This window comes from Ochlerotatus camptorhynchus, unplaced genomic scaffold (assembly GCF_037179485.1).
Source record: "Ochlerotatus camptorhynchus isolate MF236.1 unplaced genomic scaffold, CSIRO-AGI_Acam_v1.1 ptg000132l, whole genome shotgun sequence".
Taxonomy (NCBI): domain Eukaryota; kingdom Metazoa; phylum Arthropoda; class Insecta; order Diptera; family Culicidae; genus Ochlerotatus; species Ochlerotatus camptorhynchus.
This window is the reverse complement of record NW_027040622.1, coordinates 1,473,795-1,578,709: the sequence shown is the minus strand read 5'-3', so window position 1 is coordinate 1,578,709 and position 104,915 is coordinate 1,473,795. Positions and strand designations below refer to the sequence as shown.

Here is a 104,915-nt window from a genome sequence, read left to right as displayed (position 1 = left end):
ATGATGAATGAGTGCTGGAAAAGGAAATCCTTGTCACTTTACCTAGACAATTAAACATATGACGTTCTTACCTTTGTTTTAGATATTGAACGGCAATTATGCCTTAAATGGCAAAATATACCGCAGATAAAGAAGATAAATGGAAAATTAACTACCGGTTGGATTTAAAGATAATTAAAGAAAAACATCACGTTTCATTCATGATACTGAGCGACGAGCTAAAACACATGAGTCAAAGGAAACAGATTTTATAATAACCTATTGAAAGTACGCGTCCAATAATTAACTGTAGATATTACGCTAAATAAGTCTTGATATGTTTATATGCGTAAAACACGTGAAATTTGCAAACGTCTAACTGACGGGAAATGAAATGACACGTTATCTTTCAGAAAAGGATCATTCTATTCATAACTTGGATTATGTGATGAAGTTGATCACAGGAAGTAATTATAATTAACAATAATAGAATACGATTAATTTTCACGTTTCTTGTTTGGATCACAATGCAATTAACATCGCAGTTACGTGTAACGTTAGGGCACGTGTCTTTGATGTCATCATTAACATTCCAGAAAGCAAGTGATCGTCTTAAATTTTATAAATAGATTATGATTAAATTTACCTAGTTGAAGATGCTAACTTCAAATAACAGACTAAAGTGGTAATTTTTATACGATAGATGAGGAGATTAAAGTATAGAATTAATAGTTCCGTTAGAGTACGGCAGTGTGAAAATTGCATATAGAGAGAAGAAAGCGAGCATCTCTCTTTACCAAACTCCCCCGTTGGAGAGGGATGGTGATGCCACCACTGGCAAAAGAGATGATCACCGACACGCTCAAGTACCGCCGATGTGTTTAAAACAGTTCTACCGATTTTTACCGCAGTCAAGCTCTGAAGGAGTAATATGAAAGGCTCTGTAGCTAGTGGCAACCGATGATGGGTTCAATCCCAGGTTCCTTTACATCAAATAGGTGATTCCTCTTCTGTTGTGAAACCCGAGCACATGATTGAGCAAATCGAACAATCGTCGTTCGGAATGGGTTTTTTTTTACGTGAGGTGCTCAGTGGCCTAGTAACAACCGTGTTTACTTATCTGCAAATTGTATCGCACACTTATTTAATGCGTAATTAAGCATAGATTTACCCGATATTTTACGTAAATTTGAACGAATATCGCAAAAAATAAGCCGTTTTGTATGAACACAGAAAAAAATCTAAATTTTAATGGTGATGTAAACATCCATACATGTAAAAGTTCAAGCATGTAAACTTCCTTTTCACGTAAACTAACAACTTGCAAGACCAGTTGCTTACAAAGTTGAGTGGTTGAATACAATATTTGATATATTTCATAAAATGTCTCATAAATTTACACGATCTATAATGTATCCTTGTATGATATGTGACGCTCCATTTACGTGCATCATAGTGACAGAGAAATACACTACTTTTTCGAACTGTGCATGCTTGTAAACAAATTGGCATCTCTCTTGTAAACAAAAGGGTTCTTTAATTTAAAAAAAAATAATACATCACTTACTATAGGGGAAATGGATGTAATGTCGGCCTAAATGCCCCTAATTCGGGCCCATACATAAATTCAGCAATCGACTAAATTTTCAATAGCGACCACAAAATATCCATTAGTACCGTCTAAATGACACGTTCATCTAGTGATTTCTATATGGGGGTACATTTTGTGAAAACCAAAAATGGAACATGTAACGAAATTATGAAAGATTTTGAACGTTAATAACTCAGCTGCCCCTGGACCAATTTTACCACCAATCGATCAGAAATATTTCTACGCATCATAGCAATGCTTTTGATAGTTGATTTTCAACAAGGAACTATTGAAAAAATGGTAAATGTCAAACATTGTCCAAAAGCGTCGAAATAAATAACAAATCCACCAATTATGTACATGCATATCTGCTTCCCTAAAAGAGTCATCAGATAATCGTTTCTAGTCGAAACATGTCGATGTAGCATTGCTCCTTCCCCAACACTTTCATCAGAGAGTCGTTAGTAGACGAAACAAGTCGAAGTGGCATTCACCTCCGATCTTCGAGAACCACACGCCCCCAACGACCACACAAAAAGCTCTCCAGAGTTGTACTATTGTAACCAAACTTGGAAGCAGGGGTGCGAGTGATTTTGATCGATTCTCTTCATCGACTTTCTGTTTCGTTAATAACTCGACGGAAAACACATGCATTGATACGTTTGTTGTTCTGGATGATAGAAGAGCATAGCAGAAATAGGTTCGTGAAGCCATGGTCATCAAAAGAGGAAATCGATGAAGAGAATTGATTTTCACTTCCATCTCGATTTTAAAATCAAGATTTGAAGAAAAATAACCACTGCACTGTTTGGCATAAAACTAACAAATTGAATACTCACTCCCATACAAAGAACTACCGAGGGGCGCTATAGTATGGTGATTTAAGCTAATGTAATGACACTTCTTTAAAATAGTTCCAGTGCTCCAATTGAGATTTGCCCATAAAGAACCCAATTAGCGCAATTTAAAAGAGAGGAAATTCTACGCGATAAAACGTGTTCGTTTGAGATTTGAGTGGAAAAAAATTATTTTAATTGCATGTAATTTTCTTGAAATTAAGAGATTTCTCTTTGGATGCTATTGTTTTAATAATCATCCTAGAAGTGAGATCAAAAACCTTTGTCAATACAACTTCAGCAAAGTTAAACAACAAGAAAGTTTGCTCAAGGCTCTAACTTTTTTTTTTCATATATGACCTGTCAAAATCAGTTTTTTTTTACTATAACTTTTGTTGTGCTTGAAATACACATCTTTGTCGAAATTAGAATGTCGCTATCATTGCTTATTTCAAAATGATATAGCTTTATAACAAAAAATAATCAATTTATTAGCACTGCAGGCGCCAGACAGCGACAGATTGAACCACGTGGATCTGAAACTAGATGCTATAGGGGAATTTACGTATTCTCGTCAATCTAAGCAGCGTCCGAACTTCTATTAGCGATTTCTCAGCGTCACACACATACATGACAGGTTTGTTTGTTGACATTTATCTGCTGCTGCTTGATCAAAACGGGTTGAACATGTTTTTACAACGCTCCAAACTTCTCAGGTGAGTGTGACTATTGTCGGCAGTCTCTTTTTCTTCGGCACCCTTTCCATTTGAACTGCGTGTTAACCAGCTGTTCTATTATCGGCAACTCGAAATCAGCCGTATTTTGTAGTGTGTATATTTAATTTAAAGAAAAATATGGCATAACATGATTGCACAGTCGTAAAAATGTAATCAGATTGAAGCTGAAAAGGTAAGGAATCGGCTTAATACATTCAGCGAAGAGTTTTGATGGGAAAATACGGTGAAATTAACGTTTCAATTTCGGTTGCCGAAAACAGTCAATGGGTGCCGAAGCCATAATTTACCCTATACTAAAAAATCCAGAAAGATTCATTTGTATCTAGTTGTATCCGGATAGTTAACTCTCCATACCTCGATGTCCACTAGCTCGATATCGAGTTACGGAAGCACAATACAAATTAATTTCATGTTGCAAATTATGAATTGGGTTGTAAGTGGACATCGAGTTATGGAGAGTTGACTGTATCCAGCAAGACCCTTAAAATTGAAAAAACTTTGATGATGTATATCTTTTTATTTTGTAATTCTAGAGCTATTTTTCTTGTTAGGGTGCCTCCATTCTCAAATTTTTGTTTTTCATTTCAGCAAAAAGTAGTACAAATACGACTTTTAGAACTAGTAACAACCTACATTTTTGAAGAAAACAGCAAGATGCTACGTTTCATAGTTACACTTGATTTGTATGGCCATTCAGAAGCCGTATCAAAAATGCAATTATCGATCCAACTACATGATATATTGATATTTTAAGACTGCATGCTTTTTGGGCTAAAATAACCCATGGCTTTTGATTTTTAAATTATATCTAATACCATGTTTGATTGATTGATTGATTTATCTTTATTTAGGAGGCTTTCAGCCTGAGGCTGGTTCGCCTCCACCCATGTTTGAAACAAAAAAAAAAGTAAGAATAAAAAACTGATGTTTTAGGGACACCCCAACTCAAGCAGGAAAATAGCTCTGGTATGATCAGATAAAGAGTTAGAAAAATTGTTTTTTTTTTTTTAACAAAGTTGCTTGAAATATTTTTTCTACAACTTTGCTCAAGAATGTAACCACCTATAACTTCAAACAAAAAAGTTATATTTCTGATATTTGTTGAAATGAGGACCACCCTAATAATCCTTTTTTTGCAAAAAGGTGACTCATTTTAATATGAACAACTTATCCTAGGAAACTAACTGCCTCAAATGAATAGCAACAAATTAAATATTGTTTTCCTGCAGTGCACCCAATTGGATTCTTTAATTATGTCACATATATCATCTGATCACAACCAAATATTTTTTCGATCCCATAGACTTTCATCTCGATTTTTCAATTAAGATTTAAAGCAAAATAATAGCTTCGCTTTTTGACATTAAACTAACAAATTGTCAGCTCGCTCTCATACAAAGTTCTACCGAGAGGTGCCAAGATAATTATTTTTGTCAATTACTTATTTCAAATAGTCCTAATTCACCAAAATAGAACGCTATGCAGCTTTTTATGCTCGCCATAATATTAGTTTTTTTTTCCTCTGTTTGGGACATAACACCACTGCGACCAGTAATTTGATCTATTGTAGTATATTCTGTGTCCTTAGTTTAGTGCATGTCGTTTTACTCCATCACTATTGAGAAATGATGAAGTATTCGGTTTTTATACAGTTGTCATTCTTGCCTTCATCGCACGAAATCGATTTTAACTGAAAGGTTCCGCTATTTATACCCTTCGGAGTATTGAAACACACTCCAAAGCCGCGCCCCTTTGTCAGTCAAAATTGGATTCCTTAACAACAAAAACAAGCTATGAAACCGATAATGACCATGCATCAGAACCCTAGTCTTAACCACTTCAAACTAGGGAACAACGAATAGAAGATTAGGAATCACATGCATAGGTGAATACTAACTAACTTATTTTTTCCTTGTTTCAAGATCATCCTCGGTCCAGGCAACCCGAGGACTTATCACTATCAAAAAGGAATAAAAAGTAACAAGGACTAAGATGTGTTCCTTTGATTACTGAAAAAAACCTGTTCCCCTAGTTTGAAGAAGTCAGGACTAGGAATCGGTGGTAGATCTTACATCCCGTAACGTACCACGAAAAGGGGATCTACCCACGTTACGGGGCATAATATTAGTTAATCACCCCTCGGTTTGACATTAGACGCTTTCAGATTGTTATTCTTCGATGCAATCGGTGTAAATATTTACATTGTTTGACAAATCTCAGGTAATCATGACAGCAGTAGGTCTCTTTTCTTCATTCAAATTTTTTTCAATAATCCAACGTCATGATTACCTGGGTTTTGTCAAATAAGGTTAATATTTACATTGCTTGCACCAAAAAATTCTTCAATACACGACGTGTAAATATTTACATGATTGACAAATATCAGGTCATCATGACATTTTGATCTTTGAAAACAACGCGCATAGTCCTCTCCAGGCGGGTAAATGGATGAGTAAATTATTTTAACAATAATGAGTTTCTGCTAACAGTAGCTAACAGTTATTACTTAATTGGTATAATAAATTACTCATTAATTAGCTAGCAGTGTCACTTTTATTGACAATGGGTTCACATTTACTCATAAATGGATGTTTGATTCTCACCGTGCACATGACAGTATACGCTAGTGTGTGTAAAATTATATTATTAATGTAGTGTTCGCGAAATCCTGCTTGGAGAACTCAATGAGAAAAAGAGACCTACTGCGTCAGGATCTGTCATGATTACCTGAGTTTTGTCAAAAAATCGTAAATATGTACGTTGTGTGTAGCGAGGGGGACGACTCTATCTTCGATGCAGAAAAGATTGTGTTTTGCTGTGGCTAGCTGCACGCACGTTGAGTAGATAGAAGGAAGATTTATGTCGATTTTGAAGATTTCCTGCAAAAAGATGCAGCTTGATGCAAGTATATGCGAGAAATAAAAGATGATTTTTCGAAGATTGATTCGCTAGTGTGAGTTTTTTTCAGCATCTAGAATTGAGATTAAGATGTGTCGCATCCCTCGGTGTGCAGTGAAGAATAGCAGTGTTGTAGGAGGCTCTGTTTTGAAATGAAATCATTTTAGATGACGAATAATTTTCATCGAATGAACAATGTTCAGAAAATAAAATTTTGAAAATGATAAATTCAATTCAAGTTATAAAAGTTAAAATTCATTTTCATTGAAGATACGTATTCGTCCCTGATGAATGGAAATACAGGGAAGTGAACTGCTGACTTGACAGAGCATGATGGATCATCAGCGAGATGATCAGTTGAGTGTACTGAGATTCGTGATTTAGGTTTCAGTCGTGGGGTTTAGGCTGGCATGTATTTAATGATTTTATTAAATATTCTCAGTGTCACGCCTTCTAAAAAAAACTATTAACCGCACCGTGTTGTTTTACTCCTGGGGTTCAATATGGACTCAGGCTGCTTTCACCTATGTATTAAACAATAAAAAAAATATAATACATATCATCCTTTGCCTCATCTCTCAATGATGAAAAGAGTATCACTACATATTTCAGAAAAAATGACAATGGATGAATGTCTATTTTTTTGTGAAATCAATGTTTACTATAAGACGGTGCCATTATGTGCTTTAACGGTAATTGTCTAAAGTCAACAGTGGTGATTCAGTTGTTATAGTAGACTAGCGTAAAAAGATGGATATAATATTTTTGGGATCGCTTAACTGGTTCCAGAGATGTTGCCAGAACATGTTCCGGTGAGTATCGTCATGAGACTAGAACCGACCTGAAATGTGGCAGACACGTCATACGACACCTCAAATCATATGATAATTTAAAAATAAGATTATTTGTAAAAATATTAAGGACCCATCACCACATTGACAACACCCAGGCATGTTCCGGGATCCCTCGAAGGAGTAGCAAGAATCCGACTTGAACCACAATAATCACACTCGGACATCTTCCGGGTGCTTCTGGGTATGTGGCCAGAATATAACAACAAAACCCATCATGTGAAACATTAAATCATATGAGAATTCAAAAATAAGTGCATTGGTTGTTATATTGCACGCAACGAAAATTAATCAATTTGTTCATGTTTTTCGTTTATGAGTTTTTGTCAAAACAACAGCTTCATACTTTCCATTTGGAATATCACATACATCCTATGTTAACACTCAAGTTATATTAACTATTGACTATTAATACAGTTTATTTGACATAAGATCTTCATTAACTGTACTGTATGGCTTCCGCTTATTAGTTGCCTTATGAAAAATTATGAATAATCACTAATAGAAATTTACCAAAAAGCATAACGCGATTTATGTCCATGTAAGAGTATAGGTGCTGGCTACACCCGGGAAGTTGACCCAGGAAGTTTCCATAATCTGACTCAAACTAAAACACATAGTATGGCACAACACATCACATGAGATTTCAAAAATAATATCGATTGAGTTTCCAGGACCACATTGGCAACACCCAGACATATTTCGGGTTCCCCCGGGGAAGTTTCCATTATCTGACTATATCTAAAACACATCATGCGGCACAAAAAATCACATGAGATATCTAAAATAAGATCATTTAAGTCTTACTCAGATTCCAGGACCACTATGACCACACCAGGACATGTTCCAGGTTTCTATGGGGAAGTGGCGAGAATCTGACTTGATCTATTTAAGACCTATCATGTTACATATGAAAATTCAAAAATATGAACATTGGTGTCTTATTGAGTTCCAAAGCCACAGTGGCCACACCTGCAAATGTTTAGATTTCCCCCGGGAAGTGGCCATAATTTCTCTTGAACTAAAAGCCATCATGTGAAATGATCCGGTTTCACCTGGCAAGTGGCCATAATCCGACTAAAACACATCTTAAGGCACAAAAGTTCATGACAATTTAAAAATGAAATCACTTGCTATAAAAAAATGATTTTCTGAATTTTGAAATCATTAGATGTTATAATGATATTTTGTGTATGTTAGATGCAAGAAGAGAATGAAAGGCAAGTGTTTGACTCATAAAACCTGTCAATTTTGCTACCAGAGTGTTACAATAAGCGATTTTATGAATCGTGAGCGTTCACTCAGAGTGAGCGCTCGCGAGTCGTAAAATCGCTAATTGTGACTATCTGAGAGCGAATTTAATAGGTTTCATGTGACAAATACTTGCATTTCAACATCTTCTTGTATCTAACGAGTACAACATATGATTTTAACATATAATGATTTCAAAATTTAGAAAATCATGTTTTTATAGCAAGTGAGTGGAAGCAAGCCTGATTGGTAGGCTTATTGCATTTTCAGAACCACAATGCTCACACCCGGATATGGTCTGGGTTTCCCCGAGTATGTGGCCAGAATGTAACTTCAACTAAATCCCATCATGTGAAACATTATATCATTGTAGATTATAGATTATAGATCATTGATAGTCTTACTGAATGTTCTCTGGTCTATATTGGCCACACCTGGCCCAGACTGAAACTAAATTAAAACAAATCACTTGAGAATTTTAGGTTTTTTGCAAAATTATTTGCGGTTTTCACTTAATTAGTTTATGCGACGAAACATAAGTCAGTCATCATTACCAAACCGTTTAAATACAAAATTAAATCATTACTTTACTAACATCACTTTCCTTTTAAATATCGTAAATCTAAATCTTTGCTAAAGGTACTTTTTCGTTCTTACAGTAACATTCACCAACAAACACTCTTTCTAGACTAATGAAATTCGTGACTCGGCTGGTCACTACAGTACTCGGTTATCATATCCGAAATGCAATCGAACACATCAAATGCCACATTGCACTGCTCGAAGTTATCTAAAATTAAAATATTAAAATTAATTAAATTTATATCAACATTGACTTACACGTCTAATACACTCACCCGCAACATCATTTCTCTTAACCTTATATTTCATGGAGGTCCCTTTCAGGCACCTATCCACTCCCCTAAGGGTAGCCATGAAGTAGCCTTGCTCGCTGACACCGTCCGTGTACAAGTTGACCAAACCATCCAACGTAGGCCAACCGTTCTTGTCAACAGCATTGTTTTTGCGGTACACGCATTGCATCAGACACTACATGGAACATAGAAAAAAAAACATAGTCTTAATTATGCCATTACACCCAGCGACAATGTTCAGCATAAACATTCGTTCAGTTTACCCCGGCTATCCATTTGTCCTCATGCGAAACCACCGTTGGATGTTGGAAATCTTCCTCATCGGAGGCTCGCTTCTTGCGGTCATGCCAGTCCTCTTTGAACACCCGTATAGCGTCTGAAATGGATTAAACTGCAAACAATTAGCAACCCTCCCAGCCACTAACATCGTAGAACGGACTTTTACCTTCTATTAGACTCATCTTAATCTCATCCTGGCATTCGTGGATCACCTTGTCTACTTTTTTGGAAACGTTCGGTTGGCTCATGCAGCGCTTCTGGAGAGAGGTGCCCGCACGCACGGTGACGCGACCATGTACCGGAAAAAGGAAAAGAGAAAAACAAACGACCACTGGATTAAGGCAAGACGTTAGTTAGCTAACCAAATGGACGAGCTAGGCTATATATGAATGTGGATATTATGCAATGATGCAACTCGCACCCGGATGACGATGCAGTTTTAACAATGTCATATGAATGATCATTAGCGAAATGATCTTTTCTAGCCGGGGTGGCTTCATGCTGCGAATCAACTTTCCCAGTTTTATTGGCTATGTACTCAGCTGTTTTTTTAACGCTTAAAACCGGGATTGAGTACTTTCACGCGTTGAAATATTTTTAAATGTTAACCTAAAGAACGTGTACCCAATGTTTGTACGAAAACCAACCCTTTTCTAGAAAAAAAAAAAAGTACTCGTATCCACTGAATAGGGTACCATGTTTAAACCCACAAATGGGTAACTTTTTTATTGAATATGTGCATTTTTCCAGAAATGCTTTGGCTTTCATCGCTTTCATACAACCAGAGGGTAGATCGATTTTTGCGTGTATGGATAAAGAAATACCTCAACACAAACTTCGCATATCAGGGTGAAAATACTAAGTTTGGTTCTTTAGGGGTATTACATTAGCAAAAACCACCATCTTAGCGCCCTTCGGTGGTACTTTGTATGGGAGCGAGCTGTCAATTTGATAGTTTTGTGTCAAACAGTGAAGTGCATTTTACTTTAAATCTTGATTTTAAAATCGAGATGGAAGTAAATGGGATCGAAAAAAAAATATCGTTGTGCTCAGAAAACGAAGCTCTTTCAGATGATATTTTTTTAAAATTAAAGAACCCAATTGTGTTAATTTCTGAATTTATATTTAAAACTGTGACAATTCTAGCGAATCCAAACACATAAAGCAAAGAGAGCTACATGGTTGAGGGCATAGCTTGATTGGAATCGAGGAAAGATATCTTCGGATTTACTTCGTGAAACAGCTTACCAACAATTTAGTCGTTTCCTTCTACCTGCCCGAGTAAGCTATATTTCAAAAGAAGTTTGTCATGAAAAAATTGAAGAAGATTATAATCTAGATATATCATTATAGTTTTCCATTTCTGACAAAGCGTTATCGTTGATGGCTTGTCATTTTGTCATATTTATGATTCCTTGGATAATGAAATAGAAAAATGATCTCTATCATCGACTGATGTTAGTGTCACGCTGAAAGGTACACATAGTAGTCGATGTCCTACATATCATAAGCAAATACTTTATATACCTGTATATAATTGGTAATGGAAATCCTACCGGTTGCCAGATTTTATTTTTTCAAACTTTTTTCATGCACTCTATTTATATCAAGTCAAGTGAGTGTATGCTTCTCAGTCCCTTATAAAAAAAAAATTTAATATGGAAGAAATGTAGTATTTTTACTATCAACCCTTCAAATAAATGTTTCATTGTATTAAAATAATAACTACGAAAACCTCAATCAATATCACGATGGGTCAGTTTACCCCAACGTTTACGTATGGGAATGTCTTCCCCTGCTATTAAAAACCAATAAACTGCTCAATATAGAAAACTAGTTTACGCACTACTTTTCACTTTGCAGTTACAAACCCAATCCAATCTGGTTCAACGCAGCTAGCAAAAACAAAAACAAAACACGTTAATACAAACGCAGCCAAAGGTCTCTCTCCTTATTGGCGGTCATGATCAAGTATTTTTACCGGTACCCGATGAGTGCGGTGACTTGTGGAAGCACCACCAAACATGCAACGTCCATCACGGAATCTGAAGAGAAAATTGCCCGTTTTCCGAAAATATCAGAGCAGGAAGGAAGTTGAGGAAGCGTTGTGGTGTTAAATGGCTGACAAATGTTAGAAAACCTGTGAAGCGTAACCTGTGTTCAAAAATAGCATATGTTTGCACTTCCAATTTGGACTTCAAAGTAAATCCACTTCCATTTTTAAAGGCTTGCTCAAATTAATTTTCCACACTCTACAGAATTAGATTGTTTTTAATGAATTTCGGTACTCCCTGGCGGGTCTATTCAATAAACTTTCGCATGACATTGTGCAGCTAAACTCAAGGTCCTTTATCTGACTCTCTCCTGACCGTCACGCATTTGTCACGCTCATGTCCAAAAAGATTTGAAGCACATTGGCTTATCGAAGCATGAAAATCTACATCTAAACTGATTCGCTATTTCTAGGCTTTGACGAATGGTCGTAAAATCGCACACTGCTGGAGTCTACCTTATGGGTTTTGGATGCGACACGATTCCGTTAAATGGTGGACTCCGTAAACACTATTCCGACGGGGTGGCTAGAGGGTATACTTTAAAGGTATCCCTCGTATGGGTGAATTCGCAAAAAAAAATCTCACTTTTGGTTTCTATAGGTAATCAAGGTGATGTTTTCGGTTTCTGCTCGCGCCGATTCTCTTTTGTCTGTGGTACTGCCCTCATCTTTTTTCTGCATTCTACATCCCAACTGGAGGTTTATGCCTGCTCCAAACTGTGTGTTCTTTAGAACTTCTACAGTTGGTTATTATTTAAAAGTTATCAATCCCTATACCTAGATGTGTGTATAAGATATAAAATATGTGACAATCCATTTCGAAAATTCACCGGACCCGCTACATACAGCATGGTTTTGCTGGCACTTCTAAAAGTGACCCAACACAACTACTTAACAACAACGATTCATGTAATGCCTCTGGTTTTGGCACCTGTATTTATTATTTATCCAACTCCACGGTGTAGCATCTTCATGGTAAAAAGTGAAGCAATTGTAATTTGGGAAACTAGCACATGCGATGCGAAATCACAGAACACAGAAAAAAATCTGAATTTTACTGGATGCATGTAAACTTCCTTTTCACGTAATCTAGCTGCTTGCAAGAAATGTTGCTAACAAAGATCGAAAGTTGCATATACACACTTAGAAAAATTGGTGTAAATTTAGTTGCTCTGAGACTGACATATACGAGCGTCAGTTTTGACATAAAATTGAGTCATAATAGACGCGAAATTCAGCTCAATCAAACGTACTTTCGAGCTTTTCAGTATCGGAGCACTTAATTTTACATGACATGTTTGTTTACGTCTAATCCTTTATGTCAAAGATGGATTTCGTCACGTGTAAGATTAGGCATTTCTATGTGTTTAGTATATGGAATATGTCATGACATGTATCATACACTTTCAAGCGATCTATAATGTAAACTTCACAGCTAAAAAAAGTAGTGTAAATTTCCGTTACTATGATGCACATAAATGGAGCGTCATAAATCATACAAATTTACATTATAAATCGTGTAAATTTATGAGACATGTCATGCAATATTTCATCTATTGTATGCAACTTTCCACTTTTGTTTGCAACATTTCTTGCAAGCTGCTAGTTTACGTGAAAAGGAAGTTTACATGCATGAATGTTTGCAGGCATGGATGTTTACATCACCAGTAAAATTTAGATTTTTTCAGTGTGTTGTATGATATATGACGCTCCATTTACGTGCATCATAGTAACGGAAATTTACACTACTTTTTTTACTGTGTACAAACGTTGTTCTGATGGAACGAACATAAATCGAAACTTAATAAAAATTTATGCAAACGAGAGGTTCGTGACTAAATTACCGCTGAAGTCGTCTTCGAGTGACAAAAATACATCTTGGGGGCCATCTATAAGCACGTCAAATTGAGGAATTTGAGAGTGCTAAAGTATTTGTTCTACGAACTTTCTACCCTTATGAAATAAAAATGTGTAGTCTACGGCATAATGTTGTTTATACTGTTCTAGAAATTTCGTTCAAACATAGTTTTCGTGTAGATTCCATAGATTGAGAGATAAAATTCAGAAAAGAGGCCGTTATAGCTAAATTTCACAAGACAACAGAGGCAATAAAAGTTTCAATTAGATTGACAGAACATAGTTCCGGAGTGATTTAAGATTTGGGTGTAATTGCTTTTGTAAACAAACACGTCAATCGACGATTTCTCGTGAATAAAAGCTCAATCTCGTAAAAAAAACTATACCAAATGATAGAGGAATGATTCCACTACCATATAGTGTAATTAGTTTTCGAGATTGAGCTTTTATTCGCAAGAAATCGACGATTGACGTGTTTGTTTGCAAATGCAATTTCGCCAAAATCTCAAATCACTCCGGAGTTGAATTGCTTTTCAATGACGACCGATGACTGTTTCATTGATAGATGATTTTTTTTTTAGATATATGAATCCTCAGTAGACGTGTTTTTTATCAATGGCAAGTGTCACTCAAGCCATCCAAAATGAAAGATGTGGAAATGACTACAAACGGCGCCGGTGCCGTAGTGGTAAGCGTGATTACCTCTCACCCCAGCAGGCCTGGGTTCAATCCCAGTCGGCGCCGCCGGGATTGTTCTGAGGCATAACATCTCTGATCACGCCTTCCTTCGGATGGGAAGTAAAGCCGTTGGTCCCCGGTTCATGAGTTGATGGGTCGATAGGTAGGGTCCAGGTGTGGGAGCTGCCTTCCTGGCACGTCGGTAGCATTGGTGCTCAGCACGGAAAACAAGATCGACGGAAAAAACAAACGAAAGTAAAAAAAAAAAAAAAAAAGAAATGACTACAATCGAGTTTGTGTAGTAAGAAATTGTCTACAGACAAAGTTGTTCTGCATAAAAATTGAGTCATTTAACACTCCGAATACGATGCCTCCGAAAAACGTGTAACGGCAAGTTTGCAATGGTATTACTTAGCCATTTCTTAATGAATTTCAAAAATTGTGGTGGTTGCTTCAAAGCATCAGATAAGCGCAAAGAGTGTTCATGGATCCACTCAAAATTGTGGGTGCAGGCGTTTTCATGAGGCAACCATTAGAGGAGCGTCTCATATTTTACGTGGTATCGGTGAGTGCAATTATGGGCGTTATAAATGTTGAGTAAATCATATTTACCAGTTATTCTCTCAAACACCAGGTTGCGCAGTATTATTTCAAAGTCAAGTGATCATACATCTCCAAAAGCTTCTCAGGATATTTGTTCAAGACTTCAGCTAGGCCAGGAACCGTTCTGAAGATCTTCAACTGCACAACAATTCAAATCATGTCTCCCACATATACTCTCAAGATGCCAAGTTGCTCAGAAATTATTTCAAAGACCTCCAAGTGATCATACATCTCCAAAAACTCCTCAGGGTATTTTCCAAGACTTCAGCTTGATTATGTATAATTTTAGAGATCTTCATCTCCCAACAATTTAAATTACATATCTCAGATTGTCTCTCAAATAGCAGGTTAAACAGAAATTATTTCAAAGACCTTCAAGTGATCATATATCTCAATAAAGTCCTCGAAATGTTTGTTAACTGTATTATTTTGAAGATATTAAATAGCATATCAAACCTCTTAAGATACCTGGTTGCTTAGAAATTATTTAAAATACCTCCAGGTCTGCAAAAACTCTTATCGTATATCTGCAAAAAATCTTCAAGATATCTGTCAAACACTTCAGCGTGATCAGGTATCATTCTGAAAATCTTCAATTGTCCAACAATTTAAAGCACATTTCCCAGACATTCATTCATCATACAAGGCTACTCAGAAATGATTGCAAGAACCTCTAGGCAATCAAAGATCTTCAAAATGCCATTGTCCAACAATTCAACTCATATCTCCCATGCATTTTTCAAGATACCAGGGTGCACAGAAATTATTCCAAAGACCTCCAAGTGATCATAGTTCTCCAAAACATCCTCAAGATATTTGTTTTAGACTTGATCAGGTATCATTCTGAAGATTTTGAACTGCCCAACAATTCAAATCATCTTTCCAAGATATTCTCAGAGATTCCAGGTTGCTCAGAAATTAATTAAAATAATATGAAATCAGCTTAGAAATGATTCCAAAGTCCTTCATACACACTTAGAAATAACTGATTTTACACGTGACGGAATCCTTCTTTGACATAAAATATTAGACGTAGAACAAACATGATATGTTATATTAAATGCTTCAAGACTGAAAAGTTCGTCGTTCAACGAAAAGTATGTTTGATTGAGCTATGGGGTAGAGAGCTACTTCGGCCTAAGCGCCCATTTTGGGCCTATCAAGCAGAAATAATCAAATAGATCCATGATTTCGGCGTTAACAGGTAAATTATGCGTTTGGTACGATACTTTAGTTCAAATGCTACCAAACGAAGTCAATAAGAACGTGTGATATAAATGTTTGCACCCAATATTCTGAAGCGTTTTTTGTTTTCATTCGATAGGCCGAAGTGAATTCATTGGCGTTTCAACGGCGTTTCAATGCGTTAGGCCAAGTTAAGAATCCGTAGGCCGAGTTCGGCGTCAAAAAGCAGTGTTAGACTTTTAACAATATCTCAACAATTTGTTTCTGATGAGTGTGGGCGTCTTAGTGGAATACCTGTATAAAGAGGAGAAAGATTAGTAATTTCCATTCAATTCTACTATCTTATTTGCTTATCCTTGACAGATACGCGTATTTCGACTAAAATGTGTAGACTTATTCAGTGTCTTGTACTAATATTCTGAATTAAATGGAAATTACTAACCTTTCTCTCTCTCTCTCTCTTTATAAATTTGTTTCTCTTTATCAAATCTTACGGTACACAGATAAAAATTCTGAATTTTAATTGAGATGTAAACGTTCATTCACGTAAACTTAAATTTAATTTCACACAACCGAGCAACTTGTAAACAATGTTGTTTACAAAGATGGGCTTTTGTATACAATATTTGCTACATTGCATGAATTGTGCTAGAACATTACATGATATATAATGTAAACTTATATGATATATGATGCTCCATTTGTGTGCATTATATTGAACAGAAATTTACACTACTTTTCGAACTGTGTACGTACGGAAAGGTAAATAAATTTGGAAGCCACCAATAATAATAACATTCCGTTTGGTGCTTAACTACACTAGATTAACAAAGGCTAAGTGCGGGTTGTGCCTAATAGGCCGGAAATGGGGTAGTTAACCCTATTTCGCTTATGTTATGACTCAACTTTATGTCAAAATTGACGCTCGTATATGTCACTCTCAGAGCACCTAAATTTACATGAATTTTTTAAGTGTATATGTTTTAAGATCTCCATAAAGCCATGTATGATTATTTTTTTTTCATGACAGGTTGATCAGATACTATTGAACTGAAGATCTCGACTTACACTGTGCATCAATCCAAATCACAGCTCTCGGATTCCCAACGCTTCCAAAACTCAACTTATAATATTTCCACATAAGCCTATACACAGTTCGAAAAGTAATGTAAATTTCTGTTCAATATGATGCATATAAATGGAGCGTCATATATCATATAAGTTTACATTATATATCATGTAAAGTTCTGGCACATTCCATGCAATGTAGCAAATATTGTATACAAAAGCCCATCTTTGTAAACAACATTGTTTACAAGTTGCTCGGTTGCGTGAAATTAAATTTAAGTTTACGTGAATGAATGTTTACATCACAATTAAAATTCAGAATTTTTATCTGTGAGAGTTGCCTTTTTGGAACCTAGTAGTAGTCACATAGTCACTATGGCCAAACTAAGTGAAATATCTTGGACTAATACTTGACCAAAGATCACATTGAGGGCATTCAAGCCAAATGTAATCCAAACAAATATATAAAATGATTGTATTCTCTTATAAACAGGAAATCCAAACTTTGCCTGACGAATAAACTTCTAATATTTAAACAAGTTTTTAGACCGGCCATGCTTTACGCTGTGCCAATATGGTCTAGTTGTTGCACTACCAGGAAAAAGGCACTTCAAAGGATTCAGAACAATGTTCTGAAGATGATTTTGAAGTTGCCTCGAATGTTGAGACTTTAGAACAAATTTCCAACAAAATAATTAATAATTTCAGGCAAAAATCGTTGAAACCTCAATTGCAACGATTCATTCCCTTTATACTTAGATAACCTTTGGTTTTTTGTTTTTTCCGTCGATCTTGTTTTCCGTGCTGAGCACCAATGCTACCGACGTGCCAGGAAGGCAGCTCCCACACCTGGACCCTACCTATCGACCCATCAACTCATGAACCGGGGACCAACGGTTTTACTTCCCTTCCGAAGGAAGACGTGATCAGAGATGTTATGCCTCAGAACATCCCGGTGGCGTCGACTGGGATTGAACCCAGGCCTGCTGGGGTGAGAGGTAATCACGCTTACCACTACACCACCGGCGCCGTTAGGTATACTTAGATAAGATTTAGTTTTAGTTTTTAGTTTCAGATTTCAATTGTTATACTGACATGCAGGATTAAAAAACCTGTTTAAAATACTGAATTGCCAAGGTAGGAACAATGTAAAAACACTTAGATATAGGGGAAATGTCTCTAATGTTGGCCTATGGATCTAAGATTGGGCCCATCGCTAAAAATCTGCTATTTATTAATTTTATCTAGATAAATGCGTTATTGGGACGTTACTGAATTTGGAACAAATAAAGAGTTAAAACAAACACATATCTCGGATGATGTCTCATGATGCCAGCCACCTCTGAAAATATTCCAAAAGACCATCAGATCAGAGATCTTTGTTTTCTAGGCCTCTGAAGTTGGCTGAAAATTGTCAACTATGCATTTCAAATAAAATGTTCAACTATGCAATGAGTCACCTGGTATGGTCCCTCGCAGCTTAGGATGGTATGTTCTGGTCACCTCAGAACGCCTTCGTAATCTTACCTTTCTATATCACTTTGTTTATCTCCACCAAACATAAATTGGCTCAAAATGTTTAAAATGCATCAATGGTTGTTTCATTTACCCTATGCTTCTTGTTTTTAGTTACTCAAATCCAATGCCACAGAAAAAAAAATGGCTCCGCATAATCGAGCCCGGAAAATTGATCCCTCGGATAATCAAGTCCGACCTGTATCATGAAAATGGACTGAAATAAACCGATAATAAATGAAATAGGAATGCTTATTTATTTGTTCATGTTTTTTTTCTATCAAAGAACAGCTCAGGGAGAAGTAATCTCCAAGAAAAAGAAAAGAGTATTTGGGTTGGAATGTTTCATAGCTTTCATCATCCAAATAACAACCCAGGTTTTAAAGAAAGAGTTAACTCCAATAGTCAGAAATTAGTTTTGAGTATTTTAGTTGAATTATTCAAAAGTTTTTTGTCTGTCAAAGAACTGCTCATATCAAAGAGTGACAAATGAGTTTTAAGCATATTCAGTTGGATTATTCAAAAGATTTAGTATGTCATGTACTAAAGAAAGAATCCTCATGGACTAATTTAGTCATGTACTAAAGAAGGAGTCCTCTCCAAGCGTGGGAAAAGACTTTTGAGTATTTTGGGTTGAATTGATCGTTAGCTTTTACCTTCAAAAGAAATGCACATGTTAAATAGAAAGAGTCAACTTTTATGACAAGATTGATAGAATCCACAAATTGCTGATATGATCAACCAACCTTGTCCTTAAGAATGATAAATGACTTTGGAAAATGTCAACTAAATTGCCAAGCTATGTCTTAGTTAGGTTTGCCTACTTGTTTTATTCAGCATATAGTGTTTTAAACTGTTTGTCTCTTCGATCTTTTGTCCTACAACGCTTGTAATAATTAAACCTTAAAAACCTATTCATGGTATGGTGGCTTCAAAGTTCTTAATTCTATTCATTTAGATGTATCACATCAATCACAGAAGCAGGGAATCAAAAATAGGTAGGGTCCAGATGTGGGTGCTGCCTCTATGCCGTCGGTAGCATTGATACTCATGCAGAAAAAAAAGACCGACGGAAAAAAAAATCAAGATAAAAAAACGACCTGATGTCTTGAAAGTTACAGTCTTAATAGTTCTAAATTCATTCTTCATCTTCTTCGTATTTTAAGCTTATTGCTTATCGCATTTTGTGTGCTCTCAAATTAGTGTTTTAGATGCACTTCCACAGCTATAAATTGAGAGCTTTCGATGCCTGTACCATTTTTGCATTAGTATAATTGTGTGGCAAGTACAATCATACTCTATGCTCAGGGAAGTTGAGATATTTTCCAAACTGAAACCGGACCGGAGCAAGAATTGAACTCAGCCATCTTCAGTATGGTCTTGCTTCGTAGATGCACCTTCACCGACTGAGCTAAATGACTGAATTCATGCCGGTAGAAAACTCTGGACTGATGTTTATGATTTCTTGGGAGTATCAAATGGAGCCATTAGTCATTCTTTTGCCAATGATTCTACACCTAAACCCTTGAAAACTTTAAATTAGTAGGGCCAGTGTTTTTTATAGCGAATTCGTTTATTATTCAGTTCCAACCTGGATCGGGTATCAAGATTGGGTCTGCTTGTTTTCTGACAAACGTCAGTTTGATCCGAGGGGGACGACTCTATCTACGATGCAGGAAATATTGTGTTTTGCTGTGGCTAGCTGCGCGTACGCTGAGTAGATAGAAAGAAGATTTATCACGATTTTGAAGATTTCCTGCAAAAAGATGATGCGCGATGCAAGTAGATGCGACAAATGAAAGAAGATTTTTCGAAGATTTATTGGCTAGTGTGAGATTTTTTGAGCATCTATAATTGAAATTTAGATGTGTCGCCCCCCTCGGTTTGATCGTTTGTTTTTAAAACCCAGCTCAGGTTGAGGTTCGCACTGACAAAAAGTTCGGTTTCGCACTGAGTTGGAACTGGTTCCAACCCCGATAATAAACGAATTCGATATTAGATAGCGATACGACGAATGCTGAAAAAATGGAGTTTTGCAACAAGTTGCATACAATTTTTTTTTGCTATTTTGAAAAATATCTTTTGTTTTTTAATTATTTCTATCTGTATAGAACGCAGTTTCAAGATAAATGCCCCATATAGACTTGAATGACAAACTGTGAGCATAAGCATTATTTGTATAATAATTATGAGCACTATGCAAAAACTATACAAGTGTGACCATGGATGAGCATGAGATTTATTATACAAATAATGCGCATGTTCATAGTTTGTCATACAAGTTTATCCACGGCATAACTACATATGAATGTCCATGCTTATGATTAAAACTTTCTGATCAAGTAGTAAAAAAAATGAAATAGTACTGTCTCAGTTTTTCAATCTCTCGGTCGACAAGGCTATACTTAGCAACAAGCGAAAAAGTATTTTGCGCACGCCTTTGAGTGCGAAAAACTAACTTTAGTTTAGTTAGGAAAAGATGATCGTTATGCTAGTCCAGATAATAAAAAAACAGGAATTATGATGTAAAACAAATTACAAAACAATTTTTATAAAATTCCCAGTAGTGGGCATCGCTAAGCCAAAATTTAGCGGCGCTAAACGATAATACGCGAAAAGTGTAAGTTTACTTGTTAAAAGGCTAAGCAAGGTTATACAATCTTTTGTTTTTAAGTGTGTAGACAATTTAAGCAAAATATGCTTCAAGCCTGAGTTTATAACGGTAAGCCCAAGATATAAGCAAAAACTGAAGTTAGATCCACTAACCATAGCTACATAAATCCCTCAGTCAATAACTGTGACAGTTATCCGAAAAACACCAAGCTGGCATTAGACAAAATTGATTATCATATGAATATCAAATAATGAAATCATCAACAACAATTTAAAGCGATGATTCTTAAACACAGATTAATCGGATTACTCAATATGGTTTGAAACGTGAGTCTACCACTGTCGCACCTCAAACTTATAGCGAATTTGTTTTTTACCCTTGCGAGACCGAACTTTTTGTCAGTGCGAACCTCGACCAGAGGTAGTTTTTAAAAACAAACGAACAAACTGACGTTTGTCAGAAAACAGGCAGACCCAATCTTGATACTTAAATAAAAAACAAATGCGATATTAGCTTCAATGAACGGCAATGGGGACATTCAAATCCTATCAGCACAGCACGTATGGTGAAACAACGCTACCAATTAGGCTTCCGATTCCGATTATATTAGTCATCCTAGTAGTCAACAGAAGGTTTGTTGACAATTAAAATGCTCAAGGTGTTGTGTTTATATTTCAACGATTCCAATGCAAGGAGGATCTACATAGAAACAAAAATCAAAATTGCTAACTTTTGCGATTTTGCGCTTACATTTTCATGAAATTTCGTGTAAAGTTACGCCAAATCTAGCGAACGTGTGCGATATATATATCGCAGAATTTTACATGATTGTTTCAAACGGTATAGATGTATTGAATTTGTAAGTTTCTTTTAATTAAAATTAGAAATAGCTTCACGTGCTGCAACTGATCTTGATGGTTCCATCGTTTTAACACAACCGAATACATAGTAGGAACGTAACTGTTTTTATTTTTATTTTCCTCAATTTACCAATCACCCAGTCAACCTATTTGCGACACATTTTTCGTGAACCATATCGGTAAACACTTCCAAATAACTAACGTATCGAACATTCCAACTCACTTTGGTCATCTGCGCCTGCACTAGCGATTCCGACGATAGCACGAGTGAAACGCAGAAACTCATAAAAATTTGAACTGACGACACCATCTTTAGCTGCAACGTTCAGACTTTATGCCTCAACTGATATCGGCTATCGAAATTTTCACCACACCCTTACGGTCGCTGTTAAGAGATTTTCGAGCTGAACTTGAACTTCTCATTCACTACACGGCGCAGCAGCGGCACCAGCAGCGTGATTTGCTTATATTTGTTTTTTGAATGATCAATACAACACGCGTGCACTCTGATCTTAGCGGACACCCAGCTCGCAACACAACGCGATCGGTTATGAGCGGGTCGAGCGCGATGCAGTCGTTTCACGCACTGTTTTTCCTTCATTGCTATAATACCTATCTACCACTTTTTTTTCGGTTCGGTTCGATGGAGAGGTGGCGAATGCAATGCACTTTAAGTGAGACGACGAGTTTCAGTTCGGCATAAGTAAATACGCAGCTACGCGACTCGACTATACGTAAAAACTGACCACGTCGTAGGACTCAACTTGAAAGCGTTTCGGAAAGGTTTGGAAATGATGATATCTGTTGTATCGGTATTATCGTCATTCTGGATTGTAAAGGGGCGTAGGTATATCTGGAAGTGTAGAACGTTTATTATAGTCTGACATTAACCAGCTTTCTAGACGTTAATTTTGCAGTTGAAGTGAGTTGATCGCAGCATTTAATAACCTAAGCCCGGCTTAACCAAATAATCTAAGCTCATCGGCGGTCATTGGACTTCGATAGAAGATACCAGAAAACAAATATCATCTCTACTCTACACACAAGTCACGGATCCTGTTCATTCATAAATCTTTACCACTTATCTTACTGTAACTTTGAATGACGATGACAGTTAGTAGGTACCTGCATACCCTCTGAAGCACATTGCATTGAACACGAATGCATGATTTGCAAAAGCAAAACAGAACTGACCCGCTCATCGTAGTATCGTTACTATATTATGCATGGATGCTATCAGCAAACGATTGTAAGATGCAGACTGTATAAAACATGAAAGCGAAGCACGAAAAAAGTAGAGGCCACGCCGAATGAAAAAGTTCAATTGGTTTGGACCATCAGCAATTATAAAGAGACATCTTATGTCTTGTTCAGACTACAGCGTTATAACACAAACGAACGGTTATAACATGTTACATGGGTGTTATAATAATTATCGACAAAAAAACGTCATCTATCCCTGTCATATGTTATAACTCCGTAGCCTGAACATACACGCAAATCAAATTTTTCTTACATCCAATGCAAGGTTGGATTTATTACATCCTCTGCAAATGTTTCATACAGCAAATGTAATGGCAGTTCTTGCAATGGACTGCAGCGTACAAGCAAGTTTTTCTAGAATGTAGATTTTTGTATAAAACCATCACGAGATGAATTTTTAGACGCAATGCATTTGTGGAAACAAACTTTGTTCGAAAATTAAGCTAACACAAAAACTACAAAATTATTAAAAATACCTTCCATTGACCACATTACAGAATCTGTTCATGTCGGGAGACATTGCAAATTCTGCATACTTTTTAGACAAATCTGTAATAGAATCATTCATTTCCCGGTTGGGTGTAGCATTATACATTATGCTGTGTTAACACTACGGAGTTATAATATGTTACAAGGCGATCTCGATGACGCTTTTCTTGTCGAAAATTATAAAAACACACTTGTAACATTTTATAACACTGTATTGCAAACATAGCATTATACCACGTTCAGACTACAGAGTTATAATATGTTATAATAATTATCGACAATTAAAAATGTCATCAATATAGGCTTAGCTGAAACACGGCAAAATAACGACAAAATAAAAAATAACCGACACAGATGATGTATGTATTTTTTAATCCTCCTTCTCCAATTTGCATGAAACTTTGCGCAATTGTATGTTATAGACAATAATTCACATTTTTGCAAAATTTGACCATTTTGGATCTTGTATTATTTTTTTCAAAATGTCGCCCTTACAATTTTTCAAAAAGTTGTAGCACGGAAACGGCATTTCTAATCGAATTGACGTCAGAGACAAAGTTGTAGAGAAAATAATGTATTTCTGGGAAAATTCTATATTATATGTTATATGAAATGAGTACACGCAAACCAAAAATTTATTACAATGAATGTAAATTCCATTTCCTATCATCCTCTGTTTATGAACATCGCAGCGAATGTTAGAAGTTGACCCTGCAGACGATGTAATGATTTTTATTTTTTTTTTTATTCCGTGTTCTGTATATGCTTTCACCTACACAAGCAAGCATTTGCCTTGATTTTTATGTATAACATGTTAGAAGGACGCACACACTTGCCTCGATTCTCTCCAGCAGAAAAACAAACGGAGTCGAGCATGCGATGAAATGAGGCTTCTAGTTTACTTTTAGCCAATCCCGAAGCTTGGAGAGAGCAGTGGATAAAGCACAGGTCTGAAAACCGCAACGTTCGTGGTTCGAGTCCTCCAGTCCGCATTTTTTATTGACACGATTAATTTCACTCACTAACACTATCCACATTTTTCTTTCTCCATTTTCTTGCATTGGACTGCAGCTCGGTATATCGCATCCTCTGTTCATGCGGTCTCCACTAACATCCTCTGATGATGAATCCCACATAATTGTAAGCAAATCTTACATCCCCCGGTTGGGTGTAGCCCTTAAGTTTTCTATTAACGTAGCAATAACATGATTTTATTAAAATAATTCGTTTACAAAACACATGCATTTTAAAATTATACTAGGACCTCACCGGACAAAATTTTTAAACCATCATCACTTTCACAGATCTTATATTTTCACCGGGGCCAACTTTTAATTACCAATTGTCAATAGTCTCTGGCGGTGGGTTGGAGAACCCTCAAACGATTATCCCCCCCCCTTTATCTGTATAATTGGGTTTTTTAGGAGTATTGAGAAAAATAAATATTCGTAATCTGCATGAACAATGGAACCGAAATGCAAAATTTCATCAATTTTGGTGCACTAGAACTATTTTAAATAAGTACGTTTACATTAGAAATCTTAGCGCACCTCGATGGTACTTTGTATGGGAGCGATCTGTCAACCAATAGATTTAGCACAGGCAAACAGACATAACACTCGCAAGTTGTTCATCGAACAAGCATTTAACGGACAATTTAAAAGTATCGTAGTTGGTAGTACCGCCACCTGTGGCGCACATAGTCAATTCCCTTGCGTTTGACGTTTACACACTACCGCCATCTGTTCAGCGTACTACCCACCACAGTGTACTCAACAGATGGCGGTAATGCTTTATTGACGATGTTTTACAGTGAGAAATATTCAATGTGTTATGTCTGTGTGTCTGTGGATTTAGTGCCATAAATTTAAAAATTATTTTTTTTTTATGTGTTGAATTTCTATGGGATTGATTACGTGTCGTTGTGCTCAGAAAACAAAGCTCGTTCAGAAGATATGATTTTCGAAATTAAACAACCTAATTGGGTTCTCTAATTTTGAAAAATGTATTGGTTTTTATATATCATCTGAAAGAGCTTCGTTTTCTGAGCACAGCGATAATTTTTTCGAACCCACTCACTTTCATCTCGATTTTAAAATCGAGATTTAAAGCAAAATAATCGCTTCACTGTTTGATACTAAACTAACAAACTGACAGCTCGCTCCCATATGCAAAGTGACACCGAGGGGTGCTAATAAGGTGATTTTTGCAAATATAATCGTACTTATTTAAAAAAGTTCCAGTGTTTTTGGGTTTAGGATCCATTTTTAATGCAGATTACGAATATGCATTTACCTCAATACCTTTAAAGAACCCAATTACTAATTTCGATCCCATACCATCTAGGATGTGCTGATTTCGTTGTTGGTAGCTAATCCTTGGGTCCACGGCTGCTGTTGATGACCTTCTTATCGGCTGGCAATCACAGTCTAGTATATGGTGTATTGAAATTTGTGTACATCTGTTCGCACACTAAGATTTTTCACCAAATATCTTTGAAAAATCACATGAAATCTGTGAAAAATCACCGAACTGTTTACCGAACGTTCAGCTGTTGAGATTTCGGTAAAATTTCACAGATTTCGGTAAAATAATCTTAGTGTGCATGCATCAATTAAAAATTTAATTGTTTAACTATAACAACAGTATCATGTTCCCTCATTCCGTTCAAAATGTCGGGAATCCTATCACGCTTGCTATTGTTAAATCCAAGTTTGAATCGGCCACTGAGGCGCTGCAATCGCAGCGGTGATAACTCCGAAATAATGTGTCAAAAGGAATACATTTTTGAAATTGCGACCGAAAACTATTATTTTTTATTTATTCTAGCGAGTTTCTGTGGAAGTCAAAACATGATCCGAGCAAAAAGTAGTGCTCTTAATAATGGTATGAAATGCTGAATTTTAAAGTGCTTTGTTTCGAAAATATCTTCCAAATAAACAAACATCAACCAAATCACCCGATTCATCATCCGACTAAATCTATTGCCACTTGTAATTAATTTCAGTTGGTGTATTAATCAGCAGATTAAATCATTTTTCGTCTGGTGATACACCGAGCAATCGGCCTATTTAATAGTTTTTCGTCGATGGATTTACTCGGCTGACTTCGTCTTCTGTTTAATCGGCAGATGATTTCAAACCTTAACATATTTTCTGAAATTTATAAGTCTTGAAGTAGCTCAATTGAGGTTTGTGTTGCATGTCTCTTTGATCGGCCAGATCGATATGCTTCTTTTCCACTACCGGTAGTTCAAGGCTCTGGCCCTGCTCGTGACGGCTGATGTTATGGAGCCGTTTTTTGCGGTTGGCTCCTCTGTCCTAGGGGACAGTGTTCTGCTAGAAAAAAGTAGTCAAAGCGGATCATGTGCAATTCGTATGGAATTTTCCACTCACTTTCTACGCAAAGCTAATTTAGTTGTACCCAAAAGTAGGTGAATATGATTATACTCAACGTTGGGTTCCGACACTTCGCTGTTGGGTGGTTTTGCTCCTTCGTTTTTCACAACATTAGAAGTGTTGTGATCACTACTAGAAGGAATAGGATACTTGTTGTTCTTTAGTTACTCACTGATTATAAATAGAAATCAAATCAAATGTAATAGCAACAATCAATACGAAACTTACGATTTTAAATTGGCTCACCACTTTAGTAGCCTATTGGTCCCAAGCAAACGATTAACGTACCCTATTCTAGTTGAAATTCTATTACTACACTATGTTTGTTTTGATTCGCTATGAAAGTTTGACAGATAACATCAGGGGTGTGTGGATTCATGCAGAACATGCAGGGGTGAGTGAAATAGCTTGGGACTGCTTGGGACCGTTGTTCTGGTACTGAGTGAGCCAAAAATAATAATGATTTTCTTCGGGACCCAGTGGTCTTAGAGTTACCTCTATGGTAATAGTAAGGAGAAAAAGAGATAAACTAGTCCAAAGAAGGTAAAAGTCAACTGGCCTCTGGACAGGCTTGCTTGCACTCACTTCGCTATAAAGCATGGTTTTTGAAATTATGGAATCATTGAACGCTATAAATATATTTTGTACTTGTAAACTAAAAGATGAGGTTTAAAAGTATATATTTAACACATAAAACCTGTCAATTTTGCATTCAGAGAATCACAATAAGCGATTTTATGACTCGTGAGCGTACAAAATACAATTCGGCGGCAGGGGTTTGTACCTAAATTATCTTGCAACACTTGCTAGAAGCTAGCATTTCACATGACTTTTATTTTTGATTTGATTTACTACACGAAACGAAAATCAATTATTTTATTCATGTTTTTCACTTATAGATTTTTGCCAAAACATCAGCCTTATACATTCCATAAGACAAACCACATAGCTCCGATAAGAATGCATAAAAGGTATGTGTTACCGCTTATACATTTCATTTGACACATGATCTTCATTAAATTTTAGCAAGGCGTCTGTTTATTAGTTGACTTATACATTTTATGAATAATTAGCAATAGAAATTCGCCAAAAGGTATAAGGATATTTCTATCCGTGTACAGCTACAACTTTACACGACGTTGCTTCTGCTAGTGTGCGTGCTTTAAACGTCACTCATCTCTATGGGAGCAAGCTGTCAACAAATATATTTAGTGTCAACGATCAAAAATTTATATCTTGATTTAACAATCGAGATGAATGTCTACGGGACCGATAAAAATATCGTTGTTCTCAGAAAACGAAGCTCTATCAGATGATGTATAAAAATTCGTATATTTTTCGAAGTTAAACAACCCAATTTGAGAAGCACACGAAACATAAAGGTGATTGAATTTCTGTTCGATTGCAATACTCTCAAACTTAATCTAGTAAGAATAAGAAATACTCGGAAAAATTCTTATGAGGATGTTCGATTGGCTCAGATTTTGACAGTTCATTTGGCTCAAAACATTCTCTCCGCCCATCTCTCCCTCTGAGTATTTCTACACGGTAAGAAAAAAGCCCCCAACGGCCAGTTCACTTTTACCTACTTTTGACTAGTTTGTCTCATTTTCTCCGTCTAATGTTGTCAAAAAAGAAAGAGCAAAACCACCCAACAGGGGTAGTAAAGCGTGAGAAACCAACGTTGGGTATAATAATATTTACCTACTGTCGGGTACAACTAACTTACTTTTGGTTAAAAAGCTAGTGGAAAATTCCATACGAACTGCACACAAGTAAATGAAAATAACTTTGACCCGCTTTACCTACTTTTGGGTTCCTGCACTATAGTGCCGAGATGAGTGAAAAGAACTTAATTTTTGTTGCTTTTTTTTCTAACCGTGTAGTTTTGCTTACATATCGCCCAATGCTGTGGAGCCCGTGCGTGGCAATGAGTACAGAGAGAGGTGAAGCAGATCGTGAAATATTGTTAGCAATATTTCACGATCTGCTTCATCTCTCTCTGTACTGATTCGTAATCCAAAATATCAACGTAAACACAATAATTGTCACTAATTATTAGTGACGATACTGATTGCTTGTATAGTGTACAGGGGTTTCACTCACACAACTTAGCAGATTGCCAACCTCAGTAATCAATTCATTGCATGCGGGGCCCCTCGGTGCGCAGACGGTCGATATTTTTGACATTCTGTTTGCTAGCCTCCTTCGCTGTCCGTCGAGTTTTGCGTTTTTTTTTAGTCCTGTCAGTCTACGCGCTTGCACAAGCTTCTTCTCCTATCCATTCCATTCATTAGTCAGTCGTCATTGAAGTGCGAGGTGCTTGTGTTGATCTCGAGGTAAAAATAGGTTTTTTTTCACTCTTGAACCAATCTGGTGGTGCAACCGTGTGCAGCAGCTACTTGTGCAACATAGACCCAATTTCGCTGCCCTTTCCGGACGGTCAATTTTCAAAGTGCGATTTCTACTGAGTGAGTGAGCGGTTGCAAATTAAAAACAGTGAAATTTGTTCGGTTCATTGTCGCCTGAATATGATGTAGATTTGGCTGTGGTTCCACTGCTGCAGTAGACGCAAAAAACCCTGACCTTGGAAGCGCCTGGGAGAGGCTGCTCCCGTTTTTCCACTGATAGGAATTATGTAACGGTTAGTGGGTAAAGTGCGGGTTGCGGTAAAGCAGCTGGGCTGTTGCAGATACGCGGCGAAGGTGGCGGATGGCTACCTCAATGTGCAGTATTGATTTTCACGTGTAGGGAAAAAAAAAGTTTCTAGCAGGAGTGGATTTCTCTAGAACAGTTTGCTTACCTCATCTGATGGCTTGAAAGTTGCCGTTACGTTATGTTTTGAGAAGGCTTGACGGAAATCGTAAGTTTTGTAAGAGTTTGGAAAAATCTAAACGAGCTTACCTTTTGCAGCGGAAAAGTGAAAGGAAAAGGTATTTTGTACATGTGTCAGTAACCTAGTTGCAGAATTGTGACGTTGATGTTTTTGCTGCTCTTGCATTTGGTTTACCTACCGATTGATTTTTTTGTTTTTATTAAATTGTATTTTTCTCATTAGCAATTAACAATGAGTCACGAAAGTTCAAGATATACAGGAGGGATTGCTGCAAAAAAGTGAGGTTAGGTTGATATTTTGCATATCGATAGGATAGGATAGTGGAAGACAGATACAAAAAACTGGTCATTATTTCTAATGATCTATGATGTTATGCATTAAACAGTTTTATTTATTCTTAACTTTACACTAGTAACCACGCGCGCACGGTGACTCATCGTTAATGCATACAATGTGTGATATTATTATCAATGATGTGAATGTTTACCTCATGCCAAATTGAGTACGGTAGTAGAGAGGAACCAAGAGGAACCAGGCAATTTGAATTTGATGTTAGTTAATAGTTTTGAATCTAACAACATCAACATCAGGTGAAGTCTGTATGCAAGTAAACATGTTCAGAGAGAAAGAGAGAGCTAGTTTCATTATGATCAATCACACGTGGCTGCTAGTGGATTGCTCTTGGAAGCTCTGTACATGTGTATTCATGGAAGTGTAATCGCGCTAGAGTCGTGCCCCCTTTCTCGCGCGCGGCCGATTTTTCATTGACCCTAACAATTGTGATAACGTCTAGACATAAGCTGAGAGACTATGTATTCTCATTGCTGTCAATCACTGGCTTAATCGATTATAGTAGGAAGTATATTTATATTTTCAGTATGTACCTTGTTGAACGTTTGTGCCGGTATTTACTGCTGCCGTGTGACAGCAATGAGACATAAGCGCCAAAATCAAAATTGTTCAGGATATGCTTGTTTCTGTCCAGCCATTATACGTAGGTAAATTTGCACCGCAATTTAATTTCAATCGATAACTATAACCCTAATTGCCATCCTCATTGTTCGCATCAATAGGGGTGTGATGCACTGATACTGAACGTTTACGTCACTTTACATTTACACGGCAGGCTACTGTGGAAATATGTGGAATGGATCAAGGGATTTGACACATCGTTTCTCCCGCAAATCCAGATCGTAACCAAATTCGTTAAAAATTGGCACAGTTGTTGGAGACCTCAATACAGATCGAAAGAGCAGAGGGTTGTGATCCGCCATACAAACTTTACCCCCCGTATATGCTTAAATGCCAGGTAATTTCGGCCACTAGGGGTAAGAGGGGCATAGTGAGCATCCCGTGCACCAGCTTGTACTTCCGGCCGTTCGGAACAAATTGGTTGGTGCAGCTAGAGATCCAGGGCCAAACTACGGGATGCTCACTATGCCCCTCCTCCCCCTAAATAAAAATATGAAAATGTATTTTGATGCTGTTCAAATGGAAGATTTGTGGGTTCCATTGAGCTTCTATAACGTGATTTATGTGAGTATCGTATAAGCGAATTGAGGTTGTCGCAGCGGTTCTCAAGCTTCCGTTGATTTCGACCCGCCTTGAAAAATTCCATAAATGATGTTTTAAGCCTAAAATTTCGAAATAGGTTATAATCGTCAAAACAACCACAAAACCAAGATGCTTTTCAGAACACTAATCAAACACAAAAAAGGTGTGAAAAAACCAAAACAATCTATCAAATCGTCTGAATTGCCAAAACATTATATTAGGCTGAGGCAAATACTATTTTCATTTTACGTCCGACATCACTCAAATAGGTCGAGCAAAAAATAAATAACAAGTATCGACCAAAATGTAAAGGATGAACAATTTATTTAATGATAACCTACTAAATCAATTTTAAAAATAGGGTAGTGTTATGATCCCAAACGTTCTATAAATAACAAAATGACAAAGAATGGCAAAAAATGGCTCTAAAACGCCTAAAATTTAACTAAGAAACATCAAAATTGCTATAAACTAAACGCCCTATGAATGCCGCAACAGACAAAACTACTATTGAAATTGCTAAATGAGTTTGAAACACTAAAAATAATAATGAATATTTCATGGAATCAAAACGTAACACTTAACCATCTCCAAAAGCACTTCATGATCATGATCACATATGATCTATTATAACAAAATTCGATCAATTTGAAAATTTGTTTCAATTTTCAACAACTTTTTAATTTGAAATTCAAGATTCTTATTTAGGCTCAATTTTGGTTATACGAACACAATTTTGAATACATAAAAAACGTCCTTAAAATTTTGAAATTTACTGTGGCTTACTTACGGACAGTTCGTGACCCACTGGTGAGTGGCGACCCATGGATTGAGAAATGCTAAGTGAATTATTGAAATTTGTTCTAAATCTTTCTTAGATGAATGATGTTATACACTGAGGGAAAGGCACCTAAGTATGTCATACGAACCAGTTATTAATTTTCCGACAAATGGATGCATTAAGTTTGACTTATGAATACAGAATTCATAAGTTAGCTTACACAGCAAAACATGTTTTAGAACGCCTCCAACGTTCATCAAATGAGCAACCGTTAAGAGATAACATTTTGTATATATGCATTATGTTCCAATCTTTATACTCATTATTATAATAAATAAATAAAGGAACACATAAGCATGCATGTGCACAACTTTAGGATAACGCGGTATTAGGTAGAAAGCTTCTTAAAGGGCTACTTTTAAAAAATTTTGCTGAATATTTTAAGGTCTAAACTAATACTGTATAATTACAACATTGTTTGTTTGTTTGTAGTTTGTGAAAGCTTAGGGAACAATGTGTAAGCGGAGAAATCAATCAGTTTTATCCAGCTAAAACGGCTTGGCTACCGACTCGACAAAATTTGAACTATCAGTCGTTACCAACATGTGACAGCACAAATGTCGAACAGTTTAAAAATGACGTTTCCTCCCGAGCAAAGCTGGAGATCAAATTGAAATCAAAATTTGCTGTTATGATGAAACTTATTTTGAATACTCCAGTTGATCTTATTTTGATTTACTTAGGGGCTGTTCATAAACTACGTAGACCGTTTAGGGGGGGTTGACAATTATCAACGGCCCATACAAATTTAAAAACATTTGTATGGACAATTGTCTACGCAGGGGGAGGGGGGGGGGGTCAATAATCCCAAAAAAAAATGTCTACGTAGTTTATGAACAGGCCCTTAACGGTTAACACAGCCAAATGAGAGCAAAATTTTACACTGTTGAATCAAACGAAAAACTAATCTTGCTTTCAATGAAATCAATTTGATTACTGATTGTGCATTCATAATGTTTAACCGAATACGAGCGTGGCGTAAATGGTTAGTATCCATGCTTCTCACGCTGAAAGAGTTGAGCTCAAATCTCACCCCGGGCAAGTCATGAATGACCTAAAATGTGTTAAACAAAACAAATAAACAATAATCATTAGTTCAACGACAGATGAATTTAATTTAAATTTTAAACAAGACGTTAACAGCAAAACTTCAAGTTAAGTTGCTTTCATTTAAAAAGTTTTGACTGCATAATGACAGCACAATATGATATCAGACTTATGTCGCGACAATTGAAATCAAAATGAGTTTTCATTAGGATAGGAACTGCAAACTTTAATATGAATTTGCTTTCATTTTGTTAACCGACTTTGCTCGGGACCAGTCGAACTTTATCATGGAGCAATATTATGAGATTTTTTCTTCTAGATCTTCAAGAAATGATGGTTTAGTTTATGAAAGGCCCAAAAAGCACAGCCCAATTTTCTTTAAAACCACTGGTAAAAAGATTTCAAAACTGCTCGAACATGTTTCTAGACTAACATTTGAAAGGGGCGGAAGAGCTAAAATGTAAACAAACCATATTTTGCCAAATATAGAGAGCTCACAAACTACTAAACTAATCTAATCTAATCTAGTACGTACGAGAAAGAATCATGGAAAATGATTAGGTTAGATGAGGTCTAATCATTTTTTCTTGTCTAATTGATGTTTACAGCATATCTGAGATATGATATAAACATCAATACGGCCAGGCCTACTGCGTTGTATTTGCCGCAAAGATGATTCTTGGAAATGAATTAGAACATTTCTTGAATCTACAGGGGTGGAAGGATGCGTGGACATACCGTATCAAACGCTCCGAGTTACTATGTGTAGTTGTGTGTAATGTGTAAATATCTGTACAATATTGAAGAATCATAAAACAATGTAATGGAAGGATCTTACCAAATTTTTCCTATGTTAGTAATGAATCTTTTGGGTTAAAAGTTTTGTTGGATGTATCCGTTCCTTGTTTATCATGGGGTTTGGGATGCAGTTCCTCGTCATTGCTCATGGTTATGTTTAGTGAAGTGATGGAGATCATTTCTTTCACTAAAAACTACTACTCCTGGCTGATCCACTTGATCGAGCTGGAACCGTTGCTTTTTCTCAACGTTTGACGGCGGCGGCGAAGGAAGAAAAAACAATCTATAGCGAGCTCACAAACTACTCGATAAAAACGAAAAAGTAGAAGAAAATATCATTTTTACATATCGTAGGGAAGTGAACTACTTCGGCCCAATCGCCCATTTTGGGCCTATCGAGCAGAAAACTTCAAATAAATCCATGATTTCAGAGTTAACAAGTCAATTATGCGTTTGGTACGATACTTTAGTTAATAAGCTACGAAACGAAGTCAATGAGAACGCGTGATATAAACGTTTGCACCCATTAGTGTTTTTGATCTAATTTCCGTCCTACTAAGCACAACCCGCGCTTTACCTCTCTTTTATGAACGAGTTTAAACAAAAAAATAGAAAATTTCTGTCAAAGATGACTTTATTCGTCTTTCCATATGTACCGTTGGATTTGATAAAGAGTCACAAATTGTTGAGATATTGCTTAAAACCTAACACTGCTTCTTGATTCTAAATTCGTCCTACGAGTTTCAATTCCGTCCAAACGCATTGAAACGCCATTAGATTTTCTACGTAGAAAAAGGGGATTCGCTAGGAGCGCTTCTTTTGTTTTGAGAACAATGAGCGTAAATTATCATGCAATGCGCTCTAACAGGATTTATGTTGTAGCTAATGAACTAACGCATAGAAAGAAACCTATTATTGATTTTTGCATGGTGAAATCCAGTGGCGTCGCCCTAACCTCAATCTACCTGTTCAGCAACTCTGAAAACGTAAACAAACAAAACAATATTGGTTCCAGGGGATACAAATCAATCAAACTAGAAGACCCTATGCCTTTAGAAACTGAATTCAATGTAAACATGACCCTTAACAACGTTTTCAAAGTTGTTGAACAGGTAAAAAGTGAGGTTACGCGACGCCACTGGTGAAATCATTGATATTATTGATGTTTCTTGCTCGATAGAACGGAAATGGGCGATTACGACGAAGTAGCGCTCTACCCTACTCCAAAAAAAAAAAAACAAAAGAAGCGCTCCGACCGATTCCATTTTTATCTTCATCTTTCATTGGCGTTTCAATGCGTTAGGCCGAGTTTAGAATCCGTAGGCCGAGTTTGGCGTCAAGAAGCAGTGTTAGACTTTTGACAATATCTCAACGATTGATTTCTCTTTATCAAATCTTCTGGTACGTACGGAAAGGTAAATAAATTTGGAAGCCATCAGTAATAATAACATTCCGTTGGGTGCTCAACTCCGTTAGATTAAGAAAGACAAAATGCTGGTTGTGCTTAAAAGGCCGGAAATGGGTTAGTTATCCCTATTTCCAATTTTCAACTCTATGATGCATCTGGTTGTTAAGCCTTGCACTAGAACTACGAATTATATTGTTTTAATATGCCAAACGTACTGATTCTGTAGTATCTAGTCACGCCCGATTCATTTGAAATGCATCCGATTGATATTTCACGTGTAAACATCGAATAAAAAGAAGACCAGCACATCTCCAGGCGTAATTCCACGCTCACGACTTTTGCGAACGAAGAAGAAAATTCCGCTGGAAGCGATTTTCTCGTTGTGGTGATTTTGCAATTCCGCCCTTTTCAAATGTCTAGAATTTATCAATTGAACCATAATAAAGGGGAACTAACATTCTTTCCAACATGGTAAAAACATCAGAATTCATTGAAAATTTCCGAAGATATTTTTGCATTATTATTTTATTAATTCTATAGCAAATACATATCGACAATAGTCGAAAATTAGCACAATGTGTTGCGCAAATAATCAAAGACGTGTATAAGTGCTGTAAGCAAACGTCAGACTGTATGTGAAACATGGCGGACTTCGTGCTATCCTTTCACTCAGCCGAAAATTCACATAAGAAACTGTCAATCTTTGCTAAAAGAGACGATTTTTCGACGCTGCCGTCAACGCCAATGTTATGAATAGTTCATTTTTTTGCGATTAGCTAGCCGTGCCCAACCAGTTTGCATCAAATCTTTCCAACACATGCGTTCGCTATTTTTCCATTCTATTCGTTCGTTTCCTCATGAACATCCGCGTGAAGTTGTCTATTACGTCTTCCGATTATTTTTTTATCAATTTTGAGTTCAGGTACGTCAAGTCGCACACTACTGCGCTAACCGCCCCACCAATTGCCCGGTATCTGTGATGCTCTTTTCTACAACACTCAAAGCAAGTAGTACTGCATAAAACGTCCAACCGGGGAAAAATGCCCTCTTTGCATTTCTACGAATCCAGGATTAATATAAATGCAAAATTGATGGACAATCCAAGTATTTAATGGGACCCCTCTACTATACCAAATTGACAGCTGTCAAGTGCCGCAAATCAATAGTGAAAACAAAATCCTGAAGAGTATCTTTTCGATGTAATTTTTTACGTCATTTTGGTGAGCAGATTTAAAAAGATATTTATTCCATCTTTGTGCAGTATGAGACATCTAATATTGACGATCTGTGGCATATTATATGGTAGATCGGGCATTTTACGCCGCGTCATTGAAGAACCTAAAATTAAGACGTTTTCGGAAAATGTTTCCTAACTTTTTATCAACTGCCACTGAAGAAAAATAATAATAAAATATTACAGCTTAGTTCTAACTCCCTAAGCAACGGATATACGTAATTAAAAATAAGTCGCATTTCCTTAACGGGGGGCGTATTATACCTGTTTACCCTACGAGATGGTCAAGTCTCACAGTGAAACCGTGTTCGTATTGGGGCCCCCAATGCGCTATCTCCACCTAGACGCAGTGGGGGTTGCTCAGTCGCTCTCTGATTGCTGTCGCGCGAGCACACGAAAGAGAACAAATTCAGTAGTTCCTCTCGGACCGGAACCAATTGGCAAATAGCAAATTTTTTTTTGCATTTTCATTCGTGGTCTTCTTCGTCATTATCAAGGATCCGATCATCAAGATAAGGTGCGTGATCAAGTGTGTATCTGTGTACTTGTTTGTGGCTGTACGCCGGATCTCGTTTTCGGGAACCTTAATTGGAACAGCTGTGCCTTAAAGAGTGCTCTGTCGTGAAGAACTTGAATTCGAGAAAAAATAGATTCCACGTTATATAACGAACCGTTCTCAAAACCGACTCGATCTTGACGTCAAGCAGAAAAAAATTGCGAGAGTTTTCACTTTCATTGGATCGACGGAGGCAGAGAGGCCCCTGACCTTTTGCGGGATTCTCGCCGAATCGAACTTGATCGTCAACAATGGTTCAAGGTTGCGAGCGATTTTTCCCGTCAAAATCAAAATGATAAATAAGGCTCACAATTTAGCGCATCATAAGCCACATAAGAAGTAATTTCAAACTGTGTCGCTCGCTAACAGAATAGGCGCAAGGCAAACTTACCAAGTGGATTTAAAAATAACTTCTTACGTGCTATATTTTTCATTTGCTCCGTACAAGTGAATGCTTTCAGTTGTTTTGGTTAGGCTGATTGCTTGTATTGAACATTGGGTTATATAAACAAACCGCATACCCCATTGGCAGGCAAGAGATAATTATTCGGTCGCGTCAGCTGATTACAATAGTTGACAGTTCGTCACTGTCGCAATGTAAAAGTAAATGCGTGTATCTCAAGACAGACGTCATTAAGTAACTTACCACACCACTACTTAGCGCATCCATGTAGCAGTATGGAATTCGTCATTAATTTGCGATCGTAAGGAGCTAACCGATGTCAAGAATCGCCCAATCTAGCAGTGAGCAACACAATCGGCTAGGGCAAAATTTTGAGAAGTTGCCAATACCTGTTATTGGGACAAGGTCGTCCACTTTCGATTTGACGGTCAGTTACGTATACTATGAATCGGTTTTCGGTAGAATGAATACTAGTGGAATTGTTTTATTTTGATGTTACCAGGACCAATTTTTGTTGAACACTTATTATTTTTTTTTCCGCTGTTTCAATGAAACTGGTGCCATTAGAACGGTAAGCTGCTGAGCACCCATCACATCGATTTCTAAAAAACGTCTTGTTAGTTTCTCATTCATTCAATGGAAGCCGCTTTTCATTAGTGGCATTTTTAACTTTAATTTTGTTCGACTGTTAGAGCTGTTGGATGAAAAGTTTCAAAATTATTTCCGAGAAAAAGTTGTGGGGAAAAGATTTTTCAAGAAATTAAAAAGCAAATAATTTGAAATTCTACGTACTATATGTTAAAACTTTAATTGTTTGTATAAAGACTTTAAATTATCCGAGTAAGCATTATACAAGTGCTTCTAGTTTAGAGGAAATTTAGATAGTAAATGTTCCTGGAAGAAACAATTTTCATTGTAACATTAACAATTTCATTAATTACTGTAGGATAGGTGTTCCAGTAATAGTGGGCTACCTATAGTTGCGACATGGGAGTTGTGTTGGAATAATGAGAGAAAACCGGATATGCTTATTTTTCCTTAAGATTTTGAAACCTTTGCACCTAAAGCTTTGGTAGTGTTCCTATAATAGTGGAACCCATAAGAAACCAATGCGTTCCAATATTATAAGAACCAAAATTAGCAAATACCACAACTACTGGAACAGTGTTCGTTTTAATGGAGGACAAGTTTTCGAAAAATGTGTACAATTTAATTACAATGTAATATTTTTCTAGCAAAATAAAGCTTGAAATCTGTAGATTGACGTATACAAATTATGTGTAGATCGTTTGTTTAACGTTTAATAAATAAATTGTCTTAGCTCGTCCACTACTGGCTCACCCACCCTAGTTAAAATAAATCGTCGTTAGCTTAGTTGACAATTATACTTTTAATGTTATGGTAAAAAAATATGTTATGGTTGAAAAAAATATTAGTTGTTGGCATTTGTGACTTAGAGTCGGTGTGAGAGCTTACTGTCGATATTTATTAAATTATTTTTATTTTTATTTATCAATTGTGTATGTTCTTCACAGATTGATTGAAGAAAAATTACAATGGGGGTTATTCCGAGAATCGAAAAGGCTTTTATCACTAGTGAAATGGGAAAAGTCACGTCACCACGACGTGATTTTTCTCACTTGACTAGTAACAAAAGCTTTTTCAACTCTTGGAATAACCACCAATTCTATTACAGACCACAAACGGCTTCAAACTCTCTCCTAAGAACGTTACTTTGTTAATAGATGCCCACATACACGAAATGTGCAATGTTATTATCAAAATTTAAAATCTGTCAGACAAAATATGACGCAAGTTTGAATTTTATGGCATGCACTCTCCTGTTTTATCAGTCATAAGTCCAATTCAGCTCGTTTTGAAGCACAAATAAAAAAGATCGAAGATAAAGCAAACATGTAATCATTATTGGCGTATCACGCCTCTAGTGGAACAGCTAACATAATTCCTAAATTCCCGAGACATTTATGAGGGGTCGTCGAGTTCTCCGTATCTTTCTTAAGTAAATGATGGACTAACATACCTTTCCTATCTCTACCAGTTGTAAGGACGTAGCCAGGACAATACTTAACTGTCGGAGCGGGATATGTCTTTATCTGGGAGTTAGTAATTATTTCCTATTTATTATCTGTCCAGTAATAGATATCCGTCTTGCTCTTAATAGTTTTGAATTCGTACCACCTACGATATTGTGCAACTTGTTCGATGCTAATGCTAATCACGTCTCTAGTGGAACAGCTTGCCCTCTGAACGTTCTTTGTGCACATCACATATATTATCTGTTGAAAATCGCATATTTTGTAGTTGTTGCTGATTCGTGATCAGTGATAGAACAGTTCGTAAAAACCTGGGTAACCAATGAACCAACAAATCGGAAAGATCGGGATACGCCCGGAATTTCGATGACAAATCGGAAAAATATAAACCTACTTCATTATCTCTCCAAAAAAAAATAGATTCTGGTCCTTGGAATGTTTTCAAGGCCCTTGGACTGGACTGGACTGGATTTTCAGGATTTTGTCGCTTTGAAGAATTAGGGGAATTTAGAAGGGGTTCTAGGAAAAATACGGTCAAATTTCGCTCGTTTGGCTTAATCTGTAGCCCACTTTGTGAAACACTTTCGTTAGTTGGGCTGAGCTGTCAAGCTGAAAATTGGTTGAGGGATACACCGATTGTTTATTATCATCACAATGTTTTAGCAACTATCCAAATTGTTCATACACGAGTCCCTCGAAAAAGAAATAGCACTGTCAAAAATGACGTTTGACTTCGGTCGATCGAAATTTGACTGTATCAAGATATTTCAGAAATAGCGACAACGAAGGGCACGCAATAGCCTTTAATTTCAACGCAGGCAACAGCTGTAATTAAATTAATTACTTTAATTACAGCTTTAACTACTTTAATTGGACCTTGATCCTTTTTTAGTCCATTAATTACAGTTGTAATTTCGTAATTAAAGTCCGTTAACTAAATTTTCAGTACTATTAATTACATTTCGAGTACTTTTAGGTACGTTAAGTACGGTAACATAATTTTCATTACTTTCATTGCAACTTCCAAATGCATTAATCACATTGAGTACTTTTGCTTGGACTTTAAATCCGACGCACCGGTCCTGGGTATGGGCGACAAGCGTGTTTTGACTAGAACCGAAGACTACAAATCAAGAAGACTGGCAACTCTGCCAAAAATCAGGAGACAGTAACGGCAACGCCTCTTCTGAGAAAAAAATAGAACCTGTGTATGATGGTATGTGTTAATTTACGAGTGCATTCACACACACATAATAATTCTGGGACAAATTCAAAGGAAATTTAAAGGATGATTTCAAGTAAATTCTAAAGAGAATTCAAAAGGAATTCCCAGAAGAATACCAAGGGGATTCAGAGAACAATTCCTTGAGAATTCGGAGGAGAATAGAGGTTGAAATTTTAGAAGAATTTAAAGGAGAATTCCAAGATAATTCTGAACATAATTTCAATGCATTTCAGAGGTGAATTGCTTGGGAATTGTAAGGATAATTTAGGCGAGTTTTATATAGATTTATGATGGCTTTTTTTTCGATTGGGTCAGGGGCCTGGGGACTGGGGTCTCATTGGAGAAATCGAAACGTAGTGTATGAACGCTTGTATGAAAAAGTCGTTTCGACAGGGTTACATAAAGTGGCCCTGGCGTCCTTTGCTTTACACAGACGCCGTCTCCCTTTGTCGATTGTTTCCATTTGTAATTCCTTCTGAATTATTCGCAACGATTGTTTTTTATGGGCAGTATGTTGGCTCTGTTTAGAATCGCAAGCTGGCACGACGACGATGATCAGCCGCCCCTAACATGTCGAACAGACACTTGGCTAGGCTGCACCCTCCGAAGAGAGGAGCCCACCCTTTCCTGTCAGTATACGATTAAGCTTCTATCGGAGTTGATTAGGTATAACTGGACAATAGGCTAAGAACCATACTTCATCGACGTTCGATTTCGTTAATAACTTGGCTATAAAACCGTTTCTTAACGTGTTTGTCGTATAAGATGCTAGATAACAGTTTTTTCATCGAACAATACAGAACATGTTTTTACACGACCGTGGAGCTGCAAGAGAGAATTGACGAACAGAATCTGTCAATGTTACTTAGGGCCTAATCCATCATTCTTGCTTTGCTTGAATTATGAAAGGAAGCTTCAGCGAAATCTCGTCAATTTTTAGGGGAGTTTTTAAAATAGTCCTCTAAAGAGGAATGATGTTAATCAACTTTTTGAGAACATGATGAAGAAATTCTGTGAACAGTCCTGAGGTAATTATCGAGGTAGGCTAAACATAGACAAATGTTGAAGATTTTGTTCGCCGAAAAAATAAATTAAAAACCTAGGTTAAATGCCGCTACTGTACACTCAAAAAATATTGAAATTTTAATAGTTACATTAAATCGCAACTCTCCGTACCGACGCAAAGGTCAGCATAAAAGGAGAGAATGCACACTTAGTATAAAAAATGGTTTATGCGTACCAGAGTATAAAATCGAAATATTCATACTTACAATGCATACACTAATAAAAATTCAATGTTTATTTTTATGTGTCCCACTCATGAATTTTTGCAATGTGATAAACAAATGATATATATCTAGAGTAACATTTGAAATGGGCCTATGTCCAAATCGTAAACAAACCAGAAAATGAATTTTAAATTTTTCCGCCACTATTCAATTCGTATTTAAGAAAACTGAAGTATTTTAGGAATTTATATTGTTCACAATAACAATAGTAACTGTATCTCAGTATGCAACATCCAAAATATGCGAAAAGCTTTCAAACATATATGAAAATCGATAACAATTTAATTTCATAAATTAATAAGCCTTCTTGTGAATCTTTCAATGGATAGGCCTTTTTGTTAAGCCGTTGTACTTGTCATCAAAAATGGTGCGCCCTTTGCTAATCCTTTTCGCACCGTCAAATAAATTCAAAACAAATAATCGGCCCTGCCTCAAGCAGTAGGGCCTAGCTATGTTTTGAAATTTTTCAATAATTGGCCCTTCTACGTCACAAGGCTTATCAATGAAATGAAATAAATGAATGGTTGGCCGTTTAGAAATGTGATGACCTAAACTAACTTTTGACGAAGAAAAAACCCGATGTACATGAAAATTGATTAATCCGCCATTTCGGACTCAGCGTGATCCGGGAAAATTTTCAAAATTCCGTGAATAAAGCAGGATATTTCCGGGAAATTAATGTTAACACGATTCCGAAACTGATTGCGTTCTTATCTGGGTACTGCGACTCACATTTATTTTGCCAGCCAATGGAAAACTGCTTGAAAGTTACTTAACTATTTTTCTCTTGCCAAGAGCTTTCATCACTGAGTCTGTTGATTTTTGCCTTTGAGCTTAATATTAAGAATGTGTTATGAAAAGTATGAATCAATTTTATGATATTACAATGCTTGACGATAGATAAGAACAGTAACTGCTTTTGTTGCTTCTGAATGTTTGGTTCCCGTTTGACAGTTCACAATGGCTCCCAAGTGACAAGCACATTGAATGAGTCCCGCAGTACCCAGGTGATGTTTCCAGAAGAGGAAAATACTTTTGGCAACCTTTTGAATTGCCAGGATCGAATGATTTTTATTCTCCCATCCACTGTCCACTGCGACCAGTTATTTAATCTTTTGTGGTATATCCCGTGTCCTTAGTTTAGTGCATGTCGTATTACTCCAAAACTATTGAGACATGACAACGTATTCTGTTTTGTTACAGTTGTCATTCTTGCCTTTATCGCAAGGATTCGACTCCAACTGAAAGACGAGCCTTTTGTCATTCAAAAACGGAGTCATTCGCAACAAAACCAAGCAATGGCATCGATAATGACCATGCATCTGAATCCTAGTCCTCCAGAACAACCTTTGTGCTCATTATTATCAATGAATTCTCTTGGAATTCTCCTAAAAATTCACCTGCGATTCGCCTCACTATTCTATTACAATTCTCCTTAGAACCACAGCTGAATTTAATTCTTCTTCCCAGAAACCTCAGAATTTCTCAAAACCTAATCTAAAAATATTCATGGAGTTCTGCTCCGAACTATATTAGTTTTTTTTTCAAGAATCCTTCCCAGTATATCTTTAGAATAAACACTGAAATTCTTTTAAAATTTATCCAAAAATTCCAGTTAGAAAAAAAGCAATACAAATTATTTCCTTACAAATTTGTCTGGGCAAAATTTATCTTCTTCTTTGCTTTATTTACCGTCGGTCTCTGTTCCGCAATCTAGTGCTAATCACCAACAGACATCGATTGCCATCCATTGACGGCAATCGAATGTGCAGGAAGGCAGCTTCCACACCTCCGTAGAATATCGTACCCATTCAACACACATGGGCCGAGACCAGAGATTGTTATGCCTCAGAAAAAATCCCATCGACCTCGGCTGGGATTGAACCCAAACCCATTGGGGTGAGAAGCAGTCACGCTTACCACTACACCACTGGCGCCGGCTTGGGCAAAGTTTAGAATCTTGGAATTTTTTTTGAATAAAATTCAGTCTAAGACTCAAATCAAATGTCAAATAGAAGCATTGTAAATCTTGGAAATTTTCTCAATTTCTCATTTTTTTAAGTTTTCTGTGACGGAGTGTTAAAATATGCTCTTGCTGCGAATATGCTCTCCCAAGCATTTTTACTAGATCTTATTTGTATCAAGTTCAAGATTTCTAAAACAATTTCTTAATTCAAAATGTCACTGTTTTCAATCTGGTCTAATGACTAATATAGTTCGCTTTCACGCTGGACTGACTGATTCATAATGATTATTATTTTCTCATCCTTAATTGAGGGATGAATGTACAACGTAACGTATGATCGTAAAGGTTTTTTTTAATACTTCCTGGACCTATTTAGTGTGATATGCTATCCGCTTTAAAAAACTGCTTCCTGTAGTTTGGCTACTACGATTTTTTTTCCCAAAATCTAAATGATTGATTGTGGTCATGAAAACTTCAATTTTTTGCTAAATATTAAAAACCAGTAATTCTTTTCAAATTTCACCGGGAAAATCGGGAATTTAAAAATGAAAATTCGCTGCAAGACGGTGATTGGCACTCGATTGCGAAGCAGAGACCGACGTTAAATAAAGGAAATAAGAAGTGTGCTTTACTTCTGTTTTCAACCTGAACTACCCTGTAAATCCTGTTTTCAAGTTCACAGTTTGTATCCTCAATTTAGGATTCCGACAAAAAAAGGTCGTTTGTTTATTGTTATCCCACTTTCATAAAATACCGATATGACATAGGTACGCGTTTTATCGATATCGGATTAAAAATATCGGATATCGATATGAACCGATAAATAAGATCCGATAATATCGATGTTTTTGTAAATATCTGTTCATCCTGTTTTTGTAAATATCTGTTCATTACTAAATATTTTAGATCACTGATCTAGCCATGTCTCCAACAATGTGAGGTGATGAAGTTAACGGTCAAATCCGTTTCGATATTTACCTAATATATTTGTTGACCACCTACTTTTTGAATGTGCTATGTGTAATCTACATAACAAAACAAAATCTCCGCACGAGTTCTTTAGCTCTAAATAAGTGTTCTTTCAATCAGTGGGAAATTCCACAAACACGTTGGCAAAATAAACAAAATTTTCCTTAGCTAGGTATAGTATCTACAAATATCAACGCAACTTCTTTTTTTTCTCAAAGCGTGAATATTGGGGTCAATAGGGGAAATGACGGCTTCGGCACTTCTTCGTCAGGTGGATAAATGAATTCCTTGAGCGCTGATTTTTTGCATGAAGGTGCATTATATTCCAGAGTATCTTTTTGCAAATAATTATCACTCTAAGACTTCGGTTACTTCCCTGACGATAATAGGTAAAGAAGTACCGAAGCCGTCAATTCCCCTACCACTTTATGCGATACTCCACCACTTGCCGACGTATCGCAGTATCACGTGCTTCGCCGATTCGTTCATTCATTGGAGTGCTAATAAAAACTGCTCTCGGTGGCGTCCAATCAACCAATCTACCAATACACCTATATGCGTTTACCTGGACTCACATGCCTTTAACCATAAGTAACGAGTCACGCGAACGTAGCCGTTGATGATGTCAGAGTGGAATTCCGCGGAACGCGACTCACTGACGTCATCGTCATACACGGTTGCGCGTACGTTTTGCTCACCTGACTCGGGCCTGTGCGCGCGCAATGCCGCCATACGTTGTCGTCGGTCACAATTTGTACACGAGGCAGCCTTCATATAGCTATCCGGTGTCATAAATTACACAAAAGACTTCGAAATGATGGCACGGACATAGGTACTGTTGGAAAGTGGTCTTATTGCGTAGTATTCAGCCATTCGCTGCCGCTATTCGCATAACAGTCTCATGTCCTGTGGGTTTCCTTTTCTACATGGGACTGTTATGCGATGATCTGATCAGTGGCACTATGCTAAGGTCATTGTAGGATGAATGACCCTAAAAACAAAAAGGGGTCACCTTCGTGTCTATCGTTGATAACTGCTATCAACCGGTATGAAGGTGATGGAGAGCAGTTTGTACAAGTGTACCTATTGGATTAGTAACGTCGAACAAGGTGATAACAACAGCGTACTGCAGCGCCATCAGTCATGTGGATACTATCTTATGACCGACTGCTTTGCTGTAAATTAAACGTGACTGCGAAAAATTGAGTTCTGCAATACTCAATCACTGCAGCGAAAATTAGGAAATGTTGAACAAATTTTATTTAATGGCAAGTACGAACTTCATGGCTATCATTAGCAATCGCCAATAAGAGGTAGTTACAATGCAGGCATGCATGTTATAAGTTTCAATGTCAAGGTCTAGCTCCCGAGTAGCTCGATTCTCACTTGGTGTAGGTAGCCCTATTAGACAGCGGCTAAACAGATAGCATTCAGCGATTTATTTATAGATGTCAGTAAGTCGCGTTCTTCTCGAGCTAACTGTCTCGATCAACATTGTTTCCGCTCATAAATATTCAACTAGGAATATACAGTGTATGAATGTGGGTAAGATCAGCTGTGGCGTGCTAGCAAGCGGAGTAGTAAGTCAGCCGATCTGATAAAATAATTAATCAAATGGAATCCATTGAACTCGAACCTTGCTTATCAGATCAGACCTTGGCCATCAAAAGAAGAAAACAAATCGTAGAGATATGCATTTGGGGGAGGCAAGCAACAGATGATAGAACACATTTGAAAGCGTGACGTAAATATCTTTCGGCAGCCACGAGCTTTGACGTCAATCTTTTTCAAAGCCGGTGCTCTGTGTTGTTATTACGTTTGTTTTCGAAGTTCTCTATCTAATTTTTTGACAGGATTATAAATAAATCTCGGCTGTCTCAGACCATCGGAACGAGGCCCGCCGTCGACCAAAATAAAGTGAAAACAATCTCGTCACATCCGTCGTACACATGCCCACTTTACTTAGAAGGTTTAATCACTATGCTTTTGGAATGTGTTTTTATGGACGCTTGCGACAACAATCGACGAGAGGTAGATTTATGGTCTAAAAACCGGTTTCAACTGGTGATTGCGAACGGCAAAAAAAATAGGCCACCAGTTCCAGGAAAACGAACATTTGGCAATAATCGTTTCACTCAACTTTTGACGCGATAGGTAGATCAGAGGTCTCATTTAATTGGTAGTTGTATTGGTAGTATGGAAGCAATGCAGCTACTTTAGATTCGTCTTGCGGAAATTTATAAATTTTCTTTTTTAATTATGAAAGTGATCGAACATTATTCTCAAAAATAAAAGAAGCACTCCTTGCGATTCCATTTTTTCCTGGCTTCATCCGTATGCCGAAGTGAATCCAATGACGTTTCAATGTGTTTGGGTAAAATTGAAACTCGTTTGATGGAATTGGAATCAAGAAGCATTGTTAGATTTTTAACAATATCTCTGCAATTTGTGACTCTTTATCAAATTTAACGGTACGTATGGAAAGTGATTTAGAAGTCATATTTGATAAAAACATTCAATTTTTTGCTCAAATCCGCTTGAAAAATACAGGTAAAGTGCAGGTTGTGCTTAGTATGACAGAAATTAGATGTTAAACCTATTTATTTCTTTCTTTGGTTTGATGTTTGTAAATAAGTGATTCATTATCACTCCATAGCCTATAGGCATCGAAGTTCCCAAGCCCTTTGGCCTCACACTATCTCCAATGTACTCATCGATCCATATTATAATCTGTGGCGTGTCCAAAGTCCTAACTGCTCCTCTTCTTTGCAATGCCCAGTATGCATTAGGCGACAGCTGATAATGAACCGAACAACACTAGTTACAGTTTAGTTTGCCGTATACGCTTCAGCAGACATCACAGTTTTCCAATCCGTGTTTACTTTGCGGCATTCCGTGCATACAAAACGAGTGCTGATTTATTGCACACGTTGTCCGAAATCAACTGGAATTCAAATAAACGAAAATCTCCATGTACCTATGTACTAATCAAACTGTGCGATTTGCTTCACTGTCCATCCCCCACAGCAGACCAAGTGCCGCAAAGAACATAGAGAGCGAACCAAACTCGAATTCCAAATTTGAATCTTCGGCAACAGGCAAATTGATAGGACTTCCCGTACTCGTCTAGGACTTTAGCTACAAAGATGCATCGCGCAAGGATAGCTCTCCAGCTCATCAGTCATCCAGCTGGTCAGCAGAACTTTGGATCCTGGTTAATCCGGAATCCAACGTCGAAGGTAAGTTTTTGTTTTGCTTGACTCAATCATCCTGAAAATTAATGTATTCGTGCTTCTTCTTCATTGCAGCTCACCAGTGAACTGGTAGCGGCTTCGTCAGTGAAACTGTACAACTCTGCAGCCGCCGAACCTTTCCTCAATGGCTCGTCGTCAAACTACATCGACGATATGTATAGTGCCTGGCTAAAGGATCCAGCTTCAGTGCATGCTGTACGTATATACATAAACATAGATACACTTTTTCTTTAGCTCATGATGCAACTGCTACAACACTGTACAACATATGTTCTGAGGACCAGCTTCAAAAAGTATATGTGTTTGAATCGTAGCCAGTCAGAGTTAATCGCAAAGCTCATCGAGACTTGCGAATCAACATGTAAGACTGATGGCTCGTTAGGGCAAAATACACTGAAATGCACGGTATCTAGCATGCAGAAGGTCAAAAGGTTTTTTTTTTATCGTAAAACATTAAAACCTTATCAAATCCGAGAGGAACCCTATCAAAAGGCGGAATCTCAAAAGTCAGACTACGTAAACCATGTTACATAAGGCAGAACATAGCATTATGCATAAATGAAAAAGGTGAAATGAAACAAAACACTTCCCATAGTTTTATGTCACTTTATTTTGCATTGAAATAATCATCTCTTTACTTCCTTTTGGTTAGCTTGGCAGAGCGTCATTCCTTCAATAAAGTTCTTATTATTGACAGAAGCAACATTGAAAGATATATGAAAGATGGTGCCTTCTTCATGCTGCTCTGTGTCTGTGTCTAGCTGTCTTTCGTTAATTCTGCCTTATGTATTTTCGCCTAAAGTAGGACACCACTTTTTGACATGCCATCACGTTATGAACTTCCAGTTGATTTTCGTGCAGCTTTTTTCATTCATCAACATTTCAAAACAACTAATCTGCTTTTGTAAACAGTGGTTTTAGCCATCGATTGCTCGCAAATAAAAGCTTGAAAATGCAAACTAACAACATCATCTATTAGAGGAATGTTTCCAATATCAGCTAGGTAGTAAGATAAGTTTGCAGGAGTGAGCTTTTATTTGCGAGAAATCGGCGGTTGAAGTCATTGTTTCTGAAAGCAGTTTTGCCCTAATAAAATGTTAACATCGAGATAGTTAATAATTGAAAACGCTCCTTAGATATTGGTTACTAGCACAACCTATTGTACAAACTGTAAACTATCCATAAACGCATAACTGTCCCATTTCAATAGGGCTTTTATGGGCATTAAAGGTCCTTCAAACCAAGACATCATCGAACATGTATCGCCCAGTGTATATTCTACGTTATCGTGAAACGTGCTATGTTTTCCTATCTACTGCAGAAATAATCAATTGCATAATTGCGTGTTCACTACTCACAATCAGGTCACAAATACACAACGATAACACATATTGCTTCCCTTTTTCTTCTTATGCTTTCAGTCTTGGGATGCCTATTTCCGTAACAACTCCTACGAGGCACCACCATCGCTGGCTCCGATCCCAAGAAATCACGTTTCTGCATCTCAATATCTCGGCAGTGCCTTACCAGCTCTGGCAGGTGGCAGCCCAGCTGTCGGCACTCGCATCGATGACAAACTGATCGATGACCATTTGGCCGTGCAAGCCATCATCAGAAGTTACCAGGTAATGTCTTGGCTCCCCTACAGTTTCCCGACGGCACACGATCTTTGGTTAGGAATATCCTTTGTTTTTGTCCTACACGTTTTTTTTTGTAGTATACAGCTTAATCCCCAAGTTTTCAACTCCCTCAGTAGGTTTATATCCCTCTTTTCGTACTAAACTACCAACAGTTATTATTGTGTTAGGGAACAGTAACAGCACGGTACAATTTGTTAGTTTCAGAATTGAATGTAGAGGGTATTGTCTTTTTTTTTCGGCTGACTATTTTATTTAAGGTTGTCTTTCAAACACGAAAGTGAAGAAAAGTCTCTATATTACATGTTGGTGAACACGTACTGCATGAAACAATAGTGTTTGTTTGGACAAACGGGTCGGTCGTATACGTTAAGCAATTTTCACTCAGTTCGCTCAGACGAAAAGCGCAAATGGATCACCGAGATACACAGCATTTGCACCTTAAACTATAGATCTTTTTTATCATCCTAAAATATACATATTATCACTTTAGTTTGTAGACTCAGACTGCACTACTTATACGAATTCTTATGCTAATATGGTAACGCTAAAACAACAGATGTAAATTTGATCTAAATATCTGCGTTGTTATAGAGTTATTATTCACATCTTCTTGAAAAGATATGCTCCGCGATGCTTCAAATGATATTTCCTCACCCCCACCCTTCATTCTGTGCTATTCTAAATTATTGAACCAACCCACTTCACCCAACAGTCTCGTGGCCATCTGGTGGCGGACCTCGATCCGCTGGGTATTCTGAATGCCGACATTCAGAGGGACCTGGAACATAACCTACGTGCGAATGAAAACGTTACTCGCACATACATGAGCTTCGGTAATTGTTCTTACTCACTCTCTATTCTAAACCTACATTTATTTTATATTGGCAATATTTAAAAAAAAAATTGAGATTCGGAACCAGCTCTAGGCTTCTTGTTATATACGTACTTCGTCTTTTTTTTTAAGCATAGACACAATATACTTAATTAACATTCACAAATATGCTGCTGCAGAACCGGGTGTGCTTTATTGCTGTGAGGGCTAACGTGTATTTGTGTGATTGGGTGGTAAATTTTAACCTAGATTTACGGTTTTCAAGTTCACAACAACGGCGGAATGTTGCAGTTCGTTGTGGTGACAAGTTGGGTTTTGTGATCGTATATATTTGTAGTGTAGTGTGACATCTATTTTTGGTTTGTCCTATCTTTCCTGTTAACTTTGTGTATAGTTACTGACCTTAACACCTCCCCTGCTAACCTCAGAAAATATCCTCCAGGTAGAGACACCCCAACACTTCCCTCCAAATGAACATTTTCGTTGAACCAAATTGAACCCACCAATAAATATCGTATTTCTTCTCCTATTTTCTATCCCGGTCCGTCACGAAACATGCGCACTATTGTGGATTGAATGACAAACGATCACGACTTTCCCGTTGCTCCCCGCTACTGCAAAACCAATCGATACTCAATGACTTGATATTGACTGCCCGAAAACTGGACACTCTTTTCAATGTGATTTGCAAAACTACCCATAATTTCAATTCTTCCAAATCAACCATCACAGATTCGGGGTCATAACATTTCTAAACTAGACCCGCTCGGCATTAGTAACGCGGACCTAGACGATAGAATCCCAACGGAATTACTGTACTCTTCCTATCGTTTCGGTGAGTATCAATCAACAATTCAGTACTGTGTATCAAACCAAAAAAAAAACCTCTAGTGTTAGCTTTGAATAGCAGAGTCCCGGAATCGCTTCTCCCTTTCATCTTCGACCAGCATTTTCATAATCTATGACACCTCAATTGGGAATTTCTACCACTTAGTTTTGGTTCTAAATTGTGCACTCTCGAAAATTGCATCGACCCTTACAGTAAGCAAATCGAAACATTAATTTATCCAGTGGCATCTTGCTTCTTGGCTATTATTGTTTATTTGTTAAAAGCTTTAAAAATGCATTTGGAATGACACCTTTCTTTTAAATTTGCATGTGTAGGTGAGTCAATCCGAATGCATTGAATGCTCAGAAAAATGTAACAAATTTGTAAAAAAACACTCAATTTAATTCTTCTGTAATCATACTTTTACTTTTTTTGAAATCTTAAAGCTCAACTCTAATAATACGTATTTACTGTGTATTACTGTGTCAATATAGATACAAACGGGGTCAAAGTTTAGAGTGCAATGTAGGCAGATGTTAGGTATTTAATCCGTTATCTGTTCCTCTAACTCGATAGACTCTTCAACTTAATACACCCTTCAGAAATCTTAAGAAGTTGACTATTTAGGTTAGGAAGAGTTGACTGTTTAGTAGGAAAACGACTAACTTCTAGAGGCTTTTATCGTTATCAAACGCATAGGAAACCGGGTCACTAAGTGATGGCTTTCAATAATTAAAATGGTTTAGGTTTGAGCAACTTTAGATCGCACTTCGACAGCAGAACGGCGTTTCAGCTATGGTTTTGCGTATCCGAAACAGTTCCCATCGAGTACAAACATTTTTTTCCATGCAAAATGGTATGACCTTGCTTCAAGGAATGTTAATAGCATTGGCGTAACTAAGAAAAAACCTAAGGGGAGGAGGTTTAAATTGAATTTTCGAATTTTTCAATTAGGCAATTAGCGAACAATTTCAATTGATTTGAAAGGAAAATACAAAATACTCCCCCCGTAGTTACGCCAAAGGTTGATAGGGTAAGATGGGTCGTCTACACACTTAGATTTTTCTACCGAGCTCGGCTGTGCAAATCTTTTATTGAGATCTCAGCAAAAGTGACATTTGATTGCTGAGTCTCGGATTATGCTTAGCTGAATCTCAGCAGACAAATGAAATGTTTGCTGAGATCTCAGTCAAACTTTTTTTGCCGAGATTTACACAGCCGAGCTCGGTAGAAAAACTAAGTGTGTACTTGATTTATCTATATTTTTGTTTGTCAATGTAGCTCCAATGCTGGTTTGTAAAAGCAAACCTTCTATGGGGTTCAATTGAAACTGTTGATATTGACATACAAATAAATTATTAAATCTACTAGCTGACCCATCTTGCCTCATAGTACCCTACTCTGCCCTTCGCTTTATGCATTTTTACGACGAGTATAAGGCAATAATTTAGGTACATACGACAGTACGTACACCTGTAAAGCTCGTCTTCTACTCGCCATCATTCCCAACGGCTTACAGGGCAATCCACATCCGTTTCCCTTTGTATGATTGTCGATGCCAAGAACTGCTGCTATTCGCACAACTACAATTGGTTTGTGGCTCCCCGTGAACTCTTTATACGTGCATACCCCTAGCCAAAGGGGTCCAACATATCAAACCATTTCAGCGGTCATTCGTTCAGACATTTCAGACATTCCCTAGAGAGTGGTTACACCGTATCTCCCACCAGGGACCCCGGTAATAACTTGCCCAATGCTCTCGGCCACCCTGCATACCACCCCCGTTGACGTTTGAAACTCTATTACATACCTTCAATCTTCTTTTTTTGAGATTCGTTGATTATTAAGAGCTTAGGAGATGACGTTTGTCGTACTTTTATGATGATGGTTCAAAGTAAGAATGACTTCAATTTTGTTATATTCTGTTCGTTTCTTACCACTCGCCAGTTTCGGTTGTGTTCTATTAAAATCCTTTTTGGTTTTCTGTTTCTTTTAATTTCAATAGTTATATGTTTCCTTTATTATTTTGTAAATATTTTCCTTCCCCTGTACACTTTAAACACTAGATCTGTTCTCATTTTTTTTTCTGTAACCAGTTCAATATTTTACTACTACTAATTTTCGAATGCTTTTTGAGTTCTTTCTGTTAGCTATTTTCTACTAATAATATATCTTTAGTTCTTACAATTCTGTTGAGTTGGACACATCGAACGTTTTCTTACTCTTGAGCTTCTGATAGTTGCACAAATTGTGAAACAGTCTTCCCGCTTCTCTAACGCTTGAAACTTACTTATCTCACATGTTACCTCTGTTGTAAATACATACATGCATACATAAAGAATACGAGCAACAACGAGAGCCACGCTAAGACTCTTGGTACGAATTTCCGCGAGAAGTACACACCCAATCAAATGATCATCTTTTCTTCCATTGGTACATACAACTCCGAATTTCAATTACGACCTTTTTTATGTTTCCTTTCTTCACATCTTTCACTTTTGTTTCTACGTGGAACTAATATTGGCTCCCATTCTACTCCCCAACCATAACACATTGGAATCTTTCCATACATGCAGAGGAAGCCGACATGGAACGTGTGTTCAAGCTTCCGAGCACCACCTTCATTGGTGGCAAGGAAAAGTTCCTCCCGCTGCGTGAAATCCTGAGCCGTCTGGAACGTGCCTATTGCAACAAAATTGGCGTTGAGTTCATGTTCATCAACTCGCTCGAACAGTGCAACTGGATCCGAGAGCGTTTCGAAACCCCCAACATTATGAACTATACGAACGAGGAAAAACGTCTGCTGTTGGCCCGTCTGACCCGTGCCACCGGTTTCGAGGCGTTCCTGGCAAAGAAGTTCTCCTCGGAAAAGCGATTCGGTCTCGAAGGCTGCGAAATTATGATCCCGGCCATGAAGGAAGTGATCGACGTTTCGACCCGCCTCGGCGTGGAATCGATCATCATGGGTATGCCCCATCGTGGTCGCTTGAATGTGCTGGCTAATGTGTGTCGTAAGCCGTTGAACCAAATCTTCACCCAGTTCGCCGGTCTGGAAGCCGCCGATGATGTAAGTTCTGACTGTTTGAATTTTTGAATATTTGTGTAATGATCAATTAACATTGTTAACGATAGGGCTCCGGTGATGTCAAGTACCACTTGGGTACGTACATTGAACGTCTGAACCGTGTTACGAACAAGAACATTCGTCTGGCTGTTGTTGCTAATCCATCGCATTTGGAAGCTGTCGATCCTGTGGTCCAGGGTAAGACCCGTGCCGAACAGTTCTATCGCGGTGATGGGGAAGGAAAGAAGGTCATGTCTATTTTGCTGCACGGTGATGCCGCTTTCTCAGGCCAGGGTGTCGTTTACGAAACGATGCACTTGTCGGACCTACCGGATTACACCACCCACGGAACGATCCACATTGTCGTGAACAACCAGATTGGTTTCACCACTGATCCTCGTCATTCGCGTTCCTCGCCGTACTGTACTGATGTGGCTCGTGTTGTGAACGCTCCCATTTTCCACGTCAACTCGGATGACCCTGAGGCCGTTATGCATGTGTGCAAGGTTGCTGCCGAATGGCGCGCTACATTCCACAAGGACGTCATTATCGATCTTGTCAGCTACCGTCGCAATGGACACAACGAAATTGATGAACCGATGTTCACTCAACCCCTGATGTACAAGAAGATTCGCGGTATCAAGCCGGTCTTGGATATTTATGCTAATCAGCTGATTGCAGAGGGATGTGTGACTGCCGATGAAGTAAAGAGCGTCAAGGATAAATATGAAAAGATTTGCGATGAAGCCATGGAACAGGCCAAGGTAGAAACCCACATCAAGTACAAGGACTGGCTGGACTCTCCATGGTCTGGCTTCTTCGAAGGTAAGGACCCTCTGAAGGTTGCTCCAACTGGTGTTATCGATGAAACTTTGGTACACATTGGTAACCGGTTCTCCTCGCCACCTCCGAACGCTGCTGAATTCGCCATTCACAGGGGACTCATGCGTGTGCTGGCCGCTCGCAAAGAAATGGTTGATAACAAGACTGTTGATTGGGCTTTGGGTGAGGCAATGGCCTTCGGATCTTTGCTAAAGGAAGGCATCCATGTACGCTTATCCGGTCAAGACGTCGAACGTGGTACTTTCTCACATCGTCACCACGTCCTGCACCATCAAACTGTCGACAAGGCTACATATCGACCACTGTGCCATCTGTATCCCGATCAGGCCCCTTACACTGTATGTAACAGCTCACTGTCTGAATTCGGTGTGCTTGGATTCGAACTTGGTTATTCCATGACCAACCCGAACGCACTCGTCATCTGGGAGGCTCAGTTCGGTGATTTCAACAATACCGCCCAGTGTATTATCGATCAGTTCATTTCATCTGGCCAGGCCAAGTGGGTTCGTCAGAGTGGTTTAGTTATGTTGTTGCCTCACGGCATGGAAGGTATGGGACCGGAACATTCGTCTGCCCGCGTTGAACGTTTCCTGCAGATGTGCTCGGATGATCCTGACTACTTCCCACCAGAATCGGAAGACTTTGCTATCCGTCAGCTGCATGACATCAACTGGATCGTGGCCAACTGCTCAACACCCGCTAACTATTTCCACATCATGCGCCGACAGATTGCAATGCCCTTCCGCAAACCACTGGTGCTTATGACCCCCAAATCCCTGCTGCGTCACCCAGAAGCCAGGAGTCCATTTAGTGAAATGACCGATGGAACTGAATTTCAGAGGTATGATATACCCATTAAAATAACATAGCAGTTAACTGATCTTGGTTTGCTTTGCAGAGTGATCCCTGATGCCTCCCCGGCTTCGCAGAACCCGTCCAAGGTGAAGAAATTGATCTTCTGCTCCGGAAGGGTTTACTACGATCTCGTCAAGGCTCGCCGAGAACGCAATCTCGAATCGGATATTGCCATCAGCCGACTGGAACAGGTTTCTAAGCGCCACCGCTTTTACACATATATTCGGAAAATATCTAAATCGCTTGCTTTCCATTTGTTTGTTCCAGATCTCACCGTTCCCGTATGATCTAATTAAGGCTGAATGTGCCAAGTACTCGAACGCCGAGCTAGTGTGGTCCCAGGAAGAACACAAGAACCAGGGCTACTGGACGTACATTGAGCCCCGCTTCGACACCGCAATCAACTCGACCCGCGACCTGAGGTAAGATTTGTTTCACTAACTTGTTACTATCGCCATTCAGTCGTCAATCATTCGATTCCATCCAAGACTCCTACATATTCACTCCTGCCATTCCTTTCCGATTGGTATAATATTTGGTATAGATGCCTAGTGGTACAATTGGTACGAAATGTCCATCTAGCGAAAATTTACATCCCTTTGAGCTGTGACCAAACCACAAACTCATTTTTTCCCCTTCTAAAATTCGATCACTATCCAGATTTGATTATGGCACGAATTTCACTTGCACCCTTTCTTCGATCAGTTTCTTTTTAATCTATGTCTATTTTCAAGTCACACTAGATATTTTTCACAACTTTCCACTCCAGCTTCTTATAGGGTCTTCTGTTGGTGGTTGTTGCCAAGTTGTGTTATTTTTGGTTTGAATAGTTTGCTTTTTTATTGGTGCGCGCTCTCCTCTAAATTTATCTCAAAAGTATGCGTTACGGTGGTTTTGGATGATCATTTTAAAGTAAGGCGTAGACTCACCATCGGTTCTTTGTTAAACAAATGATATCGGCAACTGATAGATCTTTCATATAAGAGTGTATAGAGTAATTTTTAGCCGTTCGAGAGTCTGATGAAACCCCACTTAATCAGATGGATGGATATCAACATTCATGTGTACATACATTTTTCGATAGAAACAAAAGATACTCGTCAAACCTTCAACTAATATAACCAAACCCTTGCGCTTCCATGATTGGACTTGTCACGTCAGTAATCGAACGAGTAGTTGTCAAATTATCCCGCAGCTTTGTTTTTTATATGTAAAGTTTGAATTGTTATTTGTTTTGAAGTAGCTACAGTAAGTTGATCCCTTGTTTGCCTCGTTGTTTTTTTTTATCGCCACATAGTTTGCTAATATCTATCGTGTCCAAAAATCCAAGCCATTTTTAATAATAAATCGAAACAACAGAACAAGTCCGTAAAAGTCATTTCCCGTTTCGTGTTCCAAACCGCCCTACCTACTAGTCAAACCAACCACTACTCGATCAGAATTAATCGAAGACAAACCTAGGAACACCCTTTCTCCCTCCTTTTGCAGCGATGATGATGGCGATCTTGTTGATACTACACACAGTGCCTTCGCCACTAGCGCCACCTATCCTACTAGTACCACAGCAACAACTCGATCGACATCGACCACAGCTACAGCGACATCTACTACAGCAGTGTCATCATCGCCCACTTCTACTTCTGAACCTTCTTCTCCATCATCCAACTCTTGGTTGGCTCGTCTCTTCGGTTTCGGCAAGAAACCATCGACCACACCCCCAAAATCCACTAACCATTCCCAATCCGAATCATCTAGTTCATTCAACACTACCTCCAACACTAGGTCAACCTCAATCCCCAACATAACTAATAGTACCGATATCGCAAGTAATAATCACCATAATCATAATGATAAACGTATTGACAGTGTGCAAGACAAGCTTGTGCTGCAGAAAACCACCCAAGGATTCAATATTTCCCAAGGAACCTTCAATGCGCCAACCGACGGTACAAAGGGTCGCAAAGTGAAAATCTCATCGAGACCACTTAGGTGAGAGAACCCGTTTTGCTGCCACCATCTAATGCTGGCGCGCAGTGTCGTGTTGCTGTTGTTGATTTCCGAATCTGGCAACGGGCTTCCAGCCTAGGCCAGGCCGTATAAACTGCCTCTTGTTATACTGTAGGGTAAGGTGGGGCAAGATGAGTCACGGGGCAAGATGGGTTATCTACTTGATTTTTTTTTGTAATTGCCAACATCAACCGGTACTATGTAGCCCCAATATTGGTTTGAAAAAGCAAACCATCATTGGGGTTGCATTGAACCTGTTGATTTTAACAAATAAATAAATTAATAAATGTACTAGCCTACCTATCTTGCCCCATGTTCCATCTTGCCTCACCTTACTCTACAAACCGAGTATCCTTAGATTTAGAGAGTTTACTTTCGCTGTTAACTCATTTGTTTTTACTCATCCCGACTTTGACAAACGTTCTCTGCGCTCTCCTAATGACTGACAAATATTTTTGCTTTCTTATTTTTATTAGTTGCGCTTTCGACATACCTTACTGTTTTTTTTTTTCAGTTGCATTTTATATTTTATCCATTTTATTTTGATTGATTGGTTTGACGTGAATTGGCTGGCTTTCGATACGGAAACTGAATCCATGGAAATTACAAAATTTTGCTTTATCGTTTAATTACATTCACACATCAATGAAACTTTAGCCCGTTTGGAGTAGTGGCCGTTCCATTACGCCAAACGAGGTAAAGCCCATATACACCAAATGCTTTGGTTTGTTTTGAACACTGCCGACACAATTTTTAATTTAATCACAGAATTTCCCATTTCACTGATTAAGTCATTTTTCTACCTATAAATGTTAAACTTTTATGTACAGATCTATCAGACTACTTTCTTTTCCAGGAAAAGACAAACATACCCAACTAGCATATGCAGCTTTGTGACTAACTTTGATTTAATGACCACCTATGATTATTTATTCATAGTATTTATTTACGACATTTGTAATTAACCAATTCCAGTGCCTTTTTTAAAAGAAAAATCGATCAGTTGCGAATAGATATCTTCAATGGATCATACCATTCGAGCAGTTTAACCCTCTCCTTCCCATGGTCATACAGGTGATCCACAACTTTTCGGATCATCTCATGGTTGTCAAATGGTTGTTAATCTACTAATTTAGTACTTATTTATGCTTCTCCATGTGCTAATTATTCTCTTCCATATGTATTCTTGAGAATATAACTGAACAACTATTGAGAAACAGTTACAAAACTAATGATTTTAAACAAAACCCTTTTTTATGGATTCAGACTATATGAAACATCTTTTGTCCCTTTTTGCAAAAACATGTTTTTGCATCTCACAACTACGGAAAAATCCTCTTGGAAGCAGGGTTGCTTCCACTCACTTGCTATAAAAAAATATTTTTCGGTATTATGCAATCATTAGATGATATAATTATGTGTTGTACTTGTAAGTAACAAGAAGAGGGTGTAAAGTATGTGTTTGACTCATAACTCTGGATGGGAGCATACCATCAATTACTGTCAATGGTCGAAAGGTACAGTAGCAACACCTACCCCACCCGTGTCCCCTCGAGATCGTCAAGTCGACGATGACAGGAGCACATATCGTGGTAGGGGTAAACAATAGTTGCAATTTCCAAACCTACGACTGGATGCCTTCCTTCAAATAACAATTGAAGTGCGGTAAAAATCGGTAGAACTGTTTCAAACACACAGTTGGTACTTGAACGGGTCGGTTTTCATCTCTTTTTGCCAGTGGTGGCGGGGGGGGACACCCCTCACCGTCCCTCTCCAAAGGGGGAGTTTGGTAAAGAGAAATGAAAAAACCGATTTGTACCTTCCATAAAAGTTGTCCTAGTTCGCTATTCTAATATCTATATACAATCTTCACACTGCCGTACTCTAACGGAACTATCAACTCTATGCTTTCATCTACTCCATCTATCGTATAAAAATTACCACTACAGTCTGTTATTTGAAATTAGCATCTTCAACTATCATAAAACCTGTCAATTTCGCTTTCAGAGCGTCATAATCAGCGATCTTATGCTTCGTGAGCGTTCACTCTGAGTGAGCGCTCACGAGTCATAAAATCGCTGATTGTGACCCTCTGAAAGCAATATTGACAGATTTTATGTGTCAAACACATACTTCACGACCTCTTCGTGTAACTTAACTGTACTAATTATCATTATACCATCTCATGATTTCATTATTCCGAAAAACATTTTTTTATAGCAAGATAGTGGAAGTAGGTGGAAGTAACCCTGCTTGGAAGGAAAGGGTTAAAATGACTTTTCCTATTACTTTTTCCATTTATTACGTGGAGCAATACTATGAGATTGTTTCTACTAGAACTTCGAGAAAATATGTTTATGATAGGCTTGAAAATTCAAATTTATTGCCCCGTTTCCTTGAAATCTCTGGTAGAAGGGCGTCCCAAAACTGCTCGAATATGTGATTAATTGGTTTGAATTAAAATAACTGTCAACCACATTTTTATAATTTAGAATATTATTTATAAAAATATATTTAATGAACATTGAACCGGTACCGATATAAACCATCACTTGAGAAGTTAGAAAAGGAGTTTCAGGCCACTTACTTGTAATTTCGTGCACATACACCGAAAATAGTTTTCATGTAGCTTCCATTGGAAACGCAAATGATTTTAATCCATAAACAAAATTAATGGAATTCATCTGAGTTTCACATAACATTTATGCGATCACGTTAATTTTATATGATTTTTCATATTAATTTCATCGGCCTCATAATATTCATGTGATTTTGTGGTGGGATTTTTAGCTATGTGATCACATGAAAGCTATTTGAAATTCACATGGTTTTCATCCATTAGATATGTGATAAATTTTTTGAGTGTACGTAATCACAAATGACGTATGCTAAGTTGCACCTATTTTGGACCAATTAAGGATTTTAATTTACTCAAAATGTTGATGAAGAGCTCTACACTGCAAGGAGGTGGCACCCCTATCTTTACTATTAAACAACTAATCATAGCTATCATAGTGCTTAGATCGATATGTGATCACGTTTTTATGCTGGCTACAAAAAGATGGCGGCGTGTGGCCCTTGCTACACTTCCCTTTACAGCATAGCTGTCCCATTCGTCAAAACAGCAAACTGAGAAAAAAGCTGTTGTTGATTTTGTTTTCGCTCTGGCCTCTTATGGATAGGACAACATAGGGTCAGGTGGGGCAAGAATGCCACCATCAATAATTTTGAAAATAAACACATTTTCAATCCAAGCTTTATCATGAACGTATGAATGATGTTCCTATGCAGCTTTATAGAAAGTTCTGTCCACAATGAAATCTTACAAAAAAAAACAAAAAATCATTTTGTGTTGATGTGTCGAAAATCGAAATTATTTATAATAATTACACTGCCGTTATACATAGAACATGGGACAGTTATGCGTATAACGGCAGTACACATCATAAAATAAGGATACAAAACATTTTTGTTACTACAAAGCTCTCTTTATGGTTATTTTTATTAGGGAAGGCCTATCATTGGCCGTATAAGTATATCAACCTTATATAGTGTGGGTCCGATTTTGGCAACTCGTCTAATAGAATAGAATAGTTCCAGTGGGACAAGTATGCGTCCATTATTCCAGTGCGACAAAACGACTTACCATTTTTTCGATTTTTTGTGTTTTGTAACTGTCCCATTTAATGTGTCCTCCGGCAGTCACCAGTGCCAAATTTGAACAAAACCGAGAGGAAAACAACACGGCGAATAAGAACGACCCAAATTTGAGTTTAGTCAACTCATTAATCACATAAAGTGCAGGAACTTAGCCTCAGCGATGAGTAAATTTGCCTCATGTTTTCCCAGGTTTTTCAAGGATTTTCCAGGGAAAAATTCCCAATTTTGAGAAAAGTAAAGATTTGATTCACTCAGTCTATTGGTACTACTCCGAGACTGAACAAAACTTTTCGTCAATGCCCTCATTTTCCGGCAGATTTTTTAAATTTTCCACAGGAAACCATGAGACAAATTTACTCATCGCTGAGTTCCTGCACTTTTGGCGATTATGAGTGAACTAAACTCAAATTTGGGTCGTTCTCATTCGCCGTGAATATTTTCTTTTCCGTTTCACTCACAGTAAATGTGAGTAACTCAAAATTGAGTAGAATTCGACGTAAAATTGCAAAAACTTAAGTTACTCGCTCATGAAGTGTTTAAAATATTTCTGAATTTTTTTGCAATAGTTAGGGACCAAAGGGCAGTGTTGGAAAAGTTTATTTTCCATAAACATCTTTTCGCTGTTCTTCAGGGAATCATTTCGCTATGCTAAAATCGCGAACGAAATGGGAATAAAAGTTCCCTAATGATATGCACAACAAGTGCAGCCAAAGATTTTCAAAGAGGCTTCGGATTTCACTCGCTCAACCTATTTTACAAAAAAAAAACACCAGAAACTAGCTAATTGAGTTTCTTGTTCCTATCGACGGGAGGGGGAGTACCTATGTATGAAATTCTCTCGATGGATTTCTGACACTGCTGGTGGTTTCTTATTCTAGATTAGGTGTTATGCTTTATGCATGGTGATATTTAGGTTGCATACATGTAGGAGTAACCCGTACGTTTTATGGTGGAAGAATACCTACATTTAGGCTGCATTGAATACACCATTCCAAGGTTTTCACTTTCCATAACGCTTGTTGTATGTCATAGTTTGCGATCTATTTCATCACATACACGGCGAATTCCCAAATTTGAGTTTAGTCAACTCATAAGTCACATAAAGTGCAGGAACTCAGCGATGAGTAAATTTACCTCATGTTTTCCCAGATTTTTGCAGGATTTTCCAGGGAAAAATTCCCGAATTTGAAAAAAGTAAAGATTGGATTCACTATTGGTACTACTCCGAGACTGAATGAAATTTTCGTCAATTTCCTCATTTTCCGGCAGATTTTTTAGGTTTTCCACAGGAAACCATGCGACAAATTTACTCATCGCTGAGTTCCTGCACTTTTGGCGATTATGAGTGAACTAAACTCAAATTTGGGTCGTTCTCATTCGCCGTGAAGGGTTTTTGGTCTAATTTCCGTCCTACTAAGCACAACTCGTGTTTTACCTCTTTTTTGTTAACGGGTTTACAAAAAATTGAATATTTCTGTCAAAGACGACTTCTAAATTTATTAACCTTTCCATTGGATTGATAAAGAGCCACAAATTGTTGAGATATTGTTTAAAATCTAATACTGCTTCTTGATTCTAAATTCGTTCGACTAGTTTCAATCAGTGCTGCGTGCTGTCAACAATGTCAATTGGCTTTAGATATTGCTCCAGCACTGAATTTCACTTCTGAAACTGATATTCGTAGAACTAAGAAAAAGATGAAAATCTTACTTTTATCTCAACAAATAAACTGTTTCGTGTAACCGTTGCAGTGTTTTAATAGTACCGATGAATTTTCTGAAGATCAGTACTCGATTAGCTGGCGTATATGAGAAAAATGTCCCGCCGAACTTTGAATATCAGTATGTTCCATTCGATGTCAATGTAATTTGACACTGACATTGAGGCGAGTGAAATTAATATTGAAACTGTTTGGTCTGATACTGAAATCAAGGGGTTAGTGCAAATCAGCATTTTTTTTTATATTGATATTTTGCAGCACTGGTTTTATTTCCGTCCTAACGTATTGAAACGCCATTAGATTTCCTTCATCTTACGGATAAACGTAGAAAAAGGGGATTCGCTAGGAGCGCTTCTTTTATTTTGAGAACAATTAGCGTAAATATTCATACAATGCGCTCTAAAAGGATTTATGTTGTAGCTAATGAACTAACGCATCGGAACAAACCTATTATTAATTTGTGCATGGTGAAATCCAGTGTTGGAAAAATATTAAAAAATCAAATCTCATCAACGCCCAAGATCACGCTTGATTTTAGTGGACAAAAATCAACAAGCAAACAACTGCGGTTGAGTTTGCAAGCTGTGATATCGCAGCTCGGAATATCAAGCTAACAAAACTCATCAGCTGCAAATCTCAGCAAACTGTGGTGAGATTGAGTTTCATAATTTTTGCTTTACACCCGAATGCAATCGAAACTTCCATAACGGCTGGCAGCAGTCGCTTCGTGTCTGCCATCGGTGAAGAGTAAAAAGAGATAGCATAATATACTTTCTCTTTCTAAGTAAACGATGTGCAACGGAATCATTTTTGTGTCGAGTCAACTCTCAGCTTGATTTTTGCTCAATTTGAAACAAGAAAGTTCGCTCGCTAAATAAAATTTTGCGAAATTCGCATGGCATGAACTTTAGACTAAAAAAAGGGCGGAATTTCAAAATCACCATATCGAGAAAAACGCTTCCGAATTTTGGTGACAACTTCTGGATGATTTTATTAGCTTGACATACAGTAATTGTGTAATCTAACATCATGAATCACAAAAAACTACTGGTCGTGAAATTGAGAAGAAAACATCTATCGCTCAAGCTATGTTCGCTGGAAAGCTGCTTACGGGTGACATTTACTGTCCAACACTGCTGTCACAGCTAAATATGAAGGCCCCTGAGAGCAGTGCGTAAAACAGTCAGGTTCATTGAATTATTTTCGTATGAATATGAACTTCCATCTGCCTCATCATTCACTGCCTCGTGAGAGTCTAAATTATTGAGAGGTAAACGAGTCACTGACAGCCGAGCACTCAGTCAGTAGCTCAGTCAGCATGTTTATTCTGCCGTGATAGTACTCAATACTTGTTTTGAATGACTGAGCGTACATTTTCTATGGAAAAATGACTCAATTACATGCTGTGTGAGCGAAGGCAAGCGGTGTGAGTCGCCTGTTCGTGAGTGACTGAATATTTTTATTGGCTCTTTCATTGTCTCGTCCCTTACCGTTTGGTACAAACGGTCTGCACAGAGCAATGGATTGAATAGTGCAGTGCTTTCACACTCAAGGGCCACCCACATTAGATCCGTTTGCGTTGCGTTGACGTAAATTTGACAGATAGATTTAGCTGTCACTTTGCCGCAACGCGTCCGATCCGGATCTAATGTGCGTGGGCCTTCAGTGTAAGCAGTCAATAATTTTACGCTCTGCCTGAGAGGTCTCTTCGTCAACGCGACTTTCTGTTTTTGGAACCACGGAGCCGGAATTATACACAACACGAGCCGGCAATTCAACAACTTTTTTTTATATGTTCGACTTCAATGTATCAGCTGACGTGTTTCGTCATCGGCTACTTGGCCTTTTCCGTACCGTTGACCGTAACTATTTAGTTTAAGTTTTATTCATTTAGACAATAATTGTCAGTTGAATTTTTCAATAAACAATCTTACATATTGTTACCCCCAGGATCTTCCACCCTTTGAACTGCCAACACTGGTGATACGCCGTGGAAATACACCCTCGGGATTTTTGTTTGCTGTTCCGCCTTGGTTCTTCTTTCACAAATTTTGTGAGAGTGGAATTACGCCCGGAGATTTGTTGGTCTTCTCCCTAATAAACAAATACCATAAACTGTATCCCGGATGTGTAAACTATCCCACAAATTGTTTGAACGATACCCTGAACACGTCGTTAAGCTCTCTTTTATGGTTATTTTATTAGGGCTTTTTGTTCGTTGTTTACTTATCAATCGGATACATTTCAAATGAATCGGGCGTGACTATAAACTACAGAATCAGCTGTACATGTTTTTCCAAAAGTGATATGTTATCCAAACCATAAGACGATAACATTTTATTCCAAATATTGTGAAGAAGTTACGAATGGTGAATTCATATAGTTTTTTTAAGAGTGTTATACAAATATGCCCAGTGCATTAAGGAAGGGAAAGGTTTCTTGGAAAATAACAGGATCAATGTTATGTATGGTTATTTTTGAACCTTTGATAAGTACATAGTTTTTTCTAGCAGATTCAGAATCTTAGAATTCTTCGTTTCTTCGTCTATAACTATGCCAGCCACGCGCTTCTGATATCCTATGTTTGCCAGCATGTATGATGATGATTTTGTGCTATGAAATGGTGCATATGATTTATTTATTTGAAAACTAGCGTAGCCTGATAAAAAAAAAAGCATTCAACATCCACTACCATAAGAGTAACATGTTTCGATGTTACTTATTTCACAGATAAACAGACATAAAACATTGAATATTTTTCAATATAGAACATCGTCGTTAAAACACTATCGCCATCTATCTATACTGTGATGGGCAGTAAATTGACCGTTAAATGCGTGTTCGATGAACAACTTGGGAGTGTTATGTCTGTTTCTCTGTGCTTATTCTAACAATCAAACCAACCAATAAACATGAGGGGAAATTTAGACACTCATCCAGGTTCAATGCTTCTGCTAGAATGTACGTTTGCATTTGTCTGTTGACCATCTAGCTATAAGTCGGTAGAACATATTTAAGCTCCCTCATGTATATATGTATTATCGTTCATTACTCCTAGTTCATAAGATTTCCGTGAACGTTGTTCATCGAGTCATAGAGATAAAAAGATGGAGCGTATTTTGAATTACTCCTCCCTGTTGGGTCCATGTTTTAAATGATTTTCTTTTCTCTTTCTTATTTCTTGCTGCATTATCAATTACCACATTTTGACAACTCGTTAAACAACAGCTACGTGGGACGCCATTGCGCAGCATCGACCGCCACCGGTTCGAAGGCGCAGCACACTAAGGAACTGAAGAGTTTGCTGGACAACGCGATGGCCTTGTAAAACAACAACGCGAATATACAAATTTCTCTATCCCTGTAAACCCCACATCCAACAGATTATATTCTACAGCAGTTTCAAAAACTACAACTTCAGCTACTACTACGTAAAGATGATCAACACAAACACATTAACAAAATCAAACACACACACACACTTCTATGCAGGAGAAAACTTACTATCGATGCTACTATTACCGTTGAAGCGAAACTCTGCTATTTAGAAGATAGGTATTTATTCAAAGCAGTGCGACCAGATACTAAAACGGAATGGAAATTAAGTTTGATTTGAACAGTCACAGGAAGTGTACTATTAATTTATTAAAAAGTTTGCGGTAAAAGATCAAACTTGTTCTTTTTTGTTCATACGAATGAAGCTAAGCTACGCAATTGCAAAGTGTATATTTAAAGTATTTATCGTTAGGATAATAGCGTTAGTAGAAGTAATACTAGTTGTGTCGAACATTTCAAGAAACTGAATAAAACACAAACTATAGAAACAAGAATCGTTTGAGCGTATACCTTAATGCAGCAGGTGTTTTGAAGGTTCATTCAACCCCGGTTGCCCTGCAACAATTTTGTCCGAAGGGCTCCGGCTGAGCAAACTGAAATGGATAGTGACTTTTTAACAATCAAAAATTAAAAAAAAAAAACCCTTTGATATTATCCTTGACTAATGGAATGCATATACCCTACATATTTTGAAATGGAAATGCAAGAAAAATGAGCTTAGGTGACTTTCATTAAAAAATTATCCTTTCATGATGTTGCCGTAGCGGCTCTAACTACGCTTTATACTGATTAGAAAATATTCGGTTAATCTTTAGGTTTTAGACTCTAGAGGATCTTCTCGTCAGTATATAAACTTATTAATAGAAATGAGGAAATTGTTCACCTGGAATCTATGATACCCAATTAAAGTATGCTTGAAGAAAGCAAGTAGTTTCCTTTGCAATCCTAATCGAGATACGAGTTTCAAGCGTTACCGATAATTGAAGTGTGTACAAAACGAGCGTTGATGAAGTCTTTCGTAAAGTATTAGTTATGAAGTTGAGTGCGCTAGGACGTTTTGCTGAATCCACGATGGAGTCGAGAGCTAACCTAGGACCGGAAAATGACCAGTTTCATATTCTAATATGGCCGGTAGAGAGCATTGCTGTTGTTATTCACAATTTATTTTGAGAACATTTTTTAAATAAACGCTGAATTTGGTGTCCCATCAATCTTACTATGTTAGATCGTAATTATTTATTTCAAAGGTGAATTCATGTCTTCCATGATATGAGAAAACCTTCCGCTAGACCGCTAGAATTTTATTTTCGGAAATAAAAAAAGCACATCAAAATATAAATTAAAATACCAACAAAAAAAAGTGCATAATTTTTTTTCTCAAGTGAATATTCATTTCCATGTGAAAGTTTATTTTTATTTAGTTTGTGATATCACATGTTCCTTGGTTGCAACTAGTGCCAAAGAGGTATTCACCCCTATTCTGTATTTCGTTGGTACGAAACGGATTTCACATAGAAATAAAATCGAATGGAATAGAAAATGGGGGTGATTGCTTTTGTATTATTTTAAATTTCTTCAAGTTAGGTGAAAATTAAATATCAAATGGTGCTGGAATTAATGTTGAAATTTTCCGATCGATGCTTGGCGATTTTACAAAACTTTCTAAAATCTACTAAATGATAGAGACATACATACTACCCCAAAACAAATCTACATATGAGGTCAAACAAAAACTGTACCTTGCATCATTTTCTATGAATATTACACTGTATAACATAATCTTCAAATGGCAGAGCAATTCTGCAAATATGTTTTATGTTAGTGTAATAACAGGATAAATGTAACCTACTTTTTTAGAGTAATCTTTTCAACACACAGCCCGTGACGACAAAAATGTAAAATAGCATTCTATATTTTGAGATCTGCACTTACATCGTTAGCACTTTGCACATCAATGGAAATAAAATAAGAAGAAGAAGAAAACTGTTATAGCTAAAACATATGATCGCACCAAGACAAAAGTGATATTAAAGCATGTGCTGGTTTAAGTGAAATAAAAAAAAAGCAAACATGGTAGGAGATTAAAACTTTGCTATTGCTATCCTTAGTGATGTATCACCCTGTCCCAATAGCGTTTCACCACACCGCTTTTAGATATTCACCCGTACACACGTAGCCGAATGCGGTCGGAACTGATCGGTAGGAGAAATTTCATTCACGTCGTTTCGTGTCGAATATCGTGATTGAATCCTTCCAGCCTTCGGAATAGCTTCTCCGCTTGTCGTATTCCTGCTGCAGTTTCGTTTTGCAGGACAGACGTTGTCGTCGCCGTAAAATCCACCACCGGGATTTATGGGGTGTTTACACTTATACTATTCCATTAGCACTAATGAGCCAGCTGCTAGCAAAAAAGCTCAGCAGCATTATGTAAACAGGTCATCAGCATCTACCAGCATGAGATTTCTGGTGGGCGTGTGCCAGATTTGGATTTTTCAGATATAATCCTAAATAGGACCTAGATTATTTAATACTCTAGTAACCTCAAGTCCGTGCTCTGTCACAATGTTTCATTGTGATTAATCAACACTCAAATGGGTAAAGTATAAAGTTTAAGGCGAATTAGAAAGAAAGGGAACTTGGAGTGTAGAGCCCACTGGACGATTCTGAAGCCTGGCCAAGTGAGTGGGGTATGAGTTTATTTGATTAAACGTAATTTCCAATTTATATGTTGATACATTCAAACCATTGGCATTTAGTATTAGAGATTAGACAGAGATAGGATGCGGAGGGCCCACTTAGGGGGAGCGTAACCCATGTTATGGTTTCCATTTATTAAATAGTTCAGATAGGCTACAAATGACAGGTTCATAGTGAGAGAATGTACCATATTGGGAAAGCATAATCACAGACAAACAGACATAACTCTCGCAAGTTGTTCATCGAACAAGCATTTAACTGTCAATTTAAAAGTATCGTAGTTAGTAGTACCGCCACCTGTGGCGCGCATAGTCAATTCCCTTGCGTTTGACGTTTACACACTACCGCCATCTATTCAGCGTACTACCCACCACAGTGTACTCAAGAGATGGCGGTAATGTTTTAGCTACGATGTTTTACAGTGAGAAATATACAATGTGTTATGTCTGTTTGTCTGTGGCATAATGTTCATACTTGAAGGGTTCAGAGCGGCTGAGGCAATTTGGCTCTAGTTCAATTTTAAACTTGTTCTGCATTATTCACATGTTGCAATTATTGAAAAAAAAACTCGATATAAAGTAGCTTTATACAATTAAATAGAAATGCCAAAATTTTACCGAGTAGTTTCTCTTCTGATTTCGGTACAGTTTGTTGAGATCGGATATAGTTTCTGAGCACGGATTCCCATTTTGAAATAACTCAGATTAGCACAGAGTAATAGTTTCTAACTTTCTTTGGGGATTGTCTTTTCTTCATACATTTCCCATTATTCATACTATATTAATCATGATCAGTCTTAGAAAATGTGATATGTTTGAGCCCAGTTCTAGATTAGTTTGGTATTAATATCTTTTGAAATGCCCTCGCGAGAGGTTTAACATGAATTTGCAGTTGGGGAAGGGGGGTGCTAATTTGTCATTTGTTTTTGAATAATTTCAGGTGTTAATATACCGTGCGGTTCAACCAATTATGGAACGGTCAATGTTTAGTGCCAGGTATCAGTATACCGTACGGATCAGCCATAGCTATGGACCTAGGAGGCAACTAATATTTTCGTTCTTTATGTTCTTTTCTTTCAGCAAATTGATATCTCTTACTCTTTCCCTCTCCATCTCTTTCTATCCCTATTTAATGTATCGGTGTGATTCTGTGACACTACCCCGAATGTCACTACCCCGAACGCCATAACCCCGAACGCCATTACCCCGAATGCCACTACCCCGAATGTCCTACTACCCCGAATGCCCTACTAGCCTGAATGGCCATTACCCCGAAATTAAGACAAATGAAAGAACAGCAAGGGGTCAAAAGAAGGGTACATTTTTAGAAGGAAATTTCGTTTTGGAATTTATACTGAATACAAATGATAATTTTTTATTGGAATTTTGAAGCTTGCAAGCGAGCAAGCTTGTTTTACGCGAGAAGCCCGAGAGATGTCGTTACTGAGGTCCTATATTTTGAGATACTATGTTTTCAAGAAAAACTTTTTCAAAGTGTTATGTCTGTTGTCTGTGATTAAACTCTCTGATTAGTTTCACTTTACTAAATTGATGATACACTACGTTTACTTTTATGGAACTATGTATTTATCAATTCCAAACCATTTTAAAGCTCTTTAGAAAATGACAACCTTCAAGTTTGCGAGCACTTCGTTCACCATTTAAAAAGTCATAGGGGGTAATATGCAATCCAATTCAATATGCAATACCAGTCGGAAACTGTTAAACCTTATCAAAGAATTGTTCGACCTGAGTGTAGACCTGAGTTGAAGAATTTCTCGTTTTGGATTGAAAAATCGGTGCATGGAACGTTGAACTATCGATTACAAATTTATAACATTATTCCACACGTTATTATCCCAAATGGTCATTACCCCGAATCCCTTGCCAAAAGCTATTGATTACATATTTTCCTTATATATTAAAAGAAGGGAATATTCCCTTCCCTTCTTTATCATACATCCAAAGAATAAATTATTTTCTTTTTATATATTCAAAGAAAGGAATATTCCCTTCTTTATCGTTCATCCAATAATTAATTATTTCCTTTTGTTATATTTTCAAAGAAGGGAATATTCCCTTCTTTATCATATATTTAACGAATTGATTATTTTCTCTTTTATATATTAAAAGAAGGGAATATTCCCTTCTTTATCGTATATCCAAAGAATTAATTATTTCCTATTGTTATATTTTCAAAGATGGGAAACCCCCTTGAGCCATTAAGGGGCTGTTCATTAACTACGTAGACAGTTTTTTTGGGATTCTTGACCCCCCCCCCCCCCCCTCCCCTGCGTAGACAATTTTCCATACAAATTTTTTAAAATTTGTATGGACCGTGCACAATTGCCCCCTTCCCTAAACTGTCTACGTAATTTATAAACTTTTATAAGTTTTTCTTTTCTTTTTATATACACGAAAGAATATTCCAGGAATGACTATAATAAGCAAAAATAGTCAATCTAATACATGGCATACTTTTCTGGGGAATGGTACATTCTGGGGAATGGTTCATTCTGGGAAATGCTTTTCTGGGGAATGAGATTCTGGGAAATGGTTTTCGGCGGAATGGTTTTCTGGGGAATGTTATAGAATCCTATCATTTGTATTCAGTATAAATTGACCACTTTGTCAAGCAGTTTTGGCGTGACTTTCTACCAGCGATTTCACAAAACTGGACCAACTAATTTCTATTTTTAATTATAAAACGCACAAATGTTGGCTACTTTTCTCGAGGTTCTAGAAGAAAAAATCTCAAAATAATGTTTTATTTCAAAGTTCGAGTGGTAGTAAACGTCATTTTAAGTGCTCGAATGAAGTGGTTAATTAGAAAAGAAAATTTCCTTCTCAAAAATTTATCCCTTGCTGTTCTTCTATTTGTCTTAATTTCGGGGTAGTCGCCATTCGAGGTAATGGCCATTCGGGGTAACGGCGTTCGGGGTAGTGTACCGTTCGGGGTAACGGCGTTCGGGGTAACGGCGCTCGGGGTTATGGCGTTCGGGGTAGTGACATTCATGGTAGTGTCACAGAATCATCGGTGTACTAGTTTAGACATTTTGCGCCGGCTAGTCACGATTGCGGCATGCTATACGGTCTGGCATGTTTTAACGCTTAGGCTTGGTAGCTCCTCACCAAACACGATGGGTTGGCAGTGGCCACCAGGGTGAGGGCTGATAAATTACAATTACAATCAGCATCTACCAGCATGAGATTTCAGGAGCAACTGAAACTCGTGCTAGTTGGCTAGTACACTAGCGTTAGCAAATCCGCACAGTGTATACATTCCAATAAGGAGCTCGGTGGCACAGCTTACTGAGCAGATCTTGGGTCCAATTCCAAGCTCCTTCGTATTGAAGAGTTCTAAGTATCATGAAGGTATCATTGTTCAAGAAGGGGGTCCATGAAAACTTTCTGTAGTAGTCTGCAGAGATTTTTTTTTTCAAATCACTTCTGGGACATGTAAATTTTACATGTCATCAAATTCCAAGAACCATTAGTCTCAAGATCACACTCGTGGGACCCTGTTTCAAATATTTTCCCAAGCTAACGAACTGTATAAATCGGTTCGATGATCGAAGACACATGTCAGCGATTCCACTTTCTGTCCCATAAGGATCATGTTCACAATTCACTGTTGCCAAGGATTTGCTACCAAGCAGCTATAACCGCCTTCTCCATTACACACACTTTTCTCTCAGTTAACCACACTCTCAATTTAAATATCGATCGCTGATTGGTGATAGTTTACATAAAGCAAGAGAGAATGTCTCCATTTCTGTTGTCTCCCGTAGGTAATATTGTATTTCGAATTCAGCCAAATAAAGGAGAATCGTTCTAACCGTCAACCGAGAACGGTCTATCAATATACAAGTATCACATCCCGTGTCTGGGAAGAAACCCAATAAGTTAAAACGTAACACTTCCCCTAAATTTGTTTTCGAACTTACCCCGATTTCATCCGACTTCCTTCAGTAGTTTCTTCTAGCAGATTGTGAAATTTTTTAACAGATTTCCTTTGAAAGATCCTTCAGACATCCCCAAGAAGTTTTTTTAACTTCCTCGTGTGTGTCTGTTTATGAGAGTGTGAACAACGAAAACAAAAGGCGTGTTGTCAGCAATAACTGAACCGAACTGGATGCAATAACCATTAAATGAAAGCTTTTATAGTCTCATATAACACTTTTGAATATCTTTGGAATCGGTCAATAATTGGTTCCGGAGATATGCACGGAACAAGATCCGAAAAATACCGATTTTGGGAACTATGTCGTAATTCTCGGCAACCACTTAACCCAATTGGAATGAATCACCAAATGAATGGTTTCATGGTCCCATATAATGCTTTTGATTATTTATATAATCGGTCAACTGTTTCCGGAGATATGCACGGAAGAAGATACCAAATACATGGATTTAGGAAACTAGGTCGTGTTTCTCGACAAGCACTGAGGACACAATAACCACTAAATGAAAGGTCCTAAGATCCTATAGAACTCTTTTGAATATTTTTAGAACACGTATACTGGTTCCGAAGATATTGCCGAAACACGATCCGGTTTTATGGGCCATGAGACTAAATCCGTCCTTAAACGAACAAAAATCATCGTGTGATACCTCAAATGAAAAAAGAATTCAAAATCCAGTTCAATTGTAATCATTTGAAGCGCCCAAGACACACTGGCCATGTTTCAGGAGCCCCCAGAAAGTGGCCAGACTCTTACTTGGGTCAAAATCCATCATACGATACCTCAAATCACACCAGAATTCATCTACCAAATCACATCATATGGTGGAATTGTTATCAGTAAGCAGGGTCAGATTACTCCATAGGAGTATTAATTCAGGTTTTTACAACTTCCCCTGGAAGGTTCTTCTGATTTCCCATGGCAGATTCTTCTCACTTCCACCCAGTGACGTCGTGTAACCTCAATGTTTACTTGTGAACTAAATGTTAGAACGTGATATTAGCAATATTTATATTCAATGCGATTCGAAACCAGGGTTGCTTCCACTCACTTGCTATAAAAAATATTTTTCGGAATTATGCAATCATTAGACTACCCATAATCGCATATCAGTCCCATCTTTGCTTGATTTCCTATCCATATGGGACTGATATGCGATTATGGGCAGTAGATGTTTTAATGATATGTTGTACTAGTATGTTGTACTAGTAAGTAACAAGAAGAGGGTGTAAAGTATGTGTTTGACTCATAAAATCTGTCAATTTCGCTTTCAGAGGAATATTGACAGATTTTATGTGTCAAACACATACTTCAGGACCTCTTCTTGTAACTGACAAGTACTAATTAGCATTATACTATTTCATGATTTCATAATTCCCAAAAATATTTTTTTTATAGCAAGTGACTGGAAGTAACCCTGCTTAAAGGTCTTAAAAACATTACTTCGCTAGTCTATTAAAAATTTGTCAGGGACATTTTGTGCAAATGATTTTATAAAATCTACATTTTCAGTCAGTATCCGCCTCTTTCGCAAGTATAAAAATCTATAGGAGGGTCTGGAACAATTTTATTTTGTGTTTTTTAGAGTAAATCACTTCCAACGTTGATACTACTTAGCCTCAAAATGAGAAAAGCACCGGAGGGACCTAACATTTCAGTCAGTGTCTCTTTAATTCTGTAAGTCACCAGTTGCCCTACAGCTGTCTACAGCAGCAGTCGATTTTTTATTTCGTTGTGAACCACACGATAGCCTGTTTTCGAGACTCGCTATTATATAGTTGCTCTTTGTTCGTTGCTAGCAGTTCAGTGCCTTTTGTTACTACGGTGCAAGATGTGTGAAGTAAAAAACACCATCAAGTTTAGCTTCAGCCATTGTGATGCCAAACCAAACATCGGAGAGATAGTAAATTTCGCCAAAGCACTCGACGCGGATCCGGCTGAAATGGAAGCTGTTTATCGCATTGGTGAGGAAAGGGGAGTCTTCATGAAGTTCAAATCAGAGGAAGCGATGCTCCATGCTCTGACATTCAATTCGGAGGATTTAATCTTCCATTATGCGAATGGAACGACGGCAAAGGAACGCATGTCGCATGCTGGTGAATTCATTCAATATGTGCGTGTGTATGACTTGCCACCAGAGGTACCCGACAACGAGCTGGATAAAGTGCTGGGGAAATATGGGAAAATTAAACGCATCATCCGGGAGAAATTTCCAACTGATCTGTGTTTTGAGGTGTATACAGGGATACGCGGTGTATATATGGATGTGAAGAAGGAAATCCCCACGTCATTACATTTCTTCAATCGCAAAGGAAACATTTTTTATGATGGCAACAAAGACAAATGTTTTCTGTGCAAGGCGGACGGACACCGGAAGCTTTCCTGTCCCAAGCGGAAGGCTCGGAAGGAACCGGAGAAGCAACTGAAGGAAAAAGGAAAGCAAAGTGAAAGAAAACAACACAGCAGCAGTACGTATGCTGGTGTAGTGGTGGAAGGTGCGTCGTTTGTCATTAGCGATCAGGAAACGGATACGGGGTTGGAGATGTTGAATGCAGATAACGAAATGGACGTGACTACCCCGACGACCGACGAGAGTAGCGGAGAGCATGCAACGGGAAACGATGTCCAGAAACAGCAGCAGCGATCACGATTCGGGTTCAATGAAAATGAGGAACAAATTCGGGAAAGAAAGAAGTTGCGTGCACGGGAGAAGATCGCTTTGTCGCCGCTTCGATCGCCACCCAGAAAAATGATATGATAAAATATATTTGTACATATTTTTCTTTTGTATTTTGAGTACCATAATTGGTATTCTATGTTACTCGGCTCCGCTAAGTTATTTTTATAACATTTGAGCCTGCCAAATAAACGAAATGAAAAAAAAAAAAAAAAAAAATTCTGTAAGTGTTGCTGAACGTTTGATACGTCTAGGCATCGAACTGAAAACATCTATTCCTTTCAAAAATGATTAATTTTGTGAAGCACATGTTAAGAAATGTGGTTTTCTTACTTCATCCGCTTGTCTAGTATTATATCTATGAAAGTCACCTTCCTCTTTCAATTCGGTCACACAAATATCGCGGCAGCAAAACTTTAACTACTTTAAAAATGAACACTATAGATATATCTTTTTTGTTACCAATTCATCCATCAAATTCATTCCGGCAGATACATCGGAAGGCCTTGCTCCGGCTCAACAGCTATTGTGAATAGAATATCCCATGAACATGAAGTTCAAGATTTGATCGATCAAGCTATGCTCATTCCTCCTACAAGAAGCCCTGACAAACCAACAGATGGTGAAAATTCTAATCAAATCAAACCCTGCTTGGAAGTAACGATTGATGATCAATATCCGGTGACACCTGAAAAGCCGAAAAAATCATGCATTTCCTTCAAAAACATCAAACTGATTAGCCAACCCACATTGTAAGATGTAATTCTCAATTTATTGTAATTTTCTTGAAAACACACACTTACTGAATTTGGTTATTAAATTAAGATGTGAAAAATAGGTAATGATGTTGCTTATCTTCGTCGACGTTCCCCGGACGATTTCTTCAGCTTCTTCGGTCCTTTCACGAAGCACCAATCGACTGCAATGGTTTGTCCAAGAATTTCAGATGCGTTAAGTGCCTCTTTTGCGGCCAATGCTTGCTTGTACGTTTCGTATTCGACCAGAGCATACCCCTTCAGGAATCCCGTACGACGATCGAGATTCAGATGGATGTTCTTGATGTCACCAAACTCGCAAAACTTTTCCTGTATGTCATCTTCCTGGGCTTCCTCGTGGATCGCTGTCACGAACAAAATCCACCCCTCGACGGAACGCTGCGGACCGGGTTCGGCTTCCTCCTCGTCGTCCTGTAGCCGTTCGTAGTCGATTGCCTCACGGGGGATGCTTTCGTTGCCGAATCCGCGTCCCTTTCGTTTACGTGCCTTTTCCTTGAGCCGGGCGATGCCCTGATCGCCGTCTTCGTCCACTTCGAACTCCTCATGGTTGTAAATATCGAGCACGTCGGCCATCGTTTAATGTGAATGTTAATTAACCGTGATTTAATGGATTGTTCTAGGTAAAAATTTCACTTTTTCTACTGCGTGCTCCCACCAATGTTTGCAAACTTTCTTAAATTTTCGGTGTAAAATTTGTGATCGTCGAGCAAATCGTGCCAGCGGGTGACAGTTGACAGACGTGAGCGAAGAATATACACGCTATTTCCAAACTACCCAAATTTGGGTAGAATCCAACCAGATCGGTCAAAACTGAACCTACCCAAAATGGGTAAACATGTATTTACCCAAATCTGGGTAAACGTAGCAGCGACAGAAACTGGGTAACGGTTACTCAGATGTTGAAATTTGATAACAGGGTAAACTTTACCCATTTTATTAGCAATTAGATGATATGACCGCTGCAGTAGTGAAAGCTCAGCTAGTTGGTGAGGCATGCAACTCTAATATAAATAATTCGTTGGTATCAATAAATCAGTGTCAACATTTCAAAGGGGCGTAATTGCATTTATAAACAATGACTTTAGCCGTCGATTTCTCGTGAATTAAAACTTACTCATGAAGATTAATGACACCAGCAGGTAGAGGAATGTTTCCTTTACCAGCTAGCATTGTTAATTTGTAGGGATGGACTTTTATTTGCGAGAAATTGATAGCTAAAGCCATTGTTTACAAAAGCAATTACGCCCCTTTGAAATGTTGGCACTGAAATACAGAATTATAATTTTCATAATGTGTTTTCAATATTCTTCCTGGACGAAATAATTTATATATTATTAAAGACTTTAGTATCTTTACTTTACATAGTTTTCATGGGGCATACATTCGTGTCTATCAAAATGGGTAAGGATTACTCAGTTGACAAATGTCATCATCTGAGTAACGGTTACCCAGTTTCCGCCATATGCACATTTACTAAAATTTGAGTAAAAGCATGTTTACCCATTTTTGGGTAACTTCCTTTTAGGCTGAACTGAGTGATTTTTTGACTCAAAAATGAGTAGCCTCAAAATAGCGTGTACACTGCAACTGCCATGTACCCATTAATGGGTAAAAAAGGACCCATTTTTGATGACTATATGAGACTGTCAAATAATAGTTGAAGTTCAATTTCAAATAATGGGTACTCTTTTACCCATTTCTCAGAGCACTTCGGGCGAGAATAATGAGTACTTTTTTACTCATTAATGGGTGAAAAGCAACTTAGATAACATCTTCCAGTCCTCTCTTCAGTCGCAAAGTATCTTGACGATGTCGAATGGAAATTGCTCGTTTGAAAAGTAGGTAGGGGAAACGCTCCAATAGTTGCGGTACGTTAGAAGCGTTAGGTTCCTATAGTTGTGCATGGAGACTCAATACACATACAATACACATTAATGGGTGAAAAGTGCCCATTTCGAAGTAAAGTAGATAAACTCATTTAATGGGTAAAACGTCTTTACCAATTATTGGTACTTTTTTACCCATTTTTAAATAATGATTGGCTTTCTAAAATGGGTACAAAGTACCCACTTATGAAATCCTTAAGCCTTGATTTTTCTTTCAGAATTTGTATGATTTATGGATCATTGAAAGAGTCACAATGAATAGTTAAGAATACAAAATGTTATTTATATTTATACCTTTATTTCACCATTTTCCATCCTGTGGTCTTTCCATTGTTCGTTCAACAAATGGTGCACGCAAAGCTCTCCTGGAATGTCTTTGCTGATGCAGCTAGTTCTGTCCATGCAAGTTTCAGATTACTTTTTAGATGTGGGCAGAAAGAAATAAAATAAGAAATAGGGTAAACGCTCCTATAGTTGCGGTACGTTAGAAGCGTTAGTATTGAGTCTCCATGCACAACTATAGGAACCTAACGCTTCTAACGTACCGCAACTATTGGAGCGTTTCCCCTACCTACTTTTCAAACGAGCAATTTCCATTCGACATCGTCAAGATACTTTGCGACTGAAGAGAGGACTGGAAGATGTTATCTAAGTTGCTTTTCACCCATTAATGAGTAAAAAAGTACTCATTATTCTCGCCCGAAGTGCTCTGAGAAATGGGTAAAAGAGTACCCATTATTTGAAATTGAACTTCAACTATTATTTGACAGTCTCATATAGTCATCAAAAATGGGTCCTTTTTTACCCATTAATGGGTACATATACATACAACTATAGGAACCTAACGCTTCTAACGTACCGCAACTATAGGAGCGTTTACCCTATTTCTTATTTTATTTCTTTCTGCCCACATCTAAAAAGTAATCTGAAACTTGCATGGACAGAACTAGCTGCATCAGCAAAGACATTCCAGGAGAGCTTTGCGTGCACCATTTGTTGAACGAACAATGGAAAGACCACAGGATGGAAAATGGTGAAATAAAGGTATAAATATAAATAACATTTTGTATTCTTAACTATTCATTGTGACTCTTTCAATGATCCATAAATCATACAAATTCTGAAAGAAAAATCAAGGCTTAAGGATTTCATAAGTGGGTACTTTGTACCCATTTTAGAAAGCCAATCATTATTTAAAAATGGGTAAAAAAGTACCAATAATTGGTAAAGACGTTTTACCCATTAAATGAGTTTATCTACTTTACTTCGAAATGGGCACTTTTCACCCATTAATGGGTACTTTTCAGTTACAGTGTATACGCTATTTTGAGGCTTCTCACTGACTATAGATCGCACTGATTTTTGCATGCTGTACACTCAAAAATATTACAAAACGAATATAGATTAATTTTTATGCATTTTATGGTTTTTCAAAATTAAATAAACTAAATAAACTAGATAAACATTTCAAAAGGTCCTATCTGCATTGATCGATTCTCTTCATCGACTTTCTCTTCCGTCAATAACTCAGCTGCAAAACCTTTCCCTGTTGTATTTGACGTTTTGGACGCTAGATAAGAACCTCCTTTATCAAACTATGTGGTAGAATTAGCGCAAAATCTGTTTGCATAGCAGTGGTTATGAAAAGAGAAAGTCGATGAAGAGAATTGATCAAAGCAGATAGGACCATTTGAAATGTTCATCGAGATTTATACATTGGTTCGATTAAAATTTTCGTCAAAATTATACTAAGTCAGAATAACGGAGTGGAATTCGGTCAGTGTTTACTAAAATGACAGGAATAAGAACATCTGGATTCCCTTCGGAGCTTCGTGCTGGTGAAGAGCTTTGTCCTGGCGGATTTCTACTGCGCATGTGATCTGCTGGGCAGCATCGAAATTGTAAGTATTTTTTTTAATATTATCCATAAAAAAATAAACTAATTAAAAAAGCTTCCTGAAACAGCTTTTATTCTTATTTGAAAACAATAATATTTACCATAAATAAAAAAAGAAGCGAAAAATACATTCTCTAGAATAAACCGAATCTATGCATTGTAAGTATATTTCGATTTTATACTATGGCACGCATAAACCATTTTTATACTAAGTTTGCATTCTCTCCCTTTATACCGACCTTTGCGTTGGTACGGAGAGTTGCGATTTAGCGTAACTTTTATACTATTTAGATTTCAATATTTTTTGAGTGTATGAAGTTGTCAAAAATGAGTACACTGGTTTTGCTCCTATGAGTGGAATCTACCCAGATTCTGCGTAAATGGTTCTGATATCCATTTAATAATGGTGAACTTTGAAGTTGTGAGCAGGCGATTTTTTGCGCAGAAAGTCTAAAATTTGTTTTTAGCTTTGAAGCAGGGAAAATGAATAGCTACTTAATAGCCTCATACTTAATCTAGCTCGGTAAAATCTCCAACAGCCGATTACTTTTGCTGATATCATTGAAAAATATCTGTTTGTTAGCTGATATCTCAGCAAAATGTTATTTGTTAGCCGAGGTTGTGCTCCATTTGGTGAATTTTCACTTTTTGACTCAATTTTGACAAACACCTTTTTGAAAATCGGATGATCAACAAGAGAGGGATTTTCGAAGAGTATAATTTATTTTCGAAGCCTCAAATTTAAGTGAAAATTCACCAAATTGAACACAGCCTGAGTCTCAGCAATTGGGTTCTTTAAGAGTATTGAGGTAAATGCATATTCTTTTTGCTGGTTTAAATTAAATACCCTCACCAATAGATTTTTGCAGAAAACACTTTCATTTAATTTTACTATTATTTCTATAAAAATACGCATTTTGAGCAAGAATCGTAGTTTTTCCAGAATCATAGTAAATTTGTTAACATTCATAGTCAACTATACTGAAATCATTGTAGATTTAACGGTAATAAGTGTGGTTATAATGAAAATAAGTGTTTTCTGCAAAATAGTATTCCTAACTATGGTGCTTGTTTCAGACGTATAGGATTGATATGGGATTACCAGTCTTCTGCATTTATATAAGGTGTGAGCCAACATACAGCTTGCTGGTGTTAGAAGCAAAAATGTTGTAAACATTGCTGAACATCTGCGAATAGATAAAAATACATCACTGCCAACATACTGAGAACAGATAGAAGTACGTCACTGCCAACAGCTGTTTCGAGTAAAAAGATAAACATTGCAATAAAATACGAACACCACTAAACATTTGCCATGAACCATGATAATTAAATACCATAAACTAACGGTAACCCAAATTGTCGAACTTTTCCAAAAATGGTTTGGATGATACCCCAAACCTCGCACCAAACATGTCGTTTAGCAAAATAACCATACGAATTCGTGCTAAAAGGGCTTAACAAGTTTTGTGTACAAAAGTTGATAGGTCCGTTAAGAACTAAATGATCAACATATTTGTTCCGTCCACTAGCGGTCCTACGTCAAGCATCCGTTCGTGCCCCTAGGCACAGACCCTGCTACTTTTTTATATCAACGAGGACAAATCGACAGTGAGCATGCATAAGGGCCTATACGCGAAGATCGATTCTCTTAGTCGATTTTCTCTTTTGTTAATAACTCGTTAGATTTAACGTTTCTCGGTGCGTTTGCTGTTGCTTTTGCTAGCCAATACAACCTGTTATTACTCTACATTAAACAAATTCTAGAAAATTGTTTCACTTAGCTGTAGCAATGCAAAGAGAAAATCGATGAAGAGAATCGATCATCGCGTATTCGCCCTTATGCATACTCACTGTCAAAATAACCAAGCGCCTGCATCCTCCATCTGAAAAATGGGTATTTGTCAACCCATTTTACGGTAAACACAATTTAAGAAAATGGTTAAAAAAACACCCATTTATTGAGACTTCCCATTTACCCATTAGTGAGTAAACCACAGTTCTAGATAGAGCTAGAATTAGGGCGTAACAGCTTTTGTAAACAATGACTTCTCTCGGTGATTTCTAGAAAGTTAAGGTTCGCCCTCGGGCTCGCCCACGCAAATTGCAACATCATCATTGGATAGGGGAAGACTTCCCCTACCTGAAGGTTATGTTGATTTGTGTGGACGTGCCTTGAATTCCTAGAAATCATCGAGAGAAGTCATTGTTTACAAAAGCTGTTTCGCCATAATTCCAGCTCTATCTAGAGTTAACCTAAACAGTAACCGCGAAATACCCAATAATGACTATAAAAGACTCAATATTGACTACAAAGTAAGCATTTTCGAGGGAAACTGGGACTACCCATTTAATGAGTAAATTATTAGTATTTGTTACTCATAAATTAATACTTACTACTCATTTTTGAAGTTTTAATTGCTCATAAATGGGTAGAATTTTACTCATTTAATGGATAATTCCAGTTTCCCTCGAAAATGCTTACTTTGTAGTCATTATTGAGTATTTTGGGGCTACCGTGTATTAAATGAGGGGGGGGGGACACTTTTAGCGGAAATGGGTATTTTTATACCCATTAATGAGTTTTCGCGAAACACCGTGTTGGCTGCGTTCTGATCGATCCGTTGCGGGGAGAAAATTTTATTCTTTCGTGAATGAGCAGCTCTTAGCTGCAGATAGAATATTATTCTCAAAATTCTTCAAGAAGTTTTGCGACGTTCGCTTTATTTCCTTGAAAATCATTCGAAGAATTTGTTCACCTCGTTTAAGTGACCTGAAGTTTCCAGGAAGTGCTCATATCTTTTTGCCAAAGCAAGTTTTTATTTATAAAAGTATACTTTTCACCTTTTTTGCAAAAACATCAAGAAGAGCTTGATTTGTGTCTTCGCTTTTTACCTTGTAAAAAAGTTTTTCAAAACAAACCTATTTTCAGTCGCTGCGATGGCAAACGGTGAGCAACCGGAGTATGTGGTTGAGCAGATATTGAAAAAACGCACTCATCGTGGCGTAGTGCAGTATCTGATCAAGTGGAAAGGCTGCGATTCAACCGAAAATACATGGGAACCGGAAGAGAATTTAAACTGTCAGGAATTAGTAAAGCAATTTCTGGAGGAAGAAGCGAAAAACCCGAATAGGCGTAAAGGGCGTAAACCTGCTTCATTGAAAACCACTACCGACAAGGACGACGACAATGGCAAGATGAGCAAGGAGAAGGAAGAGGTTGAGAACAAAAGCGACGAAAAAGAGCAACGGAAGAAGAAACCCACCAGGAAATCGGCCGATATCTTAAAGAAGCAAACGGACGATGACGATCTCAACGGATTCGAGCAGGGATTTGTCGCGGACAGCCTAGTTGGCATAACGGAAGAAAACGGGCAATTATTATTCTTGGTTAAGTGGCAGAACAAGGACGAACTGGAATTGGTTCCATCAAAGGAAACTCGGAAATATGTACCGGAAATGGTGATCGATTTTTACCAGGATCGGATCACTTGGAACACGAAGGGGAGCAAGAAGTAACCGACTGTAAATATATGCATCTGATTCTTTGTTTTACAGTAAGTTCTGTATTTGCACTTTTGCATTGCATTCGTACATTTGTTTGCTGATACGAATAAATCGGTATAAAACTGAATAATTTTATTTTTAATCTGAAGAGAAAGAGGTGAATATTTTGGTATGTTGATTTCTGCTTTTATTCGAACAGCATCTCATCAGTGGTAATTACAATGGTCACTATTTAATTAAATAAAAAGTATATATATACACAACAATTGAATTCATTATAAATCTGCCCTAAAATACGTATTTTAAAGATATTTAACAATCCTGCTTGGAAAGAAATCAGTACATTACTTCAAGTCTTTCACACCGGAATCCGTCATACTTTCGGCGTCACCACTCATGTACAATCGGTTCTGTGTATCCCACAGCTTCGTATACAATCCGCCACTTCGGAGCAGCTGCTCGTGTGTGCCCCGCTGGCAGATGCGTCCGTTCTCCAGCACAAGAATTTCATCCGCGTCCATCACGGTCGACAGCCGATGGGCAATGCAGATGCTTGTTCTGTGTTCCGTTGCCCGTGCCAAGGCTTTCAAAATGTTGTGCTCTGTAATGGAATCTAAACTGCTGGTCGCTTCGTCAAAGATCAGAATTGGAGAGTTCTTCAGGATGGCCCTGGCGATAGCCACCCGTTGTTTCTCTCCTCCCGACAGCTTCAAGCCACGCTCGCCGACCTGCGTTTCGTACTGCTTGGGCCACCTTCGAATGGATTCATGCAAATCTGCCATTCGAGCAGCCTCTTCAACCTCTTCCTGACCCTTGGACAAGTCTCCGTAGTGGATGTTGTGGCGAATTGAATCGTGGAACAGAACCGAATCCTGCGGAACAATGGCGATTGCTTTCCTCAGGCTGTCCAGATTAACATCCCGAATATCTTGGCCGTTGATGAGTATCTGACCGGAGGTGGGTTCGAAAAATCGGTATAGGAGACGTACCATCGAAGATTTTCCGGACCCCGACCCGCCGACGAAAGCGACCTTCTTACCAGCCGGAATCGTAAAACTCAGCTGATCGAAAATGGTATTACTGTGCTTGTACTTGAAGCAAACATCTTTGAATTCAATCGAAGCAGTTTCCCGACTGACCTGTAGTGGTAGAGAATTTACCTTCGATTGTACAGCACTTTTAACGCCCATCAAGGTAAACATGGTTCTCATATCCAACAGAGCTTGTCTCACTTCCCGATATACGCTTCCGAGGAAACCCAATGGAATCGATAACTGAAATAGCAATCCATTGACCATGACCAGATCTCCCACGGTCATGTTGCCATTGACGATTTCATTCGCGGCCATCACCATGATCGCACTCAGTGCCACACTGAAGATCGCATTTTGACCAAAGTTGAGCAGTGCCAAGCTGGTGCTGGTCTTCAAGCTAGCTGCCTCATATTTTTTCAACACGTCGTCGTAGCGCTGTGCTTCGTATCGTTCGTTGTTGAAATACTTAACCGTTTCGTAGTTGATTAGTGAATCGACGGCCTTGTTACCCGCTTCGTTTTCCGCTTGGTTCATGTAGACCCGGAATCTGGTTCGCCATTGGGTGACCGCAAGCGTGTAGGCACTGTATACACCGACGCATCCCATGGAAAGGGCTGCATAGGCGAATCCACACTTAGCCCCGAGGATGCTGGAGACCAGGGCTAGCTCGAACATGGTTGGAACAACGTTGAACACCATTGCCGTCAGTACAAAGTTTATACCACGGGAGCCTCGATCGATGGTCTGCAAGAAATGGGAAGGGTTTTTTTTTTAAGTGCGAATGACTACTAGGGTGATTCAACTTTGAATTGAGAACTTCTTGGTTTGACCCAATCTAGTGGTTGCGATTCATATAGGTATACTACAGTCCCACATTAGGGGAAAGAAGGGTAGTCTGTATTTCTCGATTACTTTTTCGAAGACGCGTATCAGCATATCGATTTGGCATAACTTCCTGATAGTGTTGTTAGTATCAGTCGCCAAATCGACGATCAAATCCATTGTTTACAAAATCAGATACGTTCCTTCGAAAAAGTAATCGAGATTTTTTTCCTTTGCATTTCTACTAAAGTTAGTCCTTAGCGACTGTTCAAAAAGTATATCTACTGATGATTATCCGATTATTAATAGTCCTTCGGCTCCGTAGAGCTTCAAACACAACGAGTTTACCAGATAAGGGGTTGTTCATAAACTACGCAAACAGTTTTTGAGAGCTTTCAAACTTCCCCCTAAAAACATCAAAATTTTGTAAACCACGGATACTCACTAGTGCGACCTCCCCACCCCTCCCCCTAAACAGTCAACGTAGTTTATGAATAAATCCTAAGCAAATCGAAAAAAAAATGATCTCTATTATTAACTACTGTGAAAGTGCCAGATACTTACTCCTGTGCGTTTTTACCCGTATTTTCTAAGAGCGTTTAAAATCCCCACCCTGTTGTACCCTACTGTTGACCCAATTACCTTGGACAGAGCACCGGTTTGCTTGCTCAGGTGGAACTGCAAATCCAGATTGTGCAGATGGAGGAACACATTGGTAGCAATTTTCCTAATCGAGTGCTGGGCCACTCGCGCAAACACGGCATTGCGCATTTCGTTGAAACCGGCAGCACCAGCCCGAGCAATGCCATCTAAAACAAAAAAAAAAGGTTCAAAATGAGTCACCTATGCATAAGAGGTGAACTTTAACTTACATCCCAGTAGAACGGCAATCGTCATCGAGGCAGCCGCCTGCGGAACAGTGTCCATGTTGAGGTTACTCAAATTGTCCACACCAATCTTGAACAGGAAAGGCACACAGACGTTCAACACCTTTGCACCGCCCAGTAGGCCCAGGGATATTAGCACTCTAGTAAAAATTGTTTTTAGGTTAGCATATTACCTGTATCAAGGGGAGCGAAAATTCACTTACCTTTTGCGCACTAGAGCATCATCCTTCGGCCAGATGTAGGTTGCCATCGCCTTGATCATATCGGTTGCAGTAATTTCTGGACCTTCGTATGTACCAATATTCTCGCCGGACGCGGGATGATGGCCTAGATGGAAACAATTTCGTATTGGTTGTTTTTGAGGAATGAACTTCTTCTCTGTATCTAGGCTTTGTTCTTGATCTGGTTGTTGTTGTTGCTGCCCCGGCAGGCGAGAAAAGGCTTGACCACTGATAGGAAATGGACCGTAACTAGAACGATAACAGCCACTGGCCGTTGCACAGGTATGCAACGTTGTCGCTAGCGGTACCGTCAAATAGGGACAACGATTTTGAGGACCTAGGTGTAGATATACAACAGCGAGGAGAAAATGGGATCAGCTTCCGGGTGACGAAATCAACAGAAATAGTATACAGAAAGAGTAGCTGAATCGAATGGATGCCTCAATCTGATGCAGAATTACAGATTGGATGAGACATAAGCGCAAATTTTGAACAATAAATTGGTCAGTACAGTAAAGACAAGAGTGAGTAGACTAGCGGTCCAAAACTACGTGGGTAATTAGAGGAAGCAAGCAACAAACAACAAACTGAAAACAATTATTAGTAAACTACAGATATAGTGGACTAATTTTGAATTTGTACATGGCCTTATTCCGATGTTTACTAGCAGTGAAAGATTGTGCCACGTTTGACCTAAAGTCGGTTTTCATAATAGGTTAACATATTAGGGAAGGTCCATTAATTATGTCACGCAAATTTGGCCCATTTTCAACCCCTGGCCTTATTTTTTTTTTGTATGGCTCGACAAACCCTCTAAAAATGTGACATAATTAATGGACGGTTCCTTAACATACATGTTGACTCACAAAATCAAAATCAAGTTATGCCCAACAAATTTAGGCCAAATGACCTACTTCCCCGTGAATAACTGCATTTGTAGCTTTCGGTAGTGCGTTATTGATAATAATAATTGTTCTACAAAATTGAGCTTTTCAAGTAGGTACTGAGCAAGATGCAATCAATCAAACATGTCCTACCAAATTGTGTTACCTTTCTTCTTTTTCCGCTGAAAAATGTCCCCTAGCACATTGGACCCCAGTGCCGTCGTCGGTTTTTGGGACGCCTTTGTACTGGCAAATACCGTCGGCGGAAGAAGCGCTCTGTTGTTGATTCGACGACTCCCTCCAAGCAGACCGGCGCGGTGTTGTTCTGACAAATCATGTTTCTCGGGGGCTTTCGATCGGGAGAAAAAGTTCTAAAACGAAATCGAGGTTACCAGTCGTATTAGAGTTGCGCTCTAATTTTATTCAGAAATTTTATGCATTCGTCCAAATAAGCGTGACATATCCGTCCGGAAGGCGAGAGGTCGGACAGTTTGGACAATCCACTGCAGAATGTGTGATATTCCTTCAGTTTGTAATTGATTAAGCGGGATGCGATTTCGCGAATAGGATCAAGTGACGGAATTTCTCCGAATGCAATCATTCGCAACTGATAGATGTTCTGTTCGGCAAATAGAATTGTAAGGCAAACGGCTAAGTTGTGACTCAAAACATCTCCTGGCACGAAAAACAGTTGCTCTTCCAGATGATGCTCCGCAATGAAGCAGTACTTTTCGCGGTGGATTTTCAACGGCCTCAACTCAGGATCGTATTTGATGAAAGCATTGATGTCGTCCAGGCTGATTTCGAGATAATCTTGTTGATTGTCAGGCAGGAAAAAACCGTATTCGGTTAATAGCTTAGCATTATTATGAACTCCATAGCTGATGAATATCTGGGAATACGCAGGAAATGGTACCTCGCTTATCAATTCGTAGAATAGCTCTACCGGGTGATTCTTGTCCAGCATTCTTTCCACTGTTTTATAAGGAACAGAGAGTTGGGATGTCGTCTTGGCACTACTATCGTGATTGAGGAAATCTAGCAGTGGAGCTAATGCCATGTTTGGTTCATCCGACAACTTTTCTACAAACATACACTTCTTATCCTTGATAAACACTTTGGCATATATTGAATCTAAATATACGCTTCTAGTATTAACGACGAAGTAAGCCCATTTAAATAGTTCCAAGCTTATATCGGTTTTGGCGTCCTTTCGTGCGAGGCTCTCCAGCTTTGCATAATTCTTCTTAATCAATTCATTTTGATCAACCATCTTTTTTAAAACCGTATCAGGCAGAAACGCCATCTCCTGTTTGGAACAAAAGTACGGTACTGCAAATTCTTTGGGCAGAGAATATATATACGCTCTGTAGCCCCCGTCCACCTCCTGCAAGCTCAAGTAACTTAAATAGTATGCCAGCATGGACTGAAACTGGATTTCTCCTTTCGAGAGCTCCTGCAAAGCCTGTTCATCGAAGCACTGCTTAAATATCTGATCTTCCTCGATATTTTTCAGACTTATCAAAGCTTCAAACGGCAGCCGGACTATAGTATCTCCGATTGCAATGTGCCTTCTCGAATACAATCCTTTTCCCGTCTCTGGAAAATCACAAATCCGTAGTTCCGCCTGGTTATTCCAACCTAATCTGCACAGTAACCGACACAGTTCGACATGTTCTAAGCATTGGATCACACTTTTGTTATTTTTCTGGTTCCGCCTTCGGCGAGTTCTGCCCATCCTGCTTTCCGAGTTGCTTGGTAAACAAACCCGTATTACATAATTCACAACGTTCGCAACAGAAAAAATAGCGACCTTGATGATGATGTCGATTCTCTATCCAATCACACGTGTTTCGTTTCCGGGAAAGCAGGAAGAGATGACTCAGGTCTGAAAAGTAGGCGATCAATTTCGATTATAAACAATCAGCTGATTTCTGTCCACGGCGGTAAAAAAAAACAAGCATGAGATCCATCTCTTCTTCCCCTCGGTGGATGCTTTATCAGCCGCGTACGAACGGAAAGAATGCATAAAATTTTACAGCGAAATTTATTGGACGCGGTAGGTTACTTACCCGACTGGAATGCTGGCAGGTTCCGACGACACAGACGGGAGGATTTGCGAAGGACTTCCGCAAGTTTTCCAACAAAATTAGATTTACTCCACAGGTCTGTTTTGATGCGAGTTGCAGCAGCGCAGCCATTTTTGTCGCTAACTTGACTTGACAGATGCACGATCGGTTTTCCTTTTTTTATCGAGGATTTCTAGTTGCACCCACTGGAGGAGGGTTACGAAAAAAATTGAACTGGAATAAATCACGGCCGATGAGAATAACTCAATAACTGAGTCGAATTAAACTCAAAATAGAAAACAATGGGTTACGGGGTTACTCAGTGAGTGTGTACACACTTAATGATGCCTTTCCAGTTCGGTAATTTTGTTTACAGTTTTTGAACTGTAAATCAGAAAAAATACCGAACATTCAACTATTCTCAATAAAACTACTGATGTTCAGTAGCTTTTGCGACAACTACTGAATATGGTCAAGTACTGAATTTTCCGTAAAAAAACAGTTTTACGGTGAATGACTAAAACATGTCAGTAAATAGAGTACCGAGTTTTTAGTATTCATTATGTTTTACTGAACAGTCATCGAACGAAATTCCAAAATTGCTGATCTCACCAGTAAGTTAACTTGCTTGCACCATTCTCCTTCATTTCACCTCGCACACTTGAGCTCGGAAATCTCTGTGCGATAATTGAAAACCTGTGTGAAAATAAGTGAAACATCTGGAAGCCAACGCAGGAATGCAGAAACTGCCACGGGATTTGGTAACCTTCTGCATCGACTTCCAGATGTTTCACTGATTTTGAAGCAAAACTAAAGAAGAAGACTAAGATGAAACAGTCGGAAGAAAAACTTTCTATTTTAGTGTCCTCTTTCACGGTCCCTTTCATCCAATGAATACCCCCCGTATGCAAGGTAATTTGTGGTTTTGCTGCCCCGCTTGGCAGAGATGAGATTTGGCGCTCTTTTTTTATCAAAACAAACACACCAAAATCAGAGACGTCCCATTTTTTAATAACTCGATAAACAACTAATCGATTATTTTTTTTCGTTATGCTGTCATTTTTCCACCAATGAGAGTGCAGCATATGTTTGAAACGATGGGTGATGATCCTCTGGAGATTACAAATATTTTACTTTTCGGTTCTTTAATTGATAAATCGACTACGAATGAAAATCAGCCACCATTAGATGAATGTGAAACGTCATTTGAAATATATGGACCGTACATAAATAATGATACAATTTGAAAGGGACCGGGGCTAATCACAAATTACATCCCCACGGTAACTGAAATAAACACGAGTATTCAGCGGTTGGCAAAACCTCGGGAAAAACCATTACTTAAATTGCCTGTTGCAGAGCTCCAGACATGGACACGCAATCCGCACACCAAGAGAGCCAACGCTTTACTGAGCATATGGGTGAAACAAAGTTCGCAAAACAGCTAGGAAGTGCCAATAAACTCTGAAGTTCTTAGAAGTTTGCCGACCTTCTACAATCAACCACTTCATTCAAGCAGTTAAAATGACGTTTGCTTCCACTTGAACTTTGAAATAAAACTTTATTTTGAGATTTTTTCTTCTAGAACCACGAGAAAAGTAGCCATAATTTGAGCGTTTCATAAAAAATAGAAATTAGTTGGTCCAGTTTTGTGGAATCGCTGGTAGAAAGTGAAGCCAAAACTGCTTGAATAAGGATTTTAAGGATCCCAAACTTTAGAAAATTCTCATGTTAGATAATTTTCAAGGTTAGATAATTCAATGAAATTTGGAAATAGACGTTTTTTTTAGATCATGTATATTTAAACATCAATTAAATCTTAGACTAGGACGAGGACTTTTATTTTATAGTTTCAAATATTCTGGCTTTAAAATATGGCAATGTGCACATATAATAAATATATATAAGACATAGGAAAATGTTCAAAATAAAGGGTGTCCACGATGAAATTGCCACACACAAAATTGATTCGCAAAATTCGAGTTTTCATCCGATTGCCATCAAATTTTCAGGGATTGAGAAATAACTATTAAACTTCATTTTACCATTTTACTCGTATTTTATTTACAGTCCATACGCAAATGCCCGCACCTTGGCCTTAACCCCGGCCATAAGATTCTGCACAACCTGTGAATCAACCGTTTTTTGCATGTAAACACATACTTTCTTCAGTTCCTCGACTGTCTTCACTACCTTAGGTCGTTTAAGAAGGTGCTGCTTCATAATCGCCCAGTACTTCTCGATGGGGCGGAGCTCCGGAGTGTTGGGAGGGTTGAACATTTTCGGCACGAAATTGACCTTATTGTCCGCATACCACTTCAGCACGTCCTTGGAGTAGTGGCATGAGGCCAAATCCGGCCAGAAGATTGTTGGGACGTTGTGGGCCTTCAGGAGAGGAAGCAGCCGCTTCTGGAGGCACTCTTTTATGTACACCTGTCCGTTCATCTTGGCCTGGGTCACGAAAGGTGCACTCCGCTTCCCGCACGTGCAGATGGCTTGCCAAACCAGGAATTTCTTCGCAAATTTGGACATCTTCTGAGTGCGGACATGCTCCGGAACGCTGAACTTATCCTTGGCCGTGAAAAACAGGTTGCCGGGGATCTGTTTGAAGTCGGCCTTCACATATGTTTCGTCGTCCATGATGCAGCATTCAACTTTCGTCAGCATGTTGAGGTACAACTTCCTGGCACGGGTTTTGGCGGACTTGTTCTGCTTCTCGTCGCGATTAGGGGCCTTTTGTACCTTGAACGTTCGAAGCCCAGCCTTAGTTTTGGCCTTCTGGACAAAACTTCGGCTTAGGTGCAGCTTCTTAGCCACATCCCTAACGGAGGCGTTCGGATTTCGGTTGAAGGCCCCAACTACGCGGTTGTGATTTTTGGTGTTGTACGGAATACTTTTTCCTTCACTTCTGGGCTTCCGATCGGTGGTCAACCGTTCCTCGAACCGCTTAATCACTCGCGACACCGTGGAATTCGCGATTCCCAACGTTTTAGCGATGGAACGATGCGAGAGATCCTTGTTCTCGTGATGAATGCGCAAGATTTTATCACGCACGAGCTGTTCTTTCGACTCCATTTCCGCGAGTTTTGATCACAGGACTTTAAAACTTGCAGGATGTAAATAATGCACTATGAACTAAATCCACCCACATTTTCATTAAATTCTACTCAACGGTTAAAAAGTTAGAGCAATTTCATAGTGTGGCAATTTCATCGTGGACACCCTTTATATGCCAATGAACAATTCTTAAAATCCTGAAAGTTAAAATAAAAATAGTTTGGAGATCCCAAACCCATACGTTTTCAAAATTTTGTTACTAAAAAAAAAACAGATATCTTTTATTCAGATTGTAAGTATAAATTCTTCGAATTCAAATGTAAATATGAGATCGTGGAATTTGATCAATTATCATAATTTTAAGACTACGATAAAATTGCAGATCCTTCTGCGACTGTAATTTCATAAACAAAATAATATTCGATATTGATTCTAAAAAAAAAAAATAACTTAGAATTTCAAAAAATATACTATAAACACAGACAAGCAGACATAACACTAGCAAGTTGTTCATCGAACAAGCATTTAACGGTCAAATTAAACATATTTTAGTTGGTAGTACCGCCACCTGTTGCGCGCATGGTTGATTCCCTTGCGTTTGATGTTTGCACACTACCGCCATCTGTTCAGCGTACTGCCCACCACAGTGTACTCAACAGATGGTGGTTATGTTCTAGCGACGATGTTTTACAGTGAGAAATATCCAATGTGTTATGTCTGTTTGTCTGTGCTATAAATATGCCTGAAAAATATTCCACCATAAAATATCAAATATTCAAAAGTTTTACGCTCATGGATCAGCTTTGAATCTCCCGAACTTCAAAATAAAATCGTAATTAAAGTTCTTGGGAAACTCACCTAGATTCTGAGACTTACATCATTTTTCGAGAGGAAAATTCTTCGAGATAAGAATAACAACAATACAGATTTTAAAAAATTCGAAAAATCTTGTGTTATGGAAATGCTTACACCTTCATTATCATTTACCTTGGCTTTTATAAATGAGTTTGTTACACCCTTCACTATATGTATCTTGACATGAATAAAACCCAGTCATTGTTAACCCGTCCATCTGACTACATTACTACTGCGTAACATGGTGTCAGAATAAAAAGCTACTACGCAATTAGCAAATCGGTCGGGAAAATAAGTCGAAAAAAAAAATACATTTCGGTCGCCGCGAAGATAGTATTTTCGCGAAACGCAGCGTGTTTTTGGTGGAGGAAGGTTTCTATCCACACAGCAACAGTTTTAAACACAGCAACTAGCACAGCAAGCAGCGAACATGAGCTTGCCTCCAAATCCGGATCCAGCGCCGGTACCGGCGGTGATTGCGGCAGCACCCGCAATGAACAGCAACATCCCGTTCCCGGAACAACTGAAGCTTACAGGGAACATGAAGGAGAACGTGGATAATTTCAAGGATTCGTTCGAAATTTACCTCATCGCGTCTGGGCTCGAGTTGCAAGAGGAACGAGTCAAAATCGCAACTTTCAAGGCAGCGCTCGGGTTGGAGGCCAGAAAAATTTTCAATTTGTGGCCACTGCAACCGGAGGAGCAAAACACAGTAGCAGCCTGTCTGGTATCTTTGTCCCAGTACATGGTTCCACAGAGGGACGTGAAATTGGCACGGTATGAGTTCTACCAGTGTCAGCAGCAGTCTTACAGCGACACCGGCGAAGAAGAAAGTATGTCGCACTTCATAAACCGAGCACGGGAGCTCGTCAAAGACTGCAATTTCGGCGCATTGGAGGACGAAATGTTGCGTGACAAAATCATCACCGGAATCCTCGACGTGAACCTCAAGAAGCGGTTTATTGGAGAACAAAACCTTACGTCTGCGATGGTTATCAACCAGTGTCGAACAGAGGAGGCCACGAAAGCAGAGATGGAGCGCCAACACTTGCTGCAACCGGGCCCATCAACACAAACCATAAACAAGGTGGGTAACATCCAAAAACGAAGCAGGAAGTGTACATTTTGTGGTAAATCATATCACCAGAAGCTGACGGACTGCCCGGCCCGCGGAGTGGTTTGTAATTACTGCAAGCAAAAAAACCATTACGCCGCTGTGTGCAGGAAGAAGCAGGAGGATCAAAGTAAGCAGCGATCAAGCACAAAGTCGTCGGGTCGCAGAGCAAAGCAGGTACACATTGTCAGCAAGAACCAAAGCGAACAAGAAGACAGAAGCGACGAAGAGTCAGTAACCACCGTGCAGTATCTCTACACTATCAAGCACAGTCAAGATCCGATGTTGAAGAGTAGCATTACTTTCTTCAATTTGGAAAAACAACCGGTGGCAGTCAGCTGCATCTTGGACTCCGCTGCATCATGTAACGTCATCGGGAAGAGGAACGCCATGCAAATTCTTGGAACGAGTCAGCTGCAGCTGGACAATCATCGAGCAGTTCTTAAGGCCTTTGGTGGAAGCTCATTGAACTCGCTGGGTCGAACAGTAATCGCCTGCACTCACGGTGGCGGGCAATACAAGTTAGTGTTCCACGTCGTCGATTTTGAACAACCTCCACTGCTATCCAAGAACACGTGTATGCAGCTTAAGTTGATTCAAGTTTGCTATACCGTCTGCAAGCAACAAGCATCGAATGCAGCTAGGCAGATTTTGAATGAGCACCCGGAAATATTCGAAGGCCTCGGAAGATTGGAAGGAGATGTGCACTTGGAGATTGATAGCAGCATCAAGCCAGTGATTCAACAGCCGAGGAGAATTGTGGTAACTCTACGGGAGGAGCTTCGGCAAGCATTATCGCAAATGGAACAGCAAGGTATCATCGCAGAGCAGAAAGAACATACAGACTGGGTCAGCAACCTGGTCCTAGTAAAGCGGAATAACAAACTCCGGGTATGTATCGATCCAATCATCCTCAATAAAGCTTTGAAGCGTCCCCATTATCAAATGCCTACAATGGACGAGTTGTTGCCAGAGTTGGCAAAGGCAAAGGTGTTCACAACCGTGGACGCAAAGAGTGGTTTCTGGCAAATTTGCTTGGACGAGGAGAGCTCCAGATTAACCACTTTTTGGACGCCTTTTGGACGGTACAGATGGTTGCGTATGCCTTTCGGGATATCGCCTGCACCCGAAATATTCCAGAAAAAACTTCACGAAACGATTCACGGTCTTCGCAACGTTCGAGCTCTCGCAGATGATGTACTAATCTACGGCTGTGGCGAAACTGAACAGGAAGCAATGCGTGACCACAATGCAAATTTGAAAGCGTTTCTTCAGCGAATGCACGAGCGGGGAGTGAAGTTGAATAGCGAAAAGGTCAAGCTGTGTCAAGAAAACGTAAAATTTTTCGGACACATTCTCACTTCAGAGGGAGTGAAAGCAGATCCAGATAAAATTAACAGTATTTTGAAGATGGATCCGCCGAAAGACGTTCCATCCCTACTTCGTTTCCTTGGGATGATAACATATTTGACCAACTATTTACCCAGTTTGGCTTCCGTAGCAGAACCTCTACGTCGTCTAACCAACAAGGATGAACCATGGGCTTGGAATCAGGAACAAGAGGAATCCCATCAGCAGCTGAAGCGCATGGTTACGTCAGCGCCTGTTTTACGGTACTTCGATATTCAGAAAGACGTTGTTATCCAGTGTGACAGCAGTAGCGCGCTGTACTGCTGCAAGAAGGGCATCCCGTGGTGTATGCTTCGAAGACTCTGAGTTCAACAGAGCGAAAGTATGCACAAATAGAGAAGGAGACGCTTGCAATCCTCTTTGCTTGTCGAAAATTTGAAATGTATATTATCGGGAAGCCAGTGACAGTTCAAACCGATCATCAGCCACTGATCAGGATTTTTCAGAAACCTTTGGTTGAAGCTCCCCTGAGAATCCAACGGATGCTTCTAGCACTTCAGCGGTACAACACTACTCTCCGGTTTACGCCTGGCAAGGAGGTCATCATAGCCGATATGCTTTCTCGAGCAGCAATCGCCGACGGCGATGATACAAGCAAGGAAATCTACGACGTTTACGCTTTGGAGTATATACCGATCTCCGACGATAGAATTCAGCAGATCAAAGTGGAATCGAAGCAGGATCCAGAGATACAAACTATCATCCAGTTTGTGATCGACGGTTGGCCGAGCAGGTCAGAGGTACCGGAGTCACTCCAGGTGTATTGGCCGTTCCGAGAAGAATTCAGCACACATAACGGATTAGTGTTCCGAAACGATCGAATCCTAGTTCCGAGAAGCCTCCAGAAAGAAATTCTGGAACGCTTGCATCAGTCACACTCTGGAATAGAGGCTACTACCAAGCTAGCTCGGGACACCGTGTTCTGGCCTGGTATCAACGACCAAATTCGTCAAAAGGTACAACAGTGTGATATTTGTACCAAGTTCTCGCCCAAACAACAGCCACAACCAATGCAAAGCCACCAGATACCAAGTTATCCATTCCAGAAGTTGAGTATGGACATATGTGAAATTGAACTAGGAGGAAGGAAAACCGTATATCTCATCACAGTTGACCATTTCTCCGACTATTTCGACATCGATGAGCTAACGTCGTTGAGCTCTGCAATGATCATCAAGGCATGCAAGAAGAACTTCGCTAGATTTGGAAGACCACAGATTGTTTCAACGGATAATGGGGTGCAGTTTGTCAGCGAGGAGTTTCAGCGGTTTGCATTGGATTGGGGATTTAAGCACACTGTGTCTGCACCGTATCACCAGCAAGCTAACGGCAAAGCTGAGTCCGCCGTGAAAATAGCAAAGCTGTTACTCAAAAAAGCGTACGAGTCAAAGAAGGATTTTTGGGACCTGCTGTTACAATGGCGAAACACTCCTAACAAGTGTGACAGCTCTCCTGTCCAACGTTTGCTGAACAGAAGAACGCGATTTGGTGTACCCATGTCAGAGAAGAAGTATCTACCCAAAATCGAAGAAGGTGTAGAGGAGAAGATAAAGAGAAACCGGCAGGAAGCGAAGCTGTATTATGACCGCAAAGCAAGCAGACTTCCACCGCTGGAAATTGGACAGCCAGTATTTGTGAAGCTGAGACCAGATGACAAGGAGTGGAAGAACGCAACAGTGATTGAACCTGTAACCGACCGCTCATCGATAGTTGCTGTTGGTGACAGGGAATATCGTCGTGACAACACGTTGATTAAACCAGCGCAACCAAACGCGATGGTTGAAAGATCACCGCATCGTATCAAAGAAGAATCAACTCAGAATCGGTACCTATCACCAACAACTTCACCAATCGTTGAGGGACTCACGCGACCACGGCATGCCATCCAGGCTCCGAAGAGATTTGAAGATTTTAAGATGTTCTAAGTTGCTTGAAGAAGAAGAAAAGGGAGATGTTATGGAAATGCTTACACCTTCATTATCATTTACCTTGGCTTTTATAAATGAGTTTGTTACACCCTTCACTATATGTATCTTGACATGAATAAAACCCAGTCATTGTTAACCCGTCCATCTGACTACATTACTACTGCGTAACATCTTGGATCTCAGTTATAGAAGAATGTTCAGATTGTAACCGTTTAGTTACAATGTCCTAGGTTTTAATTTGTGCATGTTGTTTTAGGAAACTGTAGTGTTTGTTTAGTGTCAGTGTTGGGTTAGTAAGATTGTAGGTAAAATAGCTGTTATTGAAAAATGTATAAATTTGTGTTAGTAGGTAGTTTGAAATTGATATTTGTTTATAAACTTAATTGGGTGTGACAGGATCGAAAGGGTGTTATGATCAACTGTGGTAGAAAAACTCAATAGGCGAAGGAGATGATAAGGATGGGTGGTCATAAGCTACAAGGAAGGAAAATGGAGGAAATAAGGAACGAATTGAAAACTGGATGGGAAAAGGAGGGCTTTTGAAAGCTGGGATGGTCAACCATTGCCCAGAAGTAAACCGACGTTTGTGCCTAGAAGACGTGAGTGGAGTACAAAAGTGAACCACAGTGCAGTGAACGACCTTTTGTGTTCCTGGTGTTCATTCAGGACCTTTTTGGTTTATTCCACGGATATCCTCACGATCGGCACTTTTCGACCAAGTCAGTCTCGGCTGTCTTGGTCTAAATGTCAAGGACCTTCAACTCTCCGGCTTAATAATTGCCAGAAAGGAAAGCATCCTCGGACTCGGAAGTCCTAATTGTTAAGGAGGAAGACCCTTCTCGGCTCGACCAAGGTGGCCTTGTCACGGTCAGCTGATGTTCGCCAACGAAGGGAGACGCCGTTGACACCGAAAAGGCTGCTTCGGAAGCTGCACAGGGATTGATATATTCCCTGGTTGCGAACCGCCATCGCAACGCGCAAACCGAAGCCTCAAATCCGCCATTGTAGTGACCACAGCTCCAGCCACCATCTTCCAGACCAGTTTTAAAACGCCGATCCGCCATTGTCGACGGAGTGATCAAGCCACGGACCGCCATCACGGTCAAACAACAGCTGCCCAATATAATCACCACCAGCGAGCGCTCGCCATCGTCCGGCAAACACCACCGGTACGTACCAAGGAAGCAGAAACTCATAGAACACACCCCATAATAGCCCAATAAAACCATCCGCACCATAATTCCATTTGAATAAACTTCTAGACTTTTTCCACCCACACTTTACCTTCCAATTAATTTCACCATCACTTAAGAAATCCCACAGTTTCTGCACAAGTTGTTCCGCGTACCCCTCCGAATTACCCAGTAGCATGCCGGCCCTGTGACACAGTTCAGGGGTCTCATGCTACTGAGCTAGATCTCCGGGAGTCTTGGTTGATTGAGCCACTAGGGTGAGTCTCATCTAGTCTCATGATTTTTAAGATACGTACCGAATTTCAAATGTCCAGATTGATTCTAATGAAAAAAGAAAATTTATCTATAATTTTTGTTTCGATACCTCGGACTAACCTCGGGACTAACTAACATTCAAGATCACGGAGTAAGATATAAAATCAATATTAAAGTTCCAAATTTAAATTTAATTCCAATCGAAAGGAATAAACTCCAAACTTGTATGATTGTGTCCCTGTCTGAAACTAGATACTATTTGAATTTCCTTCAACAAAAGCTTATTGGGTTATTTTTCTAATTTTAAATTGAGTTAGTTATGGTTGAACCCCTTCGGTGCCAATTTATTATTTACTCGTACTACATACAGATAAGAGCTTTTTCAGTGATTTTATTTATGTTATCAATGTTCAATGTTCTAAACCATCCACACTATTCTGGAGTGTTAAGCTGAATGACCAGTCTTCCCTCTAGAAAATGTACATTTGAATGTACTTTTGAATACTTTCTGATCAAACTGCAGCCGTGAAAGAATATATGAGAGACTTCATTTGTATTTCTAACAGTTGAAGATCTTCAGAACTTGATCAAACAAGAAGTCTTGAAAAAATATCCAAGGACGTCTACTAATATCTTCGTACACACTAATCAAGCATTTAGTTGTTCGGTATTTTTTTGTACTGGGCTTGCACGGTAAAACGAAAGATTTGCTGAAAATTCAGTTTAAATCTGGTGAATAACTGACGTTCTGTAAAACACAAACTGAACTTCGGTATCGTTTGATGCAAAATACTGTACACAGAATATATATTTACTGAGCAAGTCGTTAATTCCCACATTTTTTAAATTTCACGAAAAGTCAGTAAGAATAATTACTGTCTACAAAGTAGTCTTATTTTTTTACCGACTGGTCAGAAAAATAGCCGCCTTGTTTTACTGACCACGAATTGTAATACTCTAACCGGTCAATTTTATTCCCGCCGCCATTTAGCTTCAGTAAAATCCAGGAGCAAGTGTTTTTGGTGCAGTTTTGTGAAAATTTGCAAGAAAACATGAATAATATCTAGACGGAATCGTTGAATGTATTCAAGTACGTATAGTGCATGATTTGGCTATGGCTTGTGACCAATTATTTTCGATTCTATTAGATGGATGACCCAATACCAATATTAAACCATGAAACTCCTAATTCTCTGAACGCAAAACCGATGGAATTATCTCCTGGAAGAACGTCACTATTCCTTTGAATATGAATTTCTCAGCAATTCTTTGCATCCTTGAAGTCAGTATTTATGGGGGTTGGAAATATAACAACTACGGGTGAAAATTTTGGATTGATTTCATGGTTGTTGTTGTTTCCTATCAGTATCCTTAAAATTTGAGAAAAATAAAATGCAATTAACATTGAAATAAATGATTTTTTCCTCCCGGTTATCTTATTATTATTAAAATTAAATAGTTTTTTTTCTACTGAAAAAAATAATTTAATATAACTGGGTAACACAGTACAAGAATGAACAAAATAACTGTCTTGTCAGTTAAATTGCAGTAAAATAAACAAAAGAAAAATTACTGGGCTTTCCAGTATACGCAACTCGAACCAATTACTGAATGAACAGTTACTTTTGACAGATTGACTTTACGGACAATTCGGTAATGCAAATTTTTGATGTGATGATTACTGGGCGATCCGCAATTCAAAAACCCAGTAAAATTTTACTGACTCCAGTAATCTAAAGTTAGTGTGTATATCTAGAGATGTTTTGAATATTACCTGGTGTTTAGGAAGCATGTCTGAAAGCACATAACATAATATGTGGAACTTCATGCAAAATAGATGACTAAAAGTTGACCCCTTTTTTGTGTTGCCTCAGTGGTATAACTGGCATAGTTGGACATCGATCTGTCAAAACAAAATGTTGTGAGCTAACACCAAAAAATTTGTTCCGAACGCCCGGAAGTCCAAGCTGGTGCACGGGATGCTCACTATGCCCCACCTGTTCACTATTTATGCCCTACAACTTTCAAATCGAATTGTAGAACAAACTGTCAAACTGAAAACCTAATCTTTTTAGATTGACGTTGGAAAAGTGTTGCTTCAAAACACAGGTATTTCTTCGCAATTTGTAAAACTTTTCATCTCAATTGGAAATTATTTTTAAATTAATTGCTTTTATGATGCATGCAGAAAATAATCAATATTTATTTTTATGTAAGTAAATTCTTAATATACATATTTTTATGTTTCACTAACATGTTGTTGGATGTTGTTTGGAAAAAAAATCTAACTCAGTCTCGGAACAGATAGTAGTGTTCGGCGGATAATGAAGGTTTCCTCCTAAATGCGGGGTTCCAACGTGCAGCGGACTTGGTCGAACGAAAGTGCATCTTGCTTTCGTTGCTGGCCGACGATAAGCACCAAAGCCGGGTATGGATCGGGCGTCTGAATTTTACCAGTAGGAAAGAACGGATTCTCTAATCCCTATTGATAGCCACCAAAAACGTCTCGGCTGTGTGCTCCAATGTTCCAATATGCTTTCGATCTGAAAAATTAAGAATTTCATGTTCAAAATCATCCTCGAAATATGTAGATAGTAGAAGCAATCTTACCTTCTGCGAAAAACTCAATCTTTTTCACTGCCTTCGGTACCGGAATCGGTTTCCCCGGTTGTGGAATTTCGGAAGTGTACGATGCACAATTGATTTTCTGCGGTCTAGTATCTTACCTTATATGCCCTATTATATTTTTGGACAATGACAATGAGCTTTTCAGGAGGTCATTTTAACATCTGTACAATATTTGTTTTAAAATGTGAAATTTTAAAATTACGTGTCGATAGTCAAATAAAAACTTTCAAATCATAGAAAATAAATTAACTTTGAATATTTTTGTAGTTGAAACTACCAAATTCGAGAAACTTTTAATTTGAATTGGTAACATTTTTATAGATAACATTTTTGTTTTTTTTTGTGTGATATCTGGGAAAATCTGAAAACTAAAGTTATTAACGAAAGAGAAAGTCAATGAAGAGAATCGATCAATGTAGATTGGTATCTTTAAAAAGTGACGCGGGAAAACTTAAATTTGGTGTGTACACCAACAATTTCAGCAAAAATAAGTTTGCTATGATCTCGACAATGCTAAAATTAGCTGTTGTCATTTTCTGCCGAGAATCTCAGCAAAAAAATGTCTCACAAACGCACCTAACGAATGAAAAAAAAATATACTGAATTTCGGTAATTTTTTTTTTGATTATTTAGGTTGAAATATTTTTTTTTTCAGCAAAAATAAAACTTCATTGTCAAGCTGTTGATCGATAAGTTTGTTGCCAGTAGAGCTCAGTGGTTCAAGCAAGCTGATGCCAAAAATCAGCTACTTGAACGGCAAACACTCTCGACTCCACATTAATCCATTGGATCATTAATGATGAAAGCATGCGATCATGGTTCGGGAGGTTTTCATCGGCAATAATCTGATTCTTCTTCTGATTGTTCTTAACGAAAACGAAATTCCCTTAACACGGATCCTTAGGTTTAATCAAAATACAATATCTGATTCGACTCCAGATTTTCCTAAGCGTAAACGGAAAATCAAATTCTTCTAAATAAACATTTGAAAAAACATAGAATTTGCTTTGAATTGCAATGATAAATTCCCTTAATAATTAGATAAGAAATCCCAAGTAGCAAGCTATTCGCAAATTAGATGAATAAATGTCTCTACATCTCTACAACTTATTTCAATAAGGTTATATTTTTCTGTCCTACAGAATAAAATGTTGCAGTTTGATGCATTCACACAGAACCTCCCATACAGTACATGCTATTTCAAAACTATCCAAATTTGGGTAGAATCCACCCAGATCGGTCAAAGCTGAACCTACTCAAAAATGGGTAAATTATGTTGGGAGTGACAAGTTGACAAATCAACAACGTCGATCGGGTTCTTGTCAATGTTGTTCATTTATCAACTTGTCACTCCCTACATAGTTTACCCATTTTTGGGTAGGTTCAGTTTTGACCGATCTGGGTGGATTCTACCTAAATTTGAGTAGTTTTTAAATAGCATTTAGCGAAACAAAAGGGATTGTACATAAACAGTTTTTGAGCGATTTTAAGCCCCCTGTGTGCACAATCGTCAATATTTTTTTAATTCTTATGAACCATAAACTACGTAGATACTCTAGGGGCTAAAATATCTACGTAGTTTATAAACAACCCCAAAGTAAGGTGTGGTAGATTAAAAACCGGTATTCTAATATTATTAATTTATCTCGCCCTGCTTTCAGTACAATTATAAGGAATGAGGTCAATGGGATGGGAGGTAGTATGCAGCTAAAAGTGTTCGTGACCTTTCTCTGTATACCGGCGGCCAATGAAATAGAGCCTAATTTATGCCGCGAATACACTTGTATGACCATCTATGAACATGAACATTATTTGTATAATAAATTATGAGCAAATCCAAAAAATATACAAGTGTGACCATGGACGTGCTCATAATGTATTATGCAAATAATGCTCATGTTCATAGTTTGTCATACAAGTGTATTACCACAGACAAACAGATGTAACTCTTTGGAAAAGTGTTTCTTGAAAACATAGTATCTCAAAACATAGGACCTCAGTAACGACATCTCTCAGGCTTCTCGCGGAAAACAAGCTTGCTCCCTAACTCGCAA

At 38.3% G+C, this 104,915-nt stretch overlaps 6 protein-coding genes across 12 annotated transcripts; 2 read left to right on the top strand and 4 right to left on the bottom strand.

Moving 5' to 3' along the window:
• Positions 1 to 8,725: 8,725 nt before the first annotated feature.
• Positions 8,726 to 22,061, bottom strand: Obp73a (Odorant-binding protein 73a). The gene is made up of 5 exons (XM_065220820.1): positions 21,954 to 22,061; positions 9,464 to 9,554; positions 9,282 to 9,394; positions 9,001 to 9,193; positions 8,726 to 8,933 (listed from the first exon to the last, which is right to left on the bottom strand). The coding sequence occupies exons 1-5, from the start codon at positions 22,038 to 22,040 to the stop codon at positions 8,833 to 8,835; spliced, it is 585 nt and encodes a 194-aa protein (XP_065076892.1). The 5' UTR covers positions 22,041 to 22,061; the 3' UTR covers positions 8,726 to 8,832.
• A 7,070-nt stretch (positions 22,062 to 29,131) lies between these two features.
• Positions 29,132 to 68,319, top strand: LOC135700311 (2-oxoglutarate dehydrogenase complex component E1). Of its 5 annotated transcripts, XM_065220781.1 has the most exons (12): positions 29,132 to 29,219; positions 48,088 to 48,299; positions 48,369 to 48,509; positions 49,736 to 49,939; positions 51,519 to 51,621; positions 53,447 to 53,509; positions 54,192 to 54,682; positions 54,748 to 56,363; positions 56,421 to 56,568; positions 56,645 to 56,799; positions 58,244 to 58,366; positions 66,993 to 68,319. In XM_065220781.1, the coding sequence occupies exons 2-12, from the start codon at positions 48,207 to 48,209 to the stop codon at positions 67,090 to 67,092; spliced, it is 3,237 nt and encodes a 1,078-aa protein (XP_065076853.1). In that variant the 5' UTR covers positions 29,132 to 29,219; positions 48,088 to 48,206; the 3' UTR covers positions 67,093 to 68,319. The 5 variants fall into 5 exon arrangements, with proteins under 5 accessions (XP_065076853.1, XP_065076855.1, XP_065076854.1 ...); XM_065220783.1 differs by lacking the exon at positions 58,244 to 58,366; XM_065220782.1 differs by lacking the exons at positions 51,519 to 51,621; positions 53,447 to 53,509 and adding an exon at positions 50,667 to 50,787.
• An 8,855-nt stretch (positions 68,320 to 77,174) lies between these two features.
• tsu (40S ribosomal protein S12 homolog tsunagi) lies at positions 77,175 to 77,880 on the bottom strand. The gene has a single exon (XM_065220821.1). The coding sequence runs from the start codon at positions 77,785 to 77,787 to the stop codon at positions 77,290 to 77,292; it is 498 nt and encodes a 165-aa protein (XP_065076893.1). The 5' UTR covers positions 77,788 to 77,880; the 3' UTR covers positions 77,175 to 77,289.
• Positions 77,881 to 83,653: 5,773 nt separating this feature from the next.
• LOC135700304 (chromobox protein homolog 1-like) lies at positions 83,654 to 84,616 on the top strand. Its single transcript, XM_065220771.1, has one exon. It carries the CDS (start codon positions 83,938 to 83,940, stop codon positions 84,514 to 84,516), a length of 579 nt encoding a protein of 192 aa, XP_065076843.1. The 5' UTR covers positions 83,654 to 83,937; the 3' UTR covers positions 84,517 to 84,616.
• Positions 84,617 to 84,744: 128 nt separating this feature from the next.
• ABCB7 (ATP binding cassette subfamily B member 7) lies at positions 84,745 to 90,553 on the bottom strand. Of its 3 annotated transcripts, none has more exons than XM_065220767.1 (6): positions 90,425 to 90,553; positions 88,519 to 88,723; positions 87,451 to 87,805; positions 87,233 to 87,387; positions 87,003 to 87,169; positions 84,745 to 86,282 (listed from the first exon to the last, which is right to left on the bottom strand). In XM_065220767.1, exons 1-6 carry the CDS (start codon positions 90,551 to 90,553, stop codon positions 84,849 to 84,851), a joined length of 2,445 nt encoding a protein of 814 aa, XP_065076839.1. In that variant the 3' UTR covers positions 84,745 to 84,848. The 3 variants fall into 3 exon arrangements, with proteins under 3 accessions (XP_065076839.1, XP_065076840.1, XP_065076841.1); XM_065220768.1 differs by having other exon boundaries at positions 87,451 to 87,574; XM_065220769.1 differs by lacking the exon at positions 90,425 to 90,553 and having other exon boundaries at positions 87,451 to 87,574; positions 88,506 to 88,526.
• Positions 88,730 to 90,238, bottom strand: LOC135700303 (SET domain-containing protein 4). Its single transcript, XM_065220770.1, has one exon. The coding sequence runs from the start codon at positions 90,088 to 90,090 to the stop codon at positions 88,753 to 88,755; it is 1,338 nt and encodes a 445-aa protein (XP_065076842.1). The 5' UTR covers positions 90,091 to 90,238; the 3' UTR covers positions 88,730 to 88,752.
• Positions 90,554 to 104,915: the final 14,362 nt, after the last annotated feature.

What these genes read in the sequence shown, in the direction of transcription:
- tsu (XM_065220821.1), bottom strand. Translation starts at nt 77,787, where the DNA reads ATGGCCGACGTGCTCGATATTTACAACCATGAGGAGTTCGAAGTGGAC.
- Obp73a (XM_065220820.1), bottom strand. Translation starts at nt 22,040, where the DNA reads ATGGTGTCGTCAGTTCAAATTTTTATGAGTTTCTGCGTTTCACTCGTG. An exon ending in TAAGATGAGTCTAATAGAAG is followed by an intron (nt 9,395 to 9,463) that starts GTAAAAGTCCGT and finishes AATCCATTTCAG; the next exon opens with ACGCTATACGGGTGTTCAAA. An exon ending in TAAGAGAAATGATGTTGCGG is followed by an intron (nt 8,934 to 9,000) that starts GTGAGTGTATTA and finishes TTTTAATTTTAG; the next exon opens with ATAACTTCGAGCAGTGCAAT.
- LOC135700303 (XM_065220770.1), bottom strand. Translation starts at nt 90,090, where the DNA reads ATGGGCAGAACTCGCCGAAGGCGGAACCAGAAAAATAACAAAAGTGTG.
- LOC135700311 (XM_065220781.1), top strand. Translation starts at nt 48,207, where the DNA reads ATGCATCGCGCAAGGATAGCTCTCCAGCTCATCAGTCATCCAGCTGGT. An exon ending in TCCGGAATCCAACGTCGAAG is followed by an intron (nt 48,300 to 48,368) that starts GTAAGTTTTTGT and finishes TCTTCATTGCAG; the next exon opens with CTCACCAGTGAACTGGTAGC. An exon ending in AACTCGACCCGCGACCTGAG is followed by an intron (nt 56,800 to 58,243) that starts GTAAGATTTGTT and finishes ACGTATTGACAG; the next exon opens with TGTGCAAGACAAGCTTGTGC.
- LOC135700304 (XM_065220771.1), top strand. Translation starts at nt 83,938, where the DNA reads ATGGCAAACGGTGAGCAACCGGAGTATGTGGTTGAGCAGATATTGAAA.
- ABCB7 (XM_065220767.1), bottom strand. Translation starts at nt 90,553, where the DNA reads ATGGCTGCGCTGCTGCAACTCGCATCAAAACAGACCTGTGGAGTAAAT. An exon ending in TCAGCGGAAAAAGAAGAAAG is followed by an intron (nt 87,806 to 88,518) that starts GTAACACAATTT and finishes ATCTACACCTAG; the next exon opens with GTCCTCAAAATCGTTGTCCC. An exon ending in GATGCTCTAGTGCGCAAAAG is followed by an intron (nt 87,388 to 87,450) that starts GTAAGTGAATTT and finishes AATTTTTACTAG; the next exon opens with AGTGCTAATATCCCTGGGCC.